The following is a 108,335-nucleotide window of genomic DNA, read 5'->3' on the forward strand; positions in this document are numbered from 1 at the left end:
CATGGGGGCAGTTAGAGCGCAATTCTTTGGTGTGCTGTGCAATTCACCCCTCCACAGTCCACCTTACAGGCCAGTGTAGAGAAGCTGTCTCTTACTATCATATTCCATGCTGGGAACAGGGACACTTATCTAATGTTTCCCTGTATGCAGGATGAAATATATGTGAATAGGATTTGATGCTTCATAAACTGCCTGAATATTTGTGGATTTATGGAATGGATTCTTCCATGAAGTGTCCTTAATCCAGATTGCTTTCAATTGTTAATATTTGCATTTTATATATTTTATACATGTGAATGTCTACACTGTTCTGGATTAAGGACACTTCATTATATTAAGCGATATAATAGGGTATTCTATATATCTATCCATATCTGAGGAAGCTGTAGCTGCTGCTTTAGTCACTTCCCCTATAGGTAGAAATAAACCTTTCAGTAGGATTGGCCTGACTTATGCTAGGCTCTGCATAGCAGAATCTGAATTAGTTACGCTTTGCGCTAAGACCTTTGGAAGATAAATTTACCCCAAACTCGGAACACACTTAGCACACACAGTTTGAAAGGATCCCATATATCATAACCTTATATTGCAGCCAAGATTAGACTATATTTAAGTGGCTTCTCTAAAAAAAGATGCACAGATAATGTGAGGATTTAGCCTTTAGCGTTTTAAAGAAAAAAAAACTTTTAACCCTTTGACAGCTTTCACAGTTAGTTTATAATTTCCTAACCCCCTTAACAGAATCATAGGAACTTGATTAAATATAAAATGTCTCTTGGAAATTGGGCCACTCTTAAAAGTGACTGCTAAAGAGAGAAGGCCTTGTTTTTAAAGGAGAATTATAACCGCTTGATTTTTTCACATTGCTGCAGAATTCCTTTGGGGAATGGTGAACTAGTAGGATTATGACATTGCAAGAGATGGAAACTTGAGCAAACTGAGAGGGACAGGATTTTTGTTCACACTCATTTAACTCAAATTCTTGACAAACACTTGGGAGAAAAGCTTTGGGAAGATTCAGTACCTTCCACCATCAGTTGTGAGCTGAGAACACTCCTAAGCCAGTTCTCTAATCCTTAAAGACTCCACAAAAACAGTGAAATTAAGATATTGTCTCATTGTTTCCTTGTCTTTTTATACCCATTTGTTGTCTCTTGTCTTATATATGTATACACACTTATATTGTAAGCTCTTGAGGGCAGATATGGTCTTTTTGTTCTGTGTATGTACAGCACCTCGCACAGCGGGGTCCTGATCCATGATCAGAGCTCCCAAGTGCTATGGCAATACAAATAATAATAAAATACAATATTTCTAATGCAGAAAAGAAGCAGAAGGAAAACTTAAATACCCATAAACTCAATGGCAGATCTAAAAATAATACAGCCTATTAAAATCCCTAGCAGGGATTCTGTAACAGTTTAAATTGGGATATATGGGTTAGTGGGTTAGTGGATTAGTAACTAATTGAAACTCAAGATGCATTATGTAATGAAGCCTGAATATGGATCTAAACTTTTTACAAATTTTGGGTTGTTTGATCAGGTCAGGCCCATCGCTAGTTTCAACAGTAGCAAACATGTAATGATTTAAACCAACTTTTATAAAAAAAAAAAAACAAGACGACCTCTAACATTGATTTCAAATGATATATAATTATAATTATAGCTACATCTCTATATATCTGCTAAAGCAAAGAGTTCCCGTCCAGTTGCATATTTTATGGAGCAGGTAGAGGGAACAGAGTAGCCCACCTGAGGGAAATACTGAAACATGGTCTGCAGATAACATGAGAAAGAGAGGTTTATCCATGTTCCCACTGACTCAGTATTAAACCCCAGCCTATGGTTTAAACCTCTCCAACATGGATTTCCCAAAAAGGGCATCTTTCTACTCCAAAGGCAAGAACGCCGAGCAAGTTAAACTACTCCAGGTCCTGCGGAGCATGTGTGTGTCCAAAGAAGAGTTGCTGGTAAGCCCATAAGGTCAGATCACATCCTCTGCATGCTAACTACTCTTTTTCCTGACAGCTCATTTCTAAAGAAGGCCTCAGGGGCTATCCTTGTTTTAGAGCTGTGTTTGTGCATTTACTAAATTAAAATAGGCTTCACGCTTTGCCATTAGTTGCTGATGAGTTCCTTGTTCTATTATTTTTCCATTGTTAATAACAACAATGACATCTGCATTCTGTACTGTGGACAGCCTATGTGCAATCACAATACAGGTCCTTCCTTTCCGTGCCTGGTCAAGAGCCTGTTGCACCACCTAGGAAAAAAAACAGAAGACATTATGGACTTGGTTTTAATACCTTCTCAGAACTGTTGCCCCTACACTGGCAAAATTTGGATCTGTAATTGACCAACAGCACACTTCCACCAGTGGAAGATGTAGTGTACACAGGTCACAGGCATTTTTAAATCAAATTTAGCCAAGTCTGATCTGAATAGGATGAAAGAGTGGTAAGAAGGCTGCAGGTTCTCTGTGTTACACTTCTACAATTACATCCATAGTAGGGAATTTCAACTTTGAATTTGCCTACTGTACCCACTGCCCTAAAGGCTGGTCTACATGGGGAAAGACAAGTTTGGACATTTCAGTAAGCTAAAATAAATATTTCTCTTGGGGGGAGGTTAAGCATATAAACAGTCTTCCATCCATGGCACAAAAGTTTAGGCCGTACTTACACATACAAAGCCACATTTAAAACAGGCTTGGTGTAAAACCTGTATCAGCATAGCTATGTCAGTTAAGGGTGTGAAAAAAAACCACCCGCTAGAGCTATAGCTCTGCTGACAAAACTTCAAGCGTAGACACAGCTAGGCGGACAGAAGAGGGCTTCTGTCGGCATAGCTAACTTTGGGAGGGGGTGTTCCTTCACCAGCAGAAAAACCCCTTCTGTCAGTGCACGCTGTGCCTACATGAGGGGGCTATGCTGGCAGAGGCTTTACAGTATATGATCAGAGTCGTCGAGCAGTTTTGTAGTGTGGCCGTAGTATAATGTATTTTTGTCTTGCTTTTGAGGGCAGAAAACACAAAACATATTAGGGACCATCCTTTAACCTTATTAACTGTGCAAGATAAAACATAGCTCCCTAACCTAGGAAACACATATTTCTCCTCCACCCTGCCACCATCCAAACAAGTAACCACAGATTCTCAATGGTGTTTCAACATGATTAAATCTGTGGTATAGACAGGGCCTTGGCAAAACGCATGTGGCTCTTCCGCCAAAATCAGTATAGGGAGAGTGATGTCTGTCCAAAATTGGAAGACGATTTTAACGATTTTCTTTCCTATTTGGCCGTTAAGGCACTGAGGGCCATACTCTGTCACCACTGATTTCAATGAAGCTACTTGTGGAGTAAGGTGCTACTCAGTGAGAGTCAGGGTATGAACATCTGGCCTTTTCGTAGTGACCTGCTGTGGCTGTACCAAGGTCGCGGGAAAATCCATGAAATCCCATGAAGTTCTGGAGGATCTCACAGGATTCTGTTGGATTTCCAGTGTTTTTCTTCACACCACTGTAATCACTGCTTTTAAGCTCATTTTGAGAACTACTATACCCATCTCAGTTCAGATAAGCAAAATAATGCAAGTTCAATTGGGTACCAATTCAGAATGTACAGTCTTATTTGTACAGTTATTCTTCTAGGACACTTATTCAAATATACAATGGTATCAGCAGGTATGTCCAGCTAAATTACAGAAGAGCAGGATGTGCTACTGTGACCTTAAGCAGTGCAATGCTGTATTAAGTGGTAGTGAGCAGGCTTCAGCAAGGTCTACAGTAGTCTTAAAACATTCCTGAGCAAGTAATCTCATTAGTCCATAAAATAATCTTAGGCGCTGCACAGCCTGTACAAACACAGCTGCAATTCTCTTCCTTCAAGGAAGATACTAGAGAGAGGTGGGGGGGGGGGAAGGGGGGGAAGAGGAAGAGTGGAGATGAATGTGAAATGATCTGAGTTAACAAGCTGGAGAGCACTGCCTGACTGCAGCAGCCAGGTTAGAAGTTAGCCAAAGGTGGGAGCACAAAATAGCAATAAAGCAGAGTCTGATAGTGGAAAAAAAATGTAGAGTAGGTAAACTCAAGTGTTCAAAAACCAGAAGACAAATTAACCCCCTAAGAGATTATCTTCAAACTAAAACGCACATAGAACTTGCTTCCAGTGCTTGCACCCCCTTCATATGCAGGTCAGCACCACAGCAACTAACACTGTGTCATGAAAAGAAAAGGAAAATACCCAAGAGGGAACGATGGATGCTGTGATCCCTACTTAGCCATCAGAAAGCTGGCCAAGTCTGATACTGCATGACCCACTCCACTCCAAGCTTCAAACTAAACGCTACATGAAAATAAATGGGATGTTTGTCCTTTCCTTAGTACTATTGTTGGTTTCCATACTACTGCCTCCAGTCCATGGATGCACATTGTTGTACATTATAATTAAACATAGGCAAGTTACCTTTTCACTCTCATTATCAAGAGCAGAAGTGGCCTCATCTAACAACAAAATTTTTGGTTGCCGGAGAAGAGCCCTTGCAATAGCTATTCGTTGTTTCTGGCCACCCGAGAGCTGTGTTCCTTTATCTCCAACCCGGGTGTTGTATTTCTGTTATAAGAACATACAGTTGATGAAGCGAAAGTTTGTTTACATTACATTGCAACTGTAGGTGGAATTAAAAATAAATCTACAAGTTTCCTTTTACCCACCGCCCCTCCTCTAAATTTTGTGATGCAGAAAGAGTAGAAAATCTATTCTGGGGTATTACTGGATTTCCCATTGTAGCTCAGAGCATGGTTTGAGGTTGGGAGCAATGCAGAGACATACCCTCCCTTGCTACTGGTCTTGTGCACTCACTATGCCTCAGCTATTGACCTACTGGTGATGGGGACAATCCCATGGAATAGTACATCTCACTTAAAAAAACAAAGTAGTATTTGAACATTAAATCAAACATTCCTATTTCAATAATGTAGAAAACTACATAAGGATAATAGTGCTGTAATATCAAAATCATCAGACCTTTCAGTACCTTGATATTTGATATATCCTAACACTTGAGTCACTTGATTACCTCAGGAAGTTCTTCTATAAAAGAATGAATATTTGCTGCTTTTGCTACTTCTTGTATCTCATCCAATGGCACATTCCGACTGTTATCCCCATAGGCAATATTCCCAGCTATGCTGCAGTCAAAAAGCACTGGCTCTTGGGAGACTATTCCTATTTGAGAGCGTAGCCACTGGATATTCAAATGTTTTGCATTGATGCCATCAAACAACTGCCAGCAACAACAAATGTCAAGTCAAGATTGGGTGTCTGATATTTCAATCAGACTTTATTCACAAACATTACAATTCTGATAGTTCTTGCTATTCTGATAATTTTTTATACTCAAAGAACTATCAAGAATTAACAGCAATGAATACTGAACCCCTCTGAAAAACCCTCCAGATACAGCAACAGATGAGAAGACTTCACAGCACCAGCAACAACCTTTGATGTCAGCTGACTCATTCAGTACTGAGCTCCTTATATCTTGACTTTATTAAGTGTGTTGATTGTGTCATTGGTTTTTAGTGTTGGTGCTGATGAGAGCTGAGCAAAAATGGAAATTTCGATCTCGTGGGAAATTCCAATATTTTGACATTTGTTTTCATCCCAAAATCAGAATGAAAAGTCAAAATATAATTTTTTTTCATGAAATGAAAAGTTCTGAAAAATTTTCATTTGAAAGTGTTACAATATTTTGTTTTGACTTAGCTTGACATTAACTTGCATTGTTTTAATGTGCAGCAGTGCCTCATGGGAGTTGTAGTTTTGTGCCTCATGTCCCCTTTGGGCCAGCTCCCTGGCTATATTGTATCTCTTATGATGCACCACATGGCTTGGTTACAGGGTAGACCGTGGGAGTTAGCTTAAGTCCACTGGGAACAGGTTAAAGCTAAACCACAAGAAGGCAATCTTAAAATGAAAAGAGTCCATGCAGGGGGTCGCATCAGCTTAACTATATTGATTAAAAAACTAATTTATGTTAAACTGCTGCAGATTTCTGGTGTAGGCAAGTTTTAAGGATAAACATAGCACAGATTAACTGCAAAGGTTGATTACTCTAACTAAATGCAAGTGAACTGGGGCTGTGTAATGAATTTGAGAGCCATGTGTTTTCCACTTGTGTATTTCCAAAAGGGTAGAGTCACAAAGTTTGGGGATCCTGCTGGTGTATCAGGCCTGAATCAGCTGATTTGTACTGCCCATCTCTGAAGTGGAGTAGCACGACAAGAAACATTGTTTTCTGATGCCAGTTCATTAGCAACTCAAAGAGGACTCCTCTTGGTCAATCAATCAATCATTCTCCATGAGATTAAATTTACATAGTTTCCAAAAGTAACATTTCCTTTAGGTCAGTGATCAGAGGACACAGTTTTCACTATGACTAAAAACTGTGAGATGTTATTTTTTTTTTAAATTTAAAGTTGATGTTTGTGGGCCTAGTTCTGAAAAAGATGTTATGTGGGATATTGACAGCGAAGAAGCCCAGTGGAAGAAGCAATAAACCAAAATTTCTAATCTGCTCACTCACTTCAGCTATAATTGGTACAATATGGCAGAATTTGACCTAATGACCACAAAACCTGCATGACACGCTCTGCTCAGTAGTCACTGAATCAATATAAGATCAGGCATCCCGGTTGGCCTCAATTCACTGCAGCTTGGTCACTGGGGCTTTTAAAATAGCAGTGACGCTTAAGTAGGAACACGTGCTTAGAAAAACAACAATAAAATCACTAGTGCAGATATTATCAAAATTTAATCTTACCACTTGCCCTGTGAGAGGGTCATAGAATCTCTGTAACAGCTGAACAGAAGTGCTTTTCCCACATCCACTGCTGCCGACAAATGCCATGGTTTGTCCTCTTTCAATCTGAAGAGACAAGCCTTGCAAGATGGGAACATCTGGGCGAGATGAGTAAGTGAAAGACACTTCACGGAACTCTAAACCTCCTTTGAATGTAGCCTGTGAGAAGAGATGGGCAATACTTTCATGTCACATGTGTTCTAAAACTTAAACAGAAGACTTCTTTAAACACTTTGCCCTAAAACCACCTAAGTCAAGTGAAATATTTATTACAGACATATTCCAAAAATGTCCTGGTTGTACTCAGATCCCCCGTTTCATTATTTTCACCAAAAGATTTCTAAACGGTCCTGACAATGCTGGTGTGGGTGTGATGGTGACTAACTGTTCCATATAACACTTATTAACTGTTCTTCAAATTTTATTCTACTATAATCAATCTTTAATTTTAGGTCTTGGACTCCATGCTTACATTTCCAGGGAAAGAAGTTGCTCAGTCTTAGCAGGGAAGACAACGGTAGCAGCTGATTCTGTCTCCGTATATGGTAATGTGCTATGTCCTTGCAGGACTTAGCTGGTTTTAAATTGCTTAACACAACACAGACATATGCCCACCCCCAAAGGGTTCTGTAAGACTTGTGATTTAAAACATATGGCTCATTTATGGTCCGATTCTGTCACTGTCTGCAGAGGGTGCTCTGACTGAAGTTGTACCAAAGCACAGTGATACTCATCCATCTTCAAACACAAAAATTATTTAATCTAATGTCACCTGCTCTATGGGCACCACCAGAACCAAATAATGAGGAAGGGTCTCAGTCTCTGATGAACAAGGTCATCCTTGTTCTGATTCTTGTCTTTTTAGATTGTGACCTTTGTGTGTGTGTCAAGGATTGCATCTTTAGTATCACAGTAGCAACCAGATGCCACCATTAGGATCAGGGCCTTGTTATACTGGGCATTGTACAAACATAAGATAAAAGCCAGTCCCTGCCCCAAAGAACTTGCCCTGCTACTGCAACTTGCTCGGCACAGGAGGCCCACTCCCCATTGGGGGTGGGTGCAGTGTAAGGGTCTGCCTATGTAGAATACATTGCAGGATCAGAGCCTAAATACGGGACATGACAGGACAGGTGGGTGTAGACCACAACAGAGGATGAAGAAGAAGAAAACAAGGGTGACAGTATTAGGAGCACAAGGTTTCATAAATTTGCTACAGTGTACAACTTAGCAGGGATATAATCAATTACTAACAGGTTACTTATTATTAGGTGTCAGTACATTTTGAGCACAGCTGTAATATAAACAACAAAAGTACTGAGATGAATGGATAAAAGGCTTGTCACCTCACCATAGCCCAAAACACCCACCCTTCCAGCCTGTCTTTTTCTTTATTCTAAGCAGAAGTTTCAGTGAGGTGAGATAACTGCTAGCAACAAGGACATGTGCAGTACATTTAGAACTGAAGTTGCACTCACTGGTTTTTCTCCTTCTTGGCTGTAGCTGTCAATGGCTGGTGTCCTTTCAAACAGAGCAAACAAGTGTGCGGCCCCTGATTTGGCTTTGGCATATTCAGGTGCAAATGTTAACGTCTCGCCAAGTGCCATAGCACCATATGTAATTGCAGAAAAAACTCTATAGGAAGGAAAACACAGTAACTTCTGGTTAGATGCCAGCTTCATTCTGCGAGGCAAAAGCAACAGAAGCGCTAGCTTCTCAAAGGTAATGACATGCAGCAGACATTTAAGTAGTAAAGGAAATCAGTGCAAGACACCTCTTTCCCCTCTAACAACCAACATAAGCAAACAACCACTGCAGACTGTATTTTCAAGTACAAGGATGACATTGGGCTTTGCCTTGTGACCCAGGAGCCCTTCATATCCCCGGCACCCCTGCATAGAAGAGCAGCTGCAGTAGCTCTATAGGGATTTAGGATGGCCAGGGATAATCCATGGGGGTCCTAGGAATTCTTTACTCCCCCCCAAATCTCTCACTAGGGAGCAACAGTGTCAGTGGCAAGACTGGGACTCAAGGCAGGAAGACCAAGAGGGAAGGACCTTGCTTGGGCTTAGGAACTCTTCACCTCACATTCTTCTCACCCTGCTGGAGAGCAGCAGTGGCAAAACCAGAACTCTAGAGGCTTACGAGTTCTCTGACTGATTGTCCTTTTGTCCAAATGCATGACTGGAGTGGAGATACTAAGGCCAAGGTCTCTGAGGGAAGAGAAATTGGAATAGGAAGTTCTGTAAGCCTGGATAGCTACAGGAGATCAGGCTCTTTAGGAGCTGGGAATTCTGGTAAAAAAAAAATGGGAGTTGATAGATTCTTAATTTAAAAATCAATTAATTAATAAAACCATACAGGAAATGGCTGCACTTTCTTAGTTGACGTATCATAACTGCTTAAATTTGTAAAACAATACAGCAAAACAAGAACACCCGTTGTGAGACTAACACAGCTAGGATTTGCTCTATGAGGGAGAAGTGAGGAATGGATCCCGGAGAGTGCGGGGAAAATTATGTATAAAGGGATAGTTTGGTTAGGGATTTAGTGGAATTAAATAATAACATGTCTGGGATTATAGAGCAGGATTGGGTCAATATTAAAATTTAGACTATGTCCAATGGCTGGATGAGAATCTTTCCCCTTTTCCTCAGCTAGAGATGGGACAGAGAAATCCCCTTTAAAAATAGTGTACTTGTATGGGCCAGACCCAAGAATCTGGCCCATATTATTAAATTATCAGGTTGTGAGTACACCTAAACTGAATAATCCTGTGATTTTATTGTTGCAAATGACAGGACAGGAATGTACCTGTCCTGTCATTCACCTGTGAAGCATCTAGTACAATTTTGGGTGCTATCAAATAAATTACTGCATAACTTTTCAGAACTACATTAACCTTTTACATTCCATTCCAAAATAAATACATAATAAATATAAATTAAAGCCCAGTATCAGCAAAAATAATGTTTAATGTACCCACATGAACGGCACTGATGCTTAAACTGATTTTGCCACAGGCATTTGCAAGGAGACACTCTGATTGAAGTTGTACCAAAGCATAGTGATACATATATAGCATATAGTAGATATGAGCAGATTGAGCTACGTATAATAGATACATGTGCTTCAAGAATTTTTGCATATATCATATGCGATCAGGTTTAAGCACTGATTTTAAGGTCAGTTATCCATACCTAATGTTTTACACTATAAAGAGCAGAGGTTATAATCATTTAATAATAAATCTACTCTGAATGAAAGACTAACGAGACTAAAAATCATGTTTTAGCAGATACATGAAGACCTTGATCTTTTGATCTTGTTAATTGGGTTCTAGATCACAATCTTAATTTTATAATATTAATGATCAGCTAGAAGCTAAGTATATAAGATGAGCATATGGCTTCTGAAAGTCAGGCCCCATTAATGTATCTCATGTTGGGCACCAAAAACATTTTTGAAAATGTCGGGCCTAAAGCCCTCTGGAAACATAAGGCCCATTAATTGTTAGTTTCAACAACAAAAAAGGGGCATTTTAAAACATGGGAACCATCCATCTTGTATTTCTCCTGAGTTCACTCAAACCTGAGCCATTATTTTCCACAAACAGAATCTTACTTTAATAGCAAAGATTACGTGTAATCCTAACAAGACCTTTATTGTTCCTGACCTATAATTTCAAAGACCTTGTTCAGCCATCATTTCCGTGACATGAGGCTCTGATTTTCTTATAAGTTAAAGAAGAGAACTGCACAATACATCTTATATAAAGCAGGCAAACACAGTATTCCTTCATGAGGATTATCATGCTCCATTTAGTTCAGGTTACAGTTAGGCAAGAGGGTGTGCATCCAATACAAAGAAAGACAGAGGGAAACAGGGCAGTCTACCAATACTTGCATGGTTTCTGACAGGGTACCAATACTTTCTCTCTTTCAAAAGAGCTTATCTGCACAGTCTGGCTCCTGTCAGCATACATGTGCTCCACACAATCTTTCCTGTACGTGCTACTTCAAGTGTCAAATTGGTAAATAACAGTATGGAAGAGGACCTGCTGGATGAGCCAGGTACAGTCCCTGAGGGACTAGCTTCTACGGCTGACTGGAGGATGACAGTTCCCTTTCGCAGCAACTTTTGCGGTTTCCAATTCTTTTATTCTGCATTAGAATTAAAAAAACCCAACCCTTTTCCTGAAAGGAGGAGTATGTCACTCTATAGCTGGGTGTCTAGATCACTGCTGTGTGAGACCCACATTTAAGTTCCTGCTCTGCCTGATTCAGAGCAGAGCTCTTCATCCCAGATCACTTCAAACTCAGACAGAGTGGAGAGTTACAGCTTGATCTCTCACAGCTCAGGTGAATGGCCCAAACAACCTACTATTCTCTCTCCACCCTTCTCTTTGAGCCCCCAAAGCCTTCCAGATGAAAGTTTTGTAGTGATAAATGCCTTTTGACAAAACACATATTGCAGTGGAAATATTCCAGTGACTTCAAGTAGAGAGCAATGTTACAAAAAATTAGTCTTCCCTGAATGTTTTGTAAAATCAAAGTAAAAATCAGTGAAATCATTTTTCTACAAAAATAACAAAAACTATAAGCTCCTCTCCCAGAGGAATTGCTAGATTTGCTTCTTCATCAACCATCCTGTTGGAAGCTGGCAGTGAATGTGTCTACACAGAATGATGAAATCAGGAGTGCATCATGCCCGCTGTGCTCCCATGGGAGTCAGGTAAGGGCAGTTTTAAAAGTGCAGCCTGGCTTTGTAGGTGCCCTGTCATAACAAGTCTATCAAAGCGATGTTCTGAATCAGCATATTGCTTTGATTTCACCACCTCCCCAGCAAACACTGCCCTATTTTGGGGATATGCTAGCTGTCAACCCTTCTTGACCAGGAGGAATAGGTGCTTTGTCGTGTTGGCACACTTCACTGGGCAAATTTTAGCTGCCAGAAAACCTACACCTCCCAGTTTCCTGGGAGTTAATCGGATCCAATATTGTGAAAGCCCTTGCTGACGGAATATCACCCATTAGCATGCTTTATTGTCGGCTTGTTCCTGCTGTTATGACTCTGGTTTCTCATTGTCTACTGCAAAACACAGCAGGCATTGCCAAGAAAATAGCCACTTTTCTAAAGCACAGTGCTGTGTCAGAACGACTATCATTTTCAGCATAAAACCAACCTGCCTCTCTCCTGCAACTGTGGGAGGATGTACCATCCAGAGAGCCCTCAGTTTTCTATAGACTATTATGCCTACTCAAACCCAATAGGACAACACATGGCTAGTGCTTGGAGCAGGCGGTTAATAAAAGGAGCTGTATTTTGCTTTAACTTCAATTAATGCCACATATTTTTGAAATATGATCTCCATGACATGCCAGCTGACATGTCCATGCCCATCTACTCCACTGTCCTGTCTCCAACAGTGGCCAGAAGCAAAGGCTTTAGAGGAAGGTGAAAAACTAACTCATAAAGGATTATGTGAACCTGCTCTCTGAAGTTAAATCCCTCTGGAGTTCCTCACATTCTTTTCCAGTGTGTGTCATCTGCTCACTCCTTCACCATATTACTTATTAACACCAGTCCTCGTATTAAACCTCAGGGCATCCCACTAATAAAATTCTTTGCAGGTTAAAAGCTGATCATTTATTCTTACTCTTAGTATTCTGTGTCTTAAACTAGGGTGACCAGATAGCAACTGTGAAAAAACCGGACAGGGGGTGGGGGGTAATAGGCGCCTATATAAGAAAAAGTCCCAAAAAATGGGACTGTCCCTTTAAAAACGGGACATCTGGTCATCCTACTCTTAACCAGTTTCTAATCCATGACAGAACTTTACCTCTCAGCTCCAGGCTACTTCATTTCTTTAACGGCCTCTTGTGAGGTGCATTGTCAAAAGGTTATTGAAAGCCTTTATGGACTATTCCCCCTCTTGGACCCTTCAAGATTTCTCAACTGTGTAAAGGTCTCACAGGGATAAAAGACATCTCTACTGTTAATGGGATTTTAAAACTTCATGATGCTTCTTCCTTATCACAAGTCTCCTTTTCATCATAATCTGGTGTTTCTCTGTCAGCACAACACAGCAAACAGCTTCTCTTTTCTCTGACAAATTTGTGCACAAGCTTTTCACAGATTTCTCTATCACTTGCTGAACCTCCTGGTAATGGGACTGAATTTGAAATGTAACTCTCAATACTATCATGGTAGACAGCTATCTTCTGGAAATACTGGGTCAGTGACACTAATGACTCCTGCAGTTACTGGAAAGATATGACTACTTTTAATTATCTGAGCACTCCACTTGCTAATGTGTTATTGGAGTGTTTATTAAGATTTGTTGATGTAACACTTTTGCAGCCTAAAAATGTAAACTGGCTTCATTTCATCAAAATAAAATCATAATATTTGTAAAGGAAAGTTTTTAAAGTAGATTCAAGGGGGAGATATATTTGGATATATAATAAATTGTTGGGGCAAAACCCAAGCAGATTCAAATGAGATATCATAAAATGTCTAGAATTCTGCTTTGAAGTGAGTGATACCAATTCAGATAATTCCATTACTAAAGAAAATGTCAGCAATTGCTACACAGATGCTGTGGTTGATATCGTGGTTTATACTTATAAGTATTGGAGACACTGTAGTTTCCCAGCATACATGTCAGGCCTTTTGTCTGTTAAGGAATTTTAAATTTAGATTTTAAAAGTTCACATGGGGGTGCGTGTGTGAGGAAGAAGATGATAGATACAGATACTCCATTTTATGTCTGAAAGCCCCTATGCTTTTGGCAAATTTATAATGAGGCCTTCAACTAGGGAACATCTGGACGTCTTTGGTCTAGGGTTATGAGTGCTTGCTCTATGCCTCATCACCATTTTGAGTTGGTGGGGGTGAGGAAGGTGACAAAAGAAGCAAGCTTTCCTCTCTCTCAATTCTTCTTGCAAATTATGCGAATAACCAGGCTAGCTAGCACCGGCATGTGCCTTAACCAGACGGCATCATTTTCAGATGTAAAGAAAAGCAGCACAAGAGATGTTGGGCCAGATTCTGATTTCAACACACTACCAACTGCAACAGTGGTACTCCTGATTTATTCCAGTGTCAGCAAGAAGACACCCAGCCCTTATTTTCATGAATTTTAATGGTTCAGTAATAGATCTTTGGCTCACTAGTGAGAGGAACCCTCACTTTCCAGATACCTGTGTGCTGTACTCTGTCCATCAACAGAACTCGCTCCTCTGTCTCGAGTAGCCATATTCCTCTACCACCACATCTCTGTCATGAACAGTCATGCTCAATACTTAACCATCTTCATTACTGTAATTTCTCTGTCTGCCTCTCCCCCTCCTGGGTGGCTGTTTTAAATTCTTGATCATCTGCCATGCAGCTGTGTCTGACCTCTGTTGCCAGTAACTCCCCAAACAAGATTAGCATATATGATTAGGCACAGAAAGAATAAATAAGACGTGCTGCCAGACTGTGACACCAGATCTAGGCAGGCTCCAAAGATGTGTCATCAAGTGAATGGAATGTGCTTTAGCCTTGTTTCCCAGTAAAAGCTATCCCTACATTTTCCTGACTTGTACCACAAAATGTGACGGGGTAACCGGACAGAAGGAAGATCTGTTCTGCAGCAGCGAATGCCTAATGCAGGGATAAATACTGCCATAAACTGAGAAGCCATTTTCAAGTGGTTTTAATTGTAAAATCATTTCTTTGTAACCATCCCCCCTACTTTAATCTTAAGATCCAAAACCTCACATCCAGGTGCAATATAATGAAGTCCTTAAGCACATGGTTTGGTTGCTGTATCAGGGCTCCAATGTGCAGCCTGAATACTGTGCATTGGCACAGGTGCTGGAACTAAGGTGCTGGGGGTGCAGCCATAGTAGCGTAGTTAGGGGGGAGCGGGGCAGCGGCCACTCTCCCACTGAACACAAGTGGCACCTTGTCAATGTCTTGGCGCCTTTTAAATTTTCCCCTGTTGAGGAAATTTTCCCACTGCGGTGCTTTTACTTACCCAGCGGCGCTCCGGGTCTTCGGTGGCACCTCGGCGGCAGGACCTTCAGTGCCGCTGAAGACGCCCGGAGCGAGTGAGGGAGCACCGCCGGGTGAGTAGAAGCGCCGCAGCGGGTAGCACCTTCTTTTTGGATCATTCTCCCTGTTCCCGCCACCTGGCTACGCGACTGGCCGCACCCCCTGGCTTGAAGCAGTTTCCATTATATACAGGTTTACCATTTGGTTCAATGGCTCTCAGCATCCCCACATACAAATTGTTCCAGTGCTCCTGTGCATTGGGTACACATTAATGCAGGAATTCCCTTCAGGCTAGATGCTGAAGTTTGATGGTCTCTGTGGCCTTTAAAGGCTCCCTCTGTCGATGGCACGGGGCAAGCTCCAATCATTCCCTGGCCCATGGCTGCTCTGCCCCCAGGTACCCTGGTGTACAGAGAGGTGTTGTGAAGTGAGCTCTGTGCTGTGAGAACGCAGCCCTCAAACACTACCCTTCTCACCCGTTGTTATGCAGCTGAACTCTCCTGTCCTCTGTACTTGTAGCAGAATTTGCCCCAGTGGGCTTGTTTATATTCCGTAATATCAGAATTTGGATATCCTTTGGGTCAATGACAGAACTTTAATTTAATAGCACACTTTTCCTTCCCCAAGCAAAACTCTATGTATCCGAATAATCAGAAACAGGCAGCAAATAATACTTCAGTAAATGATAATTTTCTAGGGCCTCCATCCTGCAGAGGTCCACGTGGACGGATCTCTGTGCAGATCTCTCTGCATGCAAACCCAGTGCCCAAGTTTGTTTATGCAAACAAACATTAGTGGAAAAATTGAAACCAATTTTACATGCTGAATTTACTGAAATTAACAAAACTTGTCACAAAAACTCTCTAATCCTTGAAGCAGACATTGATACTAACGTGCTCCACTAGGGGCTGTCGTTGTATTTCAATAACAAATACAGAAAATAAACTTGCCTCCTTTTAGTCTGATAATAATTTATCTCCGTGACAGTGTTGTGAGATGAGGAGGATGGGTGTTGGGGGATTTCCTCGGGGATCTAAGAGGAGATGTAAAATGGCACACTTTGAATATTTTGTTCATTTATGAGACTCACGTGAAAACACCCTCCGGGGTCATTCTTCCAACTGTAATTAAGTATGCTCCAAACCGAAAGCTTGCCGCATAGGTGAAATACATAAAAGCCTGGCTGAATGCATAACAGGAACCATAGATCTGAGCTTTCTTCTGAGCATTTCTGCAACATACAGTATTTACAAAAAACATGAAACGACTGTAAAAATATGAGGGATATTCTACTTGTTCAGAGAGAAACTGGGCTTATGTATGCTGTAGCTAGTACAGCTTCACTCTCAGATATGCTAGAGAGGCCACACATAATAGACACCCCAAATTTCTCTAGAGTGGAAAGCATGCATAGATGTCAAAAATGCCCAAGCCTGGTCTACACGAAAACCACCACACTGCTTCCAGTGGTGGAGATGCAAGAATGAGGGAGAATTATGGGTCCATTTATGGGTAAATGAAACTAAAAAAAACTATGTAGCATACAGCTTTAGCCAAAGGTCTGATCCTGGATACACTTACACATAACTTTGCTTCCATGGATAAAATCATGCAGCATCAAACTAGGGAGGCCAGGGTTTCCTGGGACAGGAGAGGAGAGGGGCCTCCAAGGGTGGTCTGGGCCTGTGTTGACTGATAGGATATCTAGCCCCACCACTACTTCTGTGCCATGTCTACAGAATGGAAATTTACCAATACATTCCCACCAGTTCTAACAGCAGTTCAGTTAAGCTGGACCCTTGCCAGTGCTAGCCAGGATTCAGACCAAGAGATCAGCAGGACCTGTGCTTAATCCACTACCGCTTGGGTCTTGAGAGAATTCCCTGTAGAACCATGTACCAGTCTGAGCCTGAAATCATATTTATAAGTGTTTGCAGGATTGGATCCTAGAACTGCAGATTTATACTGTATATTTAAACTACCCCAGTCTTCCCACTCAAGCATCTTTTCAGTGAGTTTAAGAGAAATTATGCTGACACACAAAATATTGTAATTTGCTTAGAATACATCACTAACAACATGCTTTATGGACTATCTGAATTACACTTGATGTGCAAGCTCTTTCATTCTTTCTTCAAGATGATAGCCTCCTTAACAAAACAGCCATATGATGTATTAATTTTGTTTGTTTGCCTTTGTTTTTTTCTCTGCAGACTATTAACTTAATGTAATATTTTAAATGGATAAATAAAATAGAAAAAGAACGAAAAGGGACAATTGCAATGGAGGAAAGGGCAATGCACATGGTCTCAACATGACTGATAACCACTGGGATTGGCTGGCTTAACATGACATGAATCATTTCTGACCTGTATGGCTTCTGCAGGTTTTCTTCATACATTTGTTCAAAAGTGCTCTCTCTAGTTAATGAAGCAACGGTTTTAATGTTCTCCACAGCTTCAGTTGCTACCTTTATGTAAACAGGAAAATCAAAAGACAAAATGAGATGGAAAAAAATCACCACTGGTCCTTCTCAACATAGTCTGGGATTGGTAAAAACATTTTTTTACAGAGGAATGTAATTACTTATACTTATGGTGGTAATATACTGAATGCAGCAAAATAAATACTTGGTTTGTTTGTGCAAAGGCTTAATCACAGAAATAAATGCAGGTGTTTTTATTTCAATGTTCCTAACTCCAGATATACACCTAAATGTGCAAAGTTAGACTGGATTCGCTGGTCTGGTCGAGGGGGTGCTTCAGCTAAGTCCTTGATCGGTAAGTTAGAGTGAATTCTTGCTGATTTGTATATGTGATTACTGATTTATTCTTTTTTGGAAAAAATTAAAATAGAGTGCTGGTGGGGTATTAGCATACACACATACACCCCCCACCAACTATATAAACTGGAATGGTAACTGTTATAATAATATTATTAATTATTATTATTTATTATTATTATGTATTTGTATTGCAATAGCACCTGGGAGTCCTCGTCATGGACTGAGACCCTGTTGTGCTAGGCACCGTACAAAATGAAAAAACAGATGGTGTATTGAAAACGAACCCTGGAGGGGTCACATTACAGACCAGATTAGAAATAGGAGTTTCTATACTTCGTTTGTTCCACTAGATTAGCTGTGTTATGAAGAAGCTGTATTTTACCTTTCCTGCTTGTTGCAGTTCCTTTTTATCTCGGTTGGCAAATCCAGTCAATGCACTGGTCTCCAGCATCCCAGTCACAGCAAGCACCGGCGCCATCACTAGGATCAGCAGAGTCATCTCCCACCCATATATAAAAGAAATGATGACAGACAATCCCATGCTGGAGATGTTTTGTGCTATTACACCAAGCCTTGTACCTGTTGCCTGTAATCGGGTAATATGTGAAAACTGTAATTTGCTAATGGGTTTTAAATACAATCCTTCGCCCTACCTGATAACAAGCAGATTAAAAACACAAAAACAACCACCCCCCCCCCCACACACCTTTCAGAGAGAGATCTTTCACTCTGGCGTCATCTCCTCCAGCAGAAACGGGCTGTGTCATCCAGTACTGGTAACTGTTTTTAAAAAACAGTCTCATCTGTTGTTTGAAACCTCCATTCCCACACTGAGAGCCCCACCAAAAAAGCTGCGCTTCTCACAGCTATTAGTGACCAACAAAGAAGCCATGGGGAGTGATTCAGACAGAACTTACAGTGGACACAGGATGTTAATTCTGCTTACAGGAATCTTGACATCGCCTGAATTTTTTCCCCTCGTGTTTATTTTTTAAAACGAGTTCTTGAAAAAGAGCAGGCTTGGCCTTTTATTGACTGCTTGAAATTTAAAACTGAAACCCAGAATCTCTACTAACATTTATATAGTGCTTTCAGCTGAAGTGCTTTTCATTCAGTCACTCTCCCTTTCACCTATCCCTTGTTCCTTCTAGAGATAGGCTAATCTGAAACTCCAGATCTGAACTCTGTGGAACTCCAGGTTTGCCCTGTATCATTACAATGGGCTGAACCACAACCCTATATCCAAACACTCATGAACTTTAGGAAAGTTCATATCCAAATCCAAACTTGTAGTTCAGACCCCTATGTACTGCATAATGCTTGCTTCACTCACTCCTCCTCTCTAGCTCACGACTCCCTAGCGTTCCCTTTGTCCCTTCATTCTAAATCTAATTCTCTCCATTCAAATAGCTGTCCCCTCTTCTCCACCTTTTATCAGTAACCCTGCGCCTCCTTGCTTGCTCTCTTCCCAGTCTTGTCCATCTCTCCCTAAATCTGCCTTCCTCCTTCCACTAGTATGATCCAGTGCTCATGGCCACCAACCTCCTAACAGCTGAATAGCTGTGCTTGTCCCTAGCTTTACAGATAGTGTCATGTTGTAAGTAACCTGGCAAAATGGTCCATATTTAATATTAGCATTACACAGATACAAAACTCTCTCTCCCTCTCACACACACTCCTGTACGGTACGTACTGTTTGAATTTGTGCTGCCTCTGTGGCTAATCTTGTTGTCAGAGCTCCGGTGTTGTTTTTCTTATCATCAAACCAAGAGATTTCCTATGGAACAAAACAGAAAAATGTGGTTACTCAGTGAGAGCAAGGTCATTTCTCCCCTTCTTGCTTTATTATGAACAAAATCTTCAATGTCTGAGTATGTCTGTTTGCACATGAAAAACAAAAAACCACCGAACATGTATTTATTCAAAAGCGACCTCTCTATTTAATGTGGATAGTTACACATGCAAATCACGTTAACCAATCTGTGTATGCAATTACTTGATTTATGAATACAAATATCCATTTGCAGCCAGATAATAACCCACTGTAGACTGGTGTAGCTCCCTTTACTTCAAGCCAAGCAATGCCGATTTACACCTGTTGAGGATATGGTCTATGATTTTTTGTGCATTTAAAATTTATATTCTTGCAAATATCAGACATAGTTGTAAAGACCCTTTAAAATGTTGGTCCTGTGTGTTCTTGGCAAGGCAATAGCAGAACTCTGAAGATAGCCTAGATTTTGTATTTTCTTGAAGTCCTATGCTCTAAGCCTCCCCTCTTCTTGCACACTCTGGGGCCTTCCCTATAAATCTTCTTATGCCCAGCATCCTGCAGTCTGAAAGTAAAGGAGGCCAGCAATTAGCCTTTACAGAATGGATGTCATGCTAGTTTAGGAGCCTTGGGTGGCCCTATATATCAGATTGACTTTTAGTTACTGATCAACTGAAGATCAGTTATGGGCTACAAAAAGAAACCAGCTGACCTGTCAGCATCAATAGAGTCTCCGATTTCAAGGCTGGGATTGAGATAAGTTAATTGCTGGACTTGATTTGTATATATACAGAGTGATGTGAAGAAGGCATAAAAGAGAATTAGTTATTCAAATATTTCTTTAAACTAAACTTCACTATCGCTTATGAACACTATGTTGATGCAGATGGTAGATTTAGCTGGGATACTTTCATTCTGTCACCATGGCCCCTTCCACACTTGTACAGGGACACAGTTTGCTAAAATGGATTTAAAAGGCTTCAGGTCAGGCTAAAATGGTTTTAATATGAGATTAGATTAAGTGTTTTTAAAACCAAAAATTAAAAGCATTGCAGAAAACATGGTTCAGCACTCATAAGCCAAGAATTTCCACTTGCCGGCCATTAGAAAATACGGGCCTCATCCTGAAGACCATTGTGTCTTCCCACTGACTTCAGTGGGCTGAGAATCAGGCCTTTGCATGGAAGGTTTAGGCCCTGTCTACACTGGCAAGTTTCTGTGGAGTAAAGCAGCTTTCTGCGCTGTAACTCCCGAGGTGTACACACTGCCAAGCCACTTCGTGCACAGAAACTGCGCAGTTACAGCACTGTAAAAAAACCACTCCAAGAGGCGTAGAGCTTTCTGCGCCTGGGCTACAGCACTGCCGTGCCAGTGTAGACACTGTGGTTGATTACAGTGCTGCGATTGGCCTCCGGGAGGTGTCCCACAATACCTGTTCTCGCCTCTCTGGTCATTGGTTTGAACTCTACTGTCCTGCCCTCAGGTGACCAACCGTCATCCCCACCCTGTAGATTACTTTGGAATTTTGCAAGTCCCCTTCCTGTTTGCTCAGTAACACGTGCAGTGGTCTCAGGGCATCTTTTCAGGTGGCCATGCCTGCTCCACGCACAAGGTGATCCCCCGCTTGGAGCAATGCCGAGCTGCTGGACCTCATCAGCATTTGGGTACAGGAGGCTGTGCAGTCCCAGCTGCAGGAATTATGATATCTATGGACAGATTTCACGATGCATGACAGAAAGGAGCCATGACCGGGACACATTGCAATGTAGGGTAAAATTGAAGGAGCTTCGAAATGCCTACCACAAGGCTGGGGGAGGCAAACCACTGCTCCGGTGCTGTGCCCATGAGCTGCCGGTTCTACAAAGAGCTGGATGCGATACTTGGTGGTGACCCCACCTGCACTGCGAAGACCACTGTGGATACTTCGGTGGCTTGCGTGCCAGTCGAGAGTGGACCGAGCCAGGAGGAGGAAATCTTGTACGAGGATGTGGAGTGGGAGGGGGACCCGGAGGCAGAGGATGACTTGGAGGTCAGAGATGCATGCAGCCAGGAGCTCTTTTCTATCCCAGAGGAGGCTAGCCAGTCACAGCTGTCGAAGCTTGGTGAAGCGCAAACAGGAGAGGAGGCCCCTGGTAAGTGGACTTGATTTGGGGACTTGCTGAAGTGAGCTGTTGGGGGCAGGAGGATTGCAGAAAGCAGGCTTGTCTCCCACCGCATGCCTAGTCTGAATGGCAGAATAGGCTGTTGATTGATTCCTTCACTTCACAGGAATCTCCCTCAGAGCTCTCCAGGAAACTCTCTTGGAGATACTGGGCAATCTGCTGCCACAGGTTCTTTGGCAGAGCTGCTTTGTTTCTTGCCCCATTAACAGTAACCTTCCCGTGCCATTGTGCCGTCATGGGGGTGGAAGGGGGGCATTGCTGCACACAGGTGAGCCACGTAGGGACCACGGCAGAAACCGCAGTCTTGGAGAAGACCCTCCCTTGTTTCCCTGCTCACCCTCACCAGCGAGATATCTTCCATAATTATCACATCCTGTGGAAAGTGTGGGGACAGGAATGATTATCAGCGCCCCCCCACCCCCAGTGCTGTCTCTTCCCAAGAGCCACATGCCCAGTGTACAGCAGGGTCTGGGAACAGTGATTTACCCTGCCCTGTGGCTACTCACCATTTTGGGGGTCTTGTGGCTCATGTGTGCTTGCCTGGGGTCAGCCAGTTAGTGACAGACATGTGAGTACTGGCTGTGTTTTAAATCACTGAATCAGTGTTCTGAGTGTTGCAAACAATACTGCTTCTGTAAAATGTTGCGTTTAAATTTAAAAAAAGAGATGACCTTGGGAGCACAGCCTCCCTCTTTGTTATCAGTGGCTGAACGGTGGCACAGAATTAGAAAGCGGCCAAGGACTAAGGAGGCCTTTCTGTTATGATGCACTCCACCGCCGAGAAACAGGAATTGAAGGAGTGGCAGGACAGCAAGAAGAGAGACCGAAAGGAGAATGCAGCATGCCAGAATGAAGCCATGGAGCAGCTCTGAAAGGTTATGGAGCGCCAAGCAGACACGCTCCAGGCGATAGTAGCTCTGCAAATCGAGCAGTTCCGCACTCGCCCTCCCCTGCAGCCACTGTTGCAAAACTCTTTCCCATGCTCCCCCAGATGCTGCCAACATCCTCTTCCCAACTTCCTGGCTCCAGTCTATACCTGCGGCATTCCACTCCGCCCCCCTCACAGTCCAGTACTGCGGACTCCCAATACCCACTGCACTCAATACCCATCCCTTTGCAGTTTGGCCCTGCTGAAGTACAGCAACCACTGCACTGTACTCCAAAGGAGAAGGTCCTCCTGGGACCTTCCCTTCTCCCATCCCCCTCACTGCTGATTTTTTTTTTGTTCGACTCTCTCCTCCGGTGGTTGTTTTTAATAAAATAATTGTGTTGGCTTGAAAGCAAATCTTTATTCTATTAACTGAAAGCAAAAAGAGCCCTGCAAAGCAACATACAAATTATGTTAAACCCACATATTGCATCATCTGCACCAATCACCTAGCTTTACAAGCACTGCACTCCCAAGCATAGCAACAAATAGTGGCTTTCAGCTTCAAATTGCTGCCTCAAGGCATCCCTGATGCTCATGGCCCCGCGCTGCTCCCCTCTAATAGCCTTGGTCTCTGGCTGTTCAAACTCAGCCCTCAGGCACTGAGCTTCTGTGGTCAAGCCCTGAGTGAAACTTTCACCCTTCCCTTCACAAATATTATGGAGCTTACAGCACATGGCTATAAGCACAGGAATACTGTCATCGGCCAGGTCCAGCTTCCCATAGAGGCAGTGCCAGCGGGCCTTTAAACAGTCAAAAGCACACTCAACAGTCATTCTGCACTTGCGCAGCCTATTGTTGAACCGCTCCTTGCTGCTGTCAAGTTGCCCCATGTATGGCTTCATAAGCCACGGTATTAAGGGGTGGGCGGGGTCTCCCAGGATTACAATGGGCATTTCAGCTTCCCCATGGTGATCTTCTGGTCCGGGAAGAAGGTCCCTACTTGCAGCTTCCTGAACAGGCCAGTGTTCTGAAAGATGCGTGCGTCATGCACCTTTCCAGACCAGCCTGTTTTAATGTCTGTGAAACACCCACGGTGATCCACAAGCATCTGGAGAACCATTCAGAAATACCCCTTGTAATTAATGTACTTGGTGGCTAGGTGGCCTGGTGCCAGAATTGGAATATGCATGCCACGTGTTGCCCCTCCGGAGTTAGGGAAGCCCATTTGTGCAAAGCCATCTACGATGTCATGCACGTTGCCCAGAGTCATTGACTTTCGGAGCAGGATGCAATTAATGGCCCTGCAGACTTCTGTCAGCACGAGTCCAATGGTAGACTTTCCCACTCCCAGCTGGTTAGCTACCAATTGGTAGCAGTCTGGAGTAGCCAGCTTCCACAGTGCAATCGCCACATGCTTCTCCACCGGCAGGGCAGCTTTCATTCTCGTATCCTTGTGCTGCAGAGCTGGGGCGAGCTCATCACACAGTCCCATGAATGTGGTTTTCCTCATCCAAAAATTATGCAGCCACTGCTCGACATCCCAGACATGCATCATGATGTGATCCCACCACTCAGTGCTTGTTTCCCGAGACCAAAAGCAGCGATCCACTCTGGTCAGCACCTCCGAGAATGCCACAAGCAATCTCATGTTGTAGTTACTACACATGGAGAGGTCAATGTGGAACTCCTCTTGCCTTTGTAAGGAATAACTCCATTGCCACTCATGATGTGTTGGTCACAGCGAGCAGCATAGTGGGTCAGCAGTTCGGGATCCATTCCTGCAGCCTGAAGAGTCAGGGAGCGCAGCACACAAACTGTTGAAAGATTGCGCCAAATGCGGACGGAAGCACAGGGATTGCTGGGATGTGAAGCAATGCATCACGGGGCATTGGACAGGACCCAGGATGCCCTGCGACCCTCTCTGCCTTCTCAGAACTCTTACTGGCGGAAGAGGAAGAGGTGCTCTGTGGGATAGCTGCCCAGAGTGCACCACTCCAAATACCGCTGCAAGTGCTGCAAGTGTGAACATGCTATTGTGCAGGCAGCTGACAGTGTGAACACACAAAAGAGGTTTCCCTTCAGTGCTTTCTGAGCGGTGCAGTAACTCCCAGTGCTGTAACTCTGCCAGTGTAGACACACCCTTAGTCTTAGGCCCTGTCCATAATACAACTACAAACACATTTTTGTAACCAGTCTGTCACATTCTTGTCGTGCCCTGGTTACAACACACAAAGCTGGGTTGTGTCCACACAGGAACATTTTTTTGCACAGCAGAAATAAATATGTCAATCATATGTCTGAATCTACACCTATTATGTTGCCTCTGTGGTACCGTGAAGCTGTATTATGAGTGCCTATATGTGGCTCCAGGTCCTGTAGACACACCCCAGACAGATCCAAAAGGAAATACTTAGGTTAATGATGGTACTTAAGCCTCACAGAGACTATGCAAAAAGCCCCTGCATCCTTAGAAAAAAATCAGTTTAGCTGATTGCTCTCTAGGGAAGGGTAGGAGCAGCGCAATGTTACCAAAAGACAGAACAGGAAAAGCCGGGGAGGGGAGGCAAATAGCAGATCAACAGGAACAGAGGGAGAGAGACAGGAAGAGGAAGTGTGGGGCAAGCTATAGCAGGTCATAGAAGCTGGGCTCAGAGAGATCACCCAGCATGTAGCAGCCTTCTGGGGCAGAGGGACCCTGCCCACTTTCCTGAGCCCAGATGGCTTTGAGGACCTCCAGCAATCCAAGGGACTCAAATCCCAGCCCAGAGAAGACCCTGGAGTGATAAGGAAACGAAGGTAAGGACATGTGTTTCGTGTTTAGTTTGATCTGCACTCTCCTGTGCTTTACACAATTAAGTACAAAAGAGAAGAGAAGTGTTAGCCATTCTAAGGGTGTGTGTGTGTGTGTGTGTGTGTGTGTGTGTGTGTGTGTGTGTGTGTGTGTGTGTGTGTGTGTGTGTGTGTGTGTGTGTGTGTGTGTGTGTGTGTGTGTGTGTGTGTGTGTGTGTGTGTGTGTATTTTAACTGTTTCAGAACTACTGCATGCCCCTGAGATCGTGAACCTGTAAGCAGGAGTGGAGTTCAGGGAGAGGGATGTATTTAAGTAAGTGTGGGGTCTTGTGGGCCAGCACTGGTCCTGGGGGGTCTATGGAACGTGGGCTGAGAACCCCCTTTCTGAGGAAGGGTAAGAGACACAGTGAGTGCCCAGGAAACGTGCCACTGGGGCGGAGGGAAGAAAAAGTGCTACACCCTGCTGAGCCTCTAGAAGCTTGAAACGCTCCAGAGATCCTGAGCATCAGAGACTTAGATTCCCCTCACAGCAGCAGCCCTAGTGGGTGGCTGGCTGGGAGTGCTCACGAGGCTCTTTGACGCCTCAGCCATGGTCGAGTGCCTGAGGGACATGCCCACAGGAAGGCATCGGAACTATGTGACTCTTGGGATGACCGCCCTGAATATTGCTCGAGCATGCAGGGGTGAAATCAGGAAGGCCAAATCACACTTGGAGTTGTAGCTAGCAAGGGATGTTAAGAGTAACAAGAAGGGTTTCTTCAGGTATGTTAGCTACAAGAAGGTGGTCAGGGAAAGTGTGGGCCCCTTATTGAATGGGGGAGGCAAACTAGTGACAGAGGATGTGGAAAAAGCTAATGTACTCAATGCTCTCTTTGCCTCTGTCTTAACGTACAAGGTCAGCTCCCAGACTACTGCACTGGGCAGCAAAGCATGGGGAGGAGGTGACCAGCCCTCTGTGGAGAAAGAAGTGGTTCAGGACTATTTAGAAAAGCTGGACGAGCAGAGCCATTGGCCATTATCTTTGAAAACTCATGGCGATCGGGAGAGGTCCCGGATGACTGGAAAAAGGCTAATGTAGTGCCCATCTTTAAAAAAGGGAAGGAGGAGGATCTGAGGAACTATAGGTCAGTCAGCCTCACCTCAGTCCCTGGAAAAATCATGGAGCAGGTCCTCCAGGAATCAATTCTGAAGCACTCAGAGGAGAGGAAAGTGATCAGGAACAGTCAGCATGGATTCACCAAGGACAAGTCATTCCTGGCTAACCTAATTGCCTTCTATGACGAGATAACTGGCTCTGTGGATGAGGGGAAAGCAGTGGACGTGTTATTCCTTGACTTTAGCAAAGCTTTTGATACGGTCTCCCATAGTATTCTTGCCAGCAAGTTAAAGAAGTATGGGCTGGATGAATGGACTATAAGGTGGATAGAAAGTTGGCTAGATTGTCGGGCTCAACGGGTAGCGATCAATGGCTCCATGTCTAGTTGGCAGCTGGTATCAAGTGGAGTGCCACAAGGGTCGGTCCTCGGGCCTGTTTTGTTCAATATCTTCATAAATGATCTGGAGGATGGTGTGGACTGCACCCTCAGCAAGTTTGCAGATGACTGGGAGGAGAGGTAGATAAACTGGGAGGAGAGGTAGATACGCTGGAGGGTAGGGATAGGATACAGAGGGCCCTAGACAAATTGGAGGATTGGGCCAAAAGAAATCTGATGAGGTTCAACAAGGACAAGTGCAGAGTCCTGCACTTAGGACGGAAGAATCCCATGCACTGCTACAGACTAGGGACCGAGTGGCTAGGCAGCAGTTCTGCAGAAAAGGACCTAGGGGTTACGGTGAACGAGAAGCTGGATATGAGTCAACAGTGTGCTCTTGTTGCCAAGAAGGCTAACGGCATTTGGGGCTCTATAAGTAGGAGCATTGCCAGCAGATCAAGGGATGTGATCATTCCCCTCTATTCGGCACTAGTGAGGCCTCATCTGGTGTCCAGTTTTGGGCCCCACACTACAAGAAGGATGTGGAAAAATTGGAAAGAGTCCAGCGGAGGGCAACAAAAATGATCAGAGAGCTGGAGCACATGATTTATGAGGAGAGGCTGAGGGAACTGGGATTATTTAGTCTGCAGAAGAGAAGAATGAGGGGGGGAATTTGATAGCTGCTTTCAACTGAAATGGGGTTCTAAAGAAGATGGATCTAGACTGTTCTCAGTGGCAGATGACAGAACAGGGAGTAATGGTCTCAAGTTGCAGTGGGGGAGGTTTAGGTTGGATATTAGAAAAAACTTTTTCACTAGGATGGTGGTGAAGCACTGGAATGTGTTACCTAGGGAGGTGGTGGAATCTCCTTCCTTTGAGGTTTTTAAGGTCAAGCTTGACAAATCCCTGGCTGGGATGATTTAGTTGGGGCTTGGTCCTGCTTTGAGCAGGGAGTTGGAGTAGATGACCTCCTGAGGTCCCTTCCAATCCTGATATTCTATGATGTCCTACTGCACAGAAAGCTGGGAGGGAGGAGGACCAGCCAAACCAGTGAAACAGGTATGGTGAGATTTGCAGAAGGGACAAACATTGTAGAAAGATCTGTCTGACCTTCAAACCACCAATATGCAGGCAGCAAAGGAAGCCAAATATTTTTCTCTGCCACCCAAAAAATTCAACAGCTATTTTGTTCCTGAGCTTTTCTTCTTGGAATTACTTGATCCACTGCCTTTAGGTTACTGTCAAGATTTGATTAATCGTTTTCTCTTGGCAGGCTTAATTATGATTGCTAGGTTTTGGGGATAAAATTGTGTACTGCTCTCACTAGAATTGAGAGACTGGACAAAGTGTAAGAGATTCCAGCAATGGAAAAATGTACACTGTGTATGGCAGGAAAAAGAATAGTATTACACAAACAAAACCAAGACTGTGGATAAAACAAACATTTGCCAAAACAAAACATGATATTTTATAAAGTGTATCCATGTAAAAATTAGATAAATCTGTTTCATATAGATCGTGATTCATTCAGTTTCAAAAATTTCTCAACAAGGTACATGTAGTGGGAGGAAGTAACCTACTCCCAGACTTTTCACATAGACTCTTCCTGAATAAGACAGTAGTTTCCCATTCCAGCTTCATCTTAGGTCCCATCTACACTGAAATTCCAACTACACTGGGAGACACGGTTACAAAATGCACATCCAATGACAGTGTTATATGCTGGTGTATGCAGAATCACAGCATGCATTGTAGAACCATGTTTCTACTGTGGTTGTGAATCACAGACTTACAAAAGTCAAAGAATGCAGAACAGTTCAAGAGCATAGTTGAAATTAATTTCAGTTCCATCTACATGACAAAACAGTCTTTAAACCACATCAGGAGACTACTATATTGTAACTGAGTCACTTGGTACAAATAGGATTTACAGTGTAGATGTGACCTAAAAATACATATTTTAAGCTTCTTAGTATTGCTGTGTGAGAGCCTTATTTTGTCCTTATTGGAGACAGAATCATGTTAAACTATGTTTAAACACTGTTGTTTCTAGTCAATGCAGAGAAGGATCTCTTTTTCTGAAGATAGCCCAAAAAACCCACATATTATGGACAACCCAGAGAGTTTGCCATCTTTCAGTCAGTCAAACCTTCCCCCGACTCCAGGGGGAAAAAAAAAAGTTCCTAGCTCCACCCATAAAACCATTCCTCCTGGAGTAAGCCATGAACACTGCCCGCGTTAGTATGAGCAGGGATTTTCTGCTCCTCCCTGTGGGGATGATGTTTTATTTCTGTGCCCTGGACTTCAGAAGCAGCAAATCTAGGATGCTGGGAGGACTCTTTATTCTCTCCTTCCTGGTATCTCTTCAAGATGCAGGGACTCCAGGACACTGCTCAAGAAAGTGTTGCTGCTCTTTTTGCCTCTAAATTGCCTAGTTAGGACTTCTGAGTGAGTGTCAGGTAGGCAGAGCAATAAGGAGCAATAATTCTTTCTGCAGTGCAGGCAGACAAGCAGTTAACTGGCAGCCAGTAGATATTCTTCTCAGCTGAGGTGAAGTTCTTTTTATATCTTCCTACTGTATTTTCCACTGCATGCATCCGATGAAGTGGGTTTTAGCCCACGAAAGCTTATGCTCAAATAAATTTGTTTGTCTCTAAGGTGCCACAAGGACTCCTCGTTCTTTTTGCTGATACAGACTAACATGGCTGCCACTCTGAAACCTGATTCCTTTTCTTTGTGGTTCTCAACACATCTCTCCTTGAATGCACTAACTTAGGCCAGCATCAGGCACTGAGCATCTTACTTCAGGTGCTACTGTCAGGAAGATTAAAATTCACACCAGGGGCCTCCTGATTGCTCAGTGCCACTGGTCAAAGAAGACAAGCATGTGCTTGACATAAATAAACATGGTGCACATCTGTCAGCAGACCAAAGAAAACCAGGTTCAGCAGGAATATAATTTGGTCATTCACAAAAACCATCTGGTTTAAAACGAAGTAGGTGGTAACCTCAGGTGTCTCTCTCTCTCTCACACACACACACACACACACACTCTAACAACTGCAGTTAAACTTGGTTGCCACGCAACTCTGTTCTTACATGGTATAGCCCAGACTGCATGGATGGGACTGAATCATGTTATAATGGGATTCAAAACCCTATCCCCGTTGTTAGAACAAGCTTGAACTTCAACCAAATTTAATGACTGTTTTTGGTTTAGTTGTTTTTAATCTGTAAATGGGGTCTTAGCTTGGTAGCACGTAGCATACTTTCATAATGAAGTTCTAACACGATTTCCAGTCAAACAAATCTCTGTTCAGAGTGGTAAAGGAAATTTGCAATAATAGTGGTTAATCATGGTTACAATTAGCATAGTTCTTCTCCTACTTTGGATAGAGTAAGCATACACATAATTAACACCTAAATCTTCATGTGAAAGGTGGTGCAGTAAAATTGTGCTGTGTATGAGGAAAGAGGGTGGATTAATCCAGTCGCAATTTATTATAGGAGAGGCAAGTGAAAAAATGGTGTAGTTATAAGAAAAACTTTAACACTAACCTGCCGCAGCATGGCTTTAAATGCCATATGCCTTAATCTCATTGTTAGGATTTCTCCTGACCTCCCGTAAAGGAATCCCTGCAAGAAAAAAAGAACAGCAGGGCCTCAGATCTTTGATTTTTACTACTTGTAATTTAAATGGCAGTCTGATGCTATTTATAATCAAGTACAGTCATTTATTACAAGCATAGCGCACAATGGTGAGATGTGAATATAAAATTAAAAAAAACCAACAAGAGCTGAACAATACAGCTGCAGAACCAGACAGACATTCCCCCATCCCATCATGCCATGATCCCTCAGCTGCCAACTTTAAATCAATAGCTGATTAAAGCAGTTACTAGAATGCAAACTGCTGTTCCGACCAATTGTTTTATTGATTATGAGAGTTTACCTGCAAAAACCAAGCGATAAAGCAAACACCACCTATAACAGCAAATGTGATGGAGAAAATGTTAGCTTCATGCTGGATCCTCTCTGGATCATCTTTTATTGAAAAAATCTGCAAAAATAGAAGGAAAAACATCCAGATGTTTTGTCAGCCAGCCTATTAATAGATGCTGTATAACACTATATAGTCTAGAATGGAGTTTCTTACATACTTGGGGAAGAAGCGAGGAGAGCATTTATATGAATGAATATTTGAACGTTAAAGTTAACGAGGACTAAGCGTTAAATTTTCAAATTTCACACTGACTTTTCTTCCTCACACTGGCTCCCCTCCTGATAGTCATGGTGCTGTAACTCCGCTGTCTGGCTACAGAGAATTACCTTTGTTCAGACCTCTAGGCACTGGTGTCAGAGACTGCAGTAATTATTGTGCCCATTCCCTGGCTTTGGAATGCTGACACAGCACTGAAGTCAAAATTTGAAGGAATAAAAAAAAGCAGTCTTGTTAGCAACTGGCTGGTCAGTAACTTCCTAATAGAAGTTAGCCCTCTGATGCCATCTGGAAACCTTTTTTCTTGATAATACTCCAATAGGCATAATCTTTCAGGAATGGGAGCGCTACAAGAGGCCCTACTTTACTCTATTCAGTGCAGAAAGACCACCCCCATCCACATTAGAGAGAGGAAAAGAAGGCGTGAGCCAGCGATTAGCCCTGGCTGGGATGATTTAGTTGGGGATCGGTTCTGCTTTGAGCAGGGGGTTGGACTAGATGACCTCCTGAGGTCTCTTCCAACCCTAATATTTTATGATTCTATGATTAAACTATAGGAATGGGAACGTCTTGGTTCTACAACATGCTCCAACCATCACATCCTCCGTGGCTGTGGACAGACAACTCACATCTCTCTGCCTCAGTTTGTGTAAAACGGGGATAATCCTTCCTTCCTTCCTTCCCAGACATGTTGTGAGGACTCATTCATTAATGTTCATAAAGTGCTTTGTGAATGGGAAAAAGTGAACTATGAATACTAAGGATTATTATACTACAGAGAAACTATGTTAGCCAGAATAATTTTTAAATAGAAAGATACAAACATGGTTTTCCTATGTTCTGAATTGTTTTACAAACCATGTTTATAATCAGCTTATGTTGGGTGCTCAGTGACCCAAGAAACAGTGGTGAAAATATGCTAGCATATTTTTATGAAGAACTATGTATAAAAATTATTCTAACTACCCTGGTTTCACTGAAGTGTACATAGGGCCAACGATACCAATCAGGTCAACTTAACTAGCATCCTTCTACAATTACATTGTGGAAAAGTCAGTACTCCACTTACTGTTACAATTTTAGCAAATATGATGGAAAAGATAGGGTGACATGCTCCACTAATAACAGCAGCTAGTGTCCCCAGTGCAATGAAAGGCCACTCGGGCTTGTTTAATCTAAAAATCTTGAGGAAAGAAACTTTGGGAAGGTGTGCCTGGAAAAGAAAAACAGATTAAAATCAGAACTTTTATTTTTGTCAAATACAATTCAATTTTACATTTTTAAGAGAGCTGAGCTGCATTATGATGCCTACAGGAAGAGCTGAGTTTAAGAACCTTGGACTAGTAGAGAACAAGGCAGGTAAATGGAACGACTACAGATGACAAGACTGGCCCAAATCCATTCTAAAAACACTCTGGAATATTCTTAACAGCAAACTTTACATGGATAATTACGCTTTGTACTTACATTCAGTAGCACCTTTCACTTAAAGATCTCGAAGAAGCTCTACAAAGGAGGTTATGTATTACCCATATTTTATAGATGAGGAAACGACACACTCAGAAGTGAAGTGATTTGCTGAAAGTCGCACATTGAATCAGTGATACAATTTTAAGAACAGGACACGGTCCTCTTGACTCCCACTGAAATAATCTTTGATATACACCCCCTTTCAGAAATATTCTGATCTCTCTGGAAGAACTGTAAAGGTTTACCACTGAGCTGCTGAATCTTTCTAGGATTAAAACAAAGACCCACAAATCAACCAACCAAAACCAAAAAACCTCGACTAAGCGACAGTAAACCATTACCTCTTCAGGTGCGGCTTCTTCTTCAGCCTCTTTTTGTGGAACATGTTTTATGCTTGCTCTTTTGGAAATCAACCCATTGATGGGGAATACTTCTTCCTGATCTTTTAAGGTAATAGTTTCTGTTGATTCTTCATGGTCTTCTGTTTTAATAGACTTTAACACAACATAAATTCAGTCACAAATATATCCAAAAGGTCAGTGTAGTTGCATTAGATAGACTCCACTTCCATTTGCAGTGTCATGTCGGTTCTGTGAGACCCTGACTGCTATTTTGGATTTAGTCCTCTGACTAAATTTGCTACTTATACCCTTATTTGGCAGAAACATAAGAGCATTTCCCCTAGTTATTGGATTCTCATGCCTCATGTCCTGAAATCCAGCTACAGGCATCTTCTGTGTTCTCTACACATTTACATAAAAAGCTAAGATTTCGTGCCAAGCATTAAGGAAGCCATGATCACTTTCTTCCAAAGAGCCTAATCCTGTGCAGTTATTCCTGTGAGCTTCCACTGACTTCCATGAGAAATGAGGTTGCTCAGTACCTTTCAGAAGTGGGCCCAAAAGGTTGTAAGCAAACAATACATTCAAAAATACTTTGACTTATTGTTTTAATTCTGTTTTTTAAACGATTTGCAAAACTCATGAGAATACATGTTTATTTTCCCATTTTAGGCCGTAATCCTGGCCTCGTTGAAGTCAGTGGCAAAACTCTTATCGACTCTGAGAGAGGGAGGATTTCATCCCTAGTATTTTGAAACAAATTTCTTCTGAGTTTCCTTCTAGTTTATCCTCCCACTACCCCAGAGTATCTAAGTGGGCCGATTCTGAATCGCACAGACGAAAGAATCCATGACAGCACAACAGTTCTAAAGTATAGCATATAAGAAAGTTTCCTACTAACATGGTTTCAAACACTATTTCCAGGGTCAGAGCAGGCCATACTCGTCTTGAAACTGTGTTTTAAAAACAAACAATTTTCAAAGTATATTCAAGAGTTTTCTAAAATATGGCTTAAAAACAGCCTAGTTATATCTACTGGCCATTCTTAAACTGTGTTGTTAACAGGAGTGGTTTTAAAACCATGGTAACACGAATGGTATGAAAACCACTGCTTTAAAATTGTTCCACTGTCACAGCCTTAGTGCCAGGCCAGGCCTTGTCTCCATTAAACAAAACTACTAGCACCTCTCTCACAGTTGGGCTAGCAATGGTGACAGCACCCCGTAGATCAGCCACTATTCTAACCCTGCTTAGATAACACGGCAGTAAAGATGCCTGTACTCTGCCTACGGTATGCTAGCACCATTTCTACCATTGAAGGGGTGGCACTGTTGCTAGGGGGAGAAATGCTGAAAATGGTGTATATACACACCTGCACTACAACTGTAATTGTACAAGCACCTGGTTGTCTAGCGAAGTTAGGGGGCATCTGGATTCTGACAGATTCTGTGTATAGTGTGGATCCAACATCGAAATTAGGAAACAGAATTACAGACTAGACTCTTACCTTTTCTTTGGAACCACCTTTGTGCTGTGAAAGCTTCCATCCACCCCTTTAGTTGGGATTCCACACAGAGCAGTTGCCAAAGGAGCTGTGCTACAAGGAAGCTGGAGGGTGGGGAAGGGGGCCTGATTTCAGTATCTGTGGGTTTGGGGAGGCATGGGGGGAGGAGGAGCAAACCCCAGTGACATGTACGAACAGAACAATCTTGGTTTTTTGCAGAAGGCGGTGATTTGGCTTTTAGTTACCACTGTGCTCTAACTTCTTGGCAAAGTAAAGAACTTAACGCATGTATTAGTATATGCGTGACCTGCTTATTACACTGTCTTTTAAATAAATGAAGTGGATGTATCACAAACAAGGACTTTCACAGAAAAACCCTCAGTATCTTTGTAAGGTACCCAAGAGACTTAAGCGAACAAAAGACACATCTAGAGTCTCATTTCTAGCTTTTATATCTAAAATTGTGAATTCAACGTACCTGTGCTGTTGCAAGTGAATAATATAACCCTCTTTTCTCCATCAGCTCTGTATGTGTTCCTACTTCAGCCACAGCACCACCCGCTACGACCACTATTACATTTGCAGTCCGAATGGTGGAAAGCCGATGAGCTATTACAAGAGTGGTTCGACCTTTGCTGGCCTGTAAACAAACAACCAAATTGTAATTTGTGCCCCCTGTGGCTTGGAGATTTAGTGTAATTTACTCTAATTGCTCATATTGAGACTGTAGTTACTCCCATCGATTTCGTTTGCTAAACATCCTGACAATCCATGAGTTTTTCCATAACCGACAACTATAACCTTGCACGCCCTGGTTCCTTCTCTGCTGGGCTACAGGAGACCTGCTTGCTGGCATCCACAATAAACAAAATCAGAAAGATTGTTTTGCTTCTCCTGCTTTTCTAGACTCTCTCCGTCTTTAATGATTCTATTCAAAATTAGAAAGCTAAATTCTGAGCTGCTCTAGGTTATGCCATGTGCAACCCTCTCATAGTGACTGATTCCTTGCAGAGGAGCAGATGGAGCAACCTGTGCTCTGGTCGTGCCCCAGCATGCCTCTATGTAGAGGTCCAGGTAGCATGAAGTTGGTTATGCTAGTCTGACACCTCCCAGGAGTTTTCCTGAACTGGGGGAGTTCTCAACTGTCTTCTTGAGGCTTCTGTAAGTGCCTTCTTTGCTGCCAGATTGGCATAAAGACACCCAGGATACGTCTACTCTGCAATATCTCACCTGAGGCTGGCCTGGGTCAGCTGACTCAAACTCATGGCACTCAGTCTGGGGTCTACAAAATTGTAGTGTAAATGTTCAGGTTGGAACCCACCCATCCATTAGGGGGGAGGTCCCAGAGTTCAGGATCCAGTCCAAGCCCAAATGTCTACCCTCAGTTTTACATCCTAAGCCCCAAGAGCCCAAGTCTGTGGACACGGGCCCACTCCCATGTGTTTTAACTGCCATGTAGACATACCCTAAAAGGTACCTGGTTCAGATTGATGTAGTCCCATTTGAAACAGGACTATGTTAACATGAACTAGGTACTTTTTAAAGGGCAATTAGAGCACAACACTTTACCTTGCTTCACAAATCACACCTCTTTGGTGGACTTTGCCAGTGCCATGTAGACAAATCATTTGTCAGGGCTGAGGATCTGTTTTTTGGGGGTAGTAGCCATGAGTGACATGCAGTGGAATAATAATCAATGCACACTTCTTCGGCAGTGCACATCTCTATGAAAAGCATTAACTAGAAGGTATCAATATTTACACACTCAAAAGATTAACATTACCGTAGCACTTCTTAATAGCCCATTTGGCATTTTTGTTAGCATCGTGCTGATGATCTGAAAGTACAGAAATATCTATTCTACCAATTCAGATGTTTGCGTATTTGAAATTGATTTTCAAGAAACGGACAAGATGTTTATTCTAAAAGCTCTAATGGTGACAAATTATTTGCCAAAGGACAGACGTTGCCCTCAATGATTTGCACCCTATTTACAATCTGATGGTAGCCAATGGGTTTGCGTGTGCATCATGGCAACTTTTGAGCCTCATAACCACACATCCATTATATCTTAGTGATTTAGACCCCAGTCTTGCAATGAGGGCTCATCCATACAGAGCCTCACTGCAGGATTGGGCCATGGTGAGAATTACCATGTGGTTACTGTTGTTCTCAGTGGGGTTACAGCATTGTTGGGTAGCATTTGGGCAGCATTTGGCAGTAATTGAGTAAATCATCCCTGTCATTGCAGTACAATAATAATCTTGTTAATCTATTCCTTGCTTTGAACAAAAATATACTTGATTCAAGAAGATGGAACTAGACATTGTGTCAATAACCCAGCATTTACCTTTTCCAGTGCAGCTTGGACTACTGACTCACTTTCTGTATCCAGGGCAGATGTGGCCTCATCTAACAAGAGAATTTTAGGGTTGCGCACCAAAGCTCGAGCTATGGCTATTCTCTGCTTCTGGCCACCACTCATCTGTGCTCCTCTTTCTCCTACAAGGGTATTAAATTTCTGAGAAAACAGCAGAGACACCATCAGTTTTGCAGTACAAACAACCGCTAAATAGAGCTTGATCCACACTCCATTGAAGTCAATGGAAAGAGCCCCCTCCACCCCATTTATTTCAATGAACTTTGGATCAGGCCCACAGTGAAAGCAAGATAATTATGTATTATGGGGGGGCGGGGGAGCACCCTAGTGAAATGAAAGCTAAGGTTATAATGTCTGATCCACCAAGTGCAGGACACCAGTCCCATCTGAAATGAAATCTACCCAAAGTCACTTTCAGTAGCAAAAATGTTCCCACAAGCAGGTGGTCATGGAATTTTTTCAGAGGGGGGTACTAAGGACCAGAGGGACAGCCCAAGGGAGTATCTGCTAGATCTGGTACTGGAACACAGGTTTCTGATGTGAAATACCCAAATCTTATCCACTCAGCCGCAGCACCTCTCAACAAAATTACATGTCAGATCTGCTGCCCTGATTCAGCCAGGTACCGAAGCACTTGCATAACTTGAAGCACGTAGTAGTTCTACTGACAATGAAGATACTCACATGCCTGAAAGTCATGCACATGCTCAAGTGCCTTGTTGAACTGGGGCCTTTGTGCCATAAGCACTACCCTGATCACCACATTATATGCCTGAAAATACAAATTCTGAATGATACTGCAATTTCCACTCTTAGCCACAAGGTGGCTGTAAAAATCAATGTTTCTCTGCTTACATTTATCAGCTGTTGCTGAGTTTTGGTTACCCATATTCTGTGATTTTGCAGAGGGGCAGTCATCCCTCAACTTGGGGCTGAGATTGAAGAAAAGACAACTATAGTTCTTACTTTTAAGATACATTTATATCAGAGTCATCCATGCTTCCAGCTTTTGGATTCACAGTTATCCCTCCCCTGACCCCAGCCCCAATATATTTCCATTTCCTTAGGTGTCTGTTTCAGAGAATTTAGAGAAACATTGCAATTGCTGCAAATTTCTTCTGTCACACACACACATGAAAAATGATTTCTTTTATGCTGATATCTCAACATCTCACTTTATTTCAGTTCATTTGTAAGAATGCCGGCTATTTTCAGTACCATACTTACATCAGGAAACTCCATGATAAAATCATAAGCATTTGCTTCTTTTGCTGCATTCTCAATTTCTTCATCAGTTACATCCTCTCGACCATATCTTATATTGTTTCTAATTGTTGTCCCAAACAGAACAGGTTCCTGACTGACCACGCCAATGAATTCTCGGTAATGTCTCAGATTAAGGGACTTTATGTCATGTCCATCCACTGTGATCTAAAGAAAAAAAGACTATGAGAGCTTGAGGTTGTATATTATTATTTTTCTTATTATATTGTATTACTGTAGCACCTAGAAGCCCTAGTCATGGACCATAACCTCATTGTGCTAGGCGCTGTACAAAGACAGATCAAAAAGACACTCCTGTTCTTGAATATTTCTAAACCTACAAACGTTTAGGACAAAATGTTCCCATTCAGTTTGGCAGGGTAGATTTAGGATTCATGAGAAAAGTGAGGATTTATTTTTGTTTCAGTGAAGAAATAGTCCTTGGCCAGATCATAGAATCATAGAAGATTAGGGTTGGAAGAGACCCCAGGAGGTCATCTAGTCCAACAACCGGCTCAAAGCAGGACTAACCCCAACTAAATCATCCCAGCCAGGGCTTTGTCAAGCCGGACCTTAAAAACCTCTAAGGATGGAGATTCCACCACCTCCCTAGGTAACCCATTCCAGTGCTTCACCACCCTCCTAGTTAAATATATGTTCACGTTTCCATACACTAAGTAGAGATTTGCCTCTGCTGGGCACCACATCTGCAGTAGGGCCAAAGTAATGGAAAAAGGAAAGGGCCCTCAATCTGAATCCTACCATCCCTTACATAGAGTTAGCTGGAGATATTTTTCATTTTTGCAGGAGAGGAAAACTTGAAACCAGCAGAGGCCATCTCTGATTATCAAGCATATGGTATCACGGTTTATTGACATACACCCTAAAGCCTGCATGATGCATGGTGCAAGGCGGATAGAAGGGAAAAAGAACCATCATCATGTATCTTAAATGGGATGATCAGTCCTATGCAGGTAATCCATATGGTGGAGGAGGTAACACAAGGTTTGGCACTTGAAACTTTAGCTGTGCTTAGAAATGCCCATGAAAATTCTTTGTCTGGATAGCAAATCGGAGAGGATAGATATAAGCATCAGGCAATCGTTGAGCTGAACACTGGTCTTGTACGTGCAATATCACAGGACTGTGTGACACTGGAGCCTGGGTGGAGTGTGCTTGGCTGTATTTTGTTACAGTGCTGTTTTTTCCCGTTTTACACATGAAGGGGATCACCATTACGTAGTGGCCTGGAGGACAGAGCTGCGCGAAGGCGAAGCCCAGAGAATGTCCTATCAGGACCCTGACCCACTTCTCCAAAACTCGCTTGTGTAAGTGGTATCCCAATTCACAGAGCCAGGACAAGGTGGTCAGGTTGTGGAGTGAGCAGCAAGGGTGGAGTAACTTAAGTATGGCTAATCAGTGGCCTCACCTTCCTATGTGGTCATGTTACCTCAATCAATTTAGATACATATATGGCCCCTATCACCATAGCATGTGAACACCTCTAAAGTAGTTAAGCTTAAAAAACAATAGCCTCTCTCTCCTTTCATCACTTACTGTATTGAATACCATGAGCCCCCAGGTCCCTCTGAGGAGTGTAGATTTGCATAGCTAGATCTACTGGAGCTAGATATGAATAGCAGGTAGCAGGTGATTCAAACTGAGAGCTGGGGCCAGACTCATTGGCAAAGATCTGCCAGCAAAGGACAGATTGGTATTTAGATGGTCCCTCCTAAATAATAATTAAACATTGTATTTATTTCAATTCAAGACAATATCTACCCTCCACAGGAAATCCTATAAACAACACTGTTAAGCAAGTAGGCTACCAAATATGCAGGACACCAGCTAAGTGTGTGTTTGGGTGTTCTAAATCCAAGCCCAGCATCTGCAACAAATTCCTAATGTAAAGGGTGAGGCTGCTCAGAAGAGAAAACACTACAGTATTTAAAAAGCTTGCCAGTGATTTATATAACTTCCAAGTGATCCACTCTGAGGGTTGTAAGGTTCACTTTGTAAGAGTTAGACGTTTGTTAAATCTCCCAGCATCAGACGGGAGGAACAGCGGCTGATTGCTGCAAAATCTTTTGTATTACACTTGGTTGCAATAACCCCAACTTTGTGCTCCACTTGTCTCCTTTTGACTTGAGGACTTGTATAGCTAGAATTCTTTGTATATTACTATTTTAATACCTATATAAACAGTACTATGCTCTAGAATGGCTGTACTCACCACTCCTTCCTGTGGATCATAAAACCTCTGAAGCAGCTGGACCATCGTGCTCTTACCACATCCACTGCTTCCAACCAGTGACACCGTTTGTCCACAGTCAATTTTCAGAGTGAGACCTTTCAAAACCTTGCGGTAGTTAAAAAAACAAAATGTAGAACAATTTCAAATTAATGAGATTCTGTCACTAAATCCTGCCAGATTTATCCCTGCTACATTTTCAAAACCCATTCATTCCCATTGCAACTTCTGGCTCTGATCTTGTCTCATACCTCAACCCCTGGAACCTGCTCTTCCTGACACCTCATGTACTCTAATTTGCCCAGCATTCTGCAGCAAACAGTCATCTGCTGTCATGGTTCTGACCACATTCAGTCGCTCCTGAAGTCCTTCCATTGGCCTCCTGCTTCACATTCAAGCCCCTAGGCTCACCTTCAGGACCCTGCATAACTTTGCTCCTTCCAATCTCTCCTTCTTGTCCTTTTTAGAGGCCACACCTTTCTTGCCTCACTCAGCTCAAATGTTATATTGGTTAACAACCCCTTTTTACATTCTTTTCCATGCCTTCTTTTATGTTTCCTCTACACATGGAACTCAAGTCAACCTCCTGACTCCAATCTGCTGTGCTTCCATCCTATCCTCTAAAGCAGACAATTCTTTTAGTGTAATACACCAGTAATATGCCATATTTCAAGCTGTAGTCACTGTGACTACAACACAGCACAGAATAGGTGTTTCTCCTACCTGGACATCTGGTCTTGAAGGATAACTGAACTGTACATTATTAAATTCAAGTGTTCCCTTTATGTGATCAAGTTTGTGTCCATCTGAAGAAAAACTATCTATAGTGGGTTTCTGGGGAGTAGAAAAAAATTAAAAGTCAAGCAAAAAATTTACAAATGCAGAATTGAGGGAGGGAGATATCATTATAGCCTGAATATTTCATATTTTTATTCTACCGTTTAAAACATCTTCCACACCACACCTGTTTTAGCATTGGGTAGTTGCAATCCAAAGGTATGTCTACACTACAAAATTAGGTCGAATTTATAGAAGTCTTTTTTTAGAAATCGTTTTTATATATTCGAGTGTGTGTGTCCCTACAGAAAATGCTCTAAGTGCATTAAGTGCATTAACTCGGCGGAGTGCTTCCACAGTACCGAGGCAAGCGTCGACTTCCGGATTGTTGCACTGTGGGTGGCTATCCCACAGTTCCCGCAGTCTCTGCTGCCCATTGGAATTCTGGGTTGAGATCCCAATGCCTGATGGGGCCAAAACATTGTCGCGGGTGGTTCTGGGTACATGTCGTCAGGCCCCCCTTCCCTCCCTCCCTCCGTGAAAGAAAGGGCAGACAATCGTTTTGTGCCTTTTTTCCTGGGTTACCCGTGCAGATGCCATACCACGGCAAGCATGGAGCCCGCTCAGCTCACTGTCACCATATATCTCCTGGGTGCTGGCAGACGTGGTACTGCATTGCTACACAGCAGCAGCAACCCATTGCCTTATGGCAGCAGACGGTACAGTAGGACTGGTAGCCGTCATCGTCATGTCCGAGGTGCTCCTGGTCGCCTCTGTGAGGTCGATCAGGAGCATCTGGGCAGACATGGGCGCAGGGACTAAATTTGGAGTGACCTGATCAGGTCATTCTCTTTAGTCCTGCAGTCAGTCCTACTGAACCACCTTATGGTGAGCAGGCAGGCAATACGGATTGCTAGCAGTCCTCTTGTACCATCTTCTGCCGGACAGGCAAGAGATGAGGATGGCTAGCAGTCCTACTGTACCAACTTCTGCCGAGCAGCCATGAGATGTGGATGGCATGCAGTCCTTCTGCACCGTCTGCTGCCAGCCAAAGATGTAAAAGATAGATGGAGTGGATCAAAACAAGAAATAGACCAGATTTGTTTTGTACTCATTTGCAACCCCCCCCCCCCTCCTCTAGGGGACTCATTCCTCTAGGTCACACTGCAGTCACTCACAGAGAAGGTGCAGCAAGGTAAATCTAGCCATGTATCAATCAGAGGCCAGACCAACCCGCTTGTTCCAATAAGAACAACAACTTAGGTGCACCATTTCTTATTGGAACCCTCCGTGAAGTCCTGCCTGAAATACTCCTTGATGTAAAGCCACCCCCTTTGTTGATTTTAACTTCCTGTAAGCCAACCCTGTAAGCCATGTCGTCAGTCGCCCCTCCCTGCGTCAGAGCAACGGCAGACAATCGTGCATCTGAGTTGAGAGTGCTGTCCAGGGCAGTCACAATGGAGCACTCTGGGATAGCTCCCGGAGGCCAATACCGTCAAATTGTGTCCACAGTACCCCAAATTCGACCCAGCAAGGCCGATTTAAGTGCTAAGCCATTGTCAGGGGTGGAGTAAGGAAATCAACTTTAAGAGCCCTTTAAGTCGAAATAAAGGGCTTCATCGTGTGGATGGGTGCAGGTTTACATCGATTTAATGCTGCTAAATTCGACCTAAAGTCCTAGTGTAGACCAGGGCTAAGGCTGGCTGCCATAGTTACTTTGCTTTGGTAACTGCATTCTATTTGTAATTTCCTTTGAAGAGCTTGAACATCATGTTTCTTTCTAAGCCAGTTTGGTCTTTTTCCATTTGGCAAACACTAATTTTTTCCTCCTTTATTTTTCAATGGAATTTACCATGGCTTTTTTGTATTACTACCTTATTTTTCTATTGGCATAGTTAGTGCTCTCATACAAGATAATAGCTCATTTATGAAGACAGGGTAGAAGGATCCATACCTGATCAATTATCTTGAAAACTTTAAAGGCAGCTCCTCTAGCAATAGAGAAAGTTTCAAAGTGTGGTGCTGCTGTGCCCAGGCAATAACTACTAAAAGTTACGCAGAAGAAAACCTAGAGAAAGAAGATGATGAAAACCATGCTGAAAACAAATCAATAATTAAAGGCTGGTCCTACAGTCTTGATTTAGGCAACACTCCCACTTATGACCATTGGAGCTATGCCTCAGAAAAGACCGCAGGATCAGCCCCAGCATTGGTATGTCATTCACAAGATATTCCTAAGTATCAAAAGAATTAAGTTTAAACCTTGGAATGCCAGCACAATACCTTATAGTCTGAACAATAGAAACTGAGAAGGATTTTTGGCAAAATTCTATGGAATTTCTACATGACAGAAAGAAAAGGACTATTTTTGTTTTCTATTCTACTTGTCTCTTTTGTAGTATATTTTAACACCAAATATTATTAAAAATACAAAAAGGTCATTCAAAAATATTTACTGGTTTATGAAAGTGAATGGCCTTTACCTCTGCTAGATCATGTTTTACAGAAAACTCAGAAAACCCGCAAACCACACTGCGAAAGTCCAACATATCTTTAGCTGACTACACCATAAACCTCACTATTACTCTGAGTTTTAAGGCAATCAGAAAATAAAGTTTCAATTTCCCAAACAATTAAAAACTCCACATAGTCAAACTTTCAACTTTAGTCTATAGAATATCTTTCAAATGAATAGAAACACAAGATGTGAGGAGTATATACAGCCACCCTACCTAATAGTTGATCACATAATTTGTGAGGAAGAATCTATTAGGCAAATTTCACCTCCTCTTCTGTTTGTGGAATATCCATAAACAGATTATGATTTTCTCTAATTTGTTAGTTATTTTAAATTGTCCGATTACATTTTCAATTAACTTCATTTACTGCTATTTGGTTGTGACTGGTCATATTGTCGCATGGTATTGTTTCTGATCTCTGACTGCAATTATTATAATCCTTGTGTCTAGTGTGAATGCTTCTGGAAAGTAAATTTAACATTCATCTTCTATGCACATTTGTGCTGGTAAAGCAAACTGCATGAATGTTCATTGAAAACAAACACAGAAGAGATGCAAATATGGCAGAGACAAATTTTTATATAAATTCAAACTAATACCATGAAAGAAATCACTATTTGCCTCATTCTATTAGATAAGCATGTTAGCTGAAACAGCTATGACTGTGAAGTGCAAAACCAGGTAGATTTAAGTCATCTTTATTTGACCTCAGAGTGAACACTTCACTGAGAAGAATGGGGGAAAATTTTACATCTGCTTTGTTGTTACATTAAAAAGACAACAGCAAACCAGTTATGTTGTGAAGATTCTCTTCTACCTATCTAAATTCTTATATTAGTGCCCATTATCCCGGTATCCAAACACAACTTCACAACCAAAAGGGCAAGGAACTTAATTTTAACTTATATTTTACAGAACACATCTAACTCTGCAGGAAGTTAAAGAAAGAACCCAGCTCCTGAACAGTTGTGGATTCTCCATACATATGATATTTCTTGTCCCTGCTTATAGCCAACATATAGACTCAGCATCACCTTCACAATGAAGTTAGTTAGTAGAAAGACACAGACGTTAAAATATGACACTTACAGCTAGGACAGTCCCAATGGAATAGCCAGTATTCTCATCAAGAATTAAGGTAGTTCCATACCAAAACCCAAGCCCGTAGCATCCATTTATAATTAGATACAAAAAACCAACAGACAGTTTAGAAGCAATAGCCTTTTTTATACCAAGGTTTTTCGCTTCTCCTAGTTTACTTGTATATCTGTTAAAAAGACAAACATATATGTTAGTCATTGTGGCTGCAGACAAAGTCATAAATTAAAAAAGTCATTAACTATTGAGAGAGTCAGACCTGTTGATTTCCTTCTCTTGTCCTCCAAAGGCTACAACAGTTCGCACTGATGACAGGACTTCTTCTGCTACTGCACCTGCTTTGGCATAGGCTGTTAACTCCTTACTGGTTAATGTGATGATCATCTACAGTCAATGGGAGCAGAATGAAGTGAACTTCACAGACAAATCGAGAATAGCTCTATACCTCATGTTTATTATGTTACTCCAGCAGGTCAAAGTGGCAGATCTCTCTGAGCTCAGAACTGCCAGATTCACAATGATCTTTAGAAGTGCTTCCTGGGGCACTATTCTGCGTCTGAGCAAGTATCCAATCTTACAGATACTACCATGCAGATGTAAGTATGCACTATCTCAATAATGTTTACAGAATTGGACCTGTAGGAAGCATTTTAAATGCTATTCCATATGTACAGAACTTGTTGTGGAATAGATCTTAGAAGCATAAAGATCTGAGATCTTATAAACTCTGTCCCAGCAGTCTACTAGACCTTTCTAAACAGGATGAGTGCAGGGATGTTCATTAATTGGGATTCCCAACACCACACCTGGAGACCTTGCTCTGGGCCAGGTGAGGCCAGGAGAAAAATGCTAGGCCCAGAGGGGTTTTTTTGGGGGAGGGCTATTGAATCTTCTCAACTTCATTTATACATTTTAAGATATCAAAAGACAATGTTAAAATAATAAAGTCATGTGTTTAGGAGGACCACTACTTGTTACAAATAATCTGTTACTGAGACTGTGAAGTCTTTGGGACAGGGACTATCTTTTTGTTGTGTGCGCGCGCGCAACACCGAGTAGTGTGGTGTCATGATACTGTTGTGGCCTCTAGGTGCTACTGCAAACCTACTACCATCACTGACAATACAAGAAAACTGAGACTAAGAAATATACCTAATTCCCTTAAATATATCTTTTTCAGGCTAAATATTAAAAAAAAAAAATTTTTTTTTTTTTACTCCAGATTCAAACTTACTACTGGAGCTGCTCAGAAATTTTTCAACAGAAAAGATTCATTGAAGCGGAACCTTTTCGGAAACGTATTGGCTTCAACCAAGCTTTTGCCCAGAATGTTTCTCAGGTCCAGAATGGGATTTCTGGTGAAAATGAGAGAGCACCCAGAATAGCCAGTGGTTAGGCACTCAGCAGGGATGTGGGAAACTTATGTTCAAATCCTTGCTCCGAATCAGGGCAGGGACTTGAACCTATAGTTTCTACATCACAGATGAGTACCCTAACCACCTGGCTATTGGCTGTTCTGTTCTACTTTAAAAAAAAAACCTGAAAGGTCTCAGTTTTGTCCTGTTGCAGAACAAAAATAAATGTTGAAACTTCAGAATGGAATTCTTATTTTCCAGCCAGCCCTACTCACCGTCACCTACATCCTTAAATCTCTCAGTTTGGTCAAGGGGAAGAGAGATAATAAGGTAGAATATCCTCTTGGGAATTAAGTTTATATGTAAACTGTCTCAGAGCTGCTAAGCAAAAAGTGACTACATTCAGCTATTAGCAGGGGCGGGCAGGTTTGTATAATTTTTGGTGGTCCCCAGAACAGGTCCAAGTCCTGCCCCCCAACACCTGCTTTGTAAGCCGATATATATTTAAAAAAATAATTTAAAAATGTGAGGGCTCTGGGGTGGGGCTGGTGATGAGGGGTTCACGATGCAGGAGGAGGCTCAGGGCTGAGGCAGAGTGTTAGGGTGTCAGGGGATGAGGGTTCTGGCTGGGGCTGGGGCTGAGGGGTTTGGGAGAGGCTCAGGGGTATGGCAGAGGGTTGGAGTGCAGGGGGAGCGGGCTCTGGGGTGGGGCAGGGCTGGGGATGAGGAGTTTGGGGTGCAAGCAGGTTGCCCCGGGCCTGGGGCCAGAGAGGAGGACTCCCCCCAGCCCTTTCCCCGCCGACAGCAGCGAGCTCCGGGGAAAGGGCCCCCCATTCTCCCCCGGCAGCACACTCACCTCGCACCACTGTCACTGCACATGCTCCTAGGGCCCCTCTCAGGTCCAGGAAGCCCCCTCGCCTTCCCTGTGGTGGGTGCTGGTGGGGAGGGGGGCTACCATCACATATTTACCTCCTCCCCTGCTGCTGCCCCTCACTGTAGCCTCACTGGGGGAAGCAAGTGGGGGCCGAGGGACACTCGGGAGAGGTGTGCGGGGGTGGCAGGTAGGGCCGGGGGAGAGACCCAGCCCCAAACATTGGTGGAGCTGGGCCCTTGGGCCCTGAATATTGCTGAAGTCCGGACACCACGGGCCCATATAAGTCGCCGCCCCTGGCTGTTAGGAGTCAGAGTATCAGTTCATACACTGATAATCTAGAACATTCTAAAAATGTCAAAAATTAACAGCTCGAGAGGTCTGGGAATAACAGGAAGGAAAGTGGCACAAGACAATTATGCTGCTTATAGTTTTCAAAGTTTTCGATGAATTTTGGGGTCAGAGACAGGATAATATTTGCAAATTGGGTATCAAACTGGGTATTTTATCTCATGGCAAGGCAGCGAAGTATATATTGTAGATGAGACAGAGGTGAGAATAATAGCTGGAATGGGCATCTGAGCTTGTTTTAGGGATCCATCCTGCCATAGGTTACACACTTCAAAGAGGATATGGGTTCATATCCTAATGCAGGATCAGGCCTGAGTGGTTGACTCAGCACTAAATCATGTGGCCTTAAGACCCATCTTTATTTATTTCTGTCCTACTGCTAACAATTCCATCATCTCAAGCCATTTTGTTATGTCTTTAAGCATCTGGATTCCAGCACTGCCTTCAATAAGGACCCGACTGGGTGGATTTGAGACTTATTTTTTTGACTCTGAAATTTAACTGGGTTTAAGCACATTAAACCGGCTGTAGATTATACAAATTTACATGTCATACATGATGTGCTCTGTACATGTGATCAATAGCTATCCTGTGTTTGTATCTCTTGTCTGAGAAGTTAAACTTCTCTAGTTATGTTAATCATTGAAATCTGACATTGTTACCCATATTGTATGTGATTCAAAGCCATCCAAAGTATGACATGTATTAGAGTAAATAAATGGCCCTGAGCATGTGTTAGCTGCTTATTGTCTCAGAGTTTTCTTTTATCACTCTAATAAATGAATAAAACCTACTAGATTTGCCTTTGAGATATAGTGAAAGTCAGATCGTTGTTAGAATAAGTATCTAATCCAAACGTAGTAATCAGTAGTAATCATTGCTAGGAGAATCGTTCTCTTTCCTATCATCTTCTGATGAGCCTAGTGGAAGCTTTTTTGTTATTAATAAGACAACAGTGTTTCTCTCGATAATTTACTTGTTAAAATGAAGAGATTTTCATCTCCAGTTTCTCCATTTTTAAAGATAAAATGATTTGAACTGGCCTAAATATATCTATGTACCTGTCTATCTGTGCAAAAGAAAAAATTTTTTTTTTTTTTTTAATCAGGCATTTTTCTTTTCTTTTCATGAACCACACCCTTAGGAATTGTGAGCAGCCTATTCCTACTAAAGGAAAGTTAACACAAAGTGTAATTAGGTAATTTAGAGACCAAAATGTACATTTATTCACACATAAGAATGAAGTCACAGGATTTCACCAGTGGAAATCTGAGCTTTATGGTAACTGTAATTTTGGCAAGCATATAGCAAAACCGGTTTCCATGAAATTCCCTTTTCCCAAGAAATTTGTTACGTATTAAATCTTTAAAATCTTGCCTACCTTAGAACAAAATGCTGCTGATAATACTATGAGGGGGCTTGTGGACAGGATCACAAGTGTAAGTTTCCATCCCTTCACAAAGCCAATCACTATGCCTACTGTGAATGTTGACATATTCTGAAATAGCTGAGCGACTTTGTCTCCAATGCCATCATTGATTTTATTAATGTCTCTAAGGGGGAAAAAAAAAGCAATTTTTTCAGCTGAAGATAATATAGATATTACTCTAAACTATCTCTCTCTCTCATTTTTATTAGGGCTGTCAAGTGGTTAAAAATTATTTGACATTAATCATGCTGTTAAATCAGGGATCAGCAACCTTTGGCACACAGCCCGTCAGAGAAAGCCACTGGCAGGCCGGGATGGTTTGTTTACCTGCAGTGTCTGCAGGTTCGGCCAATCGCAGCTCCCACTGGCCGCAGTTTGCCATTCTAGGCCAATGGGGGCTGTGGAAAGCGGCAGCCAGTACATCCCTCAGCCCACGCCACTTCCCGCAGCCCCCATTGGCCTGAAACGATGAACTGCTGCCAGTGGGAACTGCGATTGGCCAAACCTGGAGATGCTTCAGGTAAACAAACCGTCCTGGCCCACCAGCAGCTTTCCCCGACGGGCCACATGCCAAAGGTTGCCGATCCCTGTGTTAATAGAATACCATTTACTTAAATATTTTTGGATGTTTTCTACATTTTCAAATCTATTCATTTCAATTACAACACAGAATACAAAGTGTACAGTGCTCACTTTATATTCTCAATTACAAATATTTGCACTGTAAGAAAACAAAATAAATGGTATTTTTCAATTCACCTCATACAAGTACTGTAGTGCAATCTCTGTCATGAAAGTTGACCTTAGAATGTAGAATTATGTACAAAAATAAATTCATTCAAAAACAAAACAATGTAAAACTTTAGAGCCTACAAGTCCACTCAGTCCTACTTCTTGTTCAGCCAATTGCTCAGACAAACAAGTCTGTTTACATTTGCAGAAGATAATTCTGCCCAATTCTTGTTTACAATATCACCTGAAAGTGAGAACAGGCGTTTGCATGGCACTTTTGTAGCCAGCATTACAAGGTATTTGCGTGCCAGATATGCTAAACATTCAAATGTCCCTTCATGCCTTGGTCACCAATCCAGAGTACATGCTTCCATGCTGATGACATGTCAAAAAATGTGTTAATTAAATTTATGACCAAACTCCTTGGGGAAGAATTGTATGTCCCCTGCTCTGTTTTATCCACCTTCTGCCTATATTTCATTTTATAGCAGTCTCTGATGATGACCCAGCACATGTTGTTCATTTTAAGAACACTTTCACTGCAGATTTGACAAAACACAGAGGGTACTGATGTGAGATTTCTAAAAATAACTACAGCACTTGACCCAAATGTTTAAGAATCTGAAGTGCCATCCAAAATCTGAGGGATGAGGTGTGGAGCATGCCTTTAGAAATCTTAAAAGAGCAATACTCTGATGTGGAAACTACAGAACCCGAACCACCAAAAAAGAAAATCAACCTTCTGACTCAGATGATGAAAATGAACATGCTTTGGTCCATACTGCTTTGGATCATAATTGAGCAGACCCCATTATCAGCATGGACGCATGTCCTCTGGAATGGTGGCTGAAGCATGAAGGGACATATGAATCTTTAGCACATCTGGCACGTAAATATCTTGCGATGCCAGCTACAACAGTGCCATGTGAAAGCCTGTTCTCACTTTCAGGTGACATTGTAAAAAAGAAGCAGGTAGCATGATCTCCTGCAAATGTAAACAAACTTGTTTGTCTGAGTGATTGGCTGAACAAGAAGCAGGACTTGAGTGGACTTGTAGGTTTCAAAGTTTTACATAACTGCACTCAAAAACAAAACAATGTAACAAAAAAATCTACATTTGTAAGTTACACTTTCATGATAAAGAGATTGCATGACACTATTTGTATGAGGTGAACTGAAAAATACTATTTCTTTTATCATTTTTACAGTGCAAATATTTGTAATAAAAATACAAAGTGAGCACTGTACATTTTGTATTCTGTATTTTAATTGAAATAAACATATTTGAAAATGTAGAAAAACGTCCAAAATATTTAATAAATTTCAATCAGCATTCTATTGTTAAACAGTGCGATTAAAACTGCAATTAATTTTTTGAGTTAATTGCGTGAGTTAACTGATTAAAATCGACAGCCCTAATTTTTATATATACACATTTTGTAGCACAGTATTTATTATTACTGTTACCCCTTTTGGCCCAAGTGGCTAGCCAAAAATTTGGGGTCTTGCAGATTTTCAATTTATCCTCCTAACTGGAACAATGGAGTCAACTACCTTTGATGCAATCTTGTTTATTTGCAAGGAATGTACAAAGTAATCCTCCACAACACTTACGTACATGCTTAATTTTAAGCATGTGAGTAATCCCATTAACTTCAGATAGAGTTAAGCACATGAGTGTCTGCAGGATCAGGGCTGAGGTCAGGCAGATATCTAATAATTTGATTTATTTATTACCCTATCACAGTTTGTGAGTGCACTTTACAAGACTTAAGGTTGCGTCTGCTCATATTTCCTGTAATACGGGGGAAAAAAGAGTACCCTAGGCTCTTTGTCGTTAAAGCTGTAGTCGACAAGTTCAGATCTCAGGCCTGGTCTACGCCTAAAAACTTCAGCTGACCCAGCTACCTTGCTCAGAGCTGTGAAAAATTTCACACTCCTGGGAGAGATAGTTAAGACAGCCTATGCCTTGGTGTAGACACTGCTAGGATGACAGAAGAAATCTTTCATTAGCCTAGCAACTGCCTCAAGGGGGTGAATGAAAAATAGTGATGGAAAAACCCCTTCTGCCGCTGCAGCAAAGGTCTGCACCACACTAAGGGTAACAGCAGCACTGCAGACATTCCCTCAGTTACATTAGTGTAAATTCAGAGTAACTCAAGTGAAGGCAAGAGTTACTCTTAATTCCCAGTGGTGAAACTGATGGCAGTATTAGCCCACAAAATACCTGTATAAAGGCCCATTTTACACAGGTGTAGCCTATTAGTCCCCACTCAGCCCCAGTTTAGTCACTACTAAATAGTTGCGCCCAGCAAAATGTTCTTAATGCAAACAAGGCTTAACTGTCCAGCATTAGAGCTGGGTGAATATTTTCTGGTTGAATGAATCAATTTGGCAATTCAGGTTGAATTTGGTGAATACTTTTAGGTGAATACAATATTAAAAAAAAAAAAAAAAAAAAAAGTCAAAAAGGTTCATTCTGACATTTTCCAAACAAAATGTTTCAACTTTTCATTTAGAAATACTGTTTTGTTTAGAAATTTAGTTAGATTGGTTAAACTCAGGTTTTTTTTCTGGTTGAACAAAATGTTTCATTTGACCAGAAATGGTTTTTTTTCTTCATTTTGGCAACCAAAAAAAATAATCAGTTTTTCTTTGACATGAAATTATTTTTCTCCTCAGATTTTTTGTTTTGACCACGGAAGCAAAAAAACAAAAAACAAACCCAAACCATTTGCTCTTCTCTATCCAGAATTTCACATTCAGGGGAAATATATACAGCTCAGCCACAAGAACAAAGAGAAATGCTCTCAGAAGGCTTAAAAACTGACTACGGATACGGTTCTGCAATCTCTACCCACTGGGACTACTTGAGGGCTGCAGTACAGGGCCCCAAACAAACAAAATACAAAGACTCTTACTCAGTCAGACGTGTGTTAAGCTCTCCACTATTACTGCTATCGAACCAGCTGAGTTCCTGTCCAAGAATTGCATGGAAGAAAGTTTTTCTTATTTTCTTTGTCTGCCTTGCTGCTGCCAAAACCCAAAACGAAATCTGTAGGTAGCCAAACACTAAGGCAGTCACTCCAATTCCGACATAATATAAAGCGAACCTTAAAAAAAAAAAAAAAAAAAAAAAAGTATTTTAAGTTGTGGCAACTTGGAAGAAAGGGAACTTGGTTATTGTTATAAATAAAAAGGTAATATAATTTTGCATCTAAGGTTATGTCTACACTACTGCTTATGTCACCAAAACTTATGTCACTCAGAGGTGTGAATATTCCACTCCCGAGCGACATACTTACTCTGACATAAGTCCCAGTGTGCACAGCGCTGTATCCATAGCTTATGCCAGTCTCAGGAGTGTTTTTATTATGCCGATGGGAGAGAGCTCTCCTGTCGGTATAGAGCATCTTCACCACACACACTGCAGTGGCGAAACTGTACCAGCACAGCTGCAGCGCTATATGTGTAGACATGGCCTAAGGGTTTCACTGCAAAATCCCAAATTCCTGTGGCAATGTTAACCACAGACATTTATCTAGCAAAAGCTGAGGCCTGATTCCTTCACAGTGGTATAACTCCACTCAACTCCGTGCAAGTGTGAGCAGAATTAGGCCTCTGATATGCAGATAATATTGCTGTCCCCTGGCTGCGTGGTGATTGATTTCAGGGCTTTGCAGCAGGTCAGTTTCTGTTGTTGGAGAGAAGTTGATGTCTGGGAGTCAGGTCTGATGTAATTTGTTCATTTACGCTATAAAAATGATGCTATCTACACGCGTAGGTGAGATTTGTGGTTCTTATACAGAGGCAGACTCCACCTGTCACAACGAGCTCTGGAAACCCCAGCTCAGTCACCACATCCACTCCCAACCACTAGGAACAACTGCTTCCTTTGCTGTTCCTACAGGTCTTCCCCCTCCTTCCCCGCCCCCCCAGTTAAGCAGCGCTTTCTCCTCTTGGCTGCCCTACATCACCCTCCAGTCAGGAGCTGGAAGGGCAGCAGTAGATTCACCCTCAACAGACTCACCACTCTGTCCTCTGCTGACCTCTCACTGCTCAGCTGATTCCGCACAATACACATTGTAAATCTAAGAGCCTATTACTGTTTGATCAGAATTCCTTTCTTTTTCTGCACTGAAGATTAAAACCTTTTCATCATCGTTATGGAAAAGGCCAATAAAAATGTTACATCTTCAGAGGCTAAGGAGTTTAAAAGGCTATTCATTACTTCACAATTCTACATGAAGCTCCTGAAATCCCATCATTTGCTCTCCATGGCACTCAGCTATTTCTTCCCATTCTGTCACTTCCATCAGCTTTACACCAGAGTAACTCCAATCAATGCAGCTGGAGTTATCCCTGATTTACAGCAACATGTGAGAGCAGAGAATCAGGTTCATTCATTTTATTTTATTCATGAGGTAAAATGGTTGGGACAGAAGTGAAAGTAGTCATGGGGATATAATTCAATACAGCAGATAAGTCTGGTTCTCTCAGCTATAGGAAAGGTAATGAATAACAACTTCTATCTAATGCTATTAACTATCTCCACTGACAGTTTACTTAGAGTCTGTATCTGTTGTACCCTTAACAGCTGTTAATCAACCCAAAGTTAATAATTACTTTGAACTTACTCTGTCATTTGCTCTTCAAAAGGCACTTGTGACTGACTGCAGTTCACTGAACTTGCTGAAAAAAAAAAAAAGATGTTTAAAAGTTATGTAAGTTTTTAGAGAGACAAGGTGGGTGAGGTAATGTTTTTATTGGACCAGCTTCTATTGGTAAGACCAACAAGCTTTCAAGCTTACACAGAGCAGGCCTGAAGAAGAGCTCTGGGTAAATTCAAAAGCTTGTATTGGACAAGCTTGGTGAGAGAGACAAGATATTACCTCACCCACCTCATCTCTAATATCTTGATATCAAGATATAGTGTTTAATTTGTAACAAAAGAGGTGCTAGGGCTCAAGCAATTTTTTTTTTTTTACATTCATAACTGACGTGGCAAATCCAGAGGTGCTGAGATTATGAAGTGCCAAGTCTAGAGATTCCAGGGCTCAGACCTGGCACAAAAATTAAGCACTGCCAACACGGCTACACCACCACCACATACAACAATGTAAGTTGTTAATTATTTTCTGTTTCTCCACACCAGTATGTGTTGTGACAACATGCAGTATCATTTCATTTATTACAACATTCCACTGAAATTGAAAGTTGCAGCATACCTGCTATGCCCATTTAAATTATTTTGTGCCTGACATACAGGCCTGGTGTGTTAATCAGCAGCAAAGAGGTTAAACTCAGTAACTGTCACATTATCATGTCACCATTAAAATTATATGCCTGTGTTTCACTTACATGTAGATTTCGGCATCCCCCCACCCCCTCATGCTCAAAAGCGACACTGAATAGCTGAAAATAATCACACAACCATATTCATTAAAAACACTTAGGCAGGGTAATACTTTTTAGCCCAGATTTATCCAGTTTACATCTACTTTTGCCTGCATAAGCTAAGATGGTGGTTGTTTATAAGGTAAAACGTAAGCTCTAAAAACACCTTTAAAACATCAGAAATGTCAAGTCTTGTCTTCTCTGTCTTACTGGAGTATACATTAGATAGCCAGAGGGCTGAAGGTCTCGCTGCCCTCAATTGAAGAGGCACCCATGTTGAATCTCCTATGGAGAGACCTTTTCTTCTCCCAACTGTTTCTCAGACCTTTGAGTTACACAGGTGTTTTTGTTTATATCGGATTAAAATTCCTCCCTCCTTAGTTGCTCAGGTTTCCCCCGATATAATAATCCCACTAATTCTGTAGGCATCATAGAGTCTCTCCAGGCTACGGGGGTAAACACCACCTGAATTTCTAAAATAACACAGCAAACAGAAAAAATGTGCATCTTTTTTTAAAAAAGGAGAGCACAAGAAAGGGAAAACTCCCTTTCAGGCTACTGTACGTTGCTGGTGACCTTCTGGTTCTGAGAACCATAAAAATAAAAGGCTATTATTTATAATTAGAATTAAATGAGTTTACAAAGCACAAACCAACGGATCACTATCTACTCCGGGGATGGCTTTTCCCCGCATTGTCTGGATTCCCCGGTAGCAAAGAGCTCTTAGAAGTCTTGTTGCCATGGGCTACGTGCTCTGCCCTTCTCTTCTCTTTGAGGGTGATAGAAGCCACTGAGGGAAGTAAATGCCCCCTTCCCCCCTGCTTCCGTGCTCCCCATCCCAGCTCTGCCTTTTTTCACTGTCCTCTACCTGTACAAATGAAGTGGGGAGAGAGGGCAGTCCTTCCAGACCCATGGTTATAACATTAAGTTACCGAGCACCATCAACCTGAATAAAGTAGAGCAGAAGCCTTTATTTCCATAGGCAACACAGCTAGTGATATCTTGAAGAATACTAATGGGTCACCACTATCTGTAAAAAAAAAAAAAGGAGTACTTGTGGCACCTTAGAGACTAACCAAAGGAAGATGATGTCTGTCTATATCTGTACAAGTTTTTTCATGCAGTTGATAGATTTCCACTCCATACGGCTAAATGCAGTGAGTCTCTATCAACTGCATGAAAAAACTTGTACAGATACAGTTAGTCTCTAAGGTGCCACAAGTACTCCTTTTTTTTTGTGAATACAGACTAACACGGCTGTTACTCTGAACACTATCTGTAGAGCACATCAAGGAGAATAGTGGGATAGGAATTTATTAAAACTAGTAACTCTTCTACATAAGCATTTTTTCAGGAAGACACTGCCCATTGTTGTAAGGTGGAACCGTCCCTGTGCAGAGGCCTGCAACACCGCTTAGGTCCTCTCAAGGACTATTAAGCCTTATGTGAGATTTGTAGCGAGGGATGAATTTCACCTATAAAACGAATGGCCATGATGAGTGAAGTTTAAACATATAAAAGAAACTGAAGAAATCTACTAAGTTTACATGAAGACTTACTACTTCCCAAACTTTTCTCTAAGATAAGGATGATCATTACTTAGCCATGAAAATACCCACATATCCAAGCTGTGCTACGGGAATAAAAAGAAAACAGACAAATTAGACTTACTTTTAGCCCTTCCTTTCACAGGAAAGCTAAGGTGATCATAAGGAAATAAATGGGTGAGGAACATATCATGAACAAAAGCAAAATAAAGAAAGTATATGAACAGTTTCCTTACGTAAACTCTCCTCGGATATACAACCACTCACAAAACTGTCGCTCATTTCACCAAAAACCAGTGACATCAGAGGAAGGCAAACGCCATTCAGCACTGCTGCTATTGTTCCAAATATCATAAGAGTTATATCCAGCCCGTCTGCATATCGAAACTGATGGGAATCAGTAAAAGAAGTAAATATCAGATTATTTTACTCAGTGGAAACCAGTATGACTTCCTGGTTGTTTGAAAGTTAATAAAATAAACTATTTACAATAAAATGTAAGGAAGTTAATGCTCTGATTCTTTTAACATTAGAACAGTATTTTGGATTATATGTCATATCATCATCAATGGAAATATAAAAGAGGTATAGAAAAGTTCAAGTGGCTTCTCTCCTATGTTACCCTGTGTGGTGAAATGCCTACAGATGGCATTAGGAGTGCTCATATGCATGGAGAGCAGCATTTGTAATTAGTTGTTACAGAGTTAACTACAATTCTAAAGCAGCTGACGGACAAAAATGAATGTAACAAACCTGGAATAACATGATTTTGGAAGAAATGAAAACTCACATTTCACTGCATGTGTACTAGACCAACATGTAGTTACTATCATTACAAGTTTGTATTCTTGCTTACAATTGTGATTGGACCAACGATTTCAGGTGGTTTGCTTTTTTCTTCTTTTTCTTTGTGTCTGCTGAAAGATAGAAATTAAACACGGAACACAAGGTTGGCACAAATATGTACAACATTTTACTTCCTAGCTATCTTATGTACTTATATAGCCCCCATTGCCATAAGTAAGCGGGGGAATAGTCCCGCTCTTGTGGGGAACTTTCCTGGCTTCTGTGCTACCCCGGTGAAGTGGGCTAGCGAAAGGATCTGAGTCCTCGCTCCCACTTCCTTCCAGTGGAATTAGTCCTCTGCCCTTGAGGACTCCCCTTCCACTCTCCTGTCTGGCAGAGTCCTCGTAACCCCAACAAGGCTGGGCCTAGGATTCCTGGGGGGCTCGACCCCCAACCCTGCTGCGGTCACCTAGGACAGGGGCTAGGGTGTCCCCACTCCGGGGTACTCTCTCTGCACTGTCCACTTCTCTGACCCACTGACCATTACATACAAGTTAAAGCAAATGCAACAAGTTAATCAACAATTAATTTTAAAAAGAATAAGGAAAAATGGGAAAGGCTAAAGGAAACACATCAACTCGCTCTGTGGCAGGGAACATCACAAACGGTGTCTCTGGAATGTCAGGGCAGTTCACAGTCTGTTCCTTGTAAGTCCCAGGCCTTCTTCTCAGGCCTGGCTGTGCTGCAGGGATGCTGTGGTTTGGACACTTGCTCTGGTGGTGGCTACACGCTCTCAGGCTCTAAGTGGTAGGACCCTTCTTCCCAGTGTCGCCCCCGCCCTGTCGGGGTTACGATCCAAGCCTGGCCTGCAGAGTCTCTTGGCTGAGGCGTCTCCCTGTGCTGGGCCCGCTGCCCAGGGTCCCCCTCGCTCTGCCCAGCTGCTCACCGCACCCAGCTCCGGACTGCTCCAGCCCCAGCTGCACCACTCGGTCTCTGCACTGCTGCTGCTCTGCCTCCAGCTCCCTGGGCTGCTTCTCTGGCCCCTCTGGCTCTGGTTGCTGCAGCTCTGCTCCCAGGACAGGTCTGCTCTGCAGGCTGCTTCTGTGACTCTGCTCCCAGCAATGACCTGCTTCCTGGGCTGCTTTTCTGGCCCCTCTGGCTGTGGGGCTGCAGCTCTGCTCCCAGGGCAGGGTCTGCTCTCTCTGGGCTGTGCCTCTGGTTCTGGCACAGCTCTGCTCCCCAGCTCAGCTCGGCCCCACTCTGGCTGACCCAGGCAAATCCAGCTCACACGGAGGATGGGACCTCCCTGGCCTCCTGACTCCCTGATTAGCCTGCCCGCCCTGTCATTCAGGCTGACCTGGAGCATTGGCCTCTCCCCATTGTTCCTGGGGGCTGTCAGTCTCAGGGTCCTGATTCCCCATCGACCCTTCCCCCTTCTTAGTACTGGGAGCTAGACAACCAAAACACCCCCACTGAATGTTAGTAAGGGGGCAACAGTCCCCTTACACTCAGATCCTATGTGTATCACAGTATTTTAAGAGTACTTACACTCACAACACCCTTGTGTGGTAAGGAACTACTATAATCCCTGTTTTGTAGATGGGGGATGAAAGACAGTGAGATTAATGACAAAACTATCAGGATTCCACCACTGACTTCAATACATTCAGGAGTTCACATCACGTGACTTGCCCAAGGTCATACAGGAAGCCTAGAGCAATGCAGGAAACTGAACCCAAGTCTCCTGAGTCACAAAGTAGTGCTGTAACCACTAGCCCATTTGTGTTGGCTCTAATACGATTTGAACTTGGGCTGTTCTAGCAGACATGGTAACCACTGAACCTTAATGGGATCTTAAAATAAAATATAAAAAACACAAATTCCAAAAGAAAAAGAGTATGTAGTAAGTAGGCAACACAAATTAAAGCCATGATCCTGCAAGTGCTTCATGTGGCTGGATCCCTATATCCATATGGAGGTGGTGTCAGTATCAGGACCATGGGGCTTGATGATCCTAAAAGCTCTTATCCACATCAGTAGTTTTTATTTGTGTGATGTTTGCAGTGTTGGTATAGCTGTGTTGGTCCCAGGATACGAGAGACACACCGTAGATAGGGTAATATCTTTTAGTGGACCAACTTCTGTTGGTGGATAGCTCAGTCTTGTTCTTTCCACCAGTAGAAGTTGGTCCACTAAAAGAGACTACTTCACCTACTTTGTCTCTCTTTATTCATGTGGAGTAATTCTATTGATTCAAGTGGGAAAATTTATGTGACTGGGGGGGGGCAGGAGGGAGGGGTTGAAAGACCCATGTGTAGATCTCCTCACCTAAATTAATTCCAACCCCCAGCAATTATATATTATCTTTGGGAGACACACAGTTTTGTGTTTTGGGGAAGAAGGGCTGCAAATCTGTACGTAAAGAAGGAAATTATACAACTGGGATAGTAAAAACATTACTGTTGTTTTGTTTCTTTTTTTTTTTTTTTGCACAGGTAACATAAGATGTTCATTTCTTCGCCAAAGCTGAATTAGTAATATAAAATAAAAATGTAACTTGATTTTCTGGGAATCATATTAAAAGACAAGAAATTAAGGCCCAAACTTTAGTAGTTGTTTCTTTTAAAGCAACAGTCCTCCAGGTCTCTCTGGTGGGAGGGAAGGAGAGGGGACAGAGGTCCCAGCCAGTCTCTCTCACCTAGGGTAGGTCCCTGGAGATGGGGAAGAAACAGCTATTGAAGCTGTCAGTGACCAGCATGAGCTGGAGCAAGGATAGGGTGCCCTCCTGGGACACTGGCCTCCGGGACCCCTGGACCCAGCTCCCAGCTTTCCAGAACCCCAAGATGTCATCTCCTCACTCTGCTTCCTCCACCTCTTCCACTTCTAGGCCCACTCCAGGAGGAGAGATGGTGGTTTGGGGAAGATACACATGTGCTGCATGGCAATGCAAAATGTGTCTGTGGGGGGGAACGCCATATACACACATGCCTCTCGGAATGCAACGTGTGTGTAAAGCAGGATCCCGGCGATGAGGAAATTGGGAATGCAGCATATGCGCAGAGCTGTGCAGCTTTTGATTAGCTAGTCCCATAGGTCAGTGTGGAGCAAACGTGGCATGTATTATAAGGAGTATTATAGACTTTTAGCCCCATACACTTTTTGACCTCTGCCACTTGACCCCCTCCTTAGGAAGAGGCTGGCGGGGCCCCTGGCTGGCAGTGAGAAGGGCATGCCAGGGTGGGGTTGCAGTCTACGTGCTGTGGGCCATAGGGCAGCCTGGGGAGACTTTTGGAATTTAGACAGGCCCTCAGGGCTGAGTTTCTCCTGGGGCCTCTCCACCTCACACAGCAGCCCAGAATTGAAAGGGTACAAAAAGTGACTGAATTCTGTGCTGCTTCTCTTAAAGACACAGCACAGAATTTCACTCTGATTGTTATAGTCAGTGATCTTTTAATTTCAAAGCTTTTTTTTTTTATTTTTTCAAACCACATAGAGGAAAGATGTAAGATACAGTCAAACGAACCACAGTTTGTGGCCCAGCTTCAGCCCAGTGGCTGGCATAGACAGTGACCCTACCAATCTTTGGCAGAAATGACAGCATTCATCAAAAACTGCAACCCCAAGAAGGCTACCGGGGGCCATCACAACCCACAAGTTGGTGGTACTAGTTGGGGATGCTGCATAGCCATGGGTTGCCAGGATCTGCTGATTCAGCCTCAAAGGGGATTTTATGCCATTTAAAGCTGACTACCCTCAAAAAACCCTGCAGAAGCATAGGTGGTGGCAACACCTTCCTTCAGGGTGAACACCCCCTTCAGGAGTAGGGAGCTACAGGGAGCTGTAATTTACATCTCTCTGAGCCATCTTGTGACTCTAGCCCTTGAGATGTGCTGCCAGACTGGAGTGCATGCCAAAAGCAAAGCAGCCTATTGGATATCTTTTTATACATTATTAAGAAATCAACAGAAAGCCTGCACAGTTCCTCTGAGACGAGAAATTAGAGAAAATGGCTCTGTAGGTGGAACACTTGGAAAATCATTCCAACAGCAGCAGTCCCCGGGAGCTCAGATTAGCACAAGTTTACTTAAAATAGAAACAAACACTTTTGTAAAGAACAAGAAATTCAACCCATTTCTGGGCACATGACACAAAACGTTGAGAATTAAAGATGAAATCCACTCTGAAGCCAGTGAGCCTGAACCCAGTCTCACTTAAACTGATGTAAATCAGGAGTAATTCCATTGAAGTCAGTGGAGTTACACCAGTAGAAAACTTTTGTGAGAAGACAATAAGGCTCATTAGCTGGTCTATATGTGCGTTACCCTTCTTGACCCGAAAGCTTAGCCAAATTCAGGGTGTTACAAGTTGTTCCAATTAGGAGGGAAAATTGGCGGTAGAATCAGATGTTTTCTTTGAAGCAAGTTTGTTTATTTACAAGGAATGTCCTGTTTTCCCTGAATACCGGAGGAATCAAACAATGGGAGTTAGTTGTTTGCTTACAGCCCCAAGCCTCTTTAGCCAGCTTCTCCAGACTCAGAAGGCCCTGCTCTTGCCTTCTCCTTGGGTCACACTCTGGATATCCTGTGCTTGTCCAAGCTCTCTCTTTCTCTCGCTGTCTCTGTCTGCTCGTCTCTGAGTATGTCTACACTTAAAATGCTATAGCAGTACAGCTTCAGCACTGCAGCTGTGCCATTGTAGCACTTCAGTGTAGACATTCACTATGGTGATGAGAGGAGTTTGCCCAGCACTCAAGTTAATCCACCTCCTCCACGAGAAGCAGTAGCCAGGTCAATGGAAGAATTCTTCTGTCAACCTAGCACTGGGGGTTAGGTTGGTCTTTCAGGAGTGTACGTGTTAACCCCTTACCCCCAAGAGACATAGTATCTCTGGCTTCTCTCTCATACACACACACCCTTAGCCAAAGGATGCCCAGTCTAGCATTCTGCCTACATAGCTCAAATTCCTGAGTGGCATTGGGGGAGCATGAGCCCATCTTGTTAGACCACTGTTGTTTCTTACCCTGAATGAAGGGTGACTGCTTCACTCATCAGTTTAAGGGGCTTTAAACCAGCTACGACACCTGCTTCATTCTGAAAGCTATACTAAGGTTGTTTGAGACAGTTTGTCCCTCTGAGCTATTGAAAAAAAAAATCAACCCAAATAAGATACAAAGCCAAACTCGGACAAGAGGTGAGACCCAAACACTTACCTGTCATCTACAACCACATTAGTAGAATACTTTGGTGCCTGTCCAGCGATTTCTAAGTCAAAGTCTTCCATAATTATGTGGATAGATTATTCTAAAATAAAATGCAGTGCTGTTAAAATCTTTACTCATCATGAAATCCAATATAGGACACACTTTGTTTAGGTGACACCAATGAGAAATCTCAAATATAACAACTTTATATTAGATATATTATTCGCTTGTCCATTGAACCTTTTAAAAAATTATTAAAAACAGGATTAACATGTTGTGACATTATCTGATTAAAATCTGACCATATAGATCATTGTTGCAACCACTGTTATATATTTGCAACAAATCTTGTACAAAATGTGGCATGTAAGATGTCTATGGAAAGGTTATGATTTGCTGAATAGGATTATGCTATTTGTATACATGTATCATTTTGGATTTGAAGTTATGAGTATTGGCTCTATACCTGTATTTCAAATGTTTGGTCCTGGGGTAACACCCAGAAGGTATTTAGCCAGCACATCTTGAAGGAACTATTCAAGTAGATTGGCCCATTAAAGTACACTTAACTTACAATGGAAGATGCCTATCTACTCTTAATGGACTTTCCTGCTGTGACTAGGTGAAATCATGCATGGACATTTGACTTGTCCACGTGACTCCTAACACCATCTTGTTGCTACCAATTTCCACAGTAAGAACAATGGGATTCTCTCCACACGGCAGAAGATATAAAAGGCCCTGAAAACACCTCCATTTTACTCTTTCCTGCTCAGACTTCTGGACTATGAACTTATACTAATGGGAGCATTCTAACCAAGGGACTGAGGTCCTTCCAATGATTTGGAAGCAACCAGAGACTTTCCAACAGAGCATTTTATTCCATCACTGCCACAAGCCTGAACCAAGAATAGGGTTGCCAACTTTCTATTGGCACAAAACTGAACACCCTAGCCCTGCCCCCTCCCCGAGGCCCCACCCGCGAGGCCCCATCCCCCGCTCACTACATTCCCCCTCCCTCAGTGGCTCGCTGTCCCCCACTCTCACTCACTTTCACTGTGCTGGGGCAGGGGGTTGGGGTATGGGAAGGAGTAAGTGCTCTAAACGGGGGTGCAGGCTCCAGGGTGGGGCCAGAAACGAGGGGCTCAGGGTGCAGGAGGGGGCTCTGGACTGGGGCAGGGAGTTGGGGCATGCGAGGGGGTGTGGGCTCTGGGCTGGGGATGAGGGGTTTGGGGTGCAGGAGGGGGCTCCAGGCTAAGGCCAAGGGATTTGAAATGTGAGAGGGGCTATGTGTTGAGGCAGGGGGTTGGGGCGTCGGAGGAATGAAGGCTCTGGGCTCAGGGTGCAGGCTCTGGGGTAGGGCTGGGGATGAGGGGTTTGGGATGCAGGAGGGGCTCCAGGTTTGGGGGGAGGACTCATGGCTGGGGCAGGGGTTGGGACATGGGCTTACCTTGGGTGGCTTCCGGTCAGTGGTGCCGTGGGGCTAAGGCAGGCTCCTTGCCTGTCCTGGCTCCATGCTGCACCCTGGAAGTGGCCAGCAGGTCCAGTTTATAGATGGTGTTGGGGAGGAAGCTACATGGCATTCTGCTCTCCCTCCGTAGACACCGCGTCCCAGCTCTCCTGGTTCCCGGCCAATGGGAGTGCGGAGCCGGTGCTCAGGGCGAGGGCAGTGTGTGGAGCCATGTGGTCCCCCCTGCCTCGGAGCCAGACCTGCTGGCAGTTTCCAGGGTGCAGCACAGTGGCCCAGGAAAGGTAGGGACCAGCCTGCATTAGTGCTGCAGCACCGCTGACCGGACTTTTCATGGCCCTGTTGGTGGTGCTGACCGGAGCCGCCATGGTCCCTTTTCAACCGGGTGTTCCGGTCAAAAACTGGACACCTGGTCACCCTAACCAAGAACTTTGCATTTATTGTATGTATTTGACTCCTTTAACCAATTTTAACTCTCACCTTTCTTTCTTTTTATAAATAAATCTATAGATTTTAGATACTAAAGGATTAGCGTGATTTTTGGGTAAGATCTGAGTTGTATATTGACCTGGGTGTGTGGGTGGTCCTTTGAGATCAGAAGAACCTTTTATTTGAGAAGGCTGGTTTTAAAGAACCACTCATCTCTAAGTCTAGTGTTTTTGGTGGTGATAGAAGGACTCGTATGCCTAAGGAAATTGCTTTTATGACTTCTTGTTCACCATTGTGGTGAAACAGAAGTTTACTTTTGATGCTGTTTTGGTATATCTCATGGGAGAATAACCTTCAGTTTTGGGGTGTGTCCACCCTATTTCTCAGCAGTTTGTCCTGAATTTGGTATTCTCAGTTGTGACCCACAAAGGCATGGTTACATGTGTTTTCACCAGTATTACCACTTTTTTCTGGTTTCCCTATTGAATGAGTTGTATTGCTCCCTTCAATTAAATAAGTAGCTATGAGAGTCAAAGGAAGTAGCTATTAGTTTGTCTGATAGAAGACACAATAGCTTCAGAAATGTCATATATTACAGACACAGGCACAAGTACAGTGCAAGGAGTACACTTGCTCTATGACATTTTTCCAAGTTCGCACTGAGAAAGATGACAAATTATTAGGAAAAAAGCTTACTTATGAAGAGGACTGAAAAGATTGGTATTCTTTCACTTAAAAAGGAGATAAATAAGAGGGGCCATGATAAAAGTATGTAGAATAATGAATGGTATAGAGAAGCTGGATAGGGAAAACATAAGTTCTCAATCTCATAATACAAAAACAAAGGCCCATCAATCTGGCACCTATTAGTAGCATAAAAAATTGCTTCAAAGTCATTTTAGGACTATGTCCGGTATAACTGCCTGTATGTCATTTGTGTCAATTTGAGATCCATTTCTTTTTATACAGGCCCACACAGAGGAAATTAGAAGCATGGTACCAGGTACCCTGTTTTAGAGATGCCTCTTGCTTTATTCTTCATTCAGCAAGGGAAAATATTAAACAAGTTATCCAATACCACATACTATTTTAAAAAAAAAATCACAGCATGCTTTATAAACAGAAACAATTATTTTGCACTGATATGCTAAAAGAATAAGAAATCCCACTATCAGCTCATATACAGCAGTGGAGTATGTAGCTTCAGAGGGTTTTACTGGGCAGCATCCGGAATAGCTCCAGGGTGTGCAGACGATGAACAGTGAATAGCAGGTGCAACTCATTTCAACAGAAATATTAGTTCCAAATTAGAACCAATTTCCTGTCTTTTATCTTGGACTGCTTTAATGTACGATCCTATTTTTTCCTTGTTATTATTTCTCTGCTCTGATACAATACTTCCAAGAATATTATTTTCAGTTAATCTTTTACATTTTTCATTTTATTTTATTTATTTACTATTTTTCAGTGCATCCAACAAAAAATTAGTAAAAAAATGTTAATTAAGGAAAAATGGAATCCCCATCAAAGCAGGAATAATACACTTTAGGCAAAACCATAAGTAAGCAGATGGGCATGGCACCATGCCCTGATTTAACAAACTCAGGCTCTTTTGGACCAAGGGAGAAAGTAAGTTTCAGAGCTGAGCTCATCTTCCTGATGACAGCTCCTGAGCATTCAAATATAGGACCTCAGAACCTAAGGGTACAGCTACACTGCAACTACACTACACTCAGAGTTTGACCACCTGACTCAGGCTCTCACAATGGGGCTACAAATAACAGTGTAGACATTCCTGCTTGGCCTGGAGCCCAGATGATGGGGTGAAGGGCGTGTCTCCCAAAGCCAGAGACACCTTCCTCCTCTTACTAGGTTTCAGAGCCCCAGCTCCAACTGGAACAGGGAAGTCTACACTGCTATTTGTAGCCCCATTGCACAAGCCTGAATCAACTGAGACTCACTGCCACAGGGTTGTTTTCCGCAGTGTAAATCAACCCTAGTAGCCAATAGGAATTCAGTGCCATCTATACAATGCTAGTACAATATGATGCATGAAATCCCTGCTAAGCAATTGGGCTTCTTATTCTCTCCCATCTGAAGGGGCTTTAAATGTAGCCAAAAATCTAAAAAAAGGACATACTAGAAATAGAAATAGATGGGGTTCAGAGACAGGTAATGAGATCAGTCAGAGGGGACATGATAGAGACATACAAAATAATGAATGTTACAGAAAAGTTAAATCTGATACTCCTGTTTACCTTCTTTCATAAAATGAGAACAGGGGACATTCAATGAAGTTGTAAGGCAGCAAATTTAAAAACTGAAATATTTCATTTCAATTGAACATAATTAATCTGTGGAATTCATTGTCATTAAACATCACTTTGACCGAGACCTTAGACTTGAAAAAAATGATTAGACCTTTATATGGATAGTGAGATTACCAACAGTTACATTAGATGGGTTTTTTTTTTTTTAAAGTTAGACCACACATAGACCCCAGTCTAATGCCCATTGATATCAGTGAGACTCATTCCATTTACTTCAATACACATTCAATCAGCCTCAGATTCTCTTATGTTAGGACACAAGCCAGCCTCTGAATGATAAGGTTTACGAAGAATCTTCCAATATGGGGTTTCTTACACCTTCATGGAATCTGACACTGGCCACTGTCAGAGCCAGGATATTGGACTTGCGGGACCATATCTAGTATGGCAATTCCCATACTCCGAAATCTATTAATAACAAACAATTGTGTGTTGTGGTTAACAAGCAAATACCGAATTTGTTTAATTTTTTTCATTTAGGGCCCAATCCTGCTCTCATTGACATGAACAAACAACTCCCACCGACTTGAGGTTTCTAAAAAACTTTCAATAAAATTGTGCCCCTTCCAAAATGGCCAGCCAAAATTTTATGTAGAATCATAGAAATGTAAGGCTGAAAGGGACCTCGAGAGGTCATCTAATCAATCTCCCCATGCCGAGGCAGGACCATGTATATCTAGACCATCCCTCACATGTGTTTGTCTAACCTGTTCTTAAAAACCTCTAGTGACAGGGATTCCACAACCTCCCTAGATTTTAGGAACAATCTTGCTTTATGAGCAGGATATTCAATAAATATGTTAGTGTCAATATGTTGTTTGCAATATTGTTGTAGCCATATTGGTTCCAGGATATTAGAGACCTTGATATTATTGGTCCAATATAAGATATTACCTCACTCAACTTGTCTCGAGTTTTAATAGTTTTTAAAAAATGATTTCATAAAAAGGAAGATGACATAACATTATTTTGGAGGAGAAGGAATTGCTGAAGTGATTTAGAGAATAATTGACTCAAGCAGCTTCCAGCCTCACACACATTTCAGGTCATTTTAAGCTTATTTCACTGAATCAACACTACCTGAAAGGGTAACATTTATAATTAACATCATACACAGCATGATTTGACAGACAGTAATTGGTACTTAAACTCTTTTGTACATCAGCAAGATTTGAGTTCTGCACCAGGGAGGTAAAAATAAAGAGAAGCTGTAAGTCCCTAATTTAGTGTTCTTTAAGCTTACTAAGCCAAATTCTTCCCTGCTGTAAATTCTGCTGCAGTCAATTTACGTGTACCAGGGATGAATTTAGCCCACAAACGACACAAAACAAGCATACTGACCTGATGTGCTGGTAGCTAGCAGGGTTACCTCCACCAGCATATTCCTCATCCACAAATGCTTGAGACCTGTCTATTTTAGGATCAACCAGTACATTATAAATAGAGAGAATCTTATCTCAGCCTAATGAGTCATGTCATTGTGATTGCCTATAAAGCAGACGTCAGGGTCAACGGTCAATCTCATTGTGAACTTTTGATATTTCATAATACATTCCAGGAATACTAATTTGTAACAGCAATACCTAGAGATTCACAGTTACGAGGGATTTTTCACACAGACACAATATGAAGAGCAATTAAACTGCTTTACAAAACTGCGTTTCTCCATGTGTGTAAAAAAAAAAAAAAAAAGTGTTTCCCCAGTCTTCCACTATTCCCCACTACAGTATCATGCAAACTCTCCACCCTCTCCCCTGTCCCACACCTATTCTTCCTGTTGATTAGATATGGTGCATTAAGTAGGTTTTGCAAAGAAATTTTAGGTTACTGGTTTAATGGTTATTTCTTGCATTATTCTCCACAGGTCTCCTCAGTTAAGATGGTCACTGTTTACTATTGCTCCCAGTAGGAGTGGAGACATCAGCACTCCTGGAATACAGTGATCCATTTGCTTTCAGGATGCAGAGAGAAGAAACATAAGGAGCAGATGGAAGGAGGAATTGGCCACCTTTAATAGTCAGTCGTCTCAGTCCCATTGAAAACAATAAGAGCTGGCTGTCATTTTGAAAGTGGGCAATTTTTGGCAAATTTCTCTGAAAGAGAACATTATTCTTTATCCTCTGCTAAAGGAGAAACTTCAGTGCTGAAGATTAGTGAGAAAAAGTAATCATTAATCACTTAAAGGCTCTTCAAAAAATACCCTACCCCTCGCACCAGATCAGTTCAAGGTTCACCCCCTGCCAATTTTTATGTAGCTAGATAATACCTTACCTGAGATCATTTGGGACAAAACAGGTCTAATACCAAATGTTAAATATCTGAAAGGACCTGTTTAACTTTTTAAATTTAAATTGATTAATAGATTTACTTGTAAGTTCTCATAAAATTCATAGTATACTCAGAGTAAGTGCTGTAGTTTTGGGGAAGATAGTGTTTTCTTCACATGTAGAGCAAGAATTAAGTAAGTATAAAACTTAGCTCAACCTTAACTATGGCGCTGTAACTAGTGCCTCCATATTATGGGCACACATATAGATACACACAGACTAAGGTATATTAAAGATTTGTTGCCTTTTTACCCTTTTCCTTGAGGTAATTGTTTTGCCTTTTCAAGCAGTTCTCACACCACGTACAAGACCAGTACACTTGAATCAAACAGGTTTACAAGACACTGAGCCTCTCCCATCAATATGCGTAGAGAGTTTCTCTGTTAGCATTAGCTTTTCTGTTTGCTACTGAGATATTTGGCCCCACAATGTCTAATTGACAATCTGGCAAAACACCAAGATTTGATAGCAGGGGCTCTGGGTTTGTATGAAAGCTTTTACTGTCTTCCTCACTCTGAGTGTTCCTAATCTCTAGGACAGTGAATTTCTTTTATGGGAAACACATTTCACGGATGCTAAAAAACCAATATAGAGCCTGGGGGTATGCATCATCCAAATCAATTTTCCATTTAACAGAGACTTGAAGAGGATGGCTACAATGTGTCTAAATACTGACTCTGGAAAAAAGCTGTACTCTGAATTTATGTACAGTTTTCATAGGAGAAAGATGCTTGTCTGAAAATATGTGCATATTTCTCTTCTCAAATTAGGATCCTAAAATGTTGCCATCACCTAGTGATGAAGAGATTCATATAATGGAATGGCCTTTTTATTAAGGGTACTTCCAAAAAAATATTATGGCAGTTTGATTAGTAAATGGGACCACGTGTCACATTCTTATCAAAGCAATTTCTCCCCAGGACAATCTCTGCAGAACATTTTGAAAGAGAGAGGAGCCTCATGAGGCTGGCCATCCCCATTTCCCTTGTGATAATTACTTACATTAGCATTTGACCCTGTTCACAACACCAAAGCCAAACTGACTCGCAATCCCACAGCAGGTTCCCTACACCAGGTGAAGCTGTATTCCAAAGCATAAAAATGTGATTACCCTTCCTCCCCCTAGGGTTGTGCTCCAACATTTCCCTGAGAGCTCAGCTCTTCATCTCTGCTCGTGCTTCAACACCAACCCCCTTCAGCTACTCGTCACCTTGTGGCATCAGCCTTTTATCCCCTGCTGACTCATGTGCAGCTTTATGGCTCACCACAGGATGCTCTTGCAGCCAGCTTCACCAGGAAAAGAGACACACATGTGACAGGTTTTGAAAGAGTCACCTACTTCTTCACTGTGCCATGAGAGTAGCCATAGAAACTTAGGCCCAGATCCTCAAAAATATTTAGGCTCCTAACTTCCTTTGAAATCAGTAGAAGCTGAGTGTTTAAATGACTTTGAGGAGCTGGGCCTTACTGCAGTTGGCAACTTTGGCAGCTTTGCTTGCCTTCAGCTCTCCCCTACTGTGAGGGTACATGTACTGTTTCTTTGAAACTGTAGCAGGAAGCAAGGCAGGAAAGGGCTGGGAAAGGTTCTAAGCACGGTGGGAGACTGAACGACTTCAAGGACAGTGTTGTTTTTATTTCTAATATAGTTCCTCTCTCATTGTAAGAAGAAAGTGACTCTTCCTACAATTCTTTATCATGGTCACATGACACCTGCCCTCACCCATTTGCAGGCCAATCAGAAACCAGGTAGAGGGGCAGGTTTTGGAGTTCTGTTTTTGATCCCACTTCCCCTCAGCAACTGAAGCAGCTCCCATGGAGTCGTGGGCCCTAAACACGGTTGGGGAAGGATTTCTGCCCTTGTGATATTCCATCAGAGATGTTTGCAGTCTTGGCAATCTCAGGGCTTCTCTCTGCCAGAACCCAGATTGCAAATAACCTTAGGTTGTCCCAGAACACATGAGGTTTGAAGACAGCAAACAGCAGTGACACTATCACACCCACAGATTTCAACAAGGATTTCAATAGGAATCGGTGGAAAGAAGGAGGAAGTTATTTTCTATTAAGCCGCTGGGAAGTCAGCTTCAGACTTGCTGCTACCCACAAATTCCCCAGACCCTTCTCAATCTGTTATCACTGAAATGCCAAAACGAAGGATGCAGCTTTATTATGGTGACAATTCAATGCAGTCAGTGAAGTTCCAGAGTAATGAAGCTGGCAAAAGGGAAGAGATGCACAATTTTATTTGTGAATATTTTTCTAAGGAGAAAATAAAACAAAGATTAGGAAGTGGCGATGGTTACAACTCAAAGCCTCCAGTCCACTCCCCCAATACTTGAGGCCATTAGCTAGACAATATTCTTTTCTTGCTAATGCTTCACTGACAGCTCTGACAGAGTTTGCTAGGAATCAGCTACCATTTGGAGTACGTTGGTATTCGAAGCCCCCAGCACTTCATGCGGGCATGAAGGTCAGTGGCACTGAGCTTAGCCACTGGGATTCACTAAGGCTCAGACAGTTCTCATAGGTATTGACTCATAAATTGGCACTTCCCTCAGCCCAGAGCTGGACAAAGCAGAGTATTTATTGACAATCTTCTGGTGTTAATGACATCTCTGCAGACAGACGTGGATTTTTTTTAATAGAAGTTATTTTTTCCTCATAGTTGTTTGACTAAAACTTTATGTTAATATATAGGTTGTTCAAAATTGATCCACTTCGACTCTGTCTTCAGCTCTTTGCTATTCATTATTTGAGATACGCAATTAGTCACCTAAGCCACACAGTATCATATCTGGTCTCTGGCCGGATGACAAACTTTACAGCCAGGCACTGTTGTGGTTTGAATAGTGAAGACCCTTGTTTGCATGTGCACAAGAATAGTCACCATTGCCACAGATGGTCAAAAAAAAAAAACATTTGAAAATTAAAAATAGTAAAAAACTGAAGTGAAGCTTTGAGAAAATGTCTTCCAACCAGCTGCACACTAACACTGAGGAATGACTAAACAGCCACTAATTTGCACTAATGTTCACAGAAAAGTGAGCAAAAAGGGATGAGGCCAGGGCTAATTCCCAAAGCTATTAAGATTTAGTGAAAGTGTTCTTAAAAAAAAAAAAAACGTTTACCCAGCTCTAATTGACACCGTGGTTCTTTAACATGCAGCTTAAAGATTTGCTAACCTGCTGCAGACTTTGCCTCTGCATGAGAAAGCGACAGAGTGTGAATAATTTACCTTCATTGGTCATGCTGAGCAAGCTCTATCTTCTTCTCTTCCTCCCTCAGAGAAGAGCCGATGACTCAGGGGTGGGATTTTCTTTATTTCTGTGGAAAGAGATCACCCTCCTCTTCTAGAGTACTGCATCCAGATGGGGCTCTGCTTCTTAGCCACAGCTGACAAGTGCATTTAGCCTCTCCTCCCTTGGCAGCAGCTAATAGAAGAGGGGATGTGGTCACATCTAAGGTCCAGTCCCACAGGCACTCTTTCTCCTATGCTCCTGATCTGCACCCCCATCCCCCCATCGGAGATCTCCTCACACAGCCATTTCCCAGTAGCCTGTGTTTATAGGTTTTCAAAATATTTCTGGTGTCTGATTTCATTTTCTAATTTACATGCTTTTCTGTAGTCTGGTTTAAAGAAATACGGTCATGCTGAAATTATATATTAATGCAGGTGTTATGAAAGTGAAAGTTTTTTAAAAGTCTAATTTACTTTTTTACCATTTATATCTTCTGCTAACTTCCCCTTCACCCCCTTATATTGGGACAATGAAAGCAAACCAGTAGCTGTTGGTTTCAATTTCTAATCTTTAACTTTTTACTTGTTCTTATATATTTACAGGATGCTGCAATATTTGGATAGCAAACTCTGGAGGCGATTATTATTGCTGAGAACAAGCTACTGCCATTCTGCTAAAATTAGACTTTTTTTAAAAAAAAAACAACAATCTCAAAAATTTAACTTGAGCTGAGATTTCCCTGAAATACTCAGTTACAGATTGGACACTACTTGTGCCTAAAGTTGATCCCATGAATTTGCCAATATGCTAGTTAGATTTTTAAAGCTGAAATCCAAACAAACTAGATTGGCCAATTTGATAAGTGTTCTAGCCAATATTGGAATGGAATCTAGTTAGGTTAACTCCTCTTTTACTGAGTCCAGGGAGTGTTATCTTAATAATTTTAACACTAGGTCATGTCATCTTTTACCTTGGACAGTAAAAAAAATGTCTTAAATCAGGACACTTAGTGCTCTTAACCAATTAACAGTTGATTAATCAATTGATACAACTAATCTTCTAGGCACGTACTGAAAACAAAAATAAAGTTTTGCAAGCAATTGTCAGACTAGGACTGATGTGCAGCAATTATAACACACTACAAGTCATCAAATGTATTACATTACATGTGTGATGGATCCTCATTCTTTAGTATATGTAATACATTTGCAATACTTTTCTAGAGAGTAAGGAGAACTGACTTTCGGAGGTCCTATCTTAAAGGCTATTGTAAGAGTGTGGTTCCTGCCATTGGAATGGTTTTGTATGAAAGGGATAAGTTTAGAAAATATCAAAAGCAAATTGCTTAAAGTTATTGTTTTAAGTCTCTTGAGTTAATTTGCCTGGGCTTACAAAGGAAAGCATACTTCTAGCATTAGTTAAAATCCAGAATGTGGCTACTTGAGGCTTCACTAAAGAGTGTAGGCTCTGTAAAATAGCCTACAGTAACTGATATTCAAGTACAGAAAGCAATACAATCTCCAAAATGAAATCTCACTACCTCTTCTTAGTCCTGCAACTCTACAGGAAGGAGAGCTGCTCAGTCTGGTCTGCATGTCTGATAGCTAGAGCCCTGTGAAGTTATTTTTTGTAATATTTCATTTTATCTTTTGGGAATTTCTTTTCTTTTTTTGCATTTCCCCTCACAGCTGGAGGTCCTGTTGGGTGCCAGGAGGGTAGGGATGAGGTATCAGGGTTTACAGAGCAAGCCCTTCCCATACTCACCCCATAGCTGTGGCTTCTGCAGTTCCTGTCCTGTGCGTCTAGGCTCGGCTCTGGACATTGCAACTTGGTGCATGGAGTTGTAGGGGTGGCTAGGCCAAACCTGAGTGATGAGGCCAGGCAGACAGGGTTATAGCAACACCCAGAGTGGTGGGCCAGGTCCCACAGGACAGGAGCTGCAAGAGCCCACAGCTTCAGGGATTTTTGTTTTATGTCCTTTGTTTTGCGCGTGTTATTTTGCATTTTTGAACAACATGGGGCTCTACCAAAAGCATTTCTGGATTCAACAGCCTACTTGTAGATTCTGTCAACTCATCTAGTCCTGTAATCCTGGATGAGGGGCAAGGCCATCCAAAGGGGTCCAGCAAAATTCTGAGGTCTACATGGCAGCCAGAACTTTATATAGCCTATTTCAGGGCCTGAGGAAAGGCCATCCTCTTATTTTTCTATTGGGCACTGTTCAATTAGCGCTCAGATTTCAGCAGCCTTAGTTTTTCTGCTGCTTCTGTCAATAGCCAGTAGATGGCATCAGTGTACAAGTTTCTTTGAGGCTTCTCAGAGTTTTTTTTTTTTTTTTATGTTGGGTTCATTTCAGTATTAGCCCAGACCATTTGGAATTTCCCCCTTTTAAAACAATTTCTTTTACTGTTCCAAAGTTCTGCCCCAGTTAAGTGTTTTTTGCTTTCTGCAGTCTTTCCTTCTTGTGCTATACAATTCCTATCCCTTCTAGAGTGCAACAATCACTTACAAAGAAGTCAAAAATCCCTCGTGGTTCCTCTAAATCTAACTGGATACAGTCGAGAAGCTTAAACTCTCTACCCTCCCGAGTGTGATCACTTAGTTGCCTAACCCAGATAATGTTTAGTTAGATGGCTACACATTTGTCAGAAGTTTGAAAGCCTGATTTAAAGAAACAAATCTTTCCAGAGAAGTGATCTAAAAGGAGCAAAACTTGGGCTCATCCTGATTGCAGGTAGAAGGAAATTACATATCTTAGCACTTACACTTCATGGCTCCACCAATGCAGCAGTGGCTATTTTTTATTCACTTACATTATCTTATGGCTAAGAAGGTAAAAAGGGGGGAAAAGTAAGTGACATTTCTACAACTGACAGATGTCCCTTTAACTGCTTTGAACAGCTGTTGAAAAATTGAAGCTGTTTTTATGAAGGAGATAAACTCCAGGATTCCTGTAATAAAACAGAGCTTTGTTTGGGTCGTTTGGAGAATCCTGTGTGACGTGGAAAAATATGGGTGGCCAGGTCTGGAACTAAGCTGGATATGCTCCTTTTTCCCTCCCCTGTTCTCTGTCCATCTCACTAGTGCACTATTATGTCAACTCTCCCCCTTTTCAGACCAGTCTTCCACTTAGGTGCCATGTAATAAAATATTTCACATCTAATCCTATCCATAAGGAATGAGGGCATCCCCCTGCTTCACTCCCTTTGTGCCACTCAGGTGTTACAAAGAGAGGAAACCTCCCGTAAATTCCCCTCTGATACCCCAGTATAGTGCATAGCTCCTATAGGGCCATACAGAGGTGTGGCAACTGTAAACATGCGTACACATGCTATGTCTATGCTGTATTTCAAATCCTGTGACAGAGAGTCTCAGAGCCCTGGTCTACGGACTCAGGCTCACACTATAGTGCTACAAACAGCTGTGTAGACATCATGGCTTGGGCAGGAGGTTGGACTCAGAAGCTTACTCCTCATCCTGGAGCTTCAGTGCACAGAACATGGCCAGATCCTTCTTGCATGGAGCTCCTTCTGGCCCCTGGGTCTGACCTGGTTCCTGCAGCAAGGTGCTCTCATAGAGGCAGACCCATTTTACATGCCCCTCTTGCCTGCATTCAGTGCACAAAATTAGGTGTAAGGCCGCTCAGCTTCCCTTTCTACATCTGCAGCAACCAGTACTCATCTGGAGTATTGTGTCCAGTTTTGGGCCCCACACTACAAGAAGGATGTTAAAAAATTGGAAAGCGTCCAGCGGAGGGCAACAAAAATGATTGGGGACTGGAACACATGACTTATGAGAAGAGGCTGAGGGAACTGGGAGTATTTAGTCTGCAGAAGAGAAGAATGAGGGGGTATTTGATAGCTGCTTTCAGCTACCTGAAAGGCGGTTCCAAAGAGGATGGATCTAGACTGTTCTCAGTGGTACCAGATGACAGAACAGGGAGTAATGGTCTCAAGTTGCAGTGGGGGAGGTTTAGGTTGGATATTAGGAAAAACTTTTTCACTAGGAGGGTGACGAAGCACTGGAATGGGTTACCTAGGGAGGTGGTGGAATCTCCTTCTTTTGAGGTTTTTAAGGTCAGGCTTGACAAAGCCCTGGCTGGGATGATTTAGTTGGGGATTGGTCCTGCTTTGAGCAGGGGGTTGGACTAGATGACCCCCTGAGGTCCCTTCCAACCCTGATATTCTATGATTCTATGAATTCTTTCTAGTTCCTGTAGCTCCACCTGTGGCTGCCTGGGCACTTCCAAAAATGGGAACTGGAACTCCTGGAGTCATTGTAATCCCTCCATATGTTGATTTGGGAGGGTGGACACCTCACAGTCAAGGAACGGGTTTGTGCCTGGCTGCTCGGTCACCCCTTCTTGACTGTAGGGAGTTTCAGATCCCACTTCTGGTACCAGTGACAGTGGGGAGGGGGCTGCCCAAGGCATGCCCCCTCTGGTAGTCCTGTTGATACACTCAGCACCTGCTCAGGTTCTTCCAGTCAGTGACCCAGAGACTGATTACTTCAAACAAAATATCTCCTTTATGGGGTCTGGTTTATTAATTTTTTTTTTTTTTTAAAGTTACAGAATCCAAACCTGATTTTAGTCTCGAGTTCATGCATGCTCTCAGTCCATACAAGACTCCTGGTAGCTCTCCTTCCCTGTTCAGAAGACCCAGTTGTCCTCCTGGAGCTGGCTGAACTTTGAACAGTCAGTTATTCTCTCCCTTCAAGAGCAAAAGCCCTTCTTGTGGAGCTGGGTTATATTTCAGGCCATCTGCAGGGACTCAGCCAGCTTCTCCAGCCCCAGTGATTTTCTTTACCTTTAGACTTGGAAGGTTTAGCAGTCAGAAATTTTCCTGCTGGTGTCTCCCTTGCTAGGATGAAGGGGGAAGAATATATGCTGGTCCTCTCTCAAGAGCTCATCTTGATAGGCTGGAAGTGAGGTGAGCCTTTCCTCACCTACTTTGCAAGGCTCCTCTGGCCCCAGGCCCTGAAAGTAGTAGTAACGAGTTTATCCCTAAAATAAAATTTATTCTTGGAATTGCATCCCTTCACCAATATCTCCTGTTTCCTTGGTCCTTGCATCCATAAGACCTCCCAAAATCTTAGAACAGAGGTGGACTGACCCCAGGTCCTATCAGTCTTAAGAGGACTATACTCATTCTATATGGCCTTGGAATACCAGAGATTCCCAAAGAGATAGGAAAAAAGGATTTCATGGTTTGTCCTTACTCCTCTTCTTGGGTTAGCTGATTTCATTAAGTGTTTAAACCAACCAACAAACATTGTGGGGCAGGGGGGAGAAGGGGAGTTTCTAGCTGACTTTCTCCAAAACAGATGAATTGCAAGAATATAAACTGTTTGTGGTATACTAGTTTCACCTAAAAAGATTGGCTCAACAGAAATAATTTTTGGGAAGTCTATGGACTGTTTTATACAGGATGTCAAAATAAATTATCACAGTGGTCCCCTGTGACCTTGGAATCAGTGAATCTATAGTGAAAATAGAGCCTGCATATTTAAGACCATAAGTTCAGCTCCTTCCTATAGAAGTTTTCAGACAGCTTGCACTTATGTCTGGATCTTGCTGGTCTGCAGGGATTAGTTCCCAGGGTTGTATTCTACTTTAAGTTGTTAAATACTATTATTTGACAGACTGCTAGTTAAAGACAGGCTGCTAAACACATTCATGTTATAGATAATACATTTAAAAATTACTCTAGATGTTTTAAACAGAAAAAAAACAAGTGCAGGATTCCTTCTTGAACCAATAGAGGTCACTGTTGTGTACGTAATGCCAACTTGCTTACACATTTCTTGCAAACACTATCGCATGGTTGTGCTCAGAAAAGTGACTATATAAGGGGCCCCATTTTTACCCTACAGATCTGGCCCCTGTAGATCTAGCTACTCTTACTACAACAGAGCTACCCAATGCATTAGGAATGTGAGTTGGACTGTCTTCAGGCTTATGCACACCCTACACAATTGTTAACTGAATCCCATACTTCAGATGGTGCCAAAAATAATACAGCTTGACCCTTGACCTCAGTTTTAAATTGTGAAGCTGGTAGCTAGAAAAAACACCTTACTTGTAAACTGGTGATTTGATATTACTAAAAAACAATAGCCCCCCCCAATGTCAATGTTAGAGTCACTTATCATAAGACAGGCACACTCCAATACCTCGATTATAAATGAGCCAAGGTATCCTTCACTGGGGCACACTGGGCAGATTTCTACTTGCACTCACTGAGGCCAATAGGGTTGCATGTATGGAACTGAGAGCTACATTTAGCATGGAGCATTTGGCAAGGCCACCAAACAAAGCTATCAGCAATACCCTCTGTCACAGCTATCTCTATAATCAGATGGGAAACTCAGTTTACTGTGTGGAGAAACAGCATATCCTTCAATAGAGGGAGCTGGTATTTCTAACAAAATATTGACAGCTACTTTAATCTCTGGCTGAATTGCTCTGACCCCCTCATTTCAAACACACACACTTTCCTCTGTCCCTGGTTACAGGGCAGGGGGCTTGCAGAAATAAAATGCTACCACCATTAACTTCTTGCTACTAGTCCTGGCCTCCTTGTTCTCTCATTCTTTTCTAATGAGTCATCCACTTTTTATTCTTGGAATGAAACCGCTTTAATACTTTTGTTCCAACTTTTTTCTTTTTATTTATGATGCCAAACATGCTCCCAGTAAGGCAGTTAGGTATAACAAGGCAGATTTTGATCCCACCAGTGCACTCAATATTTGCATCACAGTATGCTGTTCATGAGATCCCAGAGATTATTGGGGGCAGGGGGTCCCTGAATTCCATTCATCTCATTAGATTTTTGTCCATTCCACAACTGTAACAAACGGGTCCAAGACTGTCAGAAGCAAACTTACGGCACACCATTAGGCTACCCTCTGGTGTCAGGGTGTGATGTTTCAGGAATCTTAGCCTCTAGAGCCACCTGCAGGTCTTCTGTCTGTACACAATTCAGCCCTCCAACTGAGAAGCATCTAAATCCAACCCCTTTCAGGGCAACACAAACTCAGACCAGCATCCAAAGTTTCTTAACAAATCTACCTTTTTTTGGATTGGTCTTCAATGTCCTTCCTCCAATACCAGAGGAGACTGCCTGAGATTTGTGGTTTTCCTACACACCCAACCCTTTACAGAAGTCCCTCTTTTCCCTGTGGTTCTTCCCTTCACAGTGAACTTTCTCCCCCTTTTATGAGGACCAGGTGTCCATTAAGCATCACTTACAGCCTCTTAGTTCTTTTCTTCTGGCTGAGAAGCAATTAACTAATTATTGTTTGCAGTATTGAAGAGGAACCCTGTGTAACTCATAAACTTGTCTCTTTCACCAACAGAAGTTGGTACAATAAAAGATATTACCTCACCCACCTCGTCTCGCTATTAATTAATTATGGCACAGGTGTAATAGATATAACTAATAACTCCTTCCCAGCACATTGACTCATTAAAAAACTCCTCATCATGACTGCCAAATCATTTCATCTTAAATCCTCCCATTCTCTACACAACCCAAATACTGGTTTGCGTGCTGGGTATTTCCATGGGAGTTTGAGGGAGGTGGACTCTTTCTCACCAGATTGTCAGATTACTTTGGAGATGCTAAACCTAGAGGGTGCAGTAGCCTCTGTGTCCCTAAAGAGTCTCTCTCTCTGAAGACTGGAAAAGAAAATCTGTGTAGATAGATCACTGATATGAGGAAATCACAATTTAAATTAGCCATAGTAAAACAACTGGTGATTATTTCTTTCCTGTAACTCCCCCTGCAATTTTATTATTGAGTAAAAATAATGTCAAAATATTTGTGATGTTGTTTTGTTTTGTGGTGGTTTTTTTGGTAACAAAGTTAATGATTTGATTCAGGGTTAAGATGTTTCTTAATCCATTTGCCAGTTACTAATCAGAACAAATTTCTAGTAACCTATTGCAAAGCTGCTAGCTTTAAACAAGTGAATAGTTAAATATATTTCAAAAGTCAGAAGGTCACAGGCTGGAGGAGCTGGCATTAAAGTGTCCTAAATGAATTAATACTTTTAGACTGAACTCTTAGTTGATAATCGGTTTCAACATTCAAAAAAATGTGGAGTGACAAAACTGCACAATATCATCCACTTTAGTTCTTCTCTTTCCTCAGGAATCTCGGACATTTCCTGGATTGGGGATGCCTAGGGAGTTCTCAGGAAAGCACTGCTCTCATTTATTTTGACTAAAAACATCTCCTTGATTTATGGCAACTTTAAAATGTTTTCAACTGTCCGCTGAAGAATTAAAAGGCAGTGAAAGGTTTGTGGGTTTTCTTTAGGAGGTGGGTAAGACTGGAGTTTTATTTAATACTAGCTGCTAATCTCTTGCTGCCTTTTTTAAAATGATGAAAATGGGATTTGGACAACCTCTAGGAGGGGATGCAATCCAGCATCACTAACTCTGGTTCTTGCTAGAACACCAGCTTTGCTTCCTGATTTATATACGTTAGTGCAGGGCTGATTCCAGCACATCCATGGCCCCCTGAGAATCACCTCAGGTTATCCCCTCCTTCCTGTGTAATATTTTTTTTCTCCTACCTCTGGGCTTATAATTAAAACTGTATATTGACTGAAATAAAAAGCTACTATTTTGGGTGCAGAAATGGGCTGGTGGGGAGGCTGAGAGAAGGACAGCCGAGGGAAACATACAAAAGTGCAGCATTGAGCAAGCTGTAGGGTTGAAGGTGCAGAGAAACGTTGTGGAGAGAAGGGAGGAAGCAGCAGGAGCACAAAGTGGCCGGCAGCTTTAAGTGGCAGGACAGTGCCAGAACTGAGGGAAGGGAACTGCCACAGGCAACAGGTGCCATTAGGTAGAAAGGGCAAAAGTTACAGGGGACCCAGAAGGAATTTTCTCACCTGAGCAGCAGAAGCCACTTGGGTAGAGGTTGGCCCAAATCACAAAGTTCTTGAGGTCAGCAGATGACAGGAAGGTTGAGGAGGAGGGGGGTCACATAAAACCCCAGTGGAGGCAGGAGGTGGGCAGCAGGTGGGGGGGAAGTGCACAGGAAGTCCTGGTCAGTGATAGCGGATCAGCCTTGCAAAGGGGCCAGAGGAAACCCCATTTGGGGACAGAAAAGAAGCTCCACGAAAAGGATGAGACTGGCTCAGGCCAGCATCCTCAAGGGAGGAGGGGCCCTAGATAAAGCCCAACCAGGGGTTGCAGGATTAGGATTCTGATTAGGCAGGAACATCCATCAGGAAGGGGTGGAAAAACTCCTCTGCTAAGGGCTACAATAGGAGCATCAGGTCAGGCACCTGGGAGACAGGGGCCACAGCCTCTTTCTCGGTAGTATTTTAATGCCTCTTTCTCCTTGACCAGTTGTGTGCATGTGGCTGGTGCCCCAGTGCTGGGGAGTGGCAAAATCTTGGCCTACCCAGAAGGCTTTTGAGTCTTCAAGATACAGCGAGAGGTTCAGCTCAGCTTGCTCACACTGTCCCTTTGCATGCAGTACAGAGGGGGGAAATGAGGAGCAGAAGCAGAACACTCTTTCTCACTGCCTCCCTGTGAGGGGTCCCTCCCACCCTAGGTGCAGCCTGTCACCTGTGGGTCTGCAGCTTGTGACACATAGTCTAGTACTGATCCTGCAAGATGTAACAAAATAACCAGTTCTTCAACTATGTCAATCTCCCTGTTGTTCCCCTACGACTCACTTGTTAACGGCATTTGTACAATTTCCTGTAGAGACCACACGAAGGTCAAGGGGAGCTTTATGGAAAACGCTGACACACTCTCATGCTTCTAAAAACTGGAACTGAACTAATACATTGCTCACCTCTGCTGTCACTGAATGGAGAAACTCCCAGCCGCGTGATCCAAAGAGAACAAGGCTTCTTACTAATATGCAGCCTTCTGACATCTCTCTCCCTAGTCATTGGGTGACCAACAATTCCCATCAGTGATTTTCTCTCTTTTTTTCAATCTTTCCCCGCATAAAGCTTTTCCCAAATGTCATTATTCACTACATTTGGAAATGCCGGGTAGAACTTTGTCAATCTCTTTTAGCTGCAGGACTTGGTTAACCTCGATGCTTTATCATTCATAAATAAATAAAATAATAATAATACTAGTTTGTGTTGTGCAAATGTCTAAAGGCTCCAGTCAGGATTGAAACTGTATTGTGCTAGGTACTGTACAAACACATAGGAAGACTGTTCCTATCCCAAACAGCCAAGATGTGGAAAGTGGGTGTGACAGACAAGAGGAGGGAAGCGGGCATAGAGGATACATGGTTATACCATTAATGCCCTACACAACTTCCAAATCATCTCAAGTAGCTTTGTTCCCCCGTTGAACATGTGAAAATCACCTGTACCTGATTCTCACTCAGGTTGGATAATTGGTTGGATAATTTTTTTTAAAGGTTTACAGCAGAAGTGAATTTTGAGAAAATACTTGGATACTCTTCTGCTTGTGTATGTTCATTTTATTATGTTTCTCACGTGTCTCTCTTTTTAGATTGATTATTCTTTGGGCCAAAACTCTGTTTTTGGAAAGACACTAACATATTTTGGATGCAACCATAATCTAAATAATAATAATAATATTTAGGGCTGTCAATCAATCACAGTTAACTCACGCGATTAACAAAAAAATTAATTGTGATTAATCGCACTTATAACAGTAGAATACCAATTGAAATTTATTAAATATTTTTGAATGTTTTTCTATATTTTCAATATTGGTTTTAATTACAACACAGAATGCAAAGTGTACAGTACTCACTTTATATTATTATTTTTGATTACAAATATCTGCACTGTAAAAATGATAAACAAAAGAAATAGTATTTTTCAATTCACCTCATACAAGTACTGAAGAGCAATCTCTTTGTCATGAAAGTGTAACTTACAAATGCAGATTTTTTCTGGTTACATAACTGCACTCAAAAACAAAATAGTGTAAAACTCTAGAGCCTACAAGTCCACTCAGTCCTACTTCTTATTCTGCCAATCGCTAAAACAATCAAGTTTGTTTACATTTACAGGAGATAATGCTGCCCGCTTCTTATTTACAATGTCACCTGAAAGTGAGAACAGGCATTTGCATGGCACTTTTGTAGCCAGCATTGCAAGGTATTTACATGCCAGATATACTAAACATTCGTATGCCCCTTTCATGCTTCCGCCACCATTCCAAAGGATATGCTTCCATGCTGATGATGCTCGTTAAAATAATAATGCATCAATTAAATTTGTGACTGTACTCCTTGGGGAGAGAGTTGTATGTCTCCTGCTCTGTTTTACCGGCATTCTGCATATATTTCATATTATAGCAGTCTCGGATGATGACCCAGGACATGTTTGTTTTAAGAACACTTTCCCAGCAGATTTGACAAAACGCAAAGAAGGTACCGATGTGAGATTTCTAAAAATAGCTAGAGCACTCTACCCAAGGTTTAAGAATCTGAAGTGCCATCCAAAATTTGAGAGGGACGAGGTGTGGAGCATGGTTTTAGAAGTCTTAAAAGAGCAACACACTGATGCAGAAACTACAGAATCCAAACCACCAAAAAAGAAAATGAACCTTCTGCTGGTGGCATCTGACTCAGATGATGAAAATGAACATGTGTCAGTCCACACTGCTTTGGATTGTTACTGAGCAGAACCCGTCATCAGCATGGACGTGTGTCCTCTGGAATGGTGGTTGAAGCATGAAGGGACATATGAAGCTTTAGCGCATCTGGCATGTAAATATCTTGCAATGCCAGATACAACAGTGCGAGGCAAATGCCTGTTCTCACTTTCAGGTGCCATTGTAAACAAGAAGCAGGCACCATTATCTCCTGCAAATTGTAACCAACCTTGTTTGTCTGAGTGATTGGCTGACCAAGAAGTAGGACTGAGTGGACTTGTAGTCTCTAAAGTTTTACATTGATTTATTTTTGAATGCAGGATTTTTTTTACATAATTCTACATTTGCAAGTTCAACTTTCATGATAAAGAGATTGCACTACAGTACTTGTGTGAGGTGAATTGAAAAATATTTTTTTGTTTTTTACAATGCAAATATTTGTAATCAAAAATAAATATAAAGTGAGCACTGTACTCTTTGTATTCTGTGTTGTAATTGAAATTAATATATTTGAAAATGTAGTAAACATCCAAAATATTTAAAATAAATGGTATTCGATTGTCTACCAGTGCGATTAATCGTGATTAATTTTTTTAATCACGCGATTAATAGTGATTATTTTTTTTAATTGCTTGACAGCCCTAATAATAATTAATAATAATAATAACCAGCAGTGTGTTTGACCTGCTATCATGGCTAACGTCCTATACACTGTGTCTCTTCAGATGGTGAAGTTTTCAGAACTATCCAGTTTAGCCATCTTAGTATTTATATTTATCTTTTCCCAGGAGGAGTTAATTTTCCTAGTCAAGAGGAACAGTACAAAATGACTTCTCTAGAAATGGGGAAAACAGGCGACAGGCCTAATTTTGCATTCATGCAGAACTATCATTGGCTTCAAAAGGCTGAGATAACAGTTCAACAATGTGTGGAACTCCCTTTGAGACCAGAAGAAGTCCACCATACCCAGCTGTTTTCCACTAAGAAATTCAGAGGAGGACCAGTGTATGTGTGTGCTGGGGAGAGGGTTGTGAGCAGACTGCACCCTGTTAAGAGATGTAGAACTGGGTGTACTTCCCTTGCTTTCAGAGGAGCTCAGGAGGGAATTCTCCCATCCCCTGGTCTGCACTAGGGGTAAGTCTACACTATGAAATTAGGTCGAATTTATAGAAGTCGGTTTTTTAGAAATCGGTTTTATATATTCGAGTGTGTGTGTCCCCACAGAAAATGCTCTAAGTGCATTAACTCGGTGGAGTGCTTCCACAGTACCGAGGCAAGCGTCGACTTCTGGAGCGTTGCACTGTGGGTGGCTATCCCACAGTTCCCGGAGTCTCCGCTGCCCATTGGAATTCTGGGTTGAGATCCCAATGCCTGATGGGGCTAAAACATTGTCGCGGGTGGTTCTGGGTACATGTCGTCAGGCCCCCCTTCCCTCCCTCCCTCTGTGAAAGCAGCAGCAGACAATCGTTTCGTGCCTTTTTTCTTGAGGTACCTGTGCAGACGCCATACCACGGCAAGCATGGAGCCCGCTCAGGTAACTGTCACCGTATGTCTCCTGGGTGCTGGCAGACGTGGTACTGCATTGCTACACAGCAGCATTAACCCATTGCCTTGTGGCAGCAGACAGTACAATACGACTGGTAGCCATCATCGTCATGTCCAAGGTGCTCCTGGCCATGTCGGCCAGGAGCACCTGGGCAGACATGGGCGCAGGGACTAAATTTGGAGTGACTTGACCAGGTCATTCTCTTTAGTCCTGCAGTCAGTCCTATTGAACCATCTTATGGTGAGCAGGCAGGCAATACGGATTGCTAGCAGTCCTCTTGTACCATCTTCTGCCAGGCAGGCAAGAGATGAGGATGGCTAGCAGTCCTACTGCACCGTCTTCTGCCGAGCAGCCATGAGATGTGGATGGCTTGCAGTTGTTCTGCACCGTCTGCTGCCAGCCAAAGATGTAAAAGATAGATTGAGTGGATCAAAACAAGAAATAGACCAGATTTGTTTTGTACTCATTTGATTCTCCCCCTCCCCCGTCTATGCGACTCATTCCTCTAGGTCACACTGCAGTCACTCACAGAGAAGGTGCAGCGAGGTAAATCTAGCCATGTATCAATCAGAGGCCAGACCAACCTGCTTGTTCCAATAAGAACAATAACTTAGGTGCACCATTTCTTATTGGAAACCCCCGTGAAGTCCTGCCTGAAATACTCCTTGATGTAAAGCCACCCCCTTTGTTGATTTTAATTCCCTGTAAGCCAACCCTGTAAGCCGTGTCATCAGTCGCCCCTCCCTCCGTCAGAGCAATGGCAGACAATCGTTTCGCGCCTTTTTTCTGTGCGGATGCCATACCAAGGCAAGCATGGAGGCCTCTCAGCTCACTTTAGCAATTAGGAGCACATTAAACACCACATGCATTATCCAGCAGTATATGCAGCACCAGAACCTGGCAGAGCGATACCGGGCGAGGAGGCGACGTCAGCGCGGTCACGTGAGTGATCAGGACATGGACACAGATTTCTCTGAAAGCATGGGCCCTGCCAATGCATGCATCATGGTGCTAATGGGGCAGGTTCATGCTGTGGAATGCCAATTCTGGGCTCGGAAAACAAGCACAGATTGGTGGGACCGCATAGTGTTGCAGGTCTGGGACGATGCCCAGTGGCTGCGAAACTTTCGCACGCGTAAAGGCACTTTCATGGAACTTTGTGACTTGCTTTCCTCTGCCCTGAAGCACATGAATACCAAGATGAGAGCAGCCCTCACAGTTGAGAAGCGAGTGGCGATAACCCTGTGGAAGCTTGCAATGCCAGACAGCTACCGGTCAGTTGGGAATCAATTTGGAGTGGGCAAATCTACTGTGGCGGCTGCTGTGATGCAAGTAGCCCACGCAATCAAAGATCTGCTGATATCAAGGGTAGTGACCCTGGGAAGTGTGCAGGTCATAGTGGATGGCTTTGCTGCAATGGGATTCCCTAACTGTGGTGGGGCCATAGAAGGAACCCATATCCCTATCTTGGCACCGGAGCACCAAGCCAGCGAGTACATAAACCGCAAGGGGTACTTTTCAATAGTGCTGCAAGCTCTGGTGGATCACAAGGGACCTTTCACCAACATCAGCGTGGGATGGCCAGGAAAGGTACATGACGCTCGCATCTTCAGGAACTCTGGTCTGTTTCAAAAGCTGCAGGAAGGGACTTTATTCCCAGACCAGAAAATAACTGTTGGGGATGTTGAAATGCCTATAGTTATCCTTGGGGACCCAGCCTACCCCTTAATGCCATGGCTCATGAAGCCGTACACAGGCAGCCTGGACAGTAGTCAGGAGCTGTTCAACTACAGGCTGAGCAAGTGCAGAATGGTGGTAGAATGTGCATTTGGATGTTTAAAGGCACGCTGGTGCAGTTTACTGACTCGCTTAGACCTCAGCGAAACCAATATTCCCACTGTTATTACTGCTTGCTGTGCACTCCACAATATCTGTGAGAGTAAGGGGGAGACGTTTATGGCGGGGTGGGAGGTTGAGGCAAATCGCCTGGCTGCTGGTTACACGCAGCCAGACACCAGGGCGGTTAGAAGAGCACAGCAGGGCGCGGTACGCATCAGGGAAGCTTTGAAAACCAGTTTCATGACTGGCCAGGCTACAGTGTGAAAGTTCTGTTTGTTTCTCCTTGATGAAACCCCCCGCCCCTTGGTTCACTCTACTTCCCTGTAAGCTAACCACCCTCCTCTCCTCCCTTCGATCACCGCTTGCAGAGGCAATAAAGTCATTGTTGCTTCACATTCATGCATTCTTTATTCATTCATCACACAAATAGGGGGATGACTACCAAGGTAGCCCAGGAGGGGTGGTGGAGGAGGGAAGGAAAATGCCACACAGCACTTTAAAAGTTTACAACTTTAAAATTTATTGAATGCCAGCCTTCTGTTTTTTGGGCAATCCTCTGTGGTGGAGTGGCTGGTTGGCCGGAGGCCCCCCCACTGCGTTCTTGGGCGTCTGGGTGTGGAGGCTATGGAACTTGGGGAGGAGGGCGGTTGGTTACACAGGGGCTGTAGTGGCAGTCTGCGCTCCAGCTGCCTTTGCTGCAGCTCAACCATACACTGGAGCATACTGGTTTGACCCTGCAGCAGCCTCAGCATTGAATTCTGCCTCCTCTCATCACGCTGCCGCCACATTTGAGCTTCAGCCCTGTCTTCAGCCCGCCACTTACTCTCTTCAGCCTGCCACCTCTCCTCCCGGTCATTTTGTGCTTTCCTGCACTCTGACATTATTTGCCTCCACGCATTCAACTGTGCTCTGTCAGTGTGGGAGGACAGCATGAACTCAGAGAACATTTCATCACGAGTGCGTTTTTTTTTCTTTCTAATCTTCACTAGCTTCTGGGAAGGAGAAGATCCCGTGAACATTGAAACACATGCAGCTGGTGGAGGAAAAAAAAGGGACAGCGGTATTTAAAAAGACACATTTTATAAAACAGTGGCTATACTCTTTCAGGGTAAACCTTGCTGTTAACATTACATACATAGCACATGTGCTTTCGTTACAAGGTCACATTTTGCCTCCCCCCACCGCGTGGCTACCCCCTCAACCCTCCCCCCTCCCTGTGGCTAACAGCGGGGAACATTTCTGTTCAGCCACAGGCAAACAGCCCAGCAGGAACGGGCACCTCTGAGTGTCCCCTGAAGAAAAGCACCCTATTTCAACCAGGTGACCATGAATGATATCTCACTCTCCTGAGGATAACACAGAGAGATAAAGAACGGATGTTGTTTGAACGCCAGCAAACATACACTGCAGTGCTTTGTTGTACAATGATTCCCGAGTACGTGTTACTGGCCTGGAGTGGGAAAGTGTCCTACCATGGAGGACGCAATAAGGCTGCCCTCCCCAGAAACCTTTTGCAAAGGCTTTGGGAGTACATCCAGGAGAGCCGCGAATGCCAGGGCAAATTAATCCTTTCACATGCTTGCTTTTAAACCATGTATAGTATTTTAAAAGGTACACTCACCGGAGGTCCCTTCTCCGCCTGCCGGGTCCAGGAGGCAGCCTTGGGTAGGTTCGGGGGGTACTAGCTCCAGGTCCAGGGTGAGAAACAGTTCCTGGCTGTCGGGAAAACCGGTTTCTCCACTTGCTTGCTGTGAGCTGTCTACAACCTCATCATCATCATTATCTTCTTCGTCCCCAAAACCTGCTTCCGTGTTGCCTCCATCTCCATTGAAGGAGTCAAACAACACGGCTGGGGTAGTGGTGGCTGAACCCCCTAAAATGGCATGCAGCTCATCATAGAAGCGGCATGTTTGGGGCTCTGACCCGGAGCGGCCGTTTGCCTCTCTGGTTTTCTGGTAGGCTTGCCTCAGCTCCTTAAGTTTCATGCGGCACTGCTTCGGGTCCCTGTTATGGCCTCTGTCCTTCATGCCCTGGGAGATTTTGACAAAGGTTTTGGCATTTCGAAAACTGGAACGGAGTTCTGATAGCATGGATTCCTCTCCCCATACAGCCATCAGATCCCGTACCTCCCGTTCAGTCCATGCTGGAGCTCTTTTGCGATTCTGGGACTCCATAATGGTCACCTCTGCTGATGAGCTCTGCATGGTCACCTGCAGCTTGCCACGCTGGCCAAACAGGAAATGAGATTCAAAAGTTCGTGGTTCTTTTCCTGTCTACCTGGTCAGTGCATCTGAGTTGAGAGTGTTGTCCAGAGTGGTCACAATGGAGCCAATACCCGGAGGCCAATACCGTCGAATTGTGTCCACAGTACCCCAAATTTGACCCGGCAAGGCCGATTTAAGCGCTAATCCACTTGTCAGGGATAGAGTAAGGAAATCGATTTTAAGAGCCCTTTAAGTCGAAATAAAGGGCTTCATCGTGTGGACGGGTGCAGGTTTACATCAATTTAACGCTGCTAAATTCGACCTAAAGTCCTAGTGTAGACCAGGGCTAGGACTTTAGGTCGAATTTAGCAGCGTTAAATCGATGTAAACCTGCACCCGTCCACACGATGAAGCCCTTTTTTTCGACTTAAAGGGCTCTTAAAATTGATTTCCTTACTCCACCCCTGACAAGTGGATTAGTGCTTAAATCGGCCTTGCCGGGTCAAATTTGGGGTACTGTGGACACAATTCGATGGTATTGGCCTCCGGGAGCTATCCCAGAGTGCTCCATTGTGACCGCTCTGGACAGCACTCTCAACTCAGATGCACTGGCGAGGTAGACAGGAAAAGAACTGCGAACTTTTGAATCTCATTTCCGGATACTGTGGGAACTGTGGGATAGCTACCCACAGTGCAACACTCCGGAAGTCGACGCTTGCCTCGGTACTGTGGAAGCACTCCGCCGAGTTAATGCACTTAATGCACTTAGAGCATTTTCTGTGGGGACACACACACTCGAATATATAAAAACGATTTCTAAAAAAACCGACTTCTATAAATTTGACCTAATTTCGTAGTGTAGACATACCCTTAAGGCAGAATGCCTCATGGTGATTGCTCTGGTTTGATGCAGCTGTGCACTTCCCATAACTGTGGACTATGGCTAACAGGCATGATCTGACCCTAAATGAAACCTAACAAAACATTTTTTGTGTACCTATATTTGCTTGAAGGCACAATCAAGGCAGTTTTGGATCACCCCCAAAAATGTACAGAAATACCCAGAAGCACAAGTTGCCAACACATATTTTATTTTCAGAACTGTTTTTTGGATTGTCTTGTTTTTAGCATTGCTGTGACAGTGTGTAGACTCAGACTATTCTCACTGGAAGTAGCCACATGATATCAGAAGCAGCGTGTTTTCTTCATGCCAGACAGGGGCTATGCAAACATCCAAGAAATTGAATGATGTGGTTAATAACTGGAAAACTACTGGCTGGTATGAGGGGATTATACACTGTGTGATCCAGAATGTTTCTTCATATTTAGAATGTACATAATAATCTAAAAAAGATGTAAAATAAAAAAATAAATATAACACAGTACGTACAGTTGTGTACACTACAGTGCAAATCCATGTAAATAATACTGTATGTATATTACATACAGTATTTTAAAACATCCACCAGTTCATATTTGTCTTTACTTATACTATATTGAGTAGTAAGGACTTTATTTAAATCTGATCTGATTAAACTGAGTATCTAAAACTATGACAGTAAGAGATTACTCCGAGACAAAAACTACATTAAGATGGGGTTAAGATTGAGAGTTCGTATCAGTAATTTAGGGTAAAATACTTCACAGGGATGTTGTAATTATCCTCAAAACAAGCAACAGAAACTCAAGGAAGTCATAGTTAAAATTCCATTAAAAAAAAAATCAAAACCTGTTAAAAGTGTGGAAATGCACAGGTAAGGCACTCAAGCAATCTTATCTTTGTCCTGCAGCAAGCAATAACCACATCATTAGGGTTAAGAAATTGTGGTTTGGTGTCTGTGGTCCTATATTAGATTAAATTGATTATTAAGACATTAGATTTTTCTTTATTTTGAACTCATGGGATATGGTGATCCTAAGCTGCTACTGAAGAAGCAGAATTCTCCCATAGCCAGTTGTGGTTCCTTTATGTTCCCTATATGCCACTAGAGTGGCATATAGGAGCTGGGATCAGAATTGGTCTTCATGTTTTCGTTGAGAACTTTATAGGTGCTATGTGTTTGTGGGATGGCTGAGTGGAGAATGAAAATATGCGACTTTCTAGGCAAAGCTGTATTTTTTTTGGAAGAAGGAAAGTCTGTGGGCAAAGAAATGAGACCACACGAGAGGCTCTGATTTTGTGGCCGGAAATGCTTTCTGAAGATTTAAGGTTGAATTCTGCAGCCTTTTATTATGCAATTTCCCATTAAAGCCAAGAGACAAATTCTGGGCTCCTTACATTTCCTCCATCCCCATCATGAAATGAACTAGTTTGGCTATTTAAGAGTAACAGCCGTGTTAGTCTGTATTCGCAAAAAGAAAAGGAGTAATTGTGGCACCTTAGAGACTAACCAATTTATTTGAGCATAAGCTTTCGTGAGCTACAGCTCACTTCATCGGATGTATCCGATGAAGTGAGCTGTAGCTCACGAAAGCTTATGCTCAAATAAATTGGTTAGTCTCTAAGGTGCCACAATTACTCCTTTTCTTTTTGGCTATTTAAGTGCAGGGAATATGACCTTTTCCCAGGAGGGCTGGTCATCAGGGCTTACATGCAAGAGGTAGCACTGGTTTAACTAATTGTACAATCCCATCCAACTCCCTGGGTACATATTCAGGCAGCTGTCCTGACCATACTGTTATTTTTAGGAGCTAGCTCAAGCACAGCGAGCATGTGTACATCTACCCAGGCTGGGAATCACACCTCGCAGCTGCTGTATAGATGTGCTCTCAAATAAATGAAGCTGTATGGGTAACTAAGATCACGTTGGCACGTGTTCACATGATATCTGAGTGTGATGGTTTACGCGACTGACCAGACGGAATAGACAACTTGTAATAACAAAGGTTAATGACTTTCTTAAGACCCTATGCATGAGTAAAAGAATCTCCTGAAAAAAATGTAGGAATTTCCTATGATTCATCAAACCGTTAGCTCCCATCCCACTTGCTCATCACTAGCCAACTTTCATTTATTTACAAAACTTTTTTCAATGTGTATACCTCTCCAAAAGCAATTATGTCTGCCTCACAAGGCTGTATCAGACATTGGCTTGTAACAAGCAAGCTCATGAATACATTTATATAGTAGGAACATTTAAAATGATTACTAAACTGTAATTAATTACTATGGATGCAGAAAGATTTTATTAGTGTCAAGTCACACTCCCATGTCATGAAACTGAATGCATGAATGAAAAACAATTGCAAATGTTATTTAAAAGGTGGTAGTGGTGGTATGAACAACGTAACAGTGGAAAAACCCCAAATGGACTGGCATAAAAACATGGGAAAAGTTGCTTCCGATCTCAACGTGTGTGTGAAATAAGGAAGTGTGGAAAAAATAGGAATGTGAGTCTTACTAGGATACCCTGTTTATTCCATCTAAAACTACTTTACCAAGTATTAGAAGTAAATCACATGACAGGTGTGTCTTCACTTCACTCTTGCATCGTAAAAGTGACCCATTACATTTTTGTTTTCACGCTCACTGTTGCTGATGTGATATGCACTTTCATTTAGAGTAAATAAAACACTAAGCCCATTAATGCTGCATAAAGTGATAGTGGTTTGATCCAGTTTCCTCTGAAGCAACAAATAAATTAAATTGCCAGGTGTGTTCATCTGAATAGCAGAGATGAAAATGAGAATTCTACTTATCACCTGAGGTGAAGGTTCATAAGGACAAGCAAGGTGTGAGTAAGAATGGTCACAGAAGCTGTTTGTTTTAACAAAAGTTTTCCTTAAAATTGTTCAAAAATCAAAACAATGTCCCACCACCCCACCCCAGAGGGGAAAAAAAATCTGTATCCCAGGCTCCCTGGTTATTCACTCAGTCATTCTTGTAAAATGTTCTGGGTGCTACTGCTGCTGTACTCTACAGATAACTTTCCCATTTATATACTCAACAACAATAACCCTGCTTGTCAGAGCTTTACTCCTGCATCTACCCCTCCAAAACCCAGGAAACTGATTGCTCCTTATCCTAGAAATACTCACCAACAGCATGCCTGTCAAATGTGTGAAACCATTCAAGCCCTATTGCCCTTGGGGTTTGTGCCCCATTTTTTTTGGTGCCAAGGTGGATCCCAAAGACTATTTCTAGGGGCTGGTACTCTGGCCCAGCAATCCCTTCCTGGCATACCAGACATTCAACACCTGAGCCTATTTTAGTATACTGCTTCCTCCCATAATTACAGACAGGTACAAAACTTTGTCACTGCATTATCTACCCTCTTTTCCAGATCATTTATGAATATGTTGAACTGCACTGGTACCAGTATAGATCTTTGGGGGACGCTGCTATTTACCTCTCTCCATTGCAAAAACTGACCATTTTTCCTAACCTTTGCTTCCTGTCTTTTAACTGACCCACGAGAGGACTTTCTTTCTTATCCCACGACTGCCTATTTTGCTTAATGACAGGTTTCAGAGTAGCAGCCGTGTTAGTCTGTATTCGCAAAAAGAAAAGGAGTACTTGTGGCACCTTAGAGACTAACCAATTTATTTGAGCATAAGCTTTCGTGAGCAACAGCTCACTTCATCGGATGCATAAGACCCTTTGCTGAGGGACTTCATCAAGGCTTTCTGAAAGTCCAAGTACACTATATCCACTGAATCAACTGTATCCACATGTTTGTTGACCCCCTCAAAGAATTCTAATAGATCGGTGAGACATGATTTCCTTTTAAAATGCTGTGTTGACTCTTGCCCAACAAATCATGTTCATCTATGTGTCTGATAATTCTGTTCTTTACTATAATTTCAACTAATTTGCATGGTACTGAAGTTAAGGTTACTGGCCTGTAATTGCCAGGATCATCTCTGGAGACTTTTTGAAAAATCAGCATTACATTAGCTGTCTGCCAGTCACCTAGTACAGAGACAGATTTAAGTGATAGGTTACATGCCACAGTTAGTAATTCTGCAACTTCATATTTGAATTCCTTCAGAATTCTTAGGTGAATACCATCTGGCCCTGGTGACTTATTAATTTATCAATTTCTTCCAACACCTCCTCTACTGATACCTCACTCGGGGACAGTTCCTCAGATCTGCCACCTAAAAAGAATGGCTCAGGTGTGGGAAATCTCCCTCACAGCCTCTGCACAGAAGATTGATGCAAAGAATTCATTTAGCTTCTTTGCAATGGCTTTGTCTTCCGTGAGTGCTCCTTTAGCACCTCAATCATTCAGTGGCCCCACTGATTGTCTGGCAGGCTTCCTCGTTCTGGAGTACTTTAAAAGATTGCTGTTAGGTTTTGTGTCTTTTGCTAATTGTGCTTCAAATTCTTTTTTTGGCCTCCTATTTACACTTTAATATGTGACTTGTCAGATTTTATGCTCCATTCCATTTTCCTCAGTAGGAGTTAACTTCCATTTTTTAAAAGATGTCTTTTTGTCTCTAACTGCCTCTTTTACTCTGTTGGTTAGCCTTGGTGGTATGTTTTTGGTGCTTTTACTGTTTTTTTTTTAAATTATGATTTGGGAGTATACATGTAGTTTGAGCCTCTATTATGATATTTTAAAGTTTTCATGAAGCTTGCAGGCATTTCATTCTTGTGATTGTTCCTTTTAATTTCCATTTAACTAGCCTCCTCATATTTGTATAGTCCCCATTTTTTAACTTAAATGCTACTGTGGTGGGTTTCTTTGGGATTTCCCCCTCTACAAGGATGTTAAATTTAATTATATTATGGCAGCTATTAACTGAGCAGTTCAGCTATATTCAACTTTTGGAGCAGATCCTGTGCTCTCCTTAGAATTAAACCAAGAATTGCCTCTCCCCTTGTGGGTTCCAGGACTAGCTATGCCAAGAAGCTGTCATTTATGGTGTCTAGACATTTTATCTCTGCATCCCATCCTGCGGTGACATGTACCCAGTCAGTATGGGGATAGTTGAAATCCCCAATTATTGTTATTGAGTTTTCTGTTTCTGTAGCCTCTCTAATCTCCCTAGGCATTTCACAATCACCATCACAGTCAGGTGCTCAATAGTATATTCCTACTGCTATGCTCTTGTTATTCAAGCATGGAATTTCTATCCATAGGGATTCTATGGTACAGTTTGATTCATTTAAGATTTTTACTATATTTAACTCTATGCTTTCTTTCACATACAATGCCACTACTGCACCAGCATGACCTATGCTGTCATTCCTATATATTTTGTACCCTGGATATTACCATGTCCCATTTGTTATCATTCCACCAAGTTTCTGTGATGCCTTTTATATCAATATCCTCATTTAATACCAGGCACTCAAGTTCACACATCTTAGTATTTAGACTTCTGGCATTTGCACACAAGCAAGTACAAAATTAGTCAATATTTAGTTGTCTCCCTTCATGTGATGTAATTGAATGGGATTCTTTTTTGTTTGACTGTTTCTCTTTAGTTCCTACCTGTATTTTATCAATGTCTATCATCTCCTTTTTTACTAGGATATAGGGATCTCCTTTAATAACTCCTTCCCTAACGGATGCATCTGTGTGAACTGAGTGCTCCTCTGCATCTGTTGGCTTTTCCCCGGTCCTTAGTTTAAAAGCTGCTCTACAGCCTTTTACATGCCATCAATCTGGTTCCGTTTTTGGTTTAGGTGGAGCCCATCTTCCTGTATAGCAGCAGTTTTCAAACTTTTAGAGCTGAGCCCCCACCTTGAGTTACAATTTTTGGTTGACACCAACCCCCGCCCCCCCCCCCACACACACACACAGCCCGGACAAAACTAGACAAATGCAAGGCTGTGTGGCCCACTGAGTCTATTCTCATGTGTCACTGACTCCCTGAACATGCCCCCCCCCGAACATTCCTCCATGCCCCCTAGGGTGGCATGCCCCACAGTTGGAAAACCTCAGCTGTATAGCCTCCTCCTTTCCCAAAAGGCTCCCCAGTTCCTAATAAACCTAGATCCCACCTCTGAACATCCTCATCTCATCCATGCATTAAGAGCCTGAGGTTCTGCCTCTCTCACTGGCTCGGAGCGTGGCGTGGGCAGCATTTCAGAGCATGCTACCATGGGAGTCCTGGACATTAATCTCTTCCCTAGCAGCCTAAATTTGGCCTTCAGGACCTCCCTCCTACCTTTCCCTGTGTCACTGGTACCTACATGTATCATGACTGTCGGCTCCTCCCCAGTGCTGAACATAAGTCTATCTAGATGCTTTGAGAGGTCCGCAACCTTCACACCTGGCAGGCCATTCACCATGCTGCTTTTCTAGTCATCACAAACCCAACTATCCATATTTCTAATAATCGAATCCCGCATTACTATTACCCACCTCTTCCTAATAACAGGAGTCTCCTCCCTTGGAGACATATCCTCAGGGCGAGAGCATCCCATGACATCATGTGAAGAGATCCCAACTATTGGATCATTTCCCTTTTCTCCACTTGATGTTCCTCTTCCCAGAGACTTTCATCTTCAACCACACAGAGGCTGTCAGACTGGGGGGTGGGGTGGGATGGCTCCATTGTGTCCCAGAAAAATCTCATCTATGAACCTCTCTGTCTCCCTTAGCATCTCCAGTTCAGCCACTCTGGTCTCAAGAGCCTGTACTTGGTCTCTAAGGGCCAAGAGCTTCTTGCACTGAAGGCACATATAGGCCACCTGTCCACAAGGCAGATAAACATACATGCGGAATTCAGTGCAATAAACTGGATAGCCCCCACTCTGCTGCTGGACTTTTTCTGGCATTAGTTTTACTCTTGCTGGGGGGTCCATTTGGGGTGTGTGTATGTGTGTGCGTGTGTTTTGGGGGATTATTGGCATGGGCGGCTTGGGAACCTCTGGTTGGGGAGGCTAACCCCCAGCCGTGCCCCTTCCTCCCAAGACTCCGCCCTTTCTGTGCGCCCCGGAACCCAGAGGCCTCCCACCCTGGCTGCCGGCCCCTGTCCCAGGCTGGCTAGTTCTCGCAGCCACCCCCAGCCCCGGAGTGCCAGGAGGGAGAGCGTCTGGTGGTGCTTCTGCAGGCTCCCCAGCCCAGGGAAGGCTCAGCCTCCCTTACCTGCCACCCATGATTATTGGCTTACGTTTAGAGAATGTTTATTAAGTGCATCTAGCTCTCACACTCCATCTCTAAATTCCTTCGCAAAACTCCACTGTTTGCTACCATCTCTGGTCACTTATGAGCTGGCTTTTTAAATCACTGTTTGCCCTAAATTAGCCCTTCCCCCCCGTCAGGGGATCCTAGAAGGATCAGGGGTCAAAGATGCTGTCGTCCAATGTACAGGCTAAGAGATACAAAGCAGTATCAGCGCTTTACCTACTAGGTACCATGGCCAATCTCTTGCAATAAAATTCTATTAATTTTAGAAGTTTTACATTGCAGTTTTCGTGTTACTTTCAGCATTCCCCACACTCCCTTGTCCATGATTTTTAGTCTGGCCACATATCATGGGTCAGCCAATCACTGTGCATGCTGAGGCTGGCACTTTCACCCTAACCAGGATGAGTGGCCCATGCAGCTGGAAGTGGAGGGTCAAGGGGAAGCTAACCTTGAAGTATTTCAGCTGGAGTGACCTGCTGGGGTGAGGTGGAGTTGGGGCATCTTAGCAGCTGCTGCTTGTGGTGAAGGAATGGTGGAGCAAGGGGGAAGGTGGACGTGTCTATTCTCATGTGATGCTGTATCCACCCTTTACCAAACACGAACGGCAGCATTCATGAGAACCTGGAGCTTGCACAATGAGCCCCACCAGTACACTTCACAAGAAGAAGCCACATACCAGCTGCTGGCAGCTCCAAGTTTCCTGATAAGATCTATTCCTGCTCAACTGGCTTGGCTGCTTTGCCATCTCTGCATCTGTGTCTGGGTCCTGCATCAGTGTCAAAGAGATCCTCACAATATATTGGCTGTCTCCAGGTCCAGTTCCTTCTCCCTTTGACATACTTAGCTCATACTCATACTTTCACTGTTTACCACCTCATAGACATTAAGGTCAGAAGGGACCATTATAATCATCTAGTCTGACCTCCTGCACAATGCAGGCCACAGAATCTCACCCACCCACTCCTGCAATAAACCGCTCACCTGTGTCTGAGCTGGTTTACTGCAGCTTCATGGTGTAAAGACTTCAAGGTGCTGAGAATCCACCAGCAAGTGACCCGTGCCCGATGCTGCAGAGGAAGGCGAAAACCCCCAAGGGCCTGTTCCAATCTGCCCTGGAGTAAAATTCCTTCCAGACCCCAAATATGGCGATCAGCTGAACCCTGAACATTTGGACAAGATTCACCAGCCAGATACTACAGAGAATTATTTCCTGGGTAACTCAGATCCCATCCCATCTAACATCCCATCCACAGGCCATTGGGCCTATTTACCATGAATAGTTAAAGATCAGTTAATTGCCCAAATCATGTTATCCCATCATACCATCTCCTCCATAAACTTATAGGGTTTAATCTTGAAGCCAGATAGGTCTTTTGCCCCCACAGCTTCCCTTGAAAGGCTATTCTAGAATTTCACTCCTCTGATGGTTAGAAACCTTCATCTAATTTCAAGTCTAAACTTCCCAATGGCCAGTTTATATTTCCTTTGTTCTTGTGTCCACATTGGTACTGAGCTTAAATAATTCCTCTCCCTCTCTGGTATTTATCCCTCTGATATATTTATAGAGAGCAATCATATCTCCCCTCAACCTTCTTTTGGTTAGGCTAAACAAGCCAAGCTCCATGAGTCTCCTTTCATAAGACAGGTTTTCCATTCCTCAGTTCATCCTAGTAGCCCTTCTCTGTATCTGTTCCAGTTTGAATTCATCCTTCTTAAACATGGGAGACCAGAACTGCACACAGTATTCCAGATGAGGTCTCACCAGTGCCTTGTATAACGGTACTAACACCTCCTTATCTCTACTGGAAATACCTCACCTGATGCATCCCAAGACTGCATTAGCTTTTTTCATTGCTATATCACATTGGTGGCTCATAGTCATCCTGTGGTCAACCAATACTCCAAGGTCCTTCTCCTCCTCCTTTACTTCTAATTGATATGTCCTCAGCTTATAACTAAAATTCTTGTTATTAATCCCTAAATGCATGACCTTACACTTCTCACTATTACATTTCATCCTATTACTATTACTCCAGTTTACAAGGTCATCCAGATCCTCCTGTAGGATATCCCGGTCCTTCTCTAAATTGGCAATGCCTCCCAGCTTTGTATCATCCGCAAACTTTATTAGCACACTCCCACTTTTTGTGCTGAGGTCAGTAATAAAAAGATTAAATAAGATTGGTCCCCAAACTGATCCCTGAGGAACTCCACTGGTAACCTCCCTCCAGCCTGACAGTTCACCTTTCAGTAGGACCCGCTGTAGTCTCCACTTTAACCAATTCCTTATCCACCTTTCAGTTTTCATACTGATCCCCATCTTTTCCAATTTAACTAATAATTCCCCATGTAGCACGGTATCAAACGCCTTACTGAAATCTAGGTAAATTAGATCCACTGCGTTTCCTTTGTTTAAAAAATCTGTTACTTTCTCAAAGAAGGAGATCAGGTTGATTTGGCACAATCTACCTTTTGTAAAACCATGTTGTATTTTGTCCCATTTACCATTGACCTCAATGTCCTTAACTACTTTCTCCTTCAAAAATTTTTCCAAGACCTTGCATACTACAGATGTCAAACTAACAGGCCTGTAATTACCCGGATCACTTTTTTTTTCTCCTTTCTTAAAAATAGGAACTACGTTAGCAATTCTCCAATCATACAGTACAACCCCTGAGTTTACAGAGTCATTAAAAATTCTTGCTAATGGGCTTGCAATTTCATGTGCCAATTCCTTTAATATTCTTGGATGAAGATTATCTGGGCCCCCCGATTTAGTCCCATTAAGATGTTCGAGTTTCGCTTCTACCTCAGATATGGTAATATCTACCTCCATAGCCTCATTCCCATTTGTCATGCTACCATTATCCCTAAGATCCTCTTTAGCCTTATTAAAGACCGAGGCAAAGTATTTGTTTAGGTATTGGGCCATGCCTAGATTACCCTTAACCTCCACTCCATCCTCAGTGTTTAGCAGTCCCACTTCTTCTTTCTTTGTTTTCTTCTTATTTATATGGCTATAGAACCTTTTACTATTGGTTTTAATTCCCTTTGCAAGGTCCAACTCTACTTGACTTTTAGCCTGTCTCACTTTATCCCTACGTGTTCTGACCTCAGTAAGGTAGCTTTCCTTGCTGATCCCTCCCATCTTCCATTCTCTGTATGCTTTCTGCTTTTTCTTAATCACCTCTGAGATGCTTGCTCATCCAGCTTGGTCTACAACTCCTGCCTATGAATTTTTTCCCCTTTCTTGGGATGCAGGCTTCCGATAGCTTCTGCAGCTTTGATTTAAATAATCCCAGGCCTCCTCTGCCTTTAGATCCATAAGTTCTTCAGTCCAATCCACTTCTCTAACTAATTTCCTTAATTTTTGAAAGTCAGCCCTTTTGAAATCAAAAACCCTAGTTGCAGATTATTTTTGTTAATCCTTCCGTTCAGTTTGAACTGAATTAGCTCATGATCACTTGAACCAAGACTGAACCCCTACAACCATTTCTTCTATGAGGTCCTCACTACTCACCAAAACCAAATCTAAAATGGCATCCCCTCTTGTCGGTTCAGCAACTACTTGATGAAGGAATCCATCAGCTATCGCACCTAGGAAAATCTGAGCCCTACTATTATTACTAGCACTCGTCCTCCAGTCTATATCTGGGAAGTTAAAGTCTCCCATGATCACGCAGTTCCCATTAGTATTTACTTCATTAAAAACATTAAAGAGGGCTCTATCCATATCCAAATTAGATCCCGGCGGTCTATAGCACACCCCAAGCACTATCCCAGGGGAGGCTCTAGTAGTTTTCTTCCCCAGTGTAATTTTTACCCAGACAGACTCTGTCTTATCCATTCCATCGCTTCTTATTTCTTTACATTCTACCTCATCATTGATATACAATGCTACTCCACCACCTTTGCCTTTATTTCTGTCTTTCCTAAACAGCACATACCCTTCAATACCTGTAGTCCAGTCATGACTACTATTCCACCATGTTTCTGTTATCCCTGTAATATCTGGTTTCACTTCCTGCACCAGTAGCTCTAGTTCCTCCATTTTGTTACCGAGGCTCCTCGCATTGGTGCACAAACATCTTAATTTTTGCTGTTTGGCCTCGCTCACATTCTTTACCCGATTAGGCATGGACATTCTACAGCCAGTATGACCTATTAGACTGGAATCCACACTGCCCTTCCTCCTTATGTCCATTCTCCTACCCACGGCTGTATCCTTTCTTACTTTGTTTTCTTCCCTCTCAATGCTAAAATCTGGCGTGGAGATTACCTGGACATCTCCAACCATCTCCCCCAGATTCCTAGTTTAAAACTCTCTTAATCAGTTGTGCCTGCCTCCATCCTAGAAGTCTATTTCCTTCCCTACTCAGATGAAGTCCATCCTGAGAGAACTGTCCTCTGTCCATGAATGCCTCCCAGTGGCCATACATCCCCAAACCTTCCTTATAGCACCACTGCCTGAGCCATCTGTTGATAGTCATAATCTTGTCACATCTTTGTTGCCCTTCTCTAGGAACAGGCAGAATCCCACTGAAGATCACCTGAGCCTCGATTTCCTTAAGCGTCTTCCCCAGCCTGGCATAGTCTCCCTTGATACGTTCCAGCGAGACTCTACCGGTATCATTTGTTCCCACATAAAGGATGATCAGTGGATTCTTTCCCACTCCCTTTAGGATCCTTTTCAACCTCAAGTCCACATCCCATATCTTAGCACCTGGAAGACAGCACAGCCTTCTATTCTCTGGATCAGCTCTGGTTACAGGCCTGTCTATTCTTCTCAGTAAGGAGTCCCCGATCATGTAGACCTGCCTTTTCCTGGTGAAGGTGCGATTCTCTGGTCTATCCCCTGTTCCCTCTGGCTGCAAGTTCTCTCCATTCCTATTCTCCCTTGTGATCGTCTTCAACCCATCCTGTATCCTCCTGGGGCTCATATTTGGTGTATTCTCCATTGACTCATCCCCTTTTCCTATAGGACTAGCCGCTCTTCTCTTCTTCCTTGCCCTTCCACCTTCAGTGACCACCTGCTGAGCCCCTTCTTCATTTTCTAACTCTGCAAACCTGTTCTTGAGCTCTATTTCTCCTTCACTAGCCCCTCTTTTCCTGTGCCTGGTTCTCTGAGTCACATGCTTCCACTGCCCATTTTCTTCACCCAGCAGTCTCCCCTCAGAATTCTTCAGTCCTGCTTCCATCTGCAAGTCTGCGCTTTTCCCTTCAGCTGCCTCATGTCTTTGCTCCATAATCCGCTTGAACCCCTTTCTAAACTCAACCAGACTTTCCAACTGCATCTCCAGTCCTCGGATCTTTCTTCCATAAGCTATATCAGATCGCACTTCATGCGGACAAAACTCTTTCCAGGTACCCCCTCCAGGATCACGTACATACTGCAGCTTCCACATCCAGTCATCTCCATTGTGTCTTCCACGACATGGGTCTCTCCCACTGCTGCCTCTGTATCTGTCATAGCTGTCCCACCTAAATTCTGTTCATCTGGGAAACACAAACTACACCAAAGCACCAGCACCCACAGCAAAAACAAACCCCAAACAAGCACCGCAATACAAACTCCCCTTTCAAACTCCCACTGAAAATCCCCTGTTTACAGCTGTTTGCTGGCACCTTTTGCACGTACCTCATGATTAAGCTGATAGGCAGCTCCATGTTGCATAGGTGCCGACTCCATGGGTGCTCTGGGGCTGGAGCACCCACAGGGAAAAAAAATAGTGGATGCTCAGCACCCATTAGCCACAGCTGTTTGCCACCCCTGCTCATCAGCTGATGGGAGCTGCTGCTGCCGCAGAGCTGTTTGGCAGCTCAGGGAAGGGCTTAGGGGAGGGCAGAAAGCGGCTGGTGGGGGTGGGAAGAGGCAGAGCAAGGGTGGGACCTTGGGGGAAGGAGCAGAGTTGGGGCAGGGCTTCAGGGCATGGTGGGGGTGGAGCACCCCCAGTGAAAAAGAAAAGTCGGTGCCTGTGCCATGTTGGATTATCCGGCAGCATGTTGCCCCAGATTAGACCATCCTGCTACCAAGTTGTCAGATGGCCTGAATCAAATGTGCAAGCACTGATTTCCATACTGGGGAGAGGAGGAGATGCAGGTGCAGCTGGCTTGGTGGTACGCAATATTCTAGTGTATGAAGGGTGATCAACAATTGGCTGGGATGGGCAACCCCAGGAATGCAAGAAGTGCTGGGAGAAGATACCTAAAGTTGCCCATTTCATATTGAAGCTGTGTCAAAGCCTCAGAATGCCTCACTCTGCCTCTTGCCATCCCCACCAGACACTCTCTGCCCTCCCCTAAGCCCTTCCCTGAGCCGGCAAACAGCTCTTCTCTGGACTTTCTCCAATTTGTCCACATCTTTCCTGAAATGTGATGCCCAGAACTGGACACAATACTCCAGCTGAGGCCTAATCAGCATGGAGTAGAGCAGAAGTATTACTTCTCATGTCTTGCTTACACCACTCCTGCTAATACATCCCAGAACGATATTCCCTTTTTTGGCAACAGCATTACACTATTGACTCGTATTTAGCTTGTGGTCCACTATGACCCCCAGATCTCTTTCCACAGTACTCCTTCCTAGGCAGTCATTTCCCATTTTGTTTGTGTGCAACTGATTGTTCCTTCCTAAATGGAGTACTTTGCATTTGTCCTTATTGAATTTCATCTTATTTATTTCAGGCCATTTCTCCAGATCATTTTGAATTTTAATCCTATCCTACAAAGCACTGCAACCCCTCCCAGCTTGGAATCATCTGCAAACTTTATAAGTGTACTCCGTATGCCATTATCTAAATCATTGATGAAGATATTGAACAGAACCAGACCCAGAACTGATTCCTGCGGGACCCTACTTGTTATGTCCTTCTAGCATGACTGTGAACCACTGATAACTACTCTCTGGGAATGGTTTTCCAACCAGTTATACGCGCCCTTGTAGTGCCTCCATCTAAGTTGTATTTCCCTAGTTTGTTTATGAGAAGGTCATGCAAGATAGTATCAAAAGCTTTACTAAAGTCAAGATATACCATGTCTACCACTTCCCGCATCCACAAGGCTTGTTATCCTGTCAAAGAAAGCTATCAGGTTGATTTGACATGATTTGTTTTTAACAAATCCATGCTGACTATTATTTATTACCTTATTGTCTTCTAGATGTTTGCAAATTGATTGCTTTATTATTTGCTCCACTATCTTTTGGAGGAGTATCCCTGGCTCACTATCTCTCTGACCCATTTGTCTGTGGTTGATGAAAACCGTTCCTCTAGGAAATAGGGAATCCTGCCCCCTAGCTTCAACTCTGGGCGGATGTCTACAAGATCTTTGTTAAAATAAATTTGGGGGGAGGGGAAAGGGCTGAGGTCCCTCCAGATTATCCCCTGGACCTCTATTCCACTGTTTCCTTTAGGGAACCTGTCGCACCTTTAGGGAATCTGTCGTACCACTCTCTGTGAGGATGAGGTGTGAAAGTAGCATCTCTGTTAGAAGGCTGGTCTATACTCTCTCCAGTGGACACTTAGTGGGGCAGGGAGAGATGGTTTGGTTTGTGCCACATTGTCAGCAGCAGCTCCTCCAGCTTTTCTCCAAAAAGAAGGAAACCAGTAAACTTGGCCAAGCATAGGATCTGCTTAGCGTGATTGTCCATCTTCTAGGGTTTGAGCCATAGCTGGCAGCTGGCTACATGGCCTTGGGTAGCGAACTTTATTGCATCTGTTTAAACATTAGGTACAAATGCTATTGCTAAGGAGACTTTTGTTAAAGTGGAGCCAAAGTCAGGGTGATCTCTGTCCTTGAGGCTTGGAGCCCTTCCAGCCAGGAAAGGAGCTGCTCTTGCAAAGCAGGTAGCTGCCAGGGACACTCAGAGGGTGGCCTCCACCTTTCTATCCTTGGGATCCTTAGGGTAGAACTCCCTTCTGAGGGAATAACCATATCCCTGGTGAGGGATGCTACAGTGGTGCCAAGCTTCTCAGCAATAGACCCCCTTTGGTTTCTAAATGTTTAGAGAACCTGAAGTCACTCTTGTCAATGTGCGTGCCCTGACCCAGCTTGTTCCATTTATCCCAAATCACTTTATTAAAGGAGGAGTGAAGGAGGAGGTCTCGCAGCCTCAGGGGATGAATTTGAGGGGAGGAATTTACTCTGAGGCTTACTCTCAAGAGCCCACTCAGGCTGGATTTGAATTGTGGAAACAACATTGTTGCACAACAGCTTGAAATTTCTCAGGTGGGGGGAAAAAACAACTTTGCTGCATTCACGCCCTTTCTGTTTGGATTCAGAACAAGACAGCTCACCTTCCTCAGTGGAGGAAGTGGAGGAGGAGAGTCAGAGGACTCTGTCTCCTGGATTTTTGTGTGTGACTTTTCTTTCCTTTTTCGTAACCTTTTTAGGGTGCTCTGGGAGCATATATGGTCTGCTGCAGCTTTGGTGAGGGCTTTTACTGCTTGCCTTCCATAGGTTCTGCAGCACTCTTGAGAGGTCTGTCTCAGACTCCTTTCCTGCTGGGTCCCATTCCTCCTGGGAGATGTCTGTGACCTACTGGTCGGCTTGAGAGGGAGCGGGGGGCTGATTAGAAGTCTTGCTTCTTTCCCCAGGGCTCTCAGGTCCCACTTTTAGACTTGGGGAGGGATTTGTGGCCCTCCAAGTCTCCCCTCTTTGTTCTGTTGGGGCCCCTGGGACTTGCCCCCTGAGTAGAGTGGTCAGAGAGGATCATCCTCGCTTTCGGAGCCTCTCCCTGCTCTGCACCCAGGTTCCTAGTCCATTTGATCCCTGTTGGAGTTGTGGCTGCCTTGGTAGATGTAATGGGGTTTGCTCACCTCTCTGGCACCTCCTGCTGGAGGTCTTTGGAATTAGCGCTGCATGGTAGCACACCCTTTTTGGGTGGTGCCTTGCTGCTATCACTCCTGCTCTAGGACCCACATCTCTTCAAGGACCACAGCATCCCCTTCAGCGACACAGCCCTCTGGTCGTGCCACACTCTGTGCTCCCCCTTTCCGGGGGACCTGAAATCCACTGTTCAGCCACTTCCCTTAATGGCAACTGCAGCAAATTGTCTGGCCACTTACTCGTGGCCCAGCATCCTCTTTGTCCTTGCCTCAGGGCCTCAGCCTGTAAACCCCAGCAGCGAGGCAGGAGCTGTTTCTTGCTCCCCCAGTCCCTGCTCGCAGCACTGCTCTGACCAGGGTGCTGGCAGTTCTCTCAGCACCTCCAGAGACACAGTCCTTCCTTCCTAGATCCCACCAGAGAACTGCCCTCATCTGCCCTGCGGCTCCCTTTTTATATGTGCCTACTTGGCCATGATTGGCTGCTCCCTTCAGCCCTTCTCTGATAGGCTGTACAGGAGGCAGCCACCGTAGGGCTCTATTAACCCCTTAGAGCCCAGTGTGGGGCAGGAACTCCACCACAGTGGGTAAGGGACCCCATTTGCCTGTCTGACTCCTAGCCTCAGGACCTAACAGAGTCAGGGAGGGAAGGGGAGGCTGGAAGCAGGCAGCCTCACCTACAGAGTACTGCATGGATTATACCCTGTGCTTTCTTGGCTATTCTGCCATGCCTGCAAGGGGCAGAGGAGCTGGCAGGGAGATAGTGCAGCAGAGCTCAGAGACGGTTAAACCCCCAAGTGGTTAACTGACCCAGGAAGGAGAGGAATCTTGGAAAGGGAGAACGCTGCTCCCCACTGCCCAAAAACTGGGCAGAAACAGCTCAAATTGCAAAGTACAGGCAGGAGCAACAGAAACTGCCCCAGTCTGGTGCAGTGGAGGCAGAGAATCTGGCAGCAAGCAGCAGCAGAGGAGGTATGGCCAGAGCGGGTGGAGCTGATCTGCCTCCATGAAGCTGCAAGAGCGGAGAGCAGCCTGGATGCCCAGAATTGTGGGAGACACTGGGCTGCAGAAAGCACTCCAGACAAGCCGCTTAACCACTGACTTGTACAGTGTGTGTGTTAGTGGTGAAAGGACTATTTCTACCATTAGGGTTACTATGGCAATGATTTCCACATACACTGGCATTTAAGTGGCAATCATGCAGCAGTTAACTTTGCTTGAAATAAGTCTAGTTGAAATGGTAGATGTACTGTGGGAGTACTTATATGGGTGGATATGAAGTATGTTACAGGCATGCAAGGCTACAGAGGGAGCAGCCTGATAAATTTCTCTACTGTAAGCAAAGCCTGTCTTCAAACGGAGGCTCTTCCAAAGTTTTGCTCTGTCATTGTGTCCCTTTTTTCTCCAGGTGTAGGAGAATGACGCAAGACACTGCCAGATCTATGTATGTGTCATTTGAACCCCTTTCTCCTTTGGGACTAGAAAAGTTAGTATCTGTATGATAGGAACTGGCCCCAACAATGCAGTAGCATTAGGGGTTGCAACAATGTTGTAAGTGCTAGTGTAGATGGGCTTGGGCATTTTTATCACAATGCCATGAAAACCTTCCCTGAAAGGTGGTAAAAAAGTTCCCAATCCCAGTCTACAGTAGCAGCTTAGCATTAGTGCAGCAGCACTGTTACTGTAACACGTGTACTAAAGCATAGAGTGTAGTTGCACTCGGGTATTTTGAAGCTGTTTTTCAGCACCATTGCATCCGTTATCCATGGCGTAAGTTCTTGATCTACATTAGAACAGGCATTTTTATCCTGTGTCACAAGGGTAGCTATTTCCCTAGTGTAGACAAGGTCTTTGAAAGAGACAAAATGAGTGAGATAATCTCTTATTGGACCAACTTCTGGTGGTGAAAGAGAGAAGCTTTGAGGTTACACAGAGATCTTCTTCCTCCTGAGGAAGAGCTCTGTCTAAGCTTGAAAGGTTTTGCCTAGAGGGATTCTCTGTGTTTTGGATCTAATTACTCTGTAAGGTATCTACCATCCTGATTTTACAGGGTTGATTCCTTTACTCCTATTTACTTGGTTCCCCTAACTGGGAAAAGTCATATCCCATTAACATTTGGAGAAAAGCTGGAGAAACTGCTGGCTGACAATGTGGCATAAACCAAACCGTGACAGGAATTTTCC

General features: G+C 43.0%; 1 protein-coding gene across 4 annotated transcripts; it reads right to left on the reverse strand.

Annotated features, from left to right (window-relative positions):
• Positions 1–1,630: 1,630 nt before the first annotated feature.
• Positions 1,631–72,266, reverse strand: ABCB5 (ATP binding cassette subfamily B member 5). Of its 4 annotated transcripts, XM_074945802.1 has the most exons (28): positions 72,034–72,266; positions 62,257–62,347; positions 57,118–57,178; positions 56,498–56,648; positions 53,955–54,009; positions 52,239–52,430; positions 48,538–48,709; positions 44,839–44,963; positions 44,571–44,748; positions 42,917–43,030; positions 40,909–41,019; positions 40,168–40,293; positions 37,899–38,102; positions 36,642–36,812; positions 34,770–34,931; positions 32,788–32,940; positions 32,046–32,189; positions 30,710–30,817; positions 30,316–30,393; positions 19,386–19,469; positions 18,075–18,278; positions 17,277–17,377; positions 15,998–16,138; positions 8,343–8,499; positions 6,826–7,023; positions 5,080–5,286; positions 4,467–4,613; positions 1,631–2,265 (listed from the first exon to the last, which is right to left on the reverse strand). In XM_074945802.1, the coding sequence occupies exons 2-28, from the start codon at positions 62,325–62,327 to the stop codon at positions 2,068–2,070; spliced, it is 3,813 nt and encodes a 1,270-aa protein (XP_074801903.1). In that variant the 5' UTR covers positions 62,328–62,347; positions 72,034–72,266; the 3' UTR covers positions 1,631–2,067. The 4 variants fall into 4 exon arrangements, with proteins under 4 accessions (XP_074801903.1, XP_074801905.1, XP_074801904.1 ...); XM_074945804.1 differs by lacking the exon at positions 5,080–5,286; XM_074945803.1 differs by lacking the exon at positions 72,034–72,266 and having other exon boundaries at positions 57,052–57,178; positions 62,257–62,340.
• Between the last annotated feature and the right edge of the window lie 36,069 nt (positions 72,267–108,335).

This window comes from Natator depressus, chromosome 2, assembly GCF_965152275.1.
Source record: "Natator depressus isolate rNatDep1 chromosome 2, rNatDep2.hap1, whole genome shotgun sequence".
NCBI classification, from domain to species: Eukaryota; Metazoa; Chordata; order Testudines; family Cheloniidae; genus Natator; species Natator depressus.

Excerpts from the sequence above, each read along its gene's own strand:
- ABCB5 (XM_074945802.1), bottom strand. The coding sequence starts at position 62,327 with ATGGAAGACTTTGACTTAGAAATCGCTGGACAGGCACCAAAGTATTCT. Across the intron at positions 41,020-42,916 it reads TTTTCAAGATAATTGATCAG|AAACCCACTATAGATAGTTT; the intron begins GTATGGATCCTT and ends TCTACTCCCCAG. Across the intron at positions 19,470-30,315 it reads TTAAAGCCATGCTGCGGCAG|GAAATCTCTTGGTTTGATGA; the intron begins GTTAGTGTTAAA and ends TTTGTTCCATAG.